The 143,629-nt window shown below is 42.9% G+C and overlaps 8 protein-coding genes across 19 annotated transcripts in view; 2 read left to right on the top strand and 6 right to left on the bottom strand.

Moving 5' to 3' along the window:
- LOC128461843 (electrogenic aspartate/glutamate antiporter SLC25A13, mitochondrial) overlaps positions 1-18,252 on the bottom strand; it is a 45,370-nt gene extending 27,118 nt beyond the window's left edge. Inside the window, exons 1-6 of the mRNA XM_053446979.1 lie at positions 18,146-18,252; positions 17,852-17,994; positions 11,774-11,889; positions 7,652-7,791; positions 2,259-2,405; positions 221-359 (exon numbers count right to left, since the gene is read on the bottom strand). Of these exons, the coding sequence (XP_053302954.1) occupies positions 221-359; positions 2,259-2,405; positions 7,652-7,791; positions 11,774-11,889; positions 17,852-17,994; positions 18,146-18,241 (781 nt within the window). The 5' untranslated portion in view covers positions 18,242-18,252. The remainder of the gene's footprint in view (positions 1-220; positions 360-2,258; positions 2,406-7,651; positions 7,792-11,773; positions 11,890-17,851; positions 17,995-18,145) is intronic.
- Positions 18,253-41,278: 23,026 nt separating this feature from the next.
- sem1 (SEM1 26S proteasome subunit) lies at positions 41,279-44,064 on the bottom strand. The gene is made up of 3 exons (XM_053446611.1): positions 43,903-44,064; positions 43,343-43,436; positions 41,279-41,484 (listed from the first exon to the last, which is right to left on the bottom strand). Exons 1-3 carry the CDS (start codon positions 43,976-43,978, stop codon positions 41,442-41,444), a joined length of 213 nt encoding a protein of 70 aa, XP_053302586.1. The 5' UTR covers positions 43,979-44,064; the 3' UTR covers positions 41,279-41,441.
- A 34,449-nt stretch (positions 44,065-78,513) lies between these two features.
- dlx6a (distal-less homeobox 6a) lies at positions 78,514-81,013 on the top strand. Its single transcript, XM_053447000.1, has 3 exons — positions 78,514-79,151; positions 79,844-80,037; positions 80,249-81,013. Exons 1-3 carry the CDS (start codon positions 78,845-78,847, stop codon positions 80,486-80,488), a joined length of 741 nt encoding a protein of 246 aa, XP_053302975.1. The 5' UTR covers positions 78,514-78,844; the 3' UTR covers positions 80,489-81,013.
- Positions 81,014-84,272: 3,259 nt separating this feature from the next.
- On the bottom strand, positions 84,273-86,642 carry dlx5a (distal-less homeobox 5a). The gene is made up of 3 exons (XM_053446909.1): positions 86,037-86,642; positions 85,458-85,642; positions 84,273-85,278 (listed from the first exon to the last, which is right to left on the bottom strand). Exons 1-3 carry the CDS (start codon positions 86,392-86,394, stop codon positions 84,964-84,966), a joined length of 858 nt encoding a protein of 285 aa, XP_053302884.1. The 5' UTR covers positions 86,395-86,642; the 3' UTR covers positions 84,273-84,963.
- Positions 86,643-89,466: 2,824 nt separating this feature from the next.
- Positions 89,467-111,441, top strand: ago2 (argonaute RISC catalytic component 2). Of its 7 annotated transcripts, none has more exons than XM_053447411.1 (20): positions 89,467-89,736; positions 90,956-91,003; positions 91,952-92,132; positions 92,226-92,346; positions 92,444-92,625; positions 92,822-92,958; positions 93,045-93,179; positions 93,903-93,990; positions 94,153-94,300; positions 94,391-94,510; positions 95,158-95,280; positions 95,419-95,552; positions 95,990-96,174; positions 96,912-97,071; positions 97,200-97,290; positions 101,242-101,436; positions 101,558-101,692; positions 101,834-101,935; positions 102,098-102,297; positions 102,396-111,441. In XM_053447411.1, the coding sequence occupies exons 1-20, from the start codon at positions 89,718-89,720 to the stop codon at positions 102,502-102,504; spliced, it is 2,613 nt and encodes an 870-aa protein (XP_053303386.1). In that variant the 5' UTR covers positions 89,467-89,717; the 3' UTR covers positions 102,505-111,441. The 7 variants fall into 7 exon arrangements, with proteins under 7 accessions (XP_053303386.1, XP_053303385.1, XP_053303384.1 ...); XM_053447410.1 differs by having other exon boundaries at positions 95,158-95,301; XM_053447409.1 differs by having other exon boundaries at positions 95,158-95,301; positions 101,242-101,448.
- LOC128462120 (zinc finger BED domain-containing protein 4) lies at positions 99,600-100,579 on the bottom strand. The gene is made up of 2 exons (XM_053447412.1): positions 100,269-100,579; positions 99,600-99,994 (listed from the first exon to the last, which is right to left on the bottom strand). Exons 1-2 carry the CDS (start codon positions 100,574-100,576, stop codon positions 99,847-99,849), a joined length of 456 nt encoding a protein of 151 aa, XP_053303387.1. The 5' UTR covers positions 100,577-100,579; the 3' UTR covers positions 99,600-99,846.
- Positions 111,442-111,681: 240 nt separating the features above from the next.
- On the bottom strand, positions 111,682-136,253 carry pals2b (protein associated with LIN7 2, MAGUK p55 family member b). 6 transcript variants are annotated; one of them, XM_053447173.1, is made up of 14 exons: positions 135,960-136,253; positions 128,494-128,556; positions 125,649-125,914; positions 121,221-121,321; positions 120,439-120,591; positions 118,546-118,698; positions 117,898-118,125; positions 115,690-115,821; positions 115,400-115,496; positions 115,000-115,068; positions 114,745-114,906; positions 114,449-114,651; positions 114,198-114,326; positions 111,682-113,256 (listed from the first exon to the last, which is right to left on the bottom strand). In XM_053447173.1, the coding sequence occupies exons 3-14, from the start codon at positions 125,785-125,787 to the stop codon at positions 113,080-113,082; spliced, it is 1,743 nt and encodes a 580-aa protein (XP_053303148.1). In that variant the 5' UTR covers positions 125,788-125,914; positions 128,494-128,556; positions 135,960-136,253; the 3' UTR covers positions 111,682-113,079. The 6 variants fall into 6 exon arrangements, with proteins under 6 accessions (XP_053303148.1, XP_053303146.1, XP_053303151.1 ...); XM_053447171.1 differs by lacking the exon at positions 135,960-136,253 and adding an exon at positions 134,866-135,002; XM_053447176.1 differs by lacking the exon at positions 125,649-125,914.
- Positions 136,254-136,536: 283 nt separating this feature from the next.
- On the bottom strand, positions 136,537-138,560 carry npy (neuropeptide Y). Its single transcript, XM_053447170.1, has 4 exons — positions 138,508-138,560; positions 138,061-138,248; positions 136,983-137,072; positions 136,537-136,884 (listed from the first exon to the last, which is right to left on the bottom strand). The coding sequence occupies exons 2-4, from the start codon at positions 138,246-138,248 to the stop codon at positions 136,863-136,865; spliced, it is 300 nt and encodes a 99-aa protein (XP_053303145.1). The 5' UTR covers positions 138,508-138,560; the 3' UTR covers positions 136,537-136,862.
- Positions 138,561-143,629: the final 5,069 nt, after the last annotated feature.

The raw sequence follows: 143,629 nt of genomic DNA, 5'->3' as shown, positions 1-143,629 counted from the left end.
CACACAAACACAAACACACATGTAAATACATTATCTGGAAAATACTTTCAGTATTGCCCGGAGTCCAACACGAGTGAACATGTATACATTGCATGCTCATATTTGTTTTATGAGAGCTTGTCCTGTATTCTGTCCATCCTCTTGCACTGCACACGTGTACAAAACATCACTGGATGTGTGTACTTTCTTAAAAACTCATACGTGAGTCTTCGAAATTTACCTTTGGTGACTTCAACATCTCTGCGGTGGCCAGCCAGGGAGCTGTAGATCTTCCTGACAAGCTCCATGTTGTTGAGCAGCGAGTTGAAGCCATTGAAGTAGGAGAAGCTGACGTGATGAGATGTGCTGCCTCCCGCAACCTGGACGAGGAAGAAGAGGAGCAGTTTAACAGGCAACTGGGTAGCATATATATATATATATATATATATATATATATATAAATATATATCCATAAACACAGTTGTAGTGCAAGTAGAATAAATGATTGAGGGTTGTACTGTATCTAGCTTGTAATGGAGGAAAAAATAAAAGATGTCAACATTGACACCACTGCTTTTTCCATCACTAGTTGCATCGTCTCAGGGAGTTTAATTAACTGTCTTTATGAGGTGAAGGAAGTGGTAAAAGAACAGAAAATAGACAAAAGGTAACAGATTAAAAATAGACGCTGGGCTCTCGAGGACATTCCGTGCTGCCCACAGACTCTTTTATGAGAACCAGGATCCCATCTTTATCAGGCCAGGTTCCTAAACTCTGAGCGAGGCAACTCTAACCACTACTTGTATAGTTATGTGTGTGTTCAAGTATGTTCCCTGAATGTTGGGAAGTTAAGGCCAGAGTATCAGATGAGCCTTGGGGGCTTTGCTGTTGACTTCAATTGGAAATGTTGAGCTTCCTTTCACTAGATGGCACTGTTTGCTTTACAGACACACGCAGGAGGGCTGCCTTCCTTTTTCTGTGATTGCAGCATGGGAGGGAAGCTCTGTCTTGGGTGATATTGCCCTAACGGAGAGATACTTCTGTATCTGTTCATATCTATGAGACTTTAGACATGGATCGTCCTACAAAATCCAACAAAATCTTTCAGACGGGGAGAGGTGAGGAATATTTTTGGGGGAAAGAGTGTGGCGCTGGTTATTTGGTTTGTTTGGTGAGTGAATTAAAGGTTAACATTTCACTGTTTGTGTTTCTGCCATGAAACTGCCTTTCATGTATCTGCAGTGATTTGATATGTGTGTGTATGCCCGTGTGTGTGTGAGAGAGTTTACTAACTGCACACCAAGATGTCTGGTCGGTGAGGTAAACACAGTGGAGAAAATGACAGAGTCTACAAGGTGTTTATGAAATGGGGCAAGACATGGACACAGAGACGCAATGCAAACACACACACACACACACAAACACACGTGCAGCGAAAAAACACTAACACACACAAAGGGAAGACACGACACAAAATAAGACAAACATCTCAGAGTTCAAAACAAATAGAGTACACATGCACAGCCGCTCACGCACAAACACACACACAGGCCAAGATGATGGACTGTAAAGCTCCAGTCTCCATCTATCTCTGTCTCTATCTCCCCATTCAGCCGGCCTGCTCGGCTTTGACAGTGCCAGAGAGGTTAGACTTAATGACATGTTGGGAGAGAGACAGAGACATGGGGGAGGGAGGGAGAGAGAGAAAAAAAAATGAAAGGAGGAGAGAAGAGAGAGAGAGAGGGCGGATGAGAGGCGACAGAAAAAAGGTAAAAGAGGCAGCGGACGACATGAGAGAAAGACAGCTGGAGGGAAAGCCACAGTGTTTGGCTGTGGGAGTGTGAAAGAAAGAAGCGAACGCAGGGAAGAGAAAAGAAAAGAAAAGAAAGGAGGGAGAAGGAGGAAAAAAGTCCAGCCTCTTCGCAGTCATGTCAGGCCTGATATCTGAATTTAACAATGAAATCGGTCGCAAATATAGATGCACCCAAAGGTGCTCTTTATGAAACATTGTTTAATTTGGGAATTATCTTCGATTTATTCGGTCACATATTTCTTAGATAATTCACTGTATCCCAATCCCGTCCAAAGAGTTAAGAATACATTCACCTGTATCATGGCCCAGAATATTTAGAACTAATATGTGCAATTAAATGATTAAAGTGTCCTAAATAAAGTGCAATTTGTGTGACCGTATAATTATAAGACACCAGTCTGACTTTTTGGCTAAAGTGAAACAAATAGATATGAGACACACCACGGAGCCGAGCAGAAAAACCCACCGCCACGAGGCATTCCTCCACGAAGGGCGTGAGCATGTGTGGCCGGATGGTGACCATGATGTCGCTGAAGTCGAGGGCTGAGATGGAGCCGCTGTGGGCTCGGTCCCGCTGGATAAAAGCCTGTCGCGCGTGCTCCAGCTGCATCTCCTGTGAGAAGGGAGAGGAGAGAAGAACGGAGGGCAAGTGGAGGTGTTAGATCATACAGTAAAATGAATATTATGTGGGTCATACACCTCTTTATGTTGCCTTCGTAAATTAAAATCCACATAAGCTCACACGTATAAACACATATGTATGAAAACACATGCATTTACTTTGATGGGCCCCCTGGTACCGTCCCCCCGACCCCCCCGCCCCCCTTTTCAGTTACGTGGAGCCAGAGTTTGGCTTCAGCCTCGTCTCCTCGCCCCTACAGTGGTTTGCCTACTGTGAGGCGTCACTTGGGCTTTTCACACCATTCCCCAAATCCCTATTAAGCCCATTTGAGGGAGAAACACACACATACACACAAACACAGACGTGCACACCCAGGAAGAAAAAAAAACGGCTAATCACCCAACTGCTCACTTTGTCGCTCTTCTTGCACACGCGAACACAAAAAGGTCCGCGGGGACAGCAGCAGGCTGTGGTGGGGACGGATCCCGCAAGGGCCTTTGAAATTAGCAGCCATTATCGGTACCTGCAACCACAAGTCTACAGAGAGAGGCGGTAAACAAGCCGCTGCCACCGACGCTCTCTCTGTCTTACAGAGAGACACTCTGTCACAGCAAAAGACAGGGTTATCAGAACAATAATAATCCACAAGGAGTCATTGAGAAACACGGCCGTGAGTATAAAGGACAGCGAGCGCTGACCGGTTGATTCGGCTGTTGACTCACCTGAAGTGAATTATGGCCTTTAGGTCAAGAAAGCAACACGGCAAAGAAAATCACCAGGGTATTGTGTTTCTGTGTGCAACGCTTGTGACGAAGGGCAACACAATACAAAGGCCTGGATGACTCACTCCTCGGAACATTTGAGTTGTATACATGTTAAATCAATGTAACCAGGGGGATTCCGTCGTTATCCTCTATTGTCATTTCCAACATACACAAAGAGCTGAAATGATTAGTTATTCGACAGGAAATTGATCTGCAAAAATGTTCATATTCAATTGATCTTTTTTATCATTTTTTCAGTTGAAAAAAAATCATTAAATTGGATTTGTAGGTTTTCTTTTATTCTCATATTTTTTCATTTTATTTCAATATACTTAACTGAATATCTTTGGGTTTCGCACCATTGATTGAAGTAAATCTGAATGTCAACTTGTCTGATGAGGAGTTTTTACAGACATTTTTCACAATTTCTCATTTTAAAGACTAAATGATTAATTGATTAATTGATAAATTATTAGTAGATTTATTATTAATGGTGTATATGCATTAATATAAAAATATTTCAGTAAAAAAAGCACCATCCTTCTAAATTAAGCCGATTTATTATACACAGCCCCATAAATATCCTAAATAAATCCAACAGGAACAAATTGAAAACTTAGAGTAAATGCTGAATCATGTCAGGGAAATTTTTTTAAATATCGTATGTATATGTATGTATATGTAAATATGTATGAGTATCGGCTGGTAAGGATTTGTACAATGACTTTTCAGTTCAAAATAAATGATCATCATTTTATGCAAAATGCTGGACATTATTTTACAAGACGCATGTGTGGGACCAAAACCACAGTTTAATCTTGAACATGCATGACATTATTCATATGATTGATTCAGATGTTATTGTCATAAATGCAACTCAAAGAAGGGGTATTACTACAACACAAAACCCTATGAGACTATGACTTATTGTTGTGCTGAATTCCACTGACAGCATAACTGATCGAACTCTAAATTCACGGCGCCCAGGAGAGACGACTGGGGAAGAGTGACATTTGCACAAAGCTGAATGGAGACCGGAGGGGAGTAAGAATAGACATTGCAACAAAAGAGCCAGATTTGCGAAAACAGCAAATGTAGCAGTCATGTGTCAGTATCACCTATGAGCACAGCGGGGGGGCTCCAGGGAGTGTATGAGCGAGTGGAAGGCAAAGAAACGAAAAGGGACTGACACACGTAAACACTTCCAAAGTAAATAAGGTGAGGTATATTTTGGTGTCAGCATCCTGAGTGTCGTGACTCAGTTCTCCGGTCGGTTGTGAGTAGGTCAGAGCACTTTGGCAAGAAGGAAAGTGGGAAGAGGGAAAAAGGAGGAGGAGGAGAGCTGAATATGTAAAGTCAAAACAAAAAGAAAAGCGAGGTGAAGATATTATTTGAGGTCGCCTGTGTGCAATGTGCAAAACAAAGGTAAACATTCATCCTTGTGTTTCGTCCACTGGTAAATGAACAAAAATAAAAAAATTAGATCCCATTTTTTGGGACAAGTCAAAAGTCTGAAAAGCCACTCGGCAACCACACAGATCAACAAAACAACTGTGGTCCGGGGGATGGAGCAGTTTATAGTCTCAGCCTCCTAAAACTTTAACTTGTTGCAACTGTATGAGTGTTTCAGGGGTATGGTTGTTATTTGGGAGGAGAGTGAGGCGGGAGACTTAAAGCTGGGGGCTTAAGACAGCCAACGAGAGACCGCCGAGGCATTTGCAGTCGCTTTAATTGTCCTCGGACGAGAATAAAAACGCAGGACAGGCCACCTCTGTTTATTTTCAATGGCTGCGATTCTCTTCCCCTCTCTTCCCCTTTCTCTTCAAGACTCAACCAACAAAATCGTCGCACTCTTTTCCAATCTCTGCTTCTCATCAGCACGGGGCTAAAGTTATTATAAGGGGAAGCTTAAGCACAACTTCCCATTTACATGTGTGCCACTGAGCCCTCGACACAGTGATGGTAAGGGCTGCCCACTGATTCTTGGGGGAGTCCAACATATAATTGGGACTTTTAAAATCACAGCAATGTCAACAATTTGTTTCTTTTTTCTTTTTTTTTAGTACTTAGGAAAGAAGTGGGACATGTGGTGTCCCCTCCATGTAATTCAGGCCCCTTACTCGCCAGCATTTATAATATTGGCTTAAGTGTGCCACTGTGTGCCACTTCTCTGGACATCGGTAAAACCACTGCCAGAGACAACACCAGGCTGACAATGCGGAGCCGAGCCTTGGCCGGCTTCCACGCACGAGACGAGAAAAATGCATGTAATTGGTGAGAATCTCTGGCTTCCATCAAGGCAGTAATTGGCCAGAGAGAGCCCTTGTGAGAAATATGCGGTGCAAACGTTTTCCCCGATAATCCCATCTTGTGAGCATCTGGCAGCGGCGTGGTTACAATGGTAGAAAAAAACACATAAAAACACATGCATGTACGGCAGGAAGAGGAGGATATGAAGGATGGGAACATTCCTGGAGGGGAAAGAAGTTGGAAGATTGGAAATTACAAAAATAAGTGAGAGATATTCAGAAATTTGATGTGCGGGTGGGTTTGAACCACTTTCTGAGAACTTCTATAGCTACACAGTGTAGTTTTCTTGAAGGCTGACATTTAGAAATGCTTAACAAGGGTATCATAACATCATTGTGTAGTAGTGCAGTCATAAGGTATGTGGTAATTGCACAGGTTTAAACTCTGCTTCAGGAAATGTTTCTGTGACTATCCTAATTGCCTTGTCATCAATCACTTTACTCACTGATAACACGCTGTAGGAGTGAACTGCCAATACCTGAATTTTACTTGAGCCTAAGTACTGTAATTGCAGCGAGTCATTAATGTGACTTAATTTATTAGAGCCCACAGCATCATTAAACCTATCAAGTTTAATATTTCACAGAGTTAAAGTAAAGATATAAAGGTAGTAAAAGATAGAGTGCAAAAACAAACTCTCTGTGGAGCATCGCCTACCTACAAAGTGAGGCGTCACGTCAAAAATGTATAATAACTTCTGCCATTTATAAGGCATGAATCGAAAAGCTATGAAAAATGATCAAATGCAGAGAGCGTCAGCAGGAAATGTGCATTTCATAGTTGAGCAATGAGAGCGGCTGGCTGCTGGCCTGCCGCTGTGAAGAGCTGGAAACCACGGAGTGACTGACTGAGAGAGAACTGGGCACGCTGTCAATGCAAAGTACAGCATCTACTGGCCACAACGCCACACAATTACACTCATGCAACACACACACACACACACACACACACACACAGGAGAAAAGAAGCACACATAAACACTGACACAAACACAGTTGCATAAGGCTTTTGTGCCACTGCTCACACATCCGGATGAGTAGATATGTAAGACACGGTCATATATAGATCCACACATATTTATAAGAACACACACACACAAGGACACATATACATATAAACAATATCCCAATATCCATGCGCCGCTGCCCACTGTGCTTAAGCCATCTGGTCTAAGTTAAATGTAATATAAAAAGCTCATTCAAATACATGGTGAGTGTGGATGCAAAGTTGGCACAGCTCTGGCTCTCTCACCCAGCCCCCCTCCACCACCTCTCCCTGGCTTGGGCATGATTTAAGTCTAGACATCATATTGGAAAATGGCTCACACGCCACAAACACACAAAGAATATTCCAGGGATACTATTTATGGCGGTAGGGACTTTTTGTCTCTGTACCTGCCCGAGAATAGGTGGAGCAGGGTTATGATTAGGTGTAGGTCAGCTAATGAAAGACAAATGCGGAACATTTCCAAAATATATATAACCTCAGTGTTTCATTAATGAGTAATGGGGACAATATGGAGGGCTGCGTTTGAGAGGGATAGAAAAGCGGTGTGTATGCACATTTGTCTGCCCAAGCTGAGATAAGTATCTAACAATACAGATGTGTGTAAGAGCAAGTTAAATATGTGAGGATAAAGCAATGTGTACTGGCACATGAACTGGTTGGTTCAGATTTATTGACTGTCACCGATCGTCAGTCGGACAGATTGAACAGAAAAAGGCCAAAGAAAGAAACGCAGAAGGTTAAAGAGGAAACACAAGAATGTGATTTCATGTCCGCAGAGTTGGAAAATAATAACACGAGAGAATCAGGTGGGCGGAATAGCCAGAAATGATATAAAAATGAAAATGTCAGTCGATATCGATAATCATCATGATAAATGTCACATTATTTATTTTCAGTTTAAAAGGACATTTTGATCCTCAGTGAAGGTTTTGGTTCTAAACTCTCCTTTATGAGCAGAGAATGACACACATTTGATAAACTGCAAAACATTTTACAAATCTCTAGTAGAACCTTCATGTGTAAACCTCCTCTATGTGCTTTCACAATACATTAGCAATACATTCATATAAACTGGACTTGATGAAAATCATACTGTGATAATTACTGATATTGTTTTATCGCCCCAGCTCTACAGGTAAACAGCGCAAAACCTACCAGGAGGAACTGGGTGAACTCTCCGTAGCCGAGCTGCTTGTCCCTCTGCGTTCCAAAGTGCAGCTCTATGAACTCACAGTCCCAGTTGAATGGGATGTGCTGGTGGATGCTGGTCTGGCTGAAGACTTGCTTCACATCCTCTGCAGGGGAGATTAAAAAAAAGAGACAAGCATCTGCTTTAATAAATGAAAACAGGAGCAACAGCTTTGAGGCAGCGTTTCAAAACAACTGCACTGCACAGGAAGAAGTTGGATCTTCTATACAGTTAAAGTAGCAACAAAACTGTTATATTACTGTTAAATCAACAGAAATATTATAGGTAAAATGTGCCTAAAAGCACATTTAAGTAATGTATAAACATGTGATTGTTATTTTGTTAAATTACATAATGGCTTTATTGCTTATACATTAATGCTGAAGTAGGGGCTACTGATTTAATTTGACTGGCTGGTGCTAATTTTAACATTTTATATTGTTTCTCATATTGTATCATCCTATAATTATGGTGGAAGGATGCGTCAGCGATGAACCCATTACATTTTAGTGTGGATCTGGAATTTTTTTTTTTTCTTTCACATTGCGAGCGACAGGGTGTTTTTCAACATTTTCATTGATTTCTCAGAGGATAATTTATGGCTCTTGATTGAAAAAAAGATGTATGAGTGTGTGAATTTGACATTTGGAATTTCTATAAGCTAAGTAACTGTTGTAGTAGTAACTGTGTCAAAATAAAATAGTGGCTTTAAAGTAGAATATTCCCCTCTGAAATAGAGTAGAGATATAAAGTATAACCGGAAGCACTGAGGTATAATCACATCATAAACAATACTGCAGTCAACGCACTTTCCACCAATGATTTCCTGTGTTAAAATACAGAAAATTCAACCAGTGACGCGATCATTTTGATTAAAAATAATTATGGTTATTGAATAGTTTTGTTTAGGGTTTACCCAATAAACCCCACTTTTAAAGCAATTAACTTTACATTGACTATGCATAAAGCTTTCACCGCAATTAAAAAACTTCTCAACCTCAAATCTTTTGGTACAAAGTCTTGTGAGTCAGGTCTTAACAAAATGTGTTTCCTATCTTGTGGTTAACATTAGCAATTATTTGATTTGGGTGTGTGTGTGTGGGGGGTGGGGGGGGGGGTGATTATTTCTGACAAATGTCAACATCAATCTCCAGAACACGATTCAACCCTGAGAGAAATTTGCTCGACTCTAAATCTTGAATGAAAGCGTCCTGAGTGAATCATGGCCGAACTGGTTTGAGCGCGGCTCTGCATTCAGGAGGAGAAGTCGTTCCTTCTCCCTCGTGTTCCTCTGCCCTGAACCCTCTAAGCCTCTGCAGCCAGTGGAGTGGAGAGACACTGAACATGAGTCCTAAATTACAGCCTTACTAAAGAAACAAAAACAAACCGATAGAGTGACCTGTTTCTTATTACCAAACAAGCCGCGCTGAATGAGTGCAGAAAGGGAAAGGAGGAAAGAAACAACTTTTTTATCAAGACAGACAGGGAGGGAAGGAGGGAGAGAGAGAAAGGTGATATTTACCTCAGCGCACAGTTACCTTCAGAAGAAAGACAGCTCGGCTATTGTTTTTTTTTTTACACTTTAATGAGGCAATAAATATACAGCCTTTAACTCTTTAAGGGAGAGGCCGGTCCACAGCCTGCCATTTATATCATCAGCTTTTATAGACCTGTCAACACTCAGTCCTCTTTCAATTTTTTCTTTCTCTTTTTTGTCTTTTCAGGCTGAGACACAACTGCATTTCATATGTCACGTTACGTTTTTATGAACTCAGCATTCCACCAAATTATGCATTTCGTTTTTTAAGTGCTAAAAACTCAGAGCGCTGAGCCGCCTGTGCTTAACTGAAATTACTCGGGTTATTATCAAATTAAAATGGCTTTACCGAAAAATTAAATAAAAAGAAATCAGAGCGCAGACATTTATTGCATGAGAGAACAAACTGGTCTTTTGACGCAACCTACGCTGCAGCGATGTTTTTAATAGGTCGTAAAGAGGCGAGTTCTTTATGTTCCGTAATCTAATGAACGGCAAATAGAAATAGAGAGAAAGGAGGACAAAAAAGGGCGAATTCTGTAATGTATCACAATAAAGCAACTCTGACAAGTCTATAATCTCAGTCACAAGTTATTTGCTTTTCGCGAAATGGTATCCCGATGTAAGTGGCAGACACTGCAGACAGTGTTTGTGCATGGCGTGATGTGTGTTATGTTTCTCATGCAATTTTCCACTTGTGTGTGAGTCTCATGGAGCTCAGGCATCGGGATATTCATTAACCTTTGGGAGACGCAGAAAAACAGCGGACCTTTTAATTGCCACCAAGACAACGTCACTCTAATTGATCCTTTTAAATATGAAAATTTACATATGTGCATATATAATCAGCAATGATCTTGCGCCCTGTCGACAGCAACAATTAAAATGAAATTCACTTACTCTTCCCTGTTTGCGAGCAGGACGTGTGCGCTGCATTTCAAATCAAGCCTAATGTGCTGACGCCTCGCACACCTACAGAAGGCTGGCATTTGACTTGTTTAAATCAATTAGGCAAATGTGAAATAAGCAACGAGTGCACATGTCTTTGCCTTTCACTTTAGAGCTTCCAGGCATCAGAGTAATGGTGTCAATCATATACAAACACACACACACACACACACACACACACACACACACACACACACACACACTTACACACACACTCACACAAACAAACAGGTAGAGCTATCCACCCACCTCCTCCACCTTCATCTCCACAAGCCCTTTCCAAATCCAAAACTTAACCTTACCTTCTTTACAGACAAGTTACAGTATTTTTGTTTGTGGATGCGACCATGACAGACACGACGAGCAGAGTTCAGACTCCCACGCAAATAAAAGAGGACGTTGCATGCAAAGTTCTTCCAGTGGCACTTTTAAGAGGAACACTCTGTGCTCTGTTTGGACTGGATAGGCTAAAAAAGACTCAGTTAAATGTCAAATACAAAGAAACGGATGCAGTGTTGAGACCGGAACTGTAATTTGATGTTTACATAATACCATTAGTCTCACTTTATCCTGATTTAAGTTCTCTAGTTGGTATCATCTCAAGTGACCGAGACACACATTAAAACCCTGAATATAATAACTGGCAGAGAAATTAGTTTTTTCTTAAATAATCAAAAAGAACACGGACATCACCCTAACATGGTTTCCATAATGATTTACAAGAGGAGATGGAGTAATCTAATTTCTGAAAATAAATGAAATAAAAAACGAACTCCCAGAAGAATAAGGACATAACTAGAATGTCACTCAGATCCATGAATTACTCCCTGCCGAAATGGCCCAAAGAATGTGTAAAAGGTGTATTCTCTGTGTGAATATGCAGAAGAAGTACGCAAGGAATGAAATTTTGGGGCTGGAATTCTTCTGGTTTCTGTTTCTAGTTTGACCAAGCACATTTGAGCAGGCTTAGGTTGCACGCAGGTAGAGAGTCTGTGTAGAGAGCAATAGCCCTCTCTAACTTCAACCCCAACCTCAACTTTTTTATTTATCTGCATTCGTATGCGGATTACTGTTGATAGAGAACAGACAAAATTTCGTCTGGCCTTCCAACACCTTAGTAGTATAAGTAAGTATCACTATTTGTGTGGAGAAATGTTCGATTAAGACTGTAAATAACGGAGAACGGAAGGGGGAGTCTTCGCCCAGATATCCTCTGTCTACACCGAAAGCCCCAAAATATTAGCAATTGCCCCCAGAGGCTAATTCATCATCACATGAACATTTCTGACCCTTTGTGTGGATCCAGCCCAAAAATGAATGGGTTCTTTCCTTCCCCAAATCCCATAAAGTTTTGCATAAATCAATTTTCTTAGTTCTTGCATAAACCCAAGAAAAGGAAATGCACAGAGGAGCAATATTTTAAAGGGAGGGGTAAAATTCTCAGATCCTTCGTTTCTGAGGTTTGTATTTCTCAAGGATGATATCTCTTGTAAGGTGCATCACAGCACCTGTAGTATGATACATGCTAACAGTTGAGTTGCACACAAGGAACATTGTTAATGGTATTCACTAATTCAGTAAATCAGAGGCAGGAGTTACTCACCAAAAGTGGTCGCTCCATTGCCCGCTTTATCAAACAGCAGGAAGGCGACCATGAAGAGGGAGTCCGGGGCACACAGCACCGACTCAAACGCTAAGAACTCCTGAAAGGAGATCAACCTGAAATAAGAGAGGAGGGCAGAGAGAAAGAGGATACGTAGGACCGTTAAAGACTCTAAAATACTGTCATTTAATTTATTACTGTGGTATTCTGTTTCACGTTTCCTGTATAAATACTTAATCAGTTACACATGTCAGGTGCAGAGTCACTGATCTTCATTTAACAGTACAGAGTAAAGCCTTAACCTAGATTCAAATGAAATATCAAATTTAAAAAACAAGTAGTTTTAACACTGCATTAAACTAAAACACTAGCACACTTAGACAACCGATCAATCTGCGCCACATGTAATTCAAGCTTCCTTTTAGTCGGTCGTCTGTTCTACCATATGTAATGTCATAAATTCATTGAGTGTGACAGCGAGAAAAGAAAACATTTTAAAGAGCTCAGTGTGTGTTCCCGGTTTGAGCTGGCAGCTGGTATAGAGAGGGCCAACTTTACAACAGCAAGGGGGGAAAAAAATGATTAAATATGAAGTTTCATATTTCAGTGTGCCGTATTAAACAAGTAGACGGGCAAGGAAGGAGTTGAGAGTTATGAATTACTGTATAATTCAATTCAGAATCAACAGGACACAATGTTAGGTTAATGTGGGAAAAGTCAACAGAAGGCAGGGTGGGAAAAAAAGTATGGTTTCCAGTTTAATGGTATACCGGGGTACAATTCCTCACTGTCCAGCATCTACCAAAGTTGATAAGTCTATAAGACACAGGTGCAGCAAGGACATGGCTGAAGATGCAGCAGGCGGTGTCTATTTCAGTTGTCTAGGTGGAGTAAGTTGGAGGTTTGCTTTAAAGGTGCAGGTGGACCAGGCAGGTGGGAGCCTGGAACAGCAGGAGAGATGGTAGCACTCTGGCCATAGCCAGCATCTGTCAGCATCCACTCTTGCCATATTTTGTCCTCACTCTCCAACATTTGGAGTGAATATCTGCATTTAACATAATGCGTTGTCAACCTTCTCTCCTCAAGTTCCACGGCATGTGTCTGTGCAGCGTGAGGCTTTTTCTTTGGATTCTTTCCAGACTATGCTAGAGACAAACTGTAGTTGGAACCAGATTATTTCTCTCTTCTGCTGAATTTTCCAGTGTGATACGGTGACATTGTTTGTGTTTATCTGAAATCTACTCTACATTAGCATCATCACAATATACCTGAGATGACTTCTTTAGCAAGCTAAAGCCTTCAATGTTAATATTGCACATTGGATATGGTGGTATATGGTACTATATTATTATTGTGTCTAACATTTTCCGCACATTGTTGCAAAACCATTACAATACTGAGGATTACTTTGGTCACTATAATCGTATTACAACACTTTCACACCGTTTTCATCTCCAAACACAATTTGTGAGTTTACAGATCAGTTTTCTCTTTGTTCCCATTAATCTTTTTGTGTTCTGTGTGGTGTTGTTGTGCCCTGTTTCTCTATAGTCACAAAAAAGAAAAATAACAACAATCATAAACATCACTATTGTGTGAACCCACTGCGCGCTCCCTCGGGAGAGTCCTGCTGTGGGGATCTGGACCACGCACTCTCGCCTTTATTTAGGTCCTGGATCGCAGTCGCAACAAGTCCATTATGAATCTCATAAATGGATCTGATAATTACAGGAGGGGGTCAGTTCTAATGAGTAGTCCCTGAGCATCCATTTATTAAACCTATTTCAATTTTCCAATGGGGGAGTGTGTAGAGGAAGGGGGTGGTTGCAATGATTACAGTTTCCTTGTTGCTTTAATTAATTATGCTACTGATGACATTTCGAGATGTTTGTTTGGACGAGGACCGTGTTGGGTTTGGACGTGGGTGCTTATGTGCATCTTTATACTTGCATGTAGAGAAAATACGGCACATATGAGAATGACAGAGCTGTGCCATGAAAAAAAGTATTGGTTATGAAATAATACCTAGAAACGGGTGGTAATTGCTGAGTACCAGAAAGGCTCCGTTAAAGAATGAAAAGCACTGTTCAGATTACTGGCTTTTCAATGTAGACTGCAAAGACGTTACTCCTCCCTTGAAACGTTAAAGAAAAAGAAACAAACACAAAAACAGGAATAGAAGTGAGCTTAAAGTTTGCTACCGTGGCGTCGTTGTTTTAAATAGAAGACTCATTGTTTTATTCACAATGCAGCTGGTTATTAGGAGCAGGCTCCTGCTAACAGCAGCGGAGGTGAAAGGGGGCAAAAAGACACACAGCTGTGACTTTGGATGAACTGTTATAAAAAAGGCCAATGCCATTGCTGCTAACACAGCGGGAGTATTCTCAACTCTCCAATAACGACCATTCCTTTGTGACACATGTACAGTTCACTCCGAGATTTTAGCCCAGATAGGCTGATGAAGGAGCTGAACCAGGCTCAAGCAGCAGAAGTCCCAGCAGCAGTTTCCAAGACAGAACCAAGCGGATTTCTCTCCTTCTTTTTTCCTTCTCCATTCGTCCATTGACATGCACGCTGGTCATCCCGTCTGTGTTTTCCCAGACATGGATAATCAGCATATTAGTGTAACTGAGCGGGCTGTTGATCATGGAAAGGGGGGGAATTGGACTACGGTTTGGAGCGGAGGACTCCAGACAAGATCCAGGGGGCATCTCTATAACAAACACACACACACACACACACACAAGAGAAACATTCCACATTACTCGCAAGCATTTACACACACAGCTCCGTAGCCGGGGATGAAGCTTATGATGGTTGATTAGCAGCGCCATGACGGCTGCGAAATGATTACCACGGGAGGGGAGAGGGGGAGAAGCCATCGTTTTTTTTGCTATGCGGGCCCTTCCCCGACGAGACGCTCAATAATCAAATCAAACCGACAGCATCTCCCAACCATCAACTGCCGTGGCATGTGTCCAGAGCTGCCCGATCCGTGTGCGCAGCCCGAGATGAACTTCCAGGAGACGAGGCTGATGTGATACTGTGGCGCGGCGTCTCCTCAGCATACTGTGCGCTTACGTAATTCCGCAGGACTTTGTTCAATCTTTAAACAGACACAGACATATCCCTGACATGCATCAAGACATAAACAAAGGCTTGATGCCAGCATGTGTTTCCTCAGCTGACAGCTGAATGATGCTTCTGTTACGATGCCAATACTACGCCATCTAAACTGCCTCCGAGACTCCTATCCCAACTCCATCCTCCATTCCTTCTGTTTTTTTGTTTTTTTTACTATCTCTGTCACCCGGCTTTTATCTCCCTCTCGCTCTCTTTCTTCCCAGCAGGCATCTAAATACGCTCCCCTGAATCAAAAGCCGGGCTCGGAAACATTGTTTACATGCAACATAAATGCATGTTCCTTTGGCTGATAGAAAAGACATGTCTCCGTTGTTGACGGTGAGAGAGAGTGGCATGCCTGGATGTGACTTCAATAATCCCCCTGTCGCTGGTGTCTTGGCATTGTCACAGACAGCCTTCCACCCGCCCAGAGCCTGCCTGTACATAGACACACGCACACACACACACACACACACACACACCCAGGTGAGTGCAAGATGCCAGGATCTGTTCGGTTTGTAAAAGTGGACACCCACCAGCCTGGAGTCCAGAATGCCCACAGCAGCTTGCAGACTGCTATTTTCCCAGCGTGCTCCCTTAACAAAGTTTTTTTTTTCTTCCAAGAGTCTATGGGTAAAAGTGTTTTCACACTTGAACAGGTGTTTCTATCAAAATATCACAGGGGAGAAGGAGTAGAGAAGCAGAAAGGTAGGCAGTGTGAAACAAGATGGAGGGAAAGCAGAGTGCATTAAGGTACGTGAGAGTGAAGACAAGAGACCAGGGGTGAGGGGAGAGCATGTAAAGGAAGTGAAAAGTGAACAAGAGAGGAAATAAATAAGTGGAGTGAAAGAGGAACATTTTAACACTGTGTTGTAATACACAAAATCTTTTATCCCTGAATAACTCTGCACCTTCCACAGCCCCAACTCTCTTTCTTTCTCTCTCTCTTTATGTATTTATCTATCTATCATGTCTGTTTCTCTGTCTCACTGGAGGCAGCGAGAATAAGACGCAGAAAAGTGATTTCCACATAACAGATTGTTACGCCTGTCACTATATCCCCCTGATTTACACAGTCGTGGGAGAGGGAGTCAGACAAATGCATTTTCACTGGCATCGAAGCAAATCTTCTATCACAGGGATTGCAGTCCAACAGAAAAAGAACCCCATGCGACCCTCTGTTATATCTATTACCCCGACTCATCTCGTTGAAATGGAGCCATACCTGGCCAAAAAAACAGCAGCAGGCGCACAAGCTTCAAATATATTACGCTCATATCGCAAAACAAACACTTATTGTTGACAAACATATTTGCATACGATCGAGTGAGGCGGATGGAAAATGCAACCATTTAAGTGGTTTGTTTTTTCCTTCTTTCCTTTTCTTTTCATGAGTTTCGCATTGGATCATCCCTTGAAAAACAATGCGTTTGTTTGTTTTATTTCTACAACTATTGGCTTTGTGTTCGCAGGTCCGCGGAATAATCACTCGTTTCCCTCGTCTTATCACTTACATTATCCATCAAAGTACAGGAAAAAATTACACATTAAAGTCTGGGTATTATAAGGCCTTTACAGCTTCAGCTGTGAAAAAACGAATCACATCTAAACAAAGGTCTAAACATTATTTGGGAGAACAGGGATAAAAAAAATCAAAAAAATATCCTGTTTTGCCCCCATATCATTTCTATTCCCCTCCACAAAACCAAAATGAGGTTTAGATACAAAGCCTGGGCCATGGGTTCCTAATAGATTTACCCTGATGCCACGGCCACCATTTATCCTGGTCCAGAGCAGCACAATGCAACGGAGTGCTCCTGAATAGCATGGGCAATTACAGTGCATGTGTGTGTGTTTTAATGTGTGTTTGTGTGTGTGTGTGTGCGTGCGCTTGCCTTGCTCTCTCTTTTTCCAATTCCAAAACCCCCGCTACTCCCTCTCGCTGTTCTCTGCACGCGCACACACGCGCGCACACACACACACACACACACACACACACACACACACACACACACACACACACACCTTAGACCAGATGTAATAACATGAAACTACGCAGCCTGTGCACTTTGCTCTTTGAAGAAGCCCAGGTGGTTACCATGGCAATGCATTATTTTTTTCCTTTTTGACTTACCCTCACATTTTATTACCCATCATTATGTATCATTAAATACATACATATTAATGTTTAAAAAAAAAACAGGGGTGATGGGGATGGGGGGAGGAGTAAGTGTGAAACTGGGGGTGTATCTACAAAGAAGGAAACACCTGAAAGGGGCCTTCAGTGGTTTGATGTCTCTGCTACATAATTCAGGTATGAACATCCCTCTGTGCATTTTTTACACCAAAGGATTAAATTGGAGGTTTGTTTGTAAAATGCTAAATAACACTAGAGAGGTATTCATGCGTGATCAAAGCGATACATAATGCAAAGCTTTGATAGGAGTCTGTCACGGGCTAACTTCATAGTTGGCTTCATATTAATGAGAGGGGAGAAATTTGTTGCATAAAGAGAGGATCGGCCGTGAGTCAGATCAACTTAGTCTGTCCAAAATATCTTCAAAACAGTGGTTATGTCAAACCTCACAAGACGTTCTTTGGTTCCTTCTCTAATTTTATCATTTTGTAAAAAATCTACAGCTATTTTTGTCTGATTTACTGAGAAATCAGTTATCGTCATCACTTGTGATGCCCTATTCAGACTAATAAAGATGTTTTTTTGCGCCTCTAGTCCACAAGCAAACAGTGATTAAAGTTACCAGAGCTTTTTACTTATCACCAGAGCTTTTAATTTTTTAACGGCGGAAAGATGGAAAGATGATAATAGCGCAGACGAGGAATTACAATAGCAGGGTTATGTGGACAAGGATTATGTGAAAATTCAAAGTGAACCAGTATCTGAATTTATATGAAGTATCACATCACTTTGCATTTAAAGTGAAATGTGTGACCAACCCGTCTTTCTTCTGGTCCACCACTCCTGCGAGCAGCTCTGTGGCCTCTTCCGACAGCCGGGTGTCTGTGTGGGCGTGGAGGAACCGGCCCACAAAGTCCTGCGGCGACATGAAGTCCTCATTGTTTTTCTTTACACTGGCGTACTATAAAGAGAAAAACAGACAAGAGGACAGACGCTGAGCTTTAGAATTGTATCCCCCCCCCCAAAAAAAAAAAACATAAATCTAACAATGACTGAAAAGCTTCTTTGGTAAGACAAACAAAAAAAAGAACAACATATAAGTGAAATCCAACCTTTTCAAAAATGGCTTTCAGCTCAGTGGGGTCGGCCCTCCTAGGCAGAGCTGCCTGCAAAACAGAAAGTGAATACTTTGTGAATACAATTTTCATCGACACAGAGTGAACACAATGCCTCACCGTGTATCAATACCACACTTGTCATACTGTTCTCTGGGACCCTCAAAAACAAAGACTGCCTGCATGTGACCCCCTGGTTACAGGTTAGAAGTGATGGCCAGTTAAAGCTACGGTTGGAAAAGCCGGCAAGAGCAGGCTTCACTTTGAAAACATACAGCTGATACATCCCACCCGCTCACAGAAGCCGTCTTGAGAATGCTACACCCCAAAAAACACATAATTGTGCACTGCCCGACAACTGCTAGAAGCCGACTTCTCCGTGACTCACTTCATAACTTCTTTTTTTTAACAATATATTTATTGAGTTTTACATATAAGAAACATACATTCAAACATTTATAAACATACAAACGTTTATGAACACCCCCAACCCACAATCAAACACTCAGGGTAAGGAAAAAAAGGCAGAAATTAAAAAAACTTAAATGAGATTAAATAAAATAATAATAAAAATATAATAATAAATGGAAGTAAATAAAGACAGAAATATACAAATACAAATAAATAAAATAAAATTCCAATCAATCAAATCAAAAGCCTAGATAAAATAACGTTCTCTTATTCATAATATTAGTTAGATACTATTAATATTCATCCCATTAGGTGCTGCTATTTTATTCTGTTTCACTCATTAATTTCCACTTTAGATAGCTAATATACCACTTCATAACTTCTGGCTAGCATCGCTGCTTCAGCATAAGACCCCCCCGGCTGAAGACGCCAGTCGTGTGCGGTGAGAGCACGGACAGGGTGAGTGCAGCCAGGCAGGTCGACCAATCATTACATTTGGTCAGAAAGTAATGATTGGTCGTGTGTGTGACACAGACACCAGCTTTATTTACTGATCATATCAGGGCGCAAAGAGGATTTCAACAAATATGATAAAGACATAAACAACAACTTAACAACCCTACCTGCAATAATATCAGGGAATAAAAAAACCATTCTGCAATTCAAAAGCAAAACGCTACACTATAACTGTGATTAAATATTATAACCTCAAACTAAACTTATAAAGCTTGCCACTGTTTCCCTCTGTGGTAAGTTCTAGTCACCGAAGGAGCCAGTGTATATCAAAACTTCTGGAAAAGTATAAGCTGTGGATGTGCTTCTTATGTTGTCTCTCAAACTTGATCTTGTGAGGCAGAAATCGGTTTGGCTGATCAGCTCGTGACCCCTCTGATTACCCTCGTGGCCCTGAGAGGGTCCTCCAACCTCTGATTGGGAACCAGTGCACAGAGGTGATGCTTTTGTGATATTATAAAAACTATCAAACAAAGCGGCTCCAAAGAAGGTGTTCAATCGTCCACAACAATAACAGCTGATGTGAGAGTGTAAATTAAAGCAGTTTCTGAACATACTGTAAACAAACCTCCCGGAACCTTCTGGCACCTACAGGTGATTTATGACAGGATGACTCAGACATGTAGCATGATGCTAACCAAGGTTACAGGTGGCTACAAACCGGTGAAGAGGAGGAGGAGGAGGAGGAGGAGAGGGGGCCTGGGAGGAGCAGGGTGGATGAAGAGCAGCAGAGGCATCACTGCTGCACCACACATCCTTATTCAAACAGCAGCTCGGGCACTTTGACTTTAACACCGTTGGAGAAAAGTAGGCGAGGGAGCTAACAGGCTACAGTCAAGCCTCAAAGTCACTGCTGGGAATGAGCAGTGACAACCTCGAGCACCTCCTCCTAACAAGCTAACCGGCAGACAGGGAGCAGGGCGGGCAGCTGCGGAGGAGACAGTCCCGGGACATGAGCTACACGTCCCCCGGGAGGAGGCAGCGCCCTCCCGGGAGAGGACAGAGGGATGTGTGTGTGTGTGTGTGTGTGTGTGTGTGTGTGTGTGTGTGTGTGTGTGTGTGTGTGTGTGTTTGTGTGTGTGTGAGGTAAAGTGCAAACTCCTCAGCTGCTTACCTGAGCTGCCATCGTTCCACAGAATCACTGTCAGACCGTCGCGTGCACTTCCTCCTGCGTGACAGCGTTACCATGGAGATCAAGCGCCGCTGCAGCGGGAGGAGCAGGAAAGAGGATCAGCTGTGCACGTGGTGCGGAGCGCGAGAGGTCATCTGGTCTGTGTGCGTGTGCGTGTGTGATCTATTTGCGTGACTTGTGTTAAACTTTGTGCCTAACCAACCATGTAATATAAAGTTTGCAAGAACAATCACTCATGTGATCATAATGGATGGATAGTTTTTTTTTTTTTTGGGGGGGGGGGGGCGTCCTGTTGTTCACATGCACACCTAAATTCTCAATCTGCATATGTTTAGGAGATGGGGGGTGGGGGGGGCTGAGGAGGATGGCAGATTAATTTTGGTTAAAAGAGGATGGTTTCCCCCCTCATCCCCCCAACACTGGCTACAGGTGGAGGTGGAGGCCCCTGACTAAGATGAATTGTTCTATAGCTAAAAGGTGAAAATGTAGAAAAATCTAAAAAAAAAATATGACACGGCCCATGAATTATTTCCTGTGAAAATTTCAAAAGTTTTGTCAAAATCTATTGTAGTTTTTATGTAATCTTGCTGAAAAAACTAACGGACACACCAACAAACAAATGGACATGGGCGACATCATATCCTCTTTGGTGGAGGCAGGGGCGTTTCTAGGGTTGAAAGAAAGGGGGGGCTTAGCCCCTAAGGATGCTGAATGTTTGCGCCCGCAAAAATTCAGCATCCTTAGGGGCTAAAAGAAGTAGGAGTTCAATCTTGCCTTCTATTTTTCTTCCACAGATGGCGACATAATTCTGAAGACCCAAGCCTCCCCTGTGTTTACGGATGACGATGTCACCTTGTGTTATCAGCATCAGAGCGGCAAACACAAACAAACCAGCTTCTTTAAAAACGGAGCATTGATTGACTCCAACAGTTCGTCCGGTTCAGACCGAGTCATAAAGATGACTCTTAAGAATGTGACACGGGAAGATGAAGGCTTCTACAGGTGTGCGTCCCACGACAGACAGCTGCAGAGTCCAGAGAGCTGGTTATCAGTGAGACCAGACAGAGGTCAGCTGAACATCATCACTCTGCTGTGTGTTCTATAGAAGTGGATCAGTGTCACATATCAACTGTTGTTTCTTTTAGGAAACTTCACATCAGAGGAGACTCCAGCCTCCACTGGTATTTTTTTTATTCATATACATCTACTTGTTTTGGAGGAAATACTCAATATTAATCAACACATTTTCCATTATTGAGTGAAGCCTTTTGGTTGTCTGGTTCTCCTCCTGCTCTGTCTTTTCATCAAGGTCTAATTTCATCAGGAAGATCCCTCAGGATCTAATGAGATGAAAGAAACTACAATGGGACTCAGTAGAGCGCATATTCAACAAGGCCCAGCAGTCCCCTTAAATACAATCAAGCTGCACCAAATTTCACACACTCATAGATATCAGTCCTCTACATACGGCAGATTTTTTTCATTAAGGTCCAAGAATTATTCCCTAGGAAAACGTTTTAAAAGCACAATGTTAAAGAAAGAGTTAAAAAATGACTGGATCAGCTTAATACCAAAATACAGTGGGCCCTTTCCTGACACTTACTACATCTGTCTGCCAAGTTGATTGGAAATCCAATTGTTGTTGTTATTATAACAGTTTTATTTATTTAAACAAGTATTATGTCGTCTTGATCAGGTTCCTGGAAATGGATCATTGCTTCATGTGGGGTTCTACTTCTGATCGTCATTCCTTTGACTGTTTGGCTCGTTTGTCACTACAGGTTAGTATTTATAAAATCTTCATCCGTCTTGACTTCCTACTTTCTACTGCATGAACGACAAGCCCAACAGGTGGTGAAGTAAATGATTCACTGCCTGTTGTATTTTCTTGAAGGTACCAGAAGTTCTGCACTTGGAGCTGCTGGCCTGTTTCCAAACAGGAAGTTCCAGCAGGGGTGCTTCCTGCCACCAAGTTGGATGTGACGGAGGTGCAGTGGGACCTGTCCTGGATGGAGATGTCCAACCTGTTGGAAAAGGATTCTTATTGTGGCACTTAAAGGGAAACTCTCTTCTGAAGCCCAGAGACTTAACTATTGGGTCAAACCTATGAGAAAGCTCAGTCAGTGCTGCAATTTGTAGTATTTCATGGTCACATGTCAAAATAGTGCTACCTGATATATTTTTGAAATGAATTAAATGAGATGTTTAGGATTTATAAGGATGACTACATTTGCTGATGGTGCAGATTTGATAGCTTCCAATACAAATGTTATTGTTTCAGTTGTCACATTTGTCAATGTCAATACTCTTGCACATTTAAACGTCTCTCCTTTGAGTACATATTGAAACTAAGAATCTCATTTGTTATATCTTATTATCTTATCATTAATATAATTGACTGCTCTAAATCATTTTACATGTATCATTTCTCCTGTGTTTGTTCGAGGTTCCATGTTGTTTGCTCCCTTAGAAGCGTTATTTGCTATTTCTTGTCGTCTGAAGTTATAAAAGTCATGGAAATCGTCGTGCTTGTTTTATATCTTTTAAGGCAGAACAAACAACTACCAAGAAACTAGAAATAACTATAAAGATTAACCAAACAAATACAATTTGACACAAATCCACTGCAAACAGACAAAAAAAAGACTAAGAGACACAACACAAGTCTGAAGTGGCACAAAATGGCTACAGAGAAACACACAAAAGTACTACAAACAGACAAGAAATGTAGAAAGTGAGAGAAAGAAAGAAATACTCTACATATATATTCTACATGCACCTGATAATATATTTCCATTCAGCTGATTGAGTCAAATAGATTTTTTAAATTTCAAAATTTACTTCGCTAATTTAGGCTCTGGATTTAAATGCTACATTTTTTTTAGAAAGGCCCGAAACCCTTATGTGTCTGTCAAGATAATTAAGATGCATGCCACACTGCATTATTCCTCATATACTACACTGCTTATCATTTAAAAGAAGCACATGACTGTAAAATAAATACATGTGCATGCCTTTAGAAGCCGGCATCTTTGGTAGTAATTTAATGCAGTCGATTTTATTTTCAGTTCTTCTCTTTATTGCATTAGAGGATGAAAAGGAACCTGAGAAGAATAGTTTTTTCCACTTTGTTTGATAAACAGGGGTTTAAACAAACGGAGCTATTTCTAATAATGTTGAAAATATTGACACTGTCAGGGATTACATCTCTTTGCGAGGACTTCACTCTTATAATGACTGATATAACTCACAGTGTGAGCAACAAAGTAAAGACTCAAGATCATCCAGTGCTGCTGTGTGCACACAGTTTGCCAAAATACAGTATAAATATGACATGGATTTTCAGGAAAGCATTTGGTCTGAGTTACCAGAGGAACAGAGAGGTGACGTGAGGTGCAGGACAGAGAGCAACATTAATATTACAGCCCTGCACTGTAAGACACGCTGAAGAAGAATCTGTCAAAACATCAGGTCAGAATCTGATCTCATAAAAAACTTCTCTTACATAATGAATGGTGTGTTATGTTGACAAAGAAATGAAGTACAAAAGGTTACTCCTACAGTTCTTGTTATCTTTGTACAATAATACAAATTTCTAAAGAACATCTGCAGCAGACATTGGTTCTTTATTGTCGTTGAAATCCCGTTCATATAAAGTTCATATATTCCAAAAGCCTCTATAGCGGTCAAACCAGTTAGGCCTCATTGATAGACCATGTTAGCTGCCAATTTGTTGCATTTTGCCTTAATAGATCACTACAAACAGTACACGTCATCTTAAATAGACCTAAAATCGACTTTAGACAGAAAGATGTTAAGGATCTCCAGTACTAAGAATCTAAAACAGTAAAAATGAACTCTGAGATGTTTTTGAAATCTGACCTATAAAATCATACTCTCATGCCATGTGTAAGGTAGGGCAGTCAGTGGATGAACAGAATGTGTGTCCATTCATCGTTGAGGAAGATATCAGGAAGTCCTACTGACAAACATTGCGCAAAATGATCAAAATGTCATATCCTCTTGTAGAAGTCATTTCATATCCAGTTATTCATATGTATTGTAATTGGTCATCCGTCTTCGTGATTCTTTAGGTTTTGTTTGAGCTCTGATCTGTATTACTCTCATCCACAGACACCTATGAATGTATTTTCTGCTGCAAAACACTTTGTGGTTGTAGAAAATCGTCTTTTCTTAAATATTCTCCAAACAGTGTGACATGAACCTCTTGGTAAAATAAATTTAAACTATTTAAGTCTGAATTTTGTTTGGAAATATCCTGGGTTGTATAATGTTCACATGTTCGTTTGTGATGAAATACTGCGGCTAAGAGTTAAACGACGAAATGAACAATAGAGAATGAAATGAAACAAAATCCATTTTCTACCATCACACAATGTATATGTGTATGTATGTATAGATGCATATGTATATGTATATAAACATATATGTAAGTATATATTGTATATATATATATTTAATATATATAATATATATATATATATATATATATATATATATATATATATATATATATAGTAATACTAAGACAAGAAGGTGATAAGACAGGAGCCATTAAAAAATTAAAGATCAGATGCTGCAAGAATGACGCAATTAAAAGTCCACCAAAATGAAACAAATTTATTTACAGAAATAAATGATCGCAAAACTTCATCATCAGTAGGTGATTCTATCACCATAGCAACCAGATGCTAAGATTTGAAATAGATTATTTTGATTGACAGGGACACTCTCTCAATACCTCCTTTGATGCTTTGATGAACAGCATCAAAGTTGGTATTTTGATAGGAGACCTCTGATTGGCTGTTGATTGCTTTAAATACTGTTAACGTTTAAGACAGTTGCTATTGCACTCTGACCTTGACTGAGGTAAGTCATGTCTCACCCTCTGTCTGTATTTACCCAGCATGCTAACCAATACAATTCAGGGTCATTATTCAAGTTTGAAATTAAACCACTGTATAATATGAAGCTTCTGCTGTTACATGTTGATTTTGTGCTGTTTTCTATTGCTTTTATGACAAATGTGAAATTATTGTTGCTGGCTTCTTTTGTGTTTTCTGCTGCTTATCTTAATGAGTGATATGTGTTAACGTAATGCTAAGTAGCGTTAGGTCGCCGAGGCCAGGCAGAGCGAGGCATTGTGGACAAAGCACCTGTAGCACCAGGAAATGTTCCCATTTCACATCTTATTCTACCAAACGATGTGTTTTGTAACATTGGGAAGATTAACCTTGGTGTTTAACATTAGTATTTAAGAACAGGTAAAAAAAAACAAACAGCTACCATTACTGCAAATCAAATTCAGATTCAAATTCAACTCAAAGGGGCTTGGTGCAATGGTGATTGATGAGGGAAGTTTTATTTAAAAAAACATTTACTGGTGATTTTTTGGTTAATGTGTAGTTTGAATGTGTTGAAGGACAAGTTGACGGAAGCTTAAGTTAATGCTAGGAGCACATTACATGAGGTGTGTAGCTCATTTAAGGAAAAAAACAATCCCTCTCCATTGGGTCTAATGTTATTTCAGAGAAAACTTTTCTGGAAGGAGCATCAACTTGCATAACTTGCTCACACGGTCCCATTTTTTTACTCTCACAAATTTCAAATATATCTGTGTGTCCGGCAAAGTCTTGGAATTCTCCCGATGTCTTTATTTCACAGATAGGACTTATAGTTTCTGAATTATAGTTGTTTGAGTGGTGCACTCAGAGTTTAGATTCCTCTCTTCCCAGTGAGGAGAGAACCGGTGCTTTCAGTTGAGTTTCCATGGCAACCAGATACACAAGTAGCAGGAGGGGAGTCTCTCTCTCTCTCTCTCTCTCTCTCTCTCTCTCTCTCTCTCTCTCTCTCTCTCTCATTCTCTCAATCTCTCGCTTAAACCAGCCAGTCTGTCTCTCTCTCTCTCTCTCTCATTCTCTCTGCGTGTGTCTCTCTATCTGTGTCAATTGTTTTATATTGAATGTTTGATTGATCAAATTCACCTAAATCTTACACACTATTTCATCCTGTCACCTGCAGACATAAAGCCTTTTGACTTCAAGTTCCAGACAAGAGCAGAAACTTCTTCGGAAAATAGTGCATCAACTCATCCAACAGCTTCTTCAAAAGATAGATCTACTCTCTGTGGTGAACCATGGAGAAACCAGATATTCTGAAGATCCTCAATGACGAACTCCTCACAGCCTACAGGAAGATCAATGCTCTTAAGGATGAGGTGTGGCAGCTGCAAGACCAGCTTCAAGACAGAGATGAGTTCATAAAGATGGCGGTGGAGAAGGAGAAGGAGAAGGAGAAGGAGAAGGAGAAAGAGAAGGAGAAGGAGAAGGAGAAGAGGAAGGAGATTGAGACCGAGACCGAGAAGGAGAATGAGATCCAGGCCCTGACGGAGAAGGTGGAGCAGCTGGAAAACCAGCTGAAAGAGAAAGATGTTGTCATAGCGAAGGAGGTGAAGAAACGGCGCGCTCGCCTCAGGGCCTATCTGGACTGCCTTGCTGAGCTAACTGACTGTCAGGCCAAGGTTAAGCTTATGGAAGAAAGGCTGCACCAGGAGCCCCCTCAGCCTGATACAGGATGTAGCAGTGAGGTGGAGGTGGAGAAGGAGAAGGAGAAGGAGAAGGAGAAGGAGAAAGAGAAGGAGAAGGAGAAAGAGAAGGAGAAAGAGAAGGAGAAAGAGAAGGAGAAGGAGAAAGAGAAGGAGATAGAGAAAGAGAAAGAGAAAGAGAAAGAGAAAGAGAAGGAGAAAGAGAAAGAGAAAGAGAAGGAGAAAGAGAAAGAGAAGGAGAAAGAGAAGGAGAAGGAGAAAGAGAAAGAGAAAGAGAAAGAGAAGGAGAAAGAGAAGGAGAAGTACAAGGACAGGGAGAAGGACAAGGAGAAGGAGAAACTTGTGACGATCTACAATGTCGAAATCCTCCGAGCCAACAGGAACATTTTGATTCTTAAGGAGGAGGTGTGGCGGCTGGAAAACCATCTTAAAGACAGAGATGATATCATAAAGATGGCGGTGGAGAAGGAGAAGGAGGAGGAGAAGGAGAAGGAGACGGAGACGGAGAAGGAGAAGGAGAAGGAGAAGGAGATTAAGATTAAGATTGAGACTGAGACCGAGAGGGAGATGGAGACGGAGACGGAGAAGGAGAAGGAGATCCAGGCCCTGACGGAGAAGGTGGAGCAGCTGGAAAACCAGCTGAAAGACAAAGATGTTGTCATAACGAAGGAGGTAGAGAAAGGGCATGCTCGCCTCAGGGCCTATGTTGACTGCTTGGCCGAGCTCACTGACTGTCAGGCCAAGGCTAAAATTCTGGAAGCAAGTCTGCACAAGTGAGCAGTGAGGTGGAGGTCAACATGGAGAAGGAGAACGAGAAGGTGCTTGCTTCAGGGCCGAAAGGAGACGAAACTGCAGCAGGAGAAAACTCCAACTATGGGACTGAGCTACAGAAAGGAGGAGGCCGAGATGAGCTGGAGGAGAGAGAAGAGGTGGAGAAGCCCCCGCCCTCACCCTTTTTCTACTCCTCAAAACAAACCCCTCCCCTGTCCCCCTTTGTACATATTTGAAATGATCTAATGATGTGTTGTAAATATGTTAAACTTTTTGAATAAAAATAACTAGTAGAGTAACATGTACCTCTGTCTTTCTGAATATAGATACAGGATTCATTGATCAATTAACACAGTGTTGGAGTGAAACAAATCAGTGTGATTCATTTAGTTTGCTACTATTCATATGAACACAGCAGAGCATAGACAAACAACGTTTCTTAACTTTTTTACATTTGGTCAAATCTATATATTAATTATGACAACAATACAATAATAATACTATCATCTCATCTGAGGGCGCACACACACTCACGCACACACACACATGCACACACACACACACACACACACACACACACACACACACACACACATACACGTACACACACACGCATACACACACACGCACGCACACACACACACACAAGTCATTATCATTTATATATTTACTGTATATATACACATTTATTTCAATTTATTCATGGTTGAGGTCAATATCAGATCAGAAGACATGTTCATGGCACTGAAGTCAATTTAAAATGACATGTAGCATGTTAGAGTTATAAATAACTTGTCCATGTGTAAAACAATAGTTTAATTAAAAAAAAAAAAAAATCACAATAATTATGTTGGGGGGCTGAAGCACATTTTAGGGGGGCTTCAGCCCCCCTAAAACAGGCCTAACAACGCCCCTGGGTGGAGGTATGCTATCATGGTCAACAGTGAAAGTGCTGACTTGATTATAGCTCCTTTGACATTACTGTGAAACGGTTTCCTTCCTCCATCATCATCAAAGTTCTTTTCAAAGTTTTTCTCCGTAATATTCATGCTGAGCCTGAGAATACGTATGGTTATATGTAATTTGTGTGGATTGATTCTTATGCACATCGAGTCTCTAATGTACTCAGGAACATAGGTCTGTAGACACGAGTATAAAAGCCTTAGTTCTTTTCCTCACTTTTCATTTTTCCAGCCAATCTGTGCTTTGTGCCAGGAGGGGGAAAAAGGTGCAGAGAGAATTTCATGACTACAAAAGCGAAGGTTAACATTACTCACAGCATAAAAACAATTTAAAAGGGAGCAAAAGGGCTCTAATGGCCCGACAGTCTTCAAAGAAAATGTATTTTGCACTCAGAATAATTCATGGCTTTTTGCTGGTGGCTTTTCAGCTTCCCGGAGACCCAGCATGAACCACTGTATTTTTCCCAGCAGGCTCTCTGCTCCTCACAAAATGGCCTTCGCCGGGGCATACCTTGCATCCCCTCCAAATATTGACAGCACCGAGTCCATCGCTTATTGGAAAAATGGCTGTAAGTAATGTTTTATCAGCAGATGCAATCTCCACACCTGTACTTTCTCCTGTCACATAACAATATTTGACGATATTAATGATTTGATCCCGTGACATTTTATTTCCCATCACTGTCAATCTGCCAGAAAACAACTCACTTACCTGTGGCATTTAGTGTGGGAGGCCTGCAGCAGCATTCGTTTGGCTCCTTTGAATTATTCATGAACGGCTAAATTTACTTGAGGCAGATAAACTACAGTGTGTTGCGACTTTGACATGAAACTCTTGACTGTTTACATGAAAAATCCTTCAAAATGTACACTGGGAGAGGCTCTTGCTCGTCACGCGCCTGGAGCGGCACTTAAGCCTCTATTTTTAGCAATCAAACTAGCAGTGATGCTGTCGGTCGCCACAATAAGCTGTCGGTATTACCCACAATAAGTGGGTAATAATGATAAACCTGCCGACCCTTGAACTTCCACGGCCTGAGGCGTCTCCTGCCGCGTCCCCAAGGGCCCACGCGTCCTGACAGTTTGAGCAACGAGTGGCGGGCGGCTGTCTCAGGCAGCCTCCTCCTATTTTTAAATGCAACGCTAAACACAGCGCTTCCAAAACGGGCCAGAGCTCTAAACAAATGATTAATAGGGCACTTAGGGTCGCCCCGCTGACCAGCATGTCCCTATTAACAGCCAATAATGGAGGCCCTCCGGGTCAAAGGTTTAAAGACTTTCTAATAAAAGTAACACAGACATGGGGATGTGTTTTGCAGGAGAAAAAGTTGTGTCTCAGTTTGAAATGCTGACAAGTTAATAATCCCTTCTCAAAGGGCCCTACCGCAGTAAAATGGCCAGTTTGTTCTTACTTTTATTGCTATCATCTGTCACTCACTCACATCTTTCTCTTTTTTTTTTTCTTGCCTCTTCTTAAGGGGACTCAAAGAGCTAAAGCAGCTTGTAATGTTCTCGTTTGGGCTTTGTTCTCTTTTCTTTTTTGGGTTGAATATGATTTCTTATTGTATTTTTTAGGAAGGAAAAGCTTAATGGATTCCAAAAAAGACGTATTCATGACATGGTAATGAGATTCAGATTTGAAAGACATTTTTGACCTGTAAAAAGGAGGAGGTCGCTTGTGGCAGTGGCTTTGTCCTGTTTCCCACTGCTCGGGAATACTTCCACTTTCACTGTCAACTGACGCAAAGCCAGAAAATATCTGAGAAATATATATATATATATATATATATATATATATATATATATCACTTTGTAATTAATGATAAAACTGATGATATGCTACTGTTGCTTTGGAGTCAATCCTGTGTACACCCTCCTGCTGCCATAAATACTGCTGTTGAAAATAATATGCTACAAATTGTCCTCTAACTCCTGTAAGAAAAGAAAAAAGAAAAAGTGGTTTTAGTGCTCTGAACTGTTTGGGGGGGGGGGAGTTTTTAATAAAATTTAGTTTTTGAACATTTTGAGTTTGTTGCTATGAGTGCCTCGGGTAAAGCAGGGATGTCAGGAAGTTCGGATATTGATTACCACTTTGCTACTGCTGAAACACCAACAAACAAGAAGGGGCAAAAACATAACTTCTTTGTTGTTTGTCAGCGCTCAGCCGGATTACGCAAAAACAAATGAATGGATTTCTATTCTACTTGGTGGATGGATGGGAAATGGACCAAAGGCCAGGGCACTGTCTTTTAAGAAATAGTTGACAATAATATGAAAAGCAAAGTCAAATACTACCAAACTAAAAAAATTCTCGAATCCTTAGACAAATAGTCAAAATTACTTTTATGACCCCATACTATTGACTTTGCTGTGTTTAACTCAGTGGGCACACATATTAGAGCTATTCTTTAAAAGTTAAAGTATCTAAAAGTGGAGATTAATGGTTATTTGCCTGTCAGATTAGCTTTATGTTCCCAGTTGGGAGACCCTTAATATTGATGCCGCTAAGCATCGTATTTAGATTTTCACAATTTCATCTGATTCAGACCCGTCATGTGTGAGAAGTTAGATACCTCGCTCATAGACACATGGCTGCTGACCAACACAGTGGCTTTGAACCTGCAGCCACTTAATTATAATCACTTTTCTTTCCCTTTAATCAGGGATTAAATCACCCATTGTGCCACGACAAAACCCTCACACTTGCCAAAAACGAAAATATTCAATAACGTAGGAGAGTCAGCAAAACCACACAGTAGGCAGACTGCCCGGACGGTGCGGGATGAATGAAGACAAATCTGTTTTACATAAAAGACAAATTCTTGAAATCAATACAAAGAAACGATGGTAGAAAGCAGAGAGGTGGAGCCGTTCTAATGAAGTCCTTCTTCTCTCGTCTGATATCCTGTCCTCAGGAGGCACACTTCGACATCTTGTTGTGCTAATACACAGAGGCTAATAAGTCCTCTCTCTATCGGGAAGCACATCTGCAAAACAGAGTTCTAGTCTCTTGTGCACAGACAAAACAATGCCTCTTATGGTCCACTTCCATTTCTCCAATCAGTCGGTTGTCAAACACTATCCTTGGTCATCATACATAATATGCACTGCGTTAAAGTGGCATTCTTGTAAACACCATATCTGTAATAGAGTGTGACAAGCCGCCTTTGTTTACACCATAATAACTGGGTGTTTGAATAACTTCTCAACGGCTTTAAGTAACCAGCCAGACTCACTCTGCTTCCATTCAGCCGTGCGCTCTGATAACCCGGGCTGACGTGTGGCACAGAGTGGACCGCGCGTTATACCAAGCAGTGTCGAGCTGGAGGGGGTGCGGGGGGGGGGGGGGGGGGGGGGGGGGGGGGGGGGGGGAGGGGGGGGGGGAGCCACTTCAGTCGCTTCACCTGCGGTCCCGGGACATGGGGAGGGCATTTCCTGTGGACACACATTTCGGATGCTGTGTATATCCGCTTGTCTCATTATGCAGATGTCGACGTGGGCATCCATAAACATGTGAGACAGTCACACACACACACACACACACACACTATTTGAAGCACCAACTTTGCTTCCTCTGCACACCCTCCCTCTTTTCCATTTGCCGTGAAACCCTCCTAAACCTCAAGGCGGCCTGTCTCCCCCGTAGCTTCTGGATGAATCTGTTTAGTATCTTTCAGTTCGGATGAAGCGCTACACTAACCATGCTTGAGGGCATCTGGATGGGCCGGCGGACCTGGCGGAGCATGGGGGTAGGGGGGGGGGGGCTTTTGAGATGGTCCAGACAGGCCAGCTCTTCTCTTTCACAACAACAAGGACCCACACTGAAGCATGCTCATACCCTGCAACCAGAGAGGGCACAGGGGTCCTCCAGCCTGCCTGGGTCGGGATAAATGAACCCAGATGCTCCCCCCCCCCCCCCCCCCCCCCCCCCGCGCGCTAACGCAGAGCAACCAGGCTGAGGAAATGAGGGCGGGGGAATAGGTGGCAGAAACAGAAAAAGAGGAGGCTTAACTCTTTTTATTCCCCTTCTTCTTCCCCTGGTTGAGGCAGTTGTCCGTCAGATTCCTGCGCTTTTCTCATAGCCACTGATCACAGAGGCCTCATGTCGACGGAGCATTGTGGGAAATGATCGGGGGGGGGGGGGGGGGGGGGGTGTTGTGTTTGAAGGAGAAGCTGAACAGCAGCAAATCTTTAAGTCCTTTCCTGTTCCTCTTCCTGTCAAGCTGCCACCTGGCCTGAGAGTGAAGGAGGGATCCAGAGGAAAGGATGGTTGTGTTTGTCTAAATGACTTAATTGAAGTTCAAGTTGGTGCAGGAAGTTTTAGACTGTAACACGGATTGTGTGATTAAATGGGTTTGAGTGACTTATTCTATAGATGTGGGTTTAGGTCTTTGATCCCTGCACTGCGCCTTATCTAATACAATCTAAGTCCCTCTAAAACCACAGTGTGGATTTCATACCTCGGTTTTGTACAGATCAACAAACACAAAAAAGGATCTGCCAAAATGTCAAACTATTAAGAAGACAAGACAATGTTTGTCTGTTGCCACTCACGTAACGTTTGAATTCTGCTGATGTTTAGTAAATTTTTTACAGCTCATCTACACTGGCGTCGACCATTTTCGCCAAAAGTTCTCGCACGTCGTTGTCTTTCCAAGTTGACATCTCCTTCTCTGTATTCTACTTTCCTGACAATCCTTTTTCATCCTGAGATATCTGTATTCCTCCAGTTTTGCATTATCAACAACGCCCTCTAGCAGGAATTTTTCCAGAAAATGTCCGGAGCAACTTACATTTTGTTTTCCACATATAGCCCTGCAAAGTTCACTCAGAAGTGGGTGAGGTAAAACTGAAAAAAAAAGAAAAAAAAATATCTGCACAAAAACACCAGAATGCAGATGCATTTATTTTCCTATTTACTCTCTTTTTTTTGCAGTGGCGCTTCAAAGCTTCTCCTCCACTACAGACTGTGGTACGTTCCTCACCAGGGACCTCAGGAGTAACCTGTGTCACTACCAATCTGCCAGGCTCCCCTGATGCCATCCAGATGCCCCATCCTGAAACACACACCGGCCTCTTTGTTTGCACCACTTGAGGTTTTCGGAGCCACACTGGACATGCACTAACACATATACAGATGCACACACAGTCGCATCGATTCACGGGTATACAGACACACACTTTCTAACCGACGCAGATGTTGGGATACTCCACAAGCTCACCCGCACGCCCACGCTCACAAACCACCCCCTGTCTGAGCTAAGATGCAGAACTGGGAAATCAACGACAAATTTCCCATTTCGTTTCGCTAAGTCTCGCCTGCTCTAGCTCACTCCTAACCTACCTTGCCACGTCGGAAGACCAGGAGTTAAATTAGAGAGGACTACATTTCCTGAAGTGAAATGACTGTCAACTCAGCTTTGCGCCCTCATCCCAGAAGAGTGCAAGAGGAACAACTCAGTCCTTCCATTCGGTTTTTTTCCAGCTGAACAGCAAACAGCCTTTGAACTATCAAAGGCGGCAGCAAAAAAGAGAAGGCATCACTCCAAAAATTAACTATGAAATAAAAGTTAAGTTAATTGAGTCTGTGTTTGATCTTACAAATGTTGTAGTGAGACAGCAGTGTGCAGCTCCTGTGTCTGTCAGCATGGCCATTAGGAAGTGCTGACATCTATCTGATTAGGATGACGAAACACCAAGCACCTGTGTGAGTGTGTGTCTGTCCCTGCTTTACCAAATGCCATTCACATCTCCTCTTCTGTGTAAGTGTAGTGTGTAAGTGCTTAGTATTAATGTGTTGTCTGTGCATGTGTAGTTACACTTTGCATGTGGGTGTTCTTTGTACATTTGAGTGAAAGTTAGTCTGTTGCATTTTTGTTCTCGCACAGCTGTGTGTGTGTGTGTGTCTGTGTGTGTGTGTGTGCGCGTGTGTGCGGATGACAGGGTGCATGCCTGCGTGGTGTGCTGGCCGGCTGTCCCGCCTTGAGGGGAGATAAATGGCTGAGTGTTGTTGTTGTCCAGAGAGCAGACACTCAGACAGCCGCTCACACATGATTAATTGTTTCCTTGTTGGGACTGGGACCAGTTGACTGTGTCTGGGCCAAGGCCTCCCACCCAGACGTGCGTGTGTGTGAGGGAGCGAGAAAAGAGAGTGACGAAAGGCAAGGACAGTAAAAGAGAGCGGGAGAACATATTGCGTCCTCTTTTATGAGTTTGTCTGTCATTGCGCTCTCTTTTCGAACATGTGCTTTTGTTTTGAACCCGGCCACACAGTGCAGTGGTGACGTTCTCGGCTGGATGCAGTGAAGATGATCGATGGGAATTAGGGGGCGGGAATTTGTCCTTGTGTTTTATGTCCACTTGAATTGAATTGTACGATGTTAAAGATCTTTAATGGCCTTTTTCCTGCAATTGTTTCCCTCCCTCGCGTGGTTATGATGCAGACACCAAAGTGTTTAATTAACCGAGTTCTAATTACTTGATCCAAGTGAAGGAAGCTCTAGCTATCGCCTTGAATCACGCAGGTTGCACATTGATTTCTCATAGGTCAATACGGCTCCGGTTGATCTACAGTGATGCTGGGTTTCCTGGAATCGCATGAGTGAGCCTGATGATTGATTAATTACAATTATCAGAGGCCTGATAATTCACCGGAGATGATAACACCATCAAGCATGCTTTACTGCTCGGACGGGAAAAAAAGCCCTCTCCGGTGTCTAAATTGTCCCCCCTGTTAATTTCTCTTCCTTCACTGTCCATTGCTTTTAAGTGCAGCGGGACAGACGGGTGGCTGATCCAGTGTGTTCAAATATCGGAGGCTGGGGGGGGTGGATGAGGGGGTAAAAAACCGGGAGTGAGAATAGACAACAAACTCCCTAATTGCCAGGTATCTCGGGCAAACGGGAAGGAAGCGCAGCGGGGGGTGTTGTTGCCACAGACGTCACGGTTAAAAACACGCTGCCATCCTCGCAGGGCCGTTCGGCTCGGTTGCACATTGCGGTTTAATGATAGCGTGGAGATGACTCACATGCAGCACTGATTCACTTTACATTAGACCCTTAATCACAGCAGCAATTCCCCCCCATTGTGTTGGTAAAAGTACTGGACTCCACCACGACTGCGTGTTAAATAGATGCAAAACATTTACTCAGTGAGAGTTCTACCTCAGACAGGTTTTATGGTTTAATTGGTGTGTTCATGGAAGAATAAAGCGCTACTTTACAGCATATGTTTTTTGTTTTTTTTCCCTCACGTTTCCATCGTGTCCATTTAAACAACGCTTTTTGCAGACAGAGTATACGCAGTAGCAATCAGGGATGGTGGCCGCAGTAGCGACGGGTCAATCAAGTAAATCTCAGCTGTCAATCATGAGGTTTCAACCGTTATCATAGGATCAAATAACTTTTTTAAACCAAAGCCATCAAACATGATCAGTGTTTGGTCCTTATCCCATCGGCTAAAATCGAGGAGGCGATGGAAACGCTTTGGCTTCACTTTTGAGGAGTAGACATATTGTCCATCATTATAAATGTGTAATCTAGCTAAAACTATAACGTTTAATGTTTTACTTCAGACATTTGAATATATATTTCAGTGTGACTTGATCATCTCAAATCATGGCTTGCGGTCTTGATTATTATTATTAGTAGGTTATTATAAACTAGCATGTACCGTATTTTTTTTTGTCGCTTTGGTGAAATTATACATTTATCTGTCGAAGACCTGCAGGACGGTTCGTGTCATGAACAGCCCGGCTGAAACAGGGCACTCGTAATCCGTCCTGACATCAAACCAGAATCGTGTTTTCATAGTGACTCAAGCACCGGGGATAGCGTTAAACTGAAACATACCCATCTGTTTCTTTCTGTGTGCCAACATGTCAGACCGGTTTAAATTTCCGGCAGGTTTAAGTGACAGTGAGGCCGCTGCGTGATCCCGTACCGTCTGAACTATCCAGTGTCATGTTCACATGCTCAAATGAGTTTATCCTCATTTTCAGCTGGGATTTGATGACGCCAGAAAAACACTGAAATTTCATTGAAAAGCATGAAATGTAATATGAATATTGTATCCGCTAGTTGTGTAGGTGGAGTAAAACCTTTTCCATTTTATGTCTTTATGGTACCCTTCAACCACAAGTATGACATTTTGGGTCAGAGTATGGAGCTTGGTGCTCAGGGTGGAGCCGTGTATAGGTTTCTACAGATTAAAGAGAATACTGTCAGTTTATGCTATTTTCTGGATTTTGGATATTGACATGATGTGTGTAGAATCTACGGTGACAAAGCAAACACACGGGGCAGCCTTCATCACACAAGTAAAGAAAGGTTCAGAAACAGCTTGACATCTTGGTTATCATGCTCTTTCCCCAACTGATGGAAAGATTGTAGAATGATACAACTCTCATATCTGTCCAGTAAAGATGAAGCTAAAGCTACTAACCAGCTAACTAGGGTAAGCATTGGAGCTGGGGGGAAGCAGCAAGCATGGCTCTGTCAAAATGACAGAGACAAAAAATTACTTGAAAAAATGACAATGGACAATGTCTCAGAAGGTCATGTGCCAAACTACTTTTTGGCAGCAACCACGTTATATAAAGATAGAGATGACCCCTCCCCAAATATGAAGCCAAAATGTCTCAATTGCCACGTGTATGTCATACATTTCTCCTCCATGTTAATTGATGGGACATGGAGGGAAAATGTAGCGACTTGCAATAACTGCATTCAATCCTGAGGATACAAACCTAGAACAGCAAGAATCAAGTAAGTCCAATTTGCTTCAAAAAAGCCAAACTACAAGTGCAAGTGCAAGTGCAACTGATCTCAAAACCGTTTTTTTTTTTTTTGCTTTCCTGATGTCAATGGGGAGCTCGTTCCACCAGTTCCGAGCCAGGACAGCAAACAGTCGTGTTTTGGGGGATTTTGTCTTTATACAGTCTCTGTCTGGACCGCAGAGTTTATGCTAAGCTAAATTCAGCAAACCGATAGCAGGCACTTTCCCAGAATGACCTGTTATCTTCTGACTCATTACAATTTTTTCATTTCAACTGTCCTGAGAGAATATCTACAATCAAGGAAACAAACTATTAAATTCATTATTCCTTACATTTATTTTGCATCAGCATATGTACATGTTATATTCCCATGCTCATTTTTATACAAATACTTTATATAAAAAGATTCAAATGTTATTTCTCTGTGCACATTACAGGATTTGTATAATTTTTCCATTGGTTTCTTCTGATCACAAAGAAAAGGGGGGGAACCCATCGAGGACAACACAGGATCAATTTGATGAGGATGAATGGGGTTGAAAAACTAGCCTGTGGTCAATCCACACTGGTTAATTGAGGCAGTTAGGGGAGAACAGACTTAAAAGCCCCAGTCCTCCTTGACACTGATGGCTGTCCTATAAGGGGACCTCGGGTCTTTTGATAGGGCACTCGACAGCGTCCTTTGGGGCTGTTTCACCTACCACAATAAACAGGCAGCCCTTTGTCACCGGGAGCAGGGGGGTCTGGAGGGGTGCTCCTCGTTATTATTTTCTAAAGTAATTATACCTTATTATCTGTGTTTACTTTAGCGGGGGTGCTAGTGTGCAGGTGTGGGCCATTCGGCGGTGGGGTTGGCAGTCTCTCTGGTGAACGCACCCCTGAGTGTCTTTTTTTTTTTTTTTTAACTCTCTCCCCTCCATCTTTACTTGGAGGTTTTGGGGGGGGGTTTTGGTAGTAGTATTGAAGCCCCTCTGCTAATTTCAGCCCAACAAAAGAAACGTGCAATTAGGGCTATTATAGTAGCAGCTGCATGCTTCCTAGCTGTGCAGTGACAGCTTCATCTTCACCCCGGCTCAGCGGCGGAGGGAATGGAGAGGGGAGACGCAGAGAGAGCAGGGCCTGCAGCGGCGGGGAGAGAGCTGGAACGGTCACAGTAAACTCCAGTGTGTGCAGAATAGAGCGGAATATGCTGCCTGGGAGGCTGGTGTGTTTCTTCAGTGGAGACACAGCAGGGCCTCTCGCCCACAGGCTCGTGGGGCTCGAGAACAATGGATCTGCCATCTCCCAACATGAAGTATTATGAAATGGTGCTCACCGCAGTTCCATTGACTGCGTTGCCGCACCGACTCATGTGGTCTTCGAGCTGCGTGGGTATAAAGGAAAATGATTTGCAATTAAGAATATGCTTTTCAAGGAATCCGGACTTTCAGAAAAGAGTCAGTTTACAGAATTTGCTGCATTCTGTTGTTGCCATGAGTGACACAGAAAAGGATCTGGGGAAAGTGGGACGCGTGTCTTTGATTTCTGTCGGAAGACCAAACTTCCTATTGCTAACAAAAGGACACGGAACTGCCATTTAATAAAAGAATAATCCACTGTTAATGGTTTCGTAAGATTTAAAAAATATACACAATTTGTTATCGCTCTCCCTCAATTGAGGGGGTCGATACATGTCGAGCTGAATCATGTGGGTCACAAAAGAAGGACAAAAATGCTTGGCCAAATTGAAGTCATCACTAGATGGGTTCAAAGAACGAGTGGAGACACTGAAAAGGCTGGCGATCGTGGGGGCTGAATACTGAGGGCCCATCGAGGCCCTCGCGGCGTCAAACACAAGGGACCAATCTTATGCTTTCAGCACAAACAAAATGGTCACAGGTCCTCCTCTGTTGCTCTCACTTACCGATTCTCTCACTCCACTGACTCCGCAACCCTTAGAATAATCATCTGGCGCAGGGCCCCTTGGTTCCAGGGACATAAATAGGCCTTAGTGTCCCATATGGATGAGTCAGATCAGATCACTTATTTCCTGCAGAGCTGGCGAAATGTTTATTTTCTTTATTGACACATATATCAGTGGGAGCCGGAGCATCGTCTCTCAAACGCAATCTAGGCCGTGCACTCAGGAGAGCTGTCGGGTTGTAATATGCAGTTGATTGGGATAATAACCAGTAGTAAACAGGGATTCTGTGTTTTCCCAGAAGAGATCGAGAGACTGTCAGATGCTTGTCAGCGTGCTTGCAGTTGCCAACAGTTAAACGCAAAGGCTTGGGCAAACAGATTTCCACTTCTTACTTTTCCAGCCTTTAATGCCAAAATCTGAGCACAACACTTTGAAGTGCAGAAGAACTCTTTCCAAGTACTAACACGTGCAAAGCAGCAAACAGTGAACAAGCACCACAAGGGGAGAGCACAGGAACCTGGAATGAAAGGCCACACACAGGCACAAGGCAGCGATGGAAACATATCCTCACATAAAAGACCAGCCTCATAAGATGCAATACTTACATAAAAAAACGTATTGTATTCAAATTCTACTGTTTAATTGTTAGAAACTGCCGTGATTCATACGACCCTTTCTTTTTTTGTGTTAAGGATTATTTTTTTTTTGTCAACTTGGGGTTTTCCACTCTTTACAAGCAGGAAGAGTGAAGGGAAGCACAGCCAGTTCTTAGCTAAATTTGTAGAATTGTTATATTAAGTAAACTAGTAAATAGATGGGAAAAGTATTTTTTATGTCATAATTTTAAGGATTTGTGTTAAATGATAAAGTAAACCAGTTTAATTTGAATAATCGTGCTTGTTTCTCATGCAGATCCTCTCGTTTCTGGTATTTTGATGAGTTAAGTTGAAATTTCTGTGAAGGCAGTCTTTTTTTTATGAATTCATACTTTTATATACAAACACTATACAGAAAACCCGTATTGCCATTTGAATAACAGCTTAAATGTCTCCTTCTCTTGCTTCTTCATGAGATGCATTGCATTACAGTGTATGAACACTTATGTGAAGCGAACAACTCATGACATTTAGGCTTTAATGTATTTTACATATAAAACTTGACAAATTTGATAAATTTAACAAATATATAAATGTATTGATTTGATGAAAGTTTCACAAAAGGGAAATAATTATTGTGCTTGATTATTGTAGTTAAGTTGCCGTATTTAAGTTACTTTCCTCTTCTATGGGATGAAGTTATATATTGTTTTCACGCTGGAAACTGCTTTCATAGCATTGGTCTTACTGGCATCCATTTCACCTCATTAGGACCCTGGGACTGAGAGTCGACAAAACACTGAGAGAAATCATTTTGCCGGGGGAGTGTGGAGGGGATAAATTGGCCTCTGGTTCAGTACGAGAGTCCCCGCTGTGCCAAGCGGAAGAGAAGGGCCTGGCTGGCAGTAGGGGCAGGCCCAGGCAAGGCAGGCTGGGAGACCGCATGCTGAGACCCCCTCCCTGCCTCTGACAAACACGGCAGTGGATAATCTCTCCTTCAGGGACTCGGCCCAGCACTGTGGGGCTGAGAGGAAAGGGGGATGTCATACAGCACAGGGCAAAGGAGCTGCCTTGTGTGTAGAATGCATCACAAGTACTCAGACACACTTGTTTGCATTGTGCACACTTCCACTGCGCACGTCTAACATACATCTTCTTTACGGCTTGTGTATACTTTCTGTCTTCCTCTCACGTGGAGACATCGCATTGACACTCAATAAAAGGAAGCATAAGTAAATACAGGGTTGCTTCAAAATATTAGCTCTTGAACTTGAGCAATATCGTCCAAAATAAAAGCTCCACGTGACCCAGGTTCATAAGACGTCCATTTGCAGGAAGGCTGTTGACTCAGCAGCTCCTTACAAAGACAGTAAATTACAGATATCAAACCCTGAGGAGTCTTCCATACAGATATAGTAAATGCAAAGTTTTAGATTTAGAAAAATCTGCTTCAATCCTAGGCTAAACATCTGCAGTATTGTTGGTCAGTAAAACAATTGAATGAACTTTAATCTCCAAACTGTTTAATTTTTTCCATATTTCTTACAAAAAAGAAACAAATTCACGTCGTCAAATATCTTCCGGTGATGTGTGGTCTACCGGTTCTATTCAAACAGAAATGTCCATATCCACTGTCATCGTATACATAGAGGCCACGCCAGTCGCTATGATGTCTCCATTTTGTAACCATGTTTTTCCAGCTCGGCTCTGCGGGGGGGAAAAAGAAAAATAGAAAAATCAAGTCAGAGATGATTACAGGTGGGTGGCTGAAGCATAAGTACCCTCTATTGATTGTGAGAACCATTAAGAGATGGGAGTGAAAAAATGCATATAAATATTGCATAATGTGTGCAGCTATGGATTTGATGATTACATATATATGGGAGCTGTGTGCCCTTTAACAATAATGATATCTTTAAGAAATAGCTTAATAGCATATCTGTCATAATTGGCCTAAATAAAACAATAGCATATTACTGTCTGGAGTGTACTCCAATAAAAACAGACCAGCCACTTTTCTATCAAGTTATTGATTATTCAATAAGAGCGAGAGTTAAACCGTTGAAGCAGAACAGATCCTATCATGAAACTTTGATTATATAAAAGGCAAGTAAAGGGGGACATGTGTGATTTCTTCTGTATTTGTCTTAAAATCTGGATCTCGTCTTCATCTAAGACAAAAACAACTAATTAAATTGAACTGTTTGTGATCGTTGAATTGTCCTTGTCCGTAATGAATATATTATTCAAACATTAACAGTGCAGGTTGAAAAATGTATTCAAACCACTTGATTTATGATATACAAAAGCTAATCAATGTCTTAATATTAATATTAATATTAAGTTAATATTATTAATATTAAGTTCAGCCAATGCTCAGTAAGGAAAAAACAACCTAAAAGCTTAAATAATCCAGAGCAGGTTAACATCAACCTCCTTGAGTCGACCATTTGTAAATCCTGCTGCATGATCGCATGATGAAGGCTGCTGCTCTCCTTAACTCACTGTAGTGAGGCCTGACATTTGCTGGAGAAACCTCAACACTCCACAACACTTCAGGAGCATTATTTTCTTACTGATGAAACAAAGGCTGAATTGTCTGTGAAAAACAGAAGCTCTACCTGTGGAGTAAAAGGGGCACTTTATACCAACATGAAAACAGCATCATGACAGTGAAGTAGACCGGAATAGCTCAACACCATGAAGAGGAAAACTTATTCTAAAGTTTATAATGGAATGATACAGAAAGTCAGTCGATATTCGAAATGTTGTTGGCTCTTTCTGTCATTTTGTGATTCTAAATACTAATATATATTGAATAAGTAGTAACAATTCTTACATTCTAGTGTGCACTACAAGCTGACTAGATCATCAACTTTAATAAATTTAAATCAAGTTTACTTGTATTGGCCCAGTCAGAGAACAGAACTTCACCCAGTAGAGATGCTGTGGAATGTTCACATCAGACAACCTAAAAATATTTGAACTGTTCTGAAGGAAGAACTGTTCTCCTGTGCATTTCTGATCCACAAGGACAGAAAGTATTTGTTTGAGGTTAAAGCTGATAAATTAGGTTCTGGTCAGATACTTACTCCAGGGGTTCACCTATTTGTTTCTATTAAATAAGTAAGCATTTTTGCAGAGTTTTATATGCGATTTGTTATATACATTTTCCAATTTGAAGAGTGTTATTTTGTTGCCTCTGACTGCTGCTGAAAACATTAATACAAAAATGAAATCTCACAATAAAGATGATTAAAAAGTATAAACTTAAGTGAATATTCCTTCAACTGCAAAAACAAAAAAAAAAACTATAATACTCAAGCTGTGTCCAAGTGTTTTGTTTGTCAAAGGAAAAAAGTTGTGGATTGGAGGCCTGAGCAAAACAGCTCATGATCAGTGAGTAATTTGACCTGAGCACATCTATATATAAACACAATCTCTTGTTTGTTATTCCTCACTCACACATTCTTATTAACGCTCATTTAAAAACTAAAGCTTGACGAAACAACTATGATTGAGACCGTGAACGTGGTTGATCGATCTGTAGTTGTTCTCCGTTTACCTCAGCTGATTTGAGAAATCATCTTCTACGTTGTCATCGTCCCAGTTGTCTTCCCAAACATGAGCATCCTCATCTTCATCCAGCCCCGTCCAATCTGTGGAGAGCAGGCGGGGGAAACAACGTCATCAAACTACACAAATAAATACTCTATAAACATTAGTATGAAATTCTCAAACACGGGACATGAATGTCAAACAACACAAATCAGGCGTTTACCTGAGTGGATAACACTTCAGACTGTTAGCTATGCTACCACCATGCTAGGTAGCTAGCAGTCGTTAGCAAGAGAAACAAACGAACATATGCAGGTCGAAATGGGGAGGACGAACTAAAGACAATTTAAATAAAGTACAGACACCTTAAATCAGTGGAGACTCGTACTATCAATACATTCAGATGGTTAAAGCGGCAGACTATGGCTACCGATAAGTTTGCTAGCTAATGCTAATGCTAGCTCGGCCCTGGCTAGCTGAGTCACTGCTGCGGGGCCCAGCTCTGAAAACAACGTCAGTTCGCTCATAGCACGTAAAACAAGACACGGTGACATGTGTGATATTTACCCTCCGCTGGGAACTCTTCAAACTCATCGTCCTCCTCCAGTAAACCCAGGTCCACGGTCTGCTTCTTCTCCGACATGTTAGCGCTGCTGTCTCTCTGTGCGTGTGTTGCTGTTGTGAATGAATGGCTCCCTCCTAGCTTACGCCTGCTACGTCAGAGATGTTCGAGAATGTGGAAGTTGCGTAAACTGCGCAAAAACAGGAGCAGGAGCCAACGCTCTGTCCGAGGCACGATGAGGCTAGTGTCTACGGTGGCCGAGAGAGAACAACACATGCAAATATATGGAAAACAAATGAATAAATCATCTTCATCAAAGTAACAACACGATGCAAAAAGTCTCAACAACAGCAAATTTAGAAACTAGCTACATATATTTTTTTTTTACCGGTGTCTGAACAATTATCCAACCACTTTGAAATAACCTACAATTAAATGTCTTAATATGTACATTTTGTCTCAACCGCATATCATTTTGTGTACATATATTTAGTTTTGTCTGTCTATTTCTGTTGTGTTTAGTGTACTTGCCTTTTTGTATTTGCACATGGAGTTGGGAGAAGCACAATTTCGGTCTGCTTTGAACTTCTTGTTGTGTGGTCTGAGTGACAATAAATAGCTTTGACTTTAACTGTTTTAAAAACGCATACAGACATTACTTCCCTACTTCCAAAAACCACATTGGTAATTTAGTGTCGTCTCAGTTACGGCCCTTATGATGAAATTATTTTGTGTCAGTTCATTGAAGCTGAAGACCTCCACCAGCACATCCCCTTCAACTGGGACTGTGTGTTCGAGAGTTCCCCTAGTTCCTCCTGGTAGGTTTTGTGTTGTTTACCTGTAGAGCAGGGGCGATATAAATAGCTATATAACAAAAGTCCAACATAAATATCAATGTATTTATTATTCATTGTACAGCACAGTGAGGTAAATACCACAACCTTCATTATGGAGAAAAAATAATGATGGGAAGTTGGATTTCCCACATAAATTTGGTTGTAACTTTAAGATAAGTCATAAAAAAGGACTTTATAAGTCTATCACCTGGGCTTTTTGTTTGACATGAAAGCCTTTTCAAAAAACTATGCAGACCAGACCCTGATCAGTGCAGAGCTTTACAGATAAAACCAGAACTGCTTGTTTCCCAGTTTTCAGCACGGTTGGTTTTCGATAACAGTGGTTTTACATTGGAAGCGTGGAGCAATAACAGAGAACTGTTTCTCTCTGCCTCTCCGAATTTCTCTCCTGTTTGTTTCGCCCTTTCCCAGACACACACACTCTCTCTCTCTCTCCCTCTCTCTCTCTCTCTCTCTCTCTCTCTCTCTCGCTCCCTCCCTCTGTGACACTACCACAAAAGCCCCATCGCTTTCCTCAAAACATATGCACTCAAGTCAGGCAAATTTTGCCAAAGATTTTTCATTTAGGAGCAAATGCGCAATGCAACCCATGTGGCCTGCTCGAATAATGAAGCGTTAGCCACAGCTTAGGATGTATTTTAGATAAATGAGAGTGCACTTCTACCACAAAACCACTCGCACCACAACGAAAATTGCTCTGCAGCTGTCATAGATTGACAGACGGAGCAAACCTCAACTTAGGCCCTGCATACTTATTCTATTTTCAAATTATTTTGTAATCGCCCTAAGCCTCTACACATGACAATGCCACAACATTCGCAGGAAAGAGGAACAAGACTCGGAGGGAGAGAGAGGGCAGGAAGTAAATACCACTGTGTTTAAATGGCCTGATTCCATTTGGATGTAGAAACATGCAAAACTATTGGTTTTAATCAAAAGAGGATCCTTCACCCTTCACCCAAATTAGAATCAAATTTACCAATCCAAAAAAAGGAAGAGGTGACATGCGCATTTCCTCACATTTTACATCAGCGAAGGAAATACTCAAACATTTTACTTAAGTACGAGTAAATACACTAAAATGTTATTAAGTAAAAGTACCACATGAATTTTTATACATGTTTTATCGAAGCACTTGCTTTTAAATGTACTGTTAATATTATTATTATAAGTAAAAGAATACTTAATGAGTGTGGCCTATGCTACATTGTTAACTTCAAGAATTTCAATAATATTACAACATCACAATGAAGAATGCTGCAGATAATGCTACTGAAAACACTTCATTAAGTTATATGTAGTGGAGTAAAAGTGAAAAGTACCTGGAAATAAATCTAAAGTACATGAAAAATATACTCAAGTATAGAGTAAATGTGCTGTTCTAAAAACTGAGTTTTTTGAGTCCAAATGCTATTTCTAAAAAGTTTTTCATGTGGTCAAAAAAGTTTATAATATAAAAGATTCGGCTGTTGATAGCATGAGAATATGGAATCTCTGCTTAACAACCAGAGACAATCAGTCAGTTTAAATAATGTGATATATTACAACTTAAAATAGAAGAGAGACCTTTATAGGAGACTAAAGTTGAAGTGTCGAGCGTGATCAAAGTTAATGAGACTACAAGCTATAATGGCAGGAGGAGAGGCTATTTCACTCACTCATGTCCTGTTATGGAGGGACTTTATGAATGATGGATTGTCTTGCTTTGAGCTGCCCCCCCGCCGCCCCCGCCTGAGGTATAGCTGCTCTTGGTGCCCGCATCACTCAGTGTCAGGTGCAGGTGAAGCCCTGGGAAGCCGCTGCACTGTCCACCCAGCATACCTGAGACTGCAGTTACATTGAGCCTGGCGCCTGGAGTCTCCCTGCTCAGGGAAAAATAGGAGGCGGCGGGAGGGTGGGGTTTGGGGAGATACGACATGGCCGACGCAGACAGACTCCACCGCAGCTTGTGTCTAAGTAGCAGCATCACATTTCTGTCCTTTCACAAAGCCCTCTGGGAAAAGGACGGGTTGGCAGCCGCTGTAAGTGCAGTGAAAGAGACAGACAGGGGACGCAGTGGACGACTCCAGCAGAAGCCTGCCTGGCCAGTCTGACAGTGCAACACACACACACGCATCCATCCTGCCTCTCTCTGTGCACTGCCTGAGGGCCATATCATGAGCCATGTGGTTGTAGCATGTGTGTGTGTGTGTGTTTGTGTTTGTGTGTGTGTGTGTGTGTGTGTGTGTGTGTGTGTGTGTGTGTGTGTGTGTGTGTGTGTGTGTGCGCGTGTGTGTTTGGTGTGTGTGTGTGTGTGTTTGTGTGTCACACCAAATAATCCAGATCACCTCCCAAAGATAACAGACTAGACCTCTCCTTCCACATGTCAGAGAAAGTGACAGTGAAAGACAGCTGTCTCTGCTTTGTCGTCTAGCCGTATGTACTCGTTATACCTGTGGTCACTGGTCACTTTGTCTAAACAACTACCCCCCCCCCCCCCCTTCCTTTGCTGCCATTACACTTTGCATTGTAATGTTCCCCTGCCCTAAAACGGAGCCTTCCATTCAAACCCGAGCGTGTGCTTTCAGTTTGCGTTTAATTTCGTCCTCCGAGCTGTGAAGTTCCACGACAAGAGGGCATCAACATATCTGAGCTCAAAGAAAATGCCCTCAGACGTAAAAAGAAAGTGATCATCGTGGATTAAAGGAGCTTAACTGGACAATTAATGAGGCAAATCCAAGAAAAAACATGTAAGCTTTGCTCCTAGGGAATCTGCAGAGAGAGTGATATGCTTCCAGGATATGTCTGTCAAGATCCTGTATTAAATTTAATCCCAGCCAGTCAGTAAGTCTACTCCATTGTGTGTTGTGTGGAAACCTGGCCTCTCTTTTCATACAAATCCTTACATCCAGAAGAGAACAGTGGATATTGATTATTCCATGAAGACATTTTAAATCCTTTAAGTATGAGACGAATAAAAAAGTTGCTGGTGTTTGTTTAGCTTTACAAATCCAGGGGCTCTCACTCATTGAGACGTCTGTCAGGACGAATTTAAGTTTCATATTTTCCTCCCTGTCCGTCTTGAAAAGCTCTGTCATCTTGGGCTTGAGGTACAGTTTGCCAAGAGGCTAATGGCCCTTTATGACAGTACAATCTGATGCCTGTCCCCGCTAGCCCCCAGGTAATCCTGTCCACCTCGGCGGCTTAGCCCTGCTCGGGCTTAAGTTGCATATTTTGTTTTTATCAGGACACTGCTGATAAATGCTATCAGCGAGGGAGAAATGAAATATGGGGGGTCCAGCTCCGTTTTGCCTGAGCCCCTACTTGAAATCTAGAGTTTGGGGAACAATGGCACCTCTATTGGTGAATCCAGACTGCTCAAAAGCAAAGAACCAGTAGCATATATTTCTCAACGTCCGTAACATTTCTTCGCCGACACAGTTGAGTTGTGACAGTGATGTGGTGCATTTGCCACACAAACTACTTTAGATTTGTCATTTCTTTGCATAAATTCAGGATAATCCCGGCGCTCAAAACACTTTAAATGACAATTACAGCCGCTGTACTTTTAGACCCCCAAAATATCATTTAATAAAATCATAAAATTACATGCTAATTTATTTCCAGTAATGTGTGCTAATAGTGCACTACCTCTGTGTCCATGGTCCAATGCCATGGACCTATACTGTACGTGAAAAGCACTCACACACTCTTACCATAGGTGATAACCCCCTTTGTGAAAAGCACTCTTATTGGAAGTACCCATTATCTGCAAAGAGTATCCTCATGCGTTCACTAAGTCATTAGCTTAAGCTGTCCTCGGTGTAAAATCATAGTTAATTTCTTTGGCAGTGGTGCACGGTGAATTGAAACATATTTCCATTGACTGCTGCAAATAAAATACAGACGAGTCGAGTAAGGAAAACCCAAAGAAACCCATTCATATGTTGTGTATATGTTCAATTTATTCACCTGCATTTGGGATGTTTTTATAATACCTCCATCAAATGAGTTCACATCTAATCTGCAAATGAAAGTAAAACGATGCACGTCCTCTCTCTGTCGTGCTCATTGAGCCTCTGCTGATTTAGACCTAAAGTGCATCTATTGTGCTGTGACATGTCCCAAGATCGGCGCCACAAAAGGGCTTTGTGAGGGATGACACGTGTCACCCGTCCACTGAGAAAAGATGGATACCTGGATTTCTAACTTTGGAAAGTGTTTTGTTCTTTGCAAAACAAATACATCTTCACCCACCGTCTAGATTTGAATAATTTTAAGGATCATTATTTGTATCTTTTGTTGCATCCATATCCATCTCATCAAACACGTCTCTCTTTTCTCCCATTTTCTCTCTTTCCCTCTCCCCAGTCATTTTCTACTTTTCCATCTATCACACAGAGGAACAGACATACCCCCCCCCCCCCCCCCACACACACACCAGCCGCCTCTCTCTAGTTATGGTATGTCAAAGTGTGCGTGTCCCACACAGTGGGGGGGGGGGGGTTCAGTCGCGTTCACTAAATGAGTGACAAGACCTGCCCTGCTCTCCGCTGACACCTGTCAGAGCGTCATCTGTCATCCGTGTGTAGAGATGGAAATGAGCGGGAGAGACACAACATGCCAAAGGTGACGCTGATGGCTCACCTCTCTCGCTGCCGGTTTCTAAATCAATCGCGCGGCTCGTGTGCTGGACGGCTCGCAACAATTATCTCCTCTGAGCTTTTGCAGATGAACCTCATTTCTAATGCGGTGATGTCACACTGCTCAAACAGTGGAGCTCTGTGAGGCTGTGGACGTGGCGTGTAGGAAGCGTGTTGTGTGTCTCTGTCCCCACGTTCGAACATGTTAAACAGCGCAGGAGTTTGGGATTAATGCCGCCACACATTCTACATATATAAATCTCATTTTTGTTTTTGCTATGTATCTTAGACTAGCTTCATAAGTAATAAATGGCATTAAATTATTATTGTAAAAAATGTATTTGACATTTACTTTTTAGTTTGGGCTTTGTCCCATCCTCTAACACGGATCAGGTGGGATTTTTTACCTTTACAGCAGCCAGCCACCAAATGGTTATCAAGAAACTTTGGCTTCACTTTTGCAGATCAGTCATATCGTCCATTTTTAATTCCAGTCTATGGTGTGAACATTAGCTCACCGTGGCTAATATTGATCTATATACCAATATTTAGCATTTTGCCGTAAGAATCGGTTTGCTGATTTAAAGTTTAGCAAAATGCTAAATAGTAGTATAAATGTTATCCTTCATAGGTTTTGCGAAATGCGAAGCGTCATAGCTTTCACTTTGCTCTGAGATCTACAGATCTACTGTCATCTGTCGCCAATATTTAGTGAAAGTTTTACTTTGGACTGTCTTGAATTTACTCTGACAGGTGATACCCACCCCACATTGATTTCGCTGCAACTGTAACACAATCCAACTCTTTTCATTGTTGATTTGCTATAATCTCCAACTGACTAGCTCCGCACAATTTGGTTGTACTGAATTCCATGCACCTAATCCCCAACATGTGGCCGTCCCTAGCCCCGGAAAAGTCTGTGATTGGTCTGATTGATAAATGAAGCTCTCCTTATGCTTTTGGGCGTCCGTTGGAAGGGGGCCTCCGTGGGTCTGGACTATGTCCAGGAAACCTGGGACAGGCACTTATTAAGTAGTTAGACCCTCAAGACAAGGCTGCAGACAGGGACTGCTGGTGGTCACCTGGACTTGGATTTAGCTTTGGCATCCCTCAGCCATCAGTCGGGTCTGGGGGCTCTGACTTTGGTTTCATGTTGTGAAAGGGACACAATTTTCTCTTCTGCGCCGAAGTCAGGGGTCATGTGTTTGTTCAGCCTGGTCAACTAAAGGGATGTAATTATTAGCACTTTATCAAAACAACCAGGCAAACGTCAACAACCCTAACCCCCCCCCCCCCTCCAGATTTGTGTGTTAACAATTCAGCTTTGTCCACAAGATAAGGAGATACATTTTTAATCAAGCTTTGTCAGTCCTTGCTAACTTCAGCCCCATGGTATCAATTTAGATTCACTTCATAGGTTTTGTTGTTGTATTAATAAAGTTAATCATTGAACAGAGAGGAAGACATGCAAGACTAGGCATTGATCTTCCCCCTGTTTTGATAGTCATTAATGTTTCTTAATTGTTTCTTCTCCTTCAATAAATGTTTTCCCCACGGTCCACAGTATGTCTGTTCATCATCAATTTCACAAGTTTGATTACAATTATTGGATTCTGAGTCACATACACTTAAGCTATATAAGGGAGAAACTGCTAAAGACGTGTATGATTTATCAATTAATCCAGATTGAGTCGTCCCACCACAACAGAACACCACAGTTCCCACAAACTTTGCCAGTCTGCGTTTTCAAATTGCTCTAGCAGCCAGCAAGGAACAATGAAAAAAAAAAAGTCTGTAAAGCACTGACGCTCCAGCAGGCATTAAACCAAAAAATGCTTTCTGGAAAGTATGGCCGTGGGCGAGGCTTAAGCAGCTCAACCAATGATGTCGGCGCTGGAGCCTCGGAGCAGAGCCCGATTGAAACACTAGGAGGTGAAAGTGAAAGTGGTGATTTGTCATTAAGGCTTTTCAAAGAAAGTCCAAAGCCAAGGGTCCAATTTATGCTTGTTATAATTTCACCCCAATCGCTCCCCCATGCCCCTAAACGCATTCTTCTTCTAGGTATGAGAAGAACGCCACACAAGCTGCGACTGGAAATCCATGATTAAATGCAGGAATATCACATAGCGCACAATGCCAGAAATCGTTTTGTAACAATGCCGAAAATGTTCTACTTGAATTTCCAATTCATCGTATTGACAGAGATATTTTTAAACATTAATTGTTATTACCCGTCTCTGCTAAATGGGTTGTAATTTACTCCAGTATAGTTTCAGCAGCATTTGCATTAATGTTGGTCATGCAATATGTCTGGCAGTGGCCTCACCCTGTATGTGATCTAGATTGGATTTGGATGTGAGCACTTTCTGGCCTCATTAATACCGAGAAAAAGGTGAGGAAAGCCGTTTTCAGCGGGACTGCCAGGTACAGTTTCTCTTGGCCCGCTCGGCATTTGTAAAACATGCTCTCATAAACCCAAAATCAAACGCTGCAATTCTTGAATGGGATGTTGGAAAATTATTTACAGGCAAATAAAAGTTGCGTGCGACCATGTTAAAAAGCCGTCCAGTTTTTTTTTTGGGGTATGGTTCTGTTTAGCTGAAATCATTTTCACTCCGAAAAAGTTGGAAGCGTCAACGGTGATTTGCTGCAGACTCTTGTTAATCCCCTGCACACACTTGAAAGTTGATCAGCTTAAGTGAACACAGCTCTCGTCTTCTGCGGACGGCTACAAATGTTTTTTTTCTGTGTGTTTGTGCGTATACAGCTGCTGGTATGTTTTAAGTGTGTGTGTAATGACAGACATCACTGTTTTAGTGAAAGAATTTAGAGAAATACCTTCTGGTCTGCCCACACAGACACACAGATGTGCATCATCACTGGTTGATTGTCGGTGACCCTGGCTGATTGAACTGGTAAAAGGGCAGCCAGTTGTGCAGCTGGGGCTGCCCGTCTGGCCGTCCAGGGCACTGGGGCACTAAGAGAAGAAATGGTATAGCGTGACTGTGAGGGACCGCCGAGCAGCCATACCATGACCCCAGCAGACGTGCTCCCAAGTCTGCGCACTGAGCTGCACTTGTTCCAACCGGGCGGAGACGACAGAGACAAAAGAGCAAGGAACTTCCCCAGACCTTCATTTGTGGGTGTTTGGACAACTCTAAGGCCCCCGCCGTGCCCCCAGGGGCCTCTCAGCTGGCCCGGAGAGAGAGAGAGCGATGGAGAAAGAAGGCAAAGCAGTGAACACTGGGCAATTAAGACGGGAAGTGTGCGTGTCTGCAAGTGTGTGTGTGTGCGTGTTGTGAGCTAAGGAGTGATGAGGAATCCATGACATCATTGTGACAGGGATTTCATGAAAGCCATTTGTCATATCTGTAGTTGCAGTGATCCAGATTCCAGGTCACGATTTGTGAAATAATCAACAGTAATTCAATGTGGAAAAGCAGCAATGCAAATAAATTGATGACAATGAATGACAACACATTTTTCATTTAATAACTTTGACTTTAATGGACAGATGATGCTCTACCATGTTGTTATTATTGCTGAGGTGTACAGGACATGCATAAAATCAAATAATTGCATAATCTATGTAAACAGGATATGCAATGTTTTCTCATTGCATGTGTATTTTTTTGTTGCTCATATATTTTGTCAGATAATGACCCACCACAGCAAACCACATAAAGCAAACAGGGAAACATTTGTCACGGCCAATGCACAGATTATTCGTACAGCAAAGTTAGCGGCCAAAACAGTGACTAAAACAAGCTGCTACTCCTGCAAACAAAAACCAAAGCGTCATTCCATAGAAACTAAAGTGAGCCATGTCCCAGGGCCTGTCTCTAAGTGTTCAATTATCCTCATATGGAGGGACAGAAGGAAAAACAATTGTAAGGCTTTCGGTTAAGAGCCTGTTGTGAGCGGAGACGTCAACGCTTTAGGGAAGTAGCTTAAAGGGCGAGTCCAAAAAGTCATCACAAGAGTTTTTTTGGCCAGGGGTGAAACAAAGAGTAGAAAGGTTCGGGTGTAGTTACATGAACGCAACTTGGCCTCGTCGGATGATGACAAATTGTCCAGCGGCGGGACAGGACGGTTCAGCCAGCTGGTTGGCCCCATCGGCGGGTTGATTGATGGTGTTGATGTTCTAAATCGGCCGCCAACACACTGAGTACAGGACTCGTAATAGTGCAGCTTTAGATTGGCCCTGGAGATAGCAGGAAGTGGATGGGAGGGGGCTGAGAGGAGGGGGAGGTTGGGGCGGGGGGGGGGGGGGCACTGCAGGGGGAAAAAAGGACCCGTTCCCATGCATGTACGCGGGATGTGAGGTTCTGAAAGCGCAGCTGCAGACTCAAAGAGTCCTGCAGGTCTGCCGAAGTAAAGTTTAGACAGGAGAGTGCGTGTGATTAACTCGGGTCACAGTCGGTGAAACACACGTGTGAAAGCTATGGCGGAGTTTTGTGTGGTCACTGTATCAGGGGGGCTCCAGTGTCCACAATCTGCAGACCACCCCATCTAGAACGAGGGGTCAGCGGTCCAGCTTCATGTAATCCCTCTATCGTAGATTCAAGCTCACCGAATAACACACTGTACTTCTGATTAAGAGCTAGGCTGTCTCGGATTTTGCGAGAGGCTCTCAGATCTTGACACGTGCAAAGGGGAAACAGAGGGCAGCGCGTGGTTGTACTGGACCATTTCCGACATAATTGCAAAGCTAAATGAGATTTCTTTCTAAAAGGTTGAAATTGTACTTATTAAATTGTGAGATTATAGCAAGTAATCAGTCAAATTTAAAGGATCCAGCCTAAAACTATGATGGAAAACCTTCTCTTTTGATCTGAAATGAGTCAATGAATCAACCTGCTTGTCTGGAGCTGTCAACATCAGTGTACAACAGTATTTGTAGCCACTAATTGAGAGAGAGAGAGTTGCTATTACTAACATTTTTTAATTCTGTTTCATTTTATTGTAGTATCAATTTTCCCTTGTCCACGCAGATGTTTTGTAGTAGTTTGCCAAAAATCCTCTCTTGTAGTCAAAGTGGACACTGTTTAAACGCTTTCAACTCTGTGAAGAGACGATAAATAGTTTGGAATGATGTAACTTTGAGTTGACCCCGTCGAGTGAAACACCTCTTCTCCTCCATTATGTGAACATCCACGGCTCGGAATAATTAAAAAAACATAACCCAGTAATGTCACCAGTAGAACTGGAGCGGTGTGAAGAGGTTAGCCCTCAGCTCTAATGAAATAAAATCCAGTTGAGTCCGGGGCTGTGACAAAAATCCATTTTCAGATTGTCTGCCATTAAAGAGGAAGGAGGCTTGTTCGACTGTCAAATATCGATCATCTGTCAGAAGCGAGAGTTGCACCACAATGTAAAAGAGAGACATCGTCTGCAAAGAAATGTTTAACACCTCTGCGAGCAAATGACGCGAGTGTTTTGGCTTGATTGGTCTTAAAGTGTGAGCATGAGGATATCTTTGTGGTTCTAATATAACAGCGTCTAAAAGGTGTGAGAACATTTCTAGTTCTTGTTCTTTTCAGACTTGGGCTAGTCCCTGAGTGTTTTGTGTAAAAGGCCAGAGAACACAGAATAGTTCAGGCTGACTGGTTGGAGGAGGATAATGGGCGTGGGGCCAGGGAGTCGTCTGTGTGAGCTGTTGTTGGGCCGACGTCTTTTTGGCCTTGGGCCGCTTGGAGTGGTTTGTATGAACCAGTCCTATTGTTCCCACACTTACATGCGCAGACGTAGGCCTACACACACACACACACACACACACACACATACACACACACACACACACACACACACACACACACACACACACACACACAGACACACATACTGAAACTTAACGGCCTGTCACGTGTGCATGCACATACAGCAAATGTATGCCATGGAACCAAGTCCACACACCAATTCAATGAACTACAACTCTTAAACGCATGTGAATACTGTTAGCCCGAAAATGGCGTCACTTATTTATCACTTATTTTTTGCCATTAAAATGTGACTGCATTATTACCCGCCAGCAAAAGTAACGACTTACGACGTAATAATTACTTGTGACGTTACCTGCGATGACTCTGTCCACCAGCGGCGCCGTTAAATAACTCCAAAGCCTCCACACGCAGACATCATACTTTCTGTCGTTAACACATGTAGAAATGTATTTACTATGAGCCGAGCCCATTATATTGTGGGGTCATATTAGAGAACGGGGGCCCAGCCCGTGCCTGACGGGTCCAGTTGGGTTCAAAGGTTTTGAATTGATTCTGGTTTGGGTCTGATCAAGGGTTCAGACCCCAAAAAAAAGAATGTCTGTTGGATTCAGTCTGAAAGATTTCTCGGTGGCTCGGAGGGAGGCTCATGACTTTTGTTGTAGCAGTGGCTAACTAGCCGGTCAACAGGACATCACACATAAATACCACATTCTTAAATAACTGCGAGACATTTCTCCTAATGTGGTGGAGGCTAACCACCTCCACACACCTCCAGCTCCTCTACCAAGATAACTTGTACCCGACCACATTCTCCACTGAACACACGGAGATGAAATTCACAGCAGTCTCATCTAGGCCTCGATGATGCAGCAAATAAACCCACCTCCATTAATTTTGAATACTGAATAGTTACAATTCATTTTATCTGTGAGTTTCAAATCAATTTTAATCATCCGTGGCAGATAGACCAGTATACACGGCATTTTAGGAATCAGTAAAATGAATACCTTGACACTGTCCAATCCATCAGACAGACATACACACACACACACACACACACATGCACACACAAATACAGTTTTGCAACCACCCAGTGTGTGATCCACTCTCCTCTCTGGACTTGTGTGCAGAGGTGTAATTTTCACCCTTACTCCCTGAATTTAAGACACACACACACACACACACGCACACACACACAGCATTCACCCTGGTTTCTTGGATAATTTAGGACACTTTTCACCCTTGGCAGACTAGTGGTGTACAAATGACAGGGGCAGGCCTTGCAGCTGTGTTTCTGAGACCTCACCAACCCCCTAAAAGGTACACGCACACACACACACACACACACACACACACACACACACACACACACACACAGACTCACAGACTCACAGACTCACACACTCACACAAAGTAGTCACAAAACATAATAGTGAGGTCTTCTTTTTTCCACTGCTATGCCAGTAGGTGGTACGTACGAAGTGTGTGTGTGTGTGTGTGTGTGTGTGTGTGTGTGTGTGTGTGTGTGTGTGTGTGTGTGTGTGTGTGTGTGTGTGTGTGTGTGTGTGTGTGTGTGTGTGTGTGTGCGTGTGTTTGTGTGTGTGTTCGTGTGTGTGTGTGTGTGCGTGTGTGTGTGTGGACACATGCGAGCATGTATGTGTGTGTTTGATTGTCTTGTTCTCCTTTATCTCATTCTCCCCATGTCACTCGCTCTCTCTGCATCCTCCCTCTCCCTTTCTTGTCCTCCTCCTCTCAGATCCTTCTTCCTCGCAACGCTTTCACAGACCTCCACTTACTCCATTGTGTTGAGAAACCAAAAAAATAAAAGAAACACAATCGCCTTGTCCTCTTTCTCATCTTAATAAGCAGCTCCAAGTTTGATAATTACACGTTCAGCCTGCCGCATGAGTTTCTATGCAGTGTTCACATCAGGGAGAAAGCCATTGACTCCGCTGTTGAGGGGAGCAACTATTGGGGATGACTGACAACTGTCCTCCTCCCCCTTTGGGGAGGGGAGGCTGCAAGAGTGAGAACAGCACCGATCAATTCTGCCTCCTCGTGAGGGAGTGTGTCCCCGAACACCATCATGTAACCATCCGAGCAGCCGGCGGACCACATACGTTGCGAGGCCCATAATCCATTCCATAGCCCATCACCATGTGCTGCCGATTAATGGGGGTTTCTGCGGAGCAAGCGCCGAGGAGACGGCCAGACTGAGGGTTTTCTTCTGCGGCGGAAGCCAATCTGTTTAGGATTAAGGGAATAACTGGTGAGGCTGACACCGAGGCATCCAACATGCAGGGCTAAGGAGAAGAGGAGGGAGGAGGAGAGACAGAGAGAGAAAGAGAGCGAGAGAGGAGGAAGGAGTGTCGTGAATGTGTTGACAGGGAGTTGATTGTGTTTTGGCCCGAGCCTGGTTATTGGCGATGGTTTGAATCCGTAACTGTGGATTGTCTTGGGAGTCCAAAACTCTGAGAGCCATCTGCGGTTGTTTAGTCCAATGCACCATGTTTAGAACAGGTCTTCGTTCTCATATGGAATTCTGCTGTGGTATGATTTCCATTTTTGTTAACTATTGCAACTGTCAGATATTTATGAATTAAACAGCACCATGTTATCCAAGATCATCAATATAAAGGAAACACTGTTCTCCTGTCGTCTGTTTGCAGAGTCAGTTTGAAGTGGAGACATACCTTATCTGACTCCTCCACACACACAGAGGCCTTCTTTTGTGAACCAGTGGCCCACTCAGCCATTATGATGGCAATCTTGATGATTAAAGAGCCGTGGAACAAACTGGGCTACCTGCTGCCATGATGTCACGTCTAGTCCTGAACTGCAATGATTAAGATTTAGGGCCATTAAGCAAACTTTACTGGATGCTGTTTGTGGAAAAAAATCAATTAGGTCTTGGCGGCGGAGAAGCGGTTTATGTTTTGGATCTCAGGCTTTGGCTCGTAGTCAGCACTAAGCAGCACATATACAGAAGGTGCAAATGCCTTTTTTGGGGTTGGAAATGTATAAGAAACAGCTGTTTCTTGAAACCACAGTTTTGTATTGAGGCTTGAACCAACCAATTATCACTCTTGGATTAAAAGGATCAGCTCCTCGGCTCTTGGGTTCATGGGTTTGGATTAGTACTGTTAATGTAACAGAGCTACAAGAAGTATTGGGCATCGGGTAAACCTGAATTTATGTAGTCTATATTTTAACCATTTTCTAATTGTTGTGTAAATGTCGTTACATAACAGCCAAATAGATTTGTTAAACAGTTAGCAGGGCTAACAAAGATACTGTTAAGTAGCACTATTCAATATTATAGTTTTGGGGCTTAGTGACCTGTGACTTTTCTGTTTTTCCTAAGTCCTTTTCAGTGAAAATGCTCTGAGGAAACTAACAGCAGGCCAAATAAATGGGCTCGACATATCAAAGGAACCAGCTGGTGAACATAACGGCACATTTAGCCACTAAAGAGCCTGACATTTATTTTAGATGGAGGCTGAAAACAGAACTGAGAGGAGAATAAATATTAGAAATAAATCTGTCCTGTCCAGAAACTCCGCGAATAAATGGTAAGATTGCTTCCTGTGTAAACAGGTAAATAGGTGTAAATAGGTAAGTGCTTGGCAACACATTTGCCACATAAATTTCACAAAATGTCGTACGTCAGTGTTGTATTTAGAGCTTGTTACCCACAAACCTCACAAATCGTTTCATGCAGTTTTAGCGTCAAATTATTTTATTAATGGATTATTTAGTAACAAGATCTTCTAAATAAAATCTAAAGTAAGTGTAATTGATATAATATTAATTCCACTTGATATTTTCTTGAAAAAAAAATCCTATTTAGGAAACTTATGTACATATCCAGTGAGGTGGAGCTGGCCCAGAAATAGTTGACCTGCATCATATTAATATCTATTTTGAACAGAACACATAAAACACCACAAAGGTTTACTATTGTAATTCTCGGGCACAGAAATGCTATTTTCATATGCACTGTTGATTCGGTATACAGTACGTTCACTTCTCCTTCTTTCACCGTACTAAAAGTACCTATTACATTTGCCTTGTCGCCAATTGAGTACATCGTTAATGTTCACAACACATCTGTGTTTTACGTTTTTTGGGGGAAACATACATAAATAGAAAACTAGGGTAACAGATGGCTGAAGCCTGAAACAACTCATGTTTGTAGAGAAGACACAGAGCACACAACCTTTAAGCAGAAATGTGTGTAGCAGGTGTGTAGATAAACACATACTGATCTTTGTGTGCACAGCAGAAGCTCCTGTGACGTCTCTTTGTCCGTTCCTCACCTTTCTGCACCATCCTTTGAGTTCACAGGACCTGCCCTCCTCTGCCCTCGATGACCAGGCCTCCGTGTGGCTGATTGATGGATATGAATGGAAAGATAATGTGTATACTCAGTTGTTTTTATTTTTATTTATTTATCACCTTTTACTGTCTCTCTTTTCCCTTCTTCATTACTCTGATAACTCAAGGGTAGCCGTGCACCACCCGCACATGGAAGTAGGCTCCTCTCATTGCCTTGGGGCCTCGGCCTCTGAAGCGCTCCTCTGGGAGCTCCCACTGGAGACCCCAGGCCTGTACTCTTAATGCAAATGTGCAGCCACACTTGAATTGAAAATTGGACCCTTGGAACACTTTTTTCCCCACAGACACATGCAGCGTGTAACACAGATACCCACACATGCAACTTAGACACACAACAAAGAAGTCACCTTCTCCTCCTGCGTACCGCGTCCTCCCTCGGGGCGGTGTTATTTTTGGCTTGGCCTGGGACATATGTCACTGGGGAGTGCGTGTAGCGCCTGGTTAATTAGCACTACCTCAAAGAAGGCATAAAAACGAAGGCGATATTTATTAGGCAGCAGTTTAGCTGCTTGTCATGAGAGCGTGTCAGCGCTGTAAAACAAAATTTGAATGAGTGAGTCACAAAGTGTTTTGTAACTAAGCATTTCAGCCCAGCTGCTCATGGAGAGATTGACATTTCAAGTTTCGTTGCACCAATTAAAAAGAAATACATCCTAGTTCTATGCCCCATATACACTCTCATGAAAGATGTATCCCTCTCCCTGTCGTATTTATTTGTTGTAATCAAGTGAACAGAGCGTGGTTTGTCCTCCGGTGCTTGCTGTTCATGATTCCTCTTACTGCAGCAGAGGTACAACACTGTTACACACCAGAAGTGTCTGCTAATGTGTGATCATTTACGATGGCCAATTTGAGGTGGTGTATGTAAAAGCCGACTTGTCTAATTTTGCAGTGAAAGCTAATAAATCCCTGAGGTGGCACGAGTACGTGTAACGGTTGGCAGCTGTGGTTGTGATCAAAATTAGTTACACCCAGTGGTGATGCACTTTACAAGGAAAATAACTTTGGTATCGGTGCTCACTGAAATTACATTCTCCTGTGCGGATTTATTTTTTCATAGGGGTTTGAGCATGTGCTAGTTGGGCCACAGTTTTCAGTCTGGGGCCTTACAATCTTTTGCATGTCAATAGATATCTGAATTTCAACCGGGTCTTAAATCCCTCACATTTTACTATATAATACAATTTATTGGCAGAGTGTCCAAATTCTGAGATTGTACATCAATCTGCCGTATAGTGACCTCAAAACTTCAACAACAGAGCGAAAAGTAGTGACGGTGGAATTTACACCAACACTAAACACATATATAGTTGTTGATTCTGGTTTGTCAACACAGGTTTGTTGTTTGTTTGGATTTTTACAAGCTCATATATTCAGAAAACACATCCCTTTCCTATCGGTCCATTGCTGCAGCTCCTCTTTTCAGCCTCTGTCTGAAAGACTTGATTGAGCTCCTGTCTCTTTAAGACACCCCCCCTTCTGATAAAGCCCACTGCTAATCAGGCTTTGTGTGGGGCGTGCCAGACTATAGGCATGCGCTATACACATGTTATGCATGGTGATATTGTTACATGTTATGTAACCCTAACCCTAAACCTAACCCATCTTTATGCCTCTGAAGTATCAGCCGGACTACTCACGAGGTTTTTCAGTGTTTTCTGTGAATGACTTTCAAATTAAACATACTCGAGGAATAGCTCCTCATTTAGATGTTCCATAGACACTTCATTGACCCTGGAAGTCATTCCAGTTTACTCTCTGCCCGACCCGAGCACGTTCAGAGAATTCGCAGTAACCACTAATCTATAGAGTAATAATCTATAGAGGATTAAATAAGTAATTGCTCATTCATCTATTGACTAACTCTTCTTTCACACAGATGATTGGAAAAAGCTTGGTGCCTCTGCCACATATGAAACTGTTGAACAGCACACTTAAAAAACAGAACCTCATCTGTTTTGATGGAAGTTCAACTCTCTTCAGATGGCTGTTAGGACTGATGTAAAACACAAGAGTATCCACTTCTCACTTCGTCCATCTAAATCAGAGAAAGAAGTCGTCCAGACGAGGAAAAACAAACGCCTCTTTATTTCAGATCCTTCAATGTGACATTGATGTAGCACGTCACGCACAAGATCTTTTCACACCTGTTTATCTTCCTCTGACACAAAGACTGTTGTTTTTGGTTGTGTGTGGAGTATTTGGGCCACTTCACACCTGTCGTTCACATCCCTCCCAGCCTGTTCTTTTCTGTGAACTCGACTAAGTTTCCCAGCCGAAGGGACAAACACATCCAATTTACACAAACAGCCACTTGTTCTGCCAATGAATGACTCGGATGATAAACTGGATTCTCACAACCTTCTCCTACATTGAAGTACTCGACTAAATACAATCATTGGACACGTCCACAGCCCCTGTTCCTCTGGTCAAGACATAGTTAACTGGTCAACATCTGGCTTCTGTCAATGGGAATGGATGCAATTAACATTCACACCCGTGTCAAATTACTCTGCAGTAGACACAGGTTTTTAACAGCAGTGATGGCAACTTAACACCGCGGTGAACGTGGTAATTTCTTCTTTTTTATTATATCTAGATGTGATTATCTATGACACGCATTGCCCTCCCAAACAAAAAGATTTTACATCTTGAGAACAACGTGCAACTGCGATTTTTTTCTTCGTATTGTGCAAGATGCAGCACTAGCAAGACAGCGAGGTTAAGGAGAGCTTCAATAATAATTTCAACGCATTGATGACGTCAAACATAATGAAACAGTGTAAATAAGGTGTATGAGAGGTATTACAACATTATACTGTGACCTGGATGATTTAAGGATATATCATCCTTAAATCCTGGTTGAGTTGACAGGTTGTGGGCGAGTTTACGAGTTGTGGGCGCCAACAGAGACAATGAGAATGGACATTACCTCAGAGTGAGGGTCCATGGAGAGCTTTGACTCCTCTCAGGCCTGAGTTTAAATCCAAAAAATTCATCCCTCTAGTTGATATGAAGGTGTTTAAAAGACAAATTGCGCCACAATATTGAGAAATTATCCAGACTCTCTTAAATCTCTAAAAAACATGGAATTAGTACGTCGCTGCTTGTGTTTACACAAAACCACTTAAGTTATCAGCACACATCACTCGTATATGAAGCTCAATTTGTCAGAGACAGATAGAAAGCAGAGCACACTTCACTACAGTGCTGGAAATGTGTTTTTGATTTAACATAACATTAAAGTTTGTCATAGCTTTAGCAAATGCACCTTTTTTACAAATTATAAAAGTGTGCAGCTGTTGGGATTTCTTGCTGAGTGTTGTTGGGCTCAAGCCGTGATTGTTAGTACAGTAGTGTTATAATAGACAAATTGGTATTTTCCACCTCGTGTGCATGCATAAATGTGATTGCGGAGAGAGCAGCGTGATCACCTATTAGAATAAAACTAGCTCCATTACACTATTTAAAATTATTACTCTGTCTCTCCATTTTATGAGCAGCCATTCAATGGTTCTGACAGTTTTCTCTGTTCCCCTTTAACTCCTTACCTCCTATAGCTCTGGCAATTTGGCGTAAATAAATTGGTGGCCACATGCTTCACTGCAGAAACATTAGGAAGATGAAAAGACGGCTCTGTATTCCGGTTCTCTTACTCTGAGAGGGAGCTGTTGATATTGAAGACATCATTTCTGCTAGACGTGTTACATTTTAAAAATATAATCCATGTTGCCAAGTCTCCTTTGCGAAAAGACCGCAACGCTTTTTCCGAGATCTTTTACTGCGGCCGCCATCTTGATTTCCCTCCTGCGCGGGTTGGTTTCGGGGGGACAAAATGAGGCATGTAAACGCTGCCAGACCCGAAGAAACTGAGACTAAGGGTTTCACCAAACTATTGCACTGACCCAGCCACTAATCACAGGTTGCCAAACCAGGTCTTGATAGCTCGTGTATTGACAAATGCAGAATCACCGGGGGACCAATTGGAAACAGTCAGTTACCGTCTACTTCCTCTGCGTCTCTTTTTGTCATATCTGACGCAGGAAGCCATCTTGTCAGTTTTCAGTGAAGCACTATGGCAACACCCATGTCACTCACTAAAACAGAGGTTAAGTATTCTCAGGGAATGATAGCACAGCATTCTTCTTAACCTTTTCCATGTTAAAGGGATGGTTTCAAAGTTTGGAAAAATACATATACACTTAATTCCTTTCTTTCTGAGTGTGAGCCGACATCTGTCTAGACTGGAAGCCGGGGAAACAGTTAGCCTGGCTCCGTTTAAACTGGGGAAATGAGCCTATTGAGAACTCTAGTGTCATATTTACACAATGTAGGCCTACTAAATCTGAATTTGTTTTAACCCAGGCATTAATTTGACCCATGTTTGAACTAATTCTCGCCAAAATTGTTTATCTGCCTGCAAAGTATAACATTTAGTGAAGCATTTCGGGCTGTAGTGCACGGAGTCAGATTCTCTCGGTGAGCACAGGTCTGGCTGATGTGGTTTTCTATTTAGGACCGATTACTTGTTCCCTCCATTTTTATTGTTGGCAATAATGTAGTGCACAACCACAAATGGTCAATTTGAAATAATTTATTTAAAGGTTGAATGTACAAAGATATATATATTTATAAGTCAGCTTTAATTTCCCGGTGTGCTTATTTTCTCTCTTTGGACAGAGATGCTCTATAGTTGCTCACTTGGCTTGGCTTTTTGTGAAGATTTTTTTGGGGCATTTTGCTTTTATTGATAGGATAGTAAGACACAAAGCAACTGGGTGGGTCGGAACCCACGCTAGGCTGAGCAGGTTTAAACCGTCTTCAGAGGTCACTCTTGGAAAAATTGGCCGGATTCCTGAAATGTTGAAGTACCCATTTGATAGGTCTGCTTTAATTAACTACAAAGACTTGGTGACTGGGTCTTAATATTTTCTATCAAAAAGTTTTATAGTCAAGCATTTATTCAACCTCTCCATCAGTGGCTAGGACTTTGAAAAACTCCCTCCAGTCTTTTGTAATTTGATTAATTGATAACACAGCCGCCCTGAGGCTTGCTGTGTTGGATTTATTCAACACCGAGGTTTTACATATTATTGAAAAGTTGACGCTGAAAATGGCAAAGGGACCCGTCGGTTAGTTTTGGCTCGGGAGCCTCGTTCCATTCGAAGAAATGTGTTTGCAGACTACTGGTGCGTAGCCGTTCTCCTTTATTTGACTCTGTGCCTCACTGCGAGAAAGGAAAAAATGGCTTTGTGTAATCACCAAGCAGCCACATGGCCTAAAAAAATGTTGGCAACTGTTTTTCTGTGCAGAACATTAAAGAGAGCAAGTGAGAGAGCAAGTGAGAGAGAGAGAGAGAGAGAGAGAGAAAGAGAGAGAGAGAGAGAGAGAGAGAGAGAGAGAGAGAGAGAGAGAGAGAGAGAGAGGAAGAGGGAGAGAGAGAATGGGTTGGGGGGGGGGGGCAGAGGGAGACATTTCTGACCGCAACTCATAAACCGCACTTTATTTAGACTGGCGTGCACCCATTATTTGTTCACAGGGGCTTTCAGTCAGTCTGAGGGAAATATGTTCCAGCGTGCAGGGGGAGGAGAGGAAAAGGGGGATGATGGAGGAGAGAGCGAGAGAGGAGGTGGGATGAACTCTTGCCAGGTGTCGGCCGTTGCCATGGCGTTCCATCAGGCGACTCCATTGCGGCTCGGCGGGCTCATCAGTGACTGAATGCCAATGGGAGGGTGTTCATGCCGTGGAGAAACCGAAAGTGGCTCTAAAGCACTGGGCTCAACCCCCCCCCCCCCCCCCCCCCCCCTCCTTCTTTCTCCTCGCTGCCACCCACCCCACGTACGGGAATGCACAGAATATGACCTGTTAGTGTGATGCGTGATTGACAGGGAGAGTCTATATAATGCACTCAAGGGCGGACGTTCTCGGTTAAGTGCGTTACCGCGGATTCGTTTTCCGTGACACATGGAAGAGAATTCAAAGTAGGGCCGTATAATTCCCGTTCGGTGGATTGTTCGCCGGCGAGCGGAGTGATGTGCAGGATTTTTGCTGTCCAACCCCCCGGCCTTTCCACGCACACCCGCCTGTATGGGTTGGGTTGGGGGGGATTCGTCTCAACGGTGCGGAAGAGGGATGTCATTTTTTTTTTTTGCCATCGCCAATTTGCTTCCAATTCCAAATATCAGTGACATTTTGTCTTAACCACCCTCAAGCTGCTATGCTGTGAATGGTTCATATCATTATCCTCTCCACTACCCATGGTTCCGAGCAGTGTTTACCAATGTTCATGAATATTTTGCGGGGCATCGTTAAGAAACGTCTCCATCATCATCGCTAATACGCAAAACAGCTCCGTCTCCATTCACCTGTATTCCTGCTCGGGCGGCAGAACCGTGCACATCGCTGCAACTCTTAGCAACTGTTGCTATGTGTAACACTGTTGAACTCCACCTCTCGCTCGCTCTTCAAACGCGAATGACTAATCCATCACGGAGCAACACTGAAAGCTCTCGGCGAGGCCTCTGGAGCCGCTTGACGCCCCCCGTGACCCTCTCCTGGATGTTTCCTCATTACTTTATAATGTATTCACGCTTATGCTTCCATGGCGCTCGCCCTGGCCTCGTAATGGGAGGAAGCACTGAGCTGTTCCAATGCTTACGAGCCCGGGCACAATTTGCACTTCATTTTTTATTAACAAAAAAACAGCCAGCCCGGCTTCTGGCTGTGCCTTGCCAAAGCTCACCAGGCGCCGACGTGCACCGCTGACAAATTTCCCCTGCAATGTGACGACAGGATAGAGTCTCTCAGCATCAGTGGGGTACCTCCGCTGGCCCCCGGGAGATGCTGTCATTATGCGTGTTTGCAATCATGGGAGCTGAATACCTTGGCTGGAAGTTAGGGGGGGGGGGGGGGGGGGGGACTGACAGAGGCAGAGGGGGAAGAAATTGAGAGAGAGGGAGAGAGCGAGAGAGCGAGGGAAAATGAATGTTTCGACTTGGCGGTGTTTTGAGCTTTTCTGAAATGCATGCGCTATCATAGCAGTGTTGTGTTTACCACAGCGGGAGGCAAACAGAGTCACGGAGAAGAGGCGCGGAAACGCCAGACACAGTAAAATGAGCAAAATACATACATTAGGACTCTCTGTATTCACTACACGCAAGCCGAGCCGAGTCGGAAAAAAACTCATTTCAATATAAATGGAAGACAAGCGGGGAGTGTGTGTCTTTATATCAGCTTTTGAACATCTTCTTCTTTTTTTTTTGCTCACCCCTGGAAACATCCAGCAGAAGCCCCGAGACGAGTTTTGCCGGGAAGTCAGGATGTCAATGTTAATTTTCTTCCCGTTGCTAAGGAGACTCTCTCTCTCTCTCTCTCTCACAGAGGCCCTGGTTCCCTCCCCCATGGTCACTGCGCTTTTCAGTCAAAGGAGCCTTTCTGTTTCCCAGTCTTCTTCTTCGCTGCGCAATCAGACACCGAGGAACATCTCCACATCAGGCTGCTCCGTGGACCGGGGAGAGCCCAGCATCTGGGGGCTTTATTGATTTCCAGTGGAGGGAAATGTCTCCCCAGTGAGCCATCCAGAGCAGCTACTTTAGCACACGGCCAATCTTCTGCTGTGATTGTCATGCCAGTGTTTTGATGGCAGGGTCTGGTAACCGCTTGTCTTACACGGGAGTAACACCACCAAGCACTTTAATATATCAATACCATACCCCCCTTTGGGCCAGCGACTTAGCCGGTAGCCATATCAAAGGGAAATTGCTAATGCGGGGACAAGGCACAAGGAAAGCATTGTAAACACTTAACATTTTAGTCTGTCAACGCCGAGTCAGGAGTGGTAATCACTGACACAAATAGCTGTTGTGTGGCTGTCTCCAAACGAACCCTCTCAGCCTCCATAGTCACCTTTCTGACTGACACGCGGCGCTAGTTATCATGTAACACATCAGGAGCTTAAGGGGGTTTAGATGATATGCTGCATGGCTTGCATGCACTGCCAGGCATAAACCCCCCCGTTCACTTAACCGAGCTCGTCGCCTCCCTGCAATTGGACGGAAACGCCACGGCTCAGGTCATTCAATTACCATATCCCCGGCTCCGCAATCATATTCTCACTTGTCTTGTTGGTAAAACTCACTTTTTTTGAGTCAAAATCAATCAGTCAGAAGCGGGGTTTATGCTCACATCCTTGTTTTATATCTGTATATCTTGTTTTATTCCTTAAAAGAAATGTGCACCAGGTTCAAATACAAACTTTCCTTAAAAAAAAAGACAAAAAAGTATTTAAAATAAGCAGATAGGACACAGTGATTTCCGGTGGTGTGGTTTTTATTCCCATTTGAAACAGCAAGATACAACCTGAAGGTTTCATTTCCACCTGGCAGATTTAATTACATTACAATTACACAAGAGCTCCCTGCACTTACAACATAATTATTGCACTTTTCTCATTTATAAGTTTGGTTACAGTACAGAATTATGTTAATAAGCTTAGCCTTAGCCAAAACATTATAATTCTGAGCCTTTATTTCACACTCTTTCCCACATTGACTTCTTCTTCTTTCCCTCTATTCTGACCAGTTTCCCTGTACCTGCTGAAGAGAAGCATCCCCACAGCATGACGCTACCATCACCATGTTTCACTGTTGGGATGGTGTGCTCAGGGTGATGGGCAGTGTTGGGTTTTCGTCACACATAGCGTTTTGCATTGAGGCCAAAAAGTTCAATTTTGGTCTCATCTGACCAGAGCACCTTCTTCCACATGTTTGCTGTGTCTCCCACATGGCTTCTGGCAAACTATTATGGATCCCTTTCAACAATGGCTTTCTTCTTGCCACTCTTCCATAAAGGCCAGATTTGTGGAGTAGACGACTAATAGTTGTCCTGTGGACAGATTCTCCCACCTCAGCTGTGGATCTCTGCAACTCCTCCAGAGTGACCATGGGCCTCCTGGTTGCTTCTCTGATTAATTTTCTCCTTGTCCGACTCTTCAGTTTGGGTGGACGGCCTCCTCTTGGTAGGTTTGCGGTTGTGCCATATTCTTTCCATTTTCTTATGATGGATTTTATGGTGCTCAGAGAGATGTTCAAAGCTCTGGATATTTTTTTATAACCTAACCCTGCTTCATATTTCTCCACAACTTTATCCCTGACCTGTTTGGTGAGCTCCTTGGTCTTCATGATGCTGTTTGTTCAGTAATGATCTCCAACAAACTCTGAGTCCGTCACAGAACAGGTGTATTTATACTGAGATTAAATTGCAGACAGGTGGACCCTATTTACTAATTATGTGACTTGCAAATGTGACTTGTCAATGCAATTGGTCGCACCAGATCTTTGTTAGGGGTTTCACAGTAAAGGGGGTGAATACATATGCACTCAACACTTTTCAGATTTTTTTTTGTAAATAATTGTGAAATCCATGTAATATTTCCCCCCACTTCCAAATGATGCACTATTTTGTGTTGGTCCATTACATAAACTCACGATGAAATAAATTTTAATCTGTGGTTATACCATGACAAAATGTAGAAAAGTCCAAAGGGGGTGAATACTTATGCAAGGCACTGTATGTTCATCTGTTTGACAAACACTTTACAATCTCAAAGATTTTCAATTTACAAAGATATAAAAAGAAAATCTTCACACCAGCTAATCAAAAAGGTCTGGAATGTAGCCGCGAAAAAAAAATTGAAATAAAAAACGAATTTTCTTTAGATCGGCTAATGATTTAGACTCTATTCTGAATGGTTTTTCACATAGTTTTGTTACGCACCCAGACCACAGACAAAATGTCAGTTACAGTTACCCATAACATGTAAATTGTCTGAGGCGTATAAGACAAGATCCTCCGCTGATTTCCTCTAAGTGCATATATGCAGGCAGCAGAGTTGCTGGGCTGTGGGCTAAACAAGGAAAAAAGACAAAAAATGACAGGGATTTCACCAACGAATCCTTTTAGCAGGCCACTGACACATGAATGAGGGGAAAGAGAGAGAAAGGGGAGAAGAGAGGGAGAGAGAGAGAGAGAGGAAGGGAGGGAGAGAGAAAAAAAAAAGAGTAGACAACCAATTTGGGAGTAATGCAACTAAAAACTGACAAGTGTAATTTCATCCATCTGGGCCGATGTGTAAAAAGCGCTGCTCCGAACATTCCCCATGATTCCCCCTGATTGATCTTCCCCCGGTCTGAAACACCTATTATTAGCCACGAGCCTAATAGCACCAGGATGGCTCAGCGCTCTCCCAGGGGCCAATTCTCCGGTCATCTGCCCCTCACTCACCACAGCTGTGGAAACCAACCCAGGAGAGGGAGGAGAGACGAGGGCTGGGGAGGGGGAGGCGAGGAGGAGATGGAGCTGCCAAGAGTGGGTGGAGGAGTGTACCTATTTTGGGGGGTGGGGGGGGGGGGGTGAAGGAAAAACAGGGGAGGGCGTAGGTATGGGGTTAGGGAGAGGGGAGCCGGGATGAGGGGAATGGGAGAGAAGGAGTAGAGTGGAGATGGAGATGGAGAGAAGGGGGACGGGATGGAGGAGAGCTGGAGACCATGCAGCGGCTGGACATGATGCACAGTGGGGGGAAGAACATGAGAGGAAGGTGGGCGTGATGGAAAAGCCAGAGGGGGAGAAATAGGAGCGAGGGGGCGAAACAGAGAGACAAAGAGAGCAGAAGTTAGTCTGAGGCATTTATATTCTCAGAATAGATAAGTAATCAAAATAAAAATGGCCCCTTTTGCAGGATGTGATGATTAAAAAGCATGTGCATATCTACTCGTAGTGGGGATTCTAATAAAAAACAAATCAATAAAAGCCTATCACCGGGACATTTATCACCCAGGTGAGGAAGCTGCACTCACATGCTAATGCTCGCCATGAAGCAGCTCGTCAAAAGACACAACGGCTGCATCTCCATTAAAACTGCTACTTTGGGTTAATGCAGTTTTAATGGAATAATTGCAATGGTCATTTAAAAACATCTGAAATCTCCCAAAACAGCAAAAATTTACTTCAGCATATTTAACAAGCAACAACAGTCAGTATTAGATAACACAATATAATGTTGTTATAAGCAGACATAAGCGTTTGTCAATAAACAACCAGCTCCTCCTGTGGATGTTGCAGTACAGCCACATAATAAAGGACAATATATACAGGGAAATACAGTTGCTATAACATAAAATATGCTCTCATGGGAGGAGAATTTCTGGGTAATAGGGCACATAAATGTCCTATAATCTGTTTATAGCTACATTGTTTTTATAAAAATGTGAAATGTTAATATTCTGCTGGCAAATGCTAAACAGTGGTATTTTAAGTAAAGTGTCACCAATTAAATCATGAAAATTTGCACATTTTGTAGTGATTCCTAAATTGAAATTGCTCAGTTTGATTCACAGTGGAAAATATTCAAATTCAAACAAACTCTGAATGAATGACAAAAAAAAAAAAAAATGCTCTGGGTCCTACACCTATATATCGCCATTCTGAGTATTGGCAAGGTCAGATGTCAGCGATATGAAAGTTTGCAGCATGAGGCTGGGATGGTGATTGCCGCCTGGCCCCTCTTTTGGGTGACTTTGTGCTGGATTAAGGTCAGAAGTCGTCTGTTAATCGGCCCTTCAGTCTCTTTGATTGAGTGAGCCCTCAGGTGAGGCGTAATGCATTTTCAAGGGCAACGATGGCAATAATTGGCTTCCTTCACTTCACCAAAATGGACAAAGTCCTAAAAAGATCTCTCCACTTGAATCTGACAGTTCAGCTGAAAATGAAATTAAAGCATCTGAGGGCTTTTCCATCCAACAAATTAATAACTAGGATATTACCAGGTCCAGCTTCATTCATGATCTCCTTTGTCAAATCACGAAGCTGATCTGTGGGTTTTTAAAAGTCAGAGCACCGTGGTCCGTTTCACAGCAGCTGATATACACTCACTGCTGAGGCCCAGGAAGTGATGTTAGGTGTAAATGCAGCAGTTTTAATTTGATTTATAAAACATTTGTCACAAAATCAATTTAATTCTTCTGTGGTGTTTTTTATTAATTAAATTAGTTGCTGTTTTTACCAGATTATTTCATTATAATAAGCTCCAGTAGATGACAGAATATCAAATACAGGATTTAAATTATAAATGACTCAATTGTGCATAATAATAATCATGAAAATAATTAGTGATATTAATATAATCAGTTATTTGAAAATGTGTACTGTGTAACATAGAAACCCTTTCAACTATCCGTCGTGTCCATTTATTGAAACATTTAAACATTCTAACATTTGTTAGATCTTTACACTAATCAGAGATTCATCAGATGTGAACTTTTTCTTAATTTTCTCATCTTTCACAGCAAAATAAGCAGGAAAATGGCGAAATCCTAAGTTTGACCATTTGACATCTGTCCAAATGGAAACTTCAGGCCTTCCACATCATTTACTCCCTCTCCACTCCCTCCCATGAGAGTCAGAGAACGAGGACTTAACGGCACAAGGGTCAAAATGAAACCTTCTCATGCAGCCTGTCTGAAGTTTCAGGTAGGAGTGTCTTAAGGTGCGGCAGACAAAGGTCCACAGCTCTCACCTGACAACCTCCTGCAAAACCCACAGCTCGTGAGAACCCGAGCTGCGTCTGAGAATAAGACGTGCCCGTCCACCACCTCCCTTTAGCCCATTCCACAGGTGTGACTCTCTCTCTCTCTCTCTCTCTCTCTCTCTCTCTCTCTCTCTCTCTCTTTACTTCTCTCTTTCTTTCCACTTCAGCTCACACAGTGCTCTTAAATTTCATGCTCTTTATTTTGCAGCCAGTGTTAGCCATTGTGTGCGGCATTCATTCCTACGTGAGAGCCGGGCCTTTCCTGTTGGAGCCCACACCATTTTGTCAATGCTGTTGTTTGTGCTGGTCATGCATTCAAGATTCATGTTTTGATGTTTTCCCCTGAGAAATGAACCAACAAGAGATTCCCAACAAAACCCTTGTTAAAAGTAATTTTTCACAGATTTTCACAAGGACTACAAATTTCAATTCATGCTGTAAAGAAGTAGTTAAATTTTGTCTTTCTCCATTTTGAAACCCTTCCTGCAACACTCTGTCCTGTGTTTATCGGGTTGTATGAGCGGATGGAACTCAGTCTCAGGCCTAAGATACATTTCAATGGCTCAGCTGTGACTTTAATTACTGTGCATATGCTCCCAATTGTATGTGTCATATATTATCTTTACTCTTTTAGGCATAAGATAGAAAAAACTAATTCTGTATATGCCCCAAGTGTTATAAGAATGAATAACACTTAGGCCTTCTTCTTATGTCTGTGTCCACATCTTTTTATATATCAAAATGACAAGATATTTGTGTCTAACCATACAGGATATTTATGAAAGACAGTATTTTCTTTCATTTTCAATAACTATTGTGGAAATCATCTGAATCTGCAATCCAGATTAATATTAGGTCAATTGGACGGATAACACACCTCACTGAGAAGCCACTTTTAATTAATTTTCCAACCAAAAACGTAATTGTTTCTAATAAAGTCAATCCAACAACCTATTATGGTCCTACAGGGGAAAGACAGTTGTGGTGGCACGTTTAAATCCCGCCACTATTTATTATATATTTCCTTGAGCGTTGCCATGATCCAGTGTTCCGGGTGTCACTGGCGCGCAGCGGAGGCGCGCTCAGAGCACCTGCCTGCTCGGACACAGACAGTGGACTCCCCCCCCCCCAACACACACACACACACACACACCAGTACCTCACCACAGGGTCTGTCTGTATCCATAAAAATAATCCTTAAATCACATGTTCATTATCGAAAAAAAACACAAGGGGTGGACCAAAAAGTGTCCTCCATCCTAACATTAGACAGAGTTAAAACATTATTATGTTATAACAACAACAACAACAACAACAACAACAACAATAGCAATAGTAATAATTCATATAATAACAATATGGTGTTTTTACATGACTTTTAATATGGTAAGTAGACCTATCTTTCAATCAGTTTACTGGAGATGCAATTAATGTGATTCTTACCATGATGATGATGATGATGATGAGGAGGAGGAGGATATTAACAACACAAACACAAACATGAATAATATTATTATTATAATGATTATTATTGTTATTTCTAAATTCTAATAAAGGCATGTTTTGGTTAATAGTCGTTCGTCGCTGCGACACGTTACTTCTCCGGTGTACCTGATGCTTTTCAGTGTTTCAGGAGTTAATTCCTCTCTCTGTCTCTCGCTCTGTGTGTATGAGCAGCACAGATGAAAAGGCGCAGTAATTATTCCAGGAGGTTGGGAACTAAATGATTGTCTTTGAAGTAGGCCCGGGCCTTGGACTACATTAGAAGCCAAGCATGTGATTTGCAACTGTTGAAGTAAAAAAAAAAAAAAAAAATTCACTCTGCTGCTGCAGAAAAAAACATGGAAAAATGAGGAGGGTGGATTCTCGGCAAAAGGAAAATGGTATCTTTGTTTGCTTCCCTTTGTTTACCGGGGGATTCTTTCTCATTTCTCTCCCCCTTTTTTCATTTTTTACTAATTCATTTCAATGGCTTTCAAACTGGAAAATGGAAATGTTGCTCCTGCCCTCTATTTCGGAGGCAGCGTCCTGGCAACAGAGCAATTTTCTATCATCAGGGATAAACGGCATCGAACAGTACATTCTGATAAAAAAAGAGAGCCCATGATTGCTGGCCTTCCTGTCTGTCATCTACCGACCAAATCCTCTCCTTCAAGACAGACCACTGTGCTGTCAGACCTAATAATGTCGCGTATTAAGTCGAGAGGGGGAAAGGGGGGGGGGGGGGGGCGATGCGCGCCTCGGGACTCTCTCTTTTCACCCACATAAAATCCAAATCAACTTTTCTGGGGGATGCGCAGCTCCTTTTGCTACCGATCTCCTGCAGGATCATAAAGGCGACATGTCCGGATCATAACCAATTAAAAAAAGAATAATAATGTGGCTAAAATAAAGCACAGATGACGTTTTTTCATGCATATTCGAATACCAAATTTCTGAATTTTACGTTTCTCAGCTGTCCTCTCAAAGACAAATGACAGCATGTAAAATAACCACATGGCTCGGTGCAGGAAACGGAGCCATGCAATCACTCAGGTGGGCCTAAACATGCAGAGAGAGAGGGCGACAAGAGAAACAAGCAGTCTTAATTAGGACACAGGCCCTGAGAGGGACCAGTGCGGCTTCAGTCGTGCCAAATTAAATCCATTAGGCGATGAGAGGGGCTGTGAAGACTCGGTGGTGCAGCCCCTTCTTTGCTTATTTGTGGTCATTTAGCCGCAATACTACCAAGCTTCGCCGGGTCCATCTGAAGGCCCCTGCACCTGGGGCCATACATATGCCAATTCGGCTCTTTACTGCATGGAGAGATAATGCAATCCTAATTTATGATGCTAAACTTGTTGTAAACAGTCACGCGCCTGGGGGTGCGTGGTTTTCTTTATGACAAAACCACACTAATTTTTCCTGGTGTAGTTTTACGCTCTTCCAAAAACACAACAAAGCTCAGCCGTAAGTGGGTTTGCGTTCGAAACGCTATGCGCAATTTACGTGCTTGTAAGCAGCCATTTGGACACGGGTCGTTTCTGCAGGAGCGTTACAGAGGCGGATATGCTGTTTGTACGTGAGGGGAGGCTGCTCCCACTGACTGTAGTTACAACGACCCGTGTTCAACTGACAGCTGTGTGGTATGCATCTGCTCTTCCCTGCGCCACTTCCCGCCCTTCACGCGGCGGAGATGGAGAGCCGTTGACGCCTGGCTGTCTGTGACGCGCCAGTGGCTTTGCGCTGTGGAGAAGGGAGACATGTTGTTTAAGTGGCTCCCGGTCCCCGTCTGCAGTGACAAGCCTCCGAGTCCCGGCAGCTTTTCCTCCTTTTGCAGCGACCGACCGCAAAACGCCAGGCCTCAAGCGACTATTATGATCTGCCTCTCGCATGATCTGTGCGTTAACGTTCAGAGATGATTCACACATGTGGCCGGAAAGACGAGACAAAAACCTCACACTGCTAAAATAACCAGTGACACACATTCAGGGAGAGGAGGAGAGAGGGAACTAGTTTTACTTTTGAATCTGGCTTCCTGAGAATGTGTGCCTAGATCCGCAGTGTGTTACGCATGGCCCTATATGTGTGTAGTGATAATCCCAATTTCGTTTGAGGATTTATAAATGGACACACACTATACCTATAAAAAAATTACTTCCGGTTACACCAGCAGCCGTATAGTTTAAAAATATACTCCGTTTTCAAGCACATCAGACAATGTCAGGGAAATCCCAGGCCTGTGCCATCCTTCCACAGCAGTTGGATGTTGGAGTGATTTTAGAGAGTCATTCATCAGCGTTTATAAGACAGCTGGAAATAAAGACCACTTCTGTTAAACCACCACTGTCATGGATTGTACTGAAGGTCAATCATCTACTTAGGGACCGAGTGATTTCTAGATTTGCAGCTTGAACGCTGTTCATTTTGACATTTCGACGAATTGAAATATAAAATAATTTCTCTCCAGAATGAGGGTATGAACTCCTGTAATCCAAGATTATACTGCATGCTGGGGGAGGGTCCTGCAAAAGCCACGGTGCAGCAGGTGAAATATAAAAAGCGTAATGCCTCATCTTTATTATAAAACATTTACACAAACCCAAATTGGGTTTCCCCTTAAAAAACGATGAAAAAAGCATGGGTTATACATTATGTCCATCGATAACATCCTGTTGCAAGGCCACGGTTGCTTCATGGGCCTTGCAATTAGACACGGTTGTCAACATGCATGCAATGGGCTTCATCTTAAACTTTTCAAAAGCACCGAGGTCGAGTATATGTCATGTTCTCTCTGTTCGAGCAAATCCGTCCTTTCACCACATCACTTAATATCACTGGGCCCAAAAAGCCTCACAACAACCCTGCGGGACACCAAGACATTATACCGCACTGCTGTCCCGCAATTTAATAATCCTGCGGTGGCGCACGCGCGCGCACACACACACTCACACACACACAGACCCACAAGATGCTGCAAATAGTCTGCAAGAATGGAGATGGGTCATTTAATCGAGCCCAGAGGGTTTTTAGCCCGCAGGTATATACAACCTGCACCAACGCAAAGCATGCCTGTCTTTGTAGTGAGCACTCACAGGCGATTAGAAAAGGTGCAGGATCTGGTTTCTCCTCTGCGTGTCCAAGTGGAACACGGACAGGGGAATTGGCCACTATGTAAAATCACTGAGGGGTGACCGAGGTGCGCGGCGCGAGAGCTGCAAGGCAGACAGTGCGTCTGCAATACCGGATTATCAGAGGCAAAAAAAAACATTTAACCAATGTCAGGCAACGCAACACAAAAGTGGCTCTTACCTGCAGCATGCACCTGGAGATTCAGAAGTAGGCTATACTCTGATTTTAAACAAAAATATTCTGAGTAAGAGAGTCTGGAGGAATAAAACAGATCCGTATGCATGTGCTGCGGCTCACGTCCCAGCCGGCATGTGCTCCTCTCTTGCTCCGCTGTTGTAAAATGATTATCCGGCTGGGTTGTGCACTTTTTAAATCCCACAAAGTAAATAACCACCGTAGCTGCACGGCGATAATAGCAAGGTACCAAGTTCTTGCTCCAGAAAAGGAGAAAATTGAAACTAAACGCCGCATTTAGACAACCATTTTTGATAAGAGGATAATTGAGGCGACACTGGCGTGTAATTAGGGGGATAATTTATGCTATATCCACTTTTATTTCCACCCTCCCAAAATAAATCCTGTCCACAATCATTACACGCGAATTGTTCTTCATTTTACAGCTGCAATTTGAGCAAAGTGTGGCCGCTAATCAAATAGGTTTTCCTGGTTACTTGATTGCAACCATAATTATTTTCCATCGTCCGTATTATTGGTGGAATCGCTGAATGCAACATTGTGGCAAAAACAAAAAAAAAATGCATGCAGCTAAAACACGATCTGAATTTTATTCGTATTTACCAATCGAACATTTCAGCCCTCAGAGGGAAACTGTATAATTTACATATATTGAGGACCCTACCAGGTCTCGGATAAAAGACACTGTCAGTTTATCTCGGTATCCACCCTTCTCTGGGCAAAATAACCTATTGTACCTCAGGCATATTGTTATTTGATGTGTCACATGCACTGTATTTTGAATTGTCTGAGGATCCTTAATCATATGGTCAGTAGCCCCAGAAGAACAAACCCGAGCAGTTATTATATAGAGCAGAGGGGGGAGGGGGCTTAAAGATGGGCTGCTCATTAGGCGACAACATAAATACCACACTGCAAAAAATATTTTTAAATTATATGAAAAATAAAAATAATTTGTGCATAAAAATCCGCAGGGCTGTGGATCTATTTCCTCTCGTTCTTCCAAAGCCATTCCACCTGTTTCAGAAGATCCCTTGATACAAAACAGATCCCTCCACCAGTGTAAAAGTGGCTCACATGCAGAAAGAAATATATTTTAATGTGCATTTAATACGATTCGGATTATTCCACATTTGTAAACATGAAGGAATACAAATGGAACCCTTCCATCACTTGTGAAGATGCTTTTTTTTATTTGTGGTTAAAGAATCCCTTGTAAATGATTTATTAGCCTTTTTGGTTTGAAATGTGTTTGATATTAAATCGGATATTAACATTCCTATAAACAGGATGTTTGTGTGATGCTTCCCTATATGTAATTAATTCCAGAGGAAAGGAGGAGTTACAAGCTGAAGAGGAAAAGAGGCGCATATAGAGACATGCTGGCTCATCAGGCTAAATCAATGTGCGCACTATATGTTGCGCGTCGTGCGTAATTTATGGGTTTGGGTAAAAGAAAAAAAAATCGAATAGGCAATTCCAAAAGACTCGCTTTTACGCGAGGAGCTTGTCTGTGGGATTTAGACGTCTTTCCAACCATATATTATTTCCCCCCATAGTTGTGGTGGGAGCTGGTAAGGTGGGTTAACTCCAGCTCAAGTCTCCGTGAGGCGCAGAGCACTGATGACGTTGGGTTGGATGACCAATCGGAAGGCGCTGCCCTTTCGAGACTAACCATTTTACTTGTAGTGTCTGCATCAAGTCTGGAAGCAAGGGCTCAATTTTAACAGAATCCACCTTAAAATCTCTCCCTTAACTTATGCCTACCTTCCGCCACTTTGAGTGAGAATATCACGGGACGAGGGGGAAATAAAGGCGCCGGTGGAAAACCCCGGTGTTAATAGGACAATATCTGTTTCGTGGCGGAGAGGGGAGAGAGACAACAACACAGCGAGGGAGAGAAAACCGATTTGGTCTTGAGAGAGAGGGGGGTGAGTGCTCTCAAGGCAGAAAATTCGATGATGACCATGACTACGATGGCTGACGGTCTGGACGCTCAGGACTCGTCCAAGTCTGCTTTCATGGAGTTTGGGCAGCAGTCGCAGTCGCAGCAGAGCTCCCCGTCGATGGCCGGCGGCCACTACCCGCTGCACTGTCTCCACTCCGGCTCTCACGCTCACCACCAGCACGACAACACCCCGTACCCTGGGACCAACACCTACAACAGGTCTTTACCGTACCCGTACGTGAGCCACCCGCACCACAGCCCTTACCTGCCATCGTATCCGAACAACACGGGAGGACAGTCAAGGTTAGACGGCACAGGTAAGAGACCCCCTTTACACCAGCCAGATGGAAAGCGCACCGCGTCCGGTACATCCTCGGCGCACATCAGTGCCATTAGCGCGTATACCGTCTTGGCCCAGATTTGGGATCGAACCGTTCTCCGTGCCAGTGTTGGTGCCATGCCCAGCTCACTGCACGGCCGCTCAAGATTGGGACGCAAGATCTTTCAGCCTCAGATACGCCGAAGACAATCGTGCGTAAATGGCACCGGATAATTCGACATCCAGCCTATTACCTCCAGCCTCGTGTTGCCGTTCCGTTTAACACACCCCACAGATCCCACAAAACCTGTTTTAATGCCCGGGGTGTGATCATCACGACCGTGCAATCCTCACCAACTACTCGTAGAAAATTAGGCAGCCCGCACGCCCTGGATGTTGTAATTAGCATTTAATTGACATGTCATTACCAGCAATATCCTAAATATGACAGCGTATGAGGATTGTGGCTGCCACGGCGCGTAAAGCCAATGTGAGATGTCAACGTTTATCAGCCTTGTTTTTTTAATTCTTTTTACGCACTTTTATTCGTTGCCTCTAAATGTATCTACCCATCCATCCTACACATATTTAAGTTGATTTGACGCGGTGGTGTCTCCCGGCACGAATAAATAAGTAGTATGTGCACAACCTGCCTGTGAATAATAATAACTTTGCTTGTTTTTGTTGCAGAGCAGCAGAAAACGACGGTGATAGAAAATGGGGAAATTCGTTTTAATGGGAAAGGCAAGAAGATCCGCAAACCTCGGACAATTTATTCCAGTTTGCAGCTTCAAGCGCTGAACCACCGTTTCCAGCAAACACAGTACCTCGCTTTACCGGAGCGCGCCGAGCTGGCTGCCTCTCTGGGACTCACACAAACCCAGGTATGGGAGGGACACACTCCGCTGTGGCTTTTTACATTATTCCACCAATTGTAACACATTTTAGATTGAAATATTTGTATAAATACTTAGTTGTATCTGACATTAAATAATTCATTTGATTGTTTTGCAGATATAATAATCCTCCATGCAGACTATTTACCCATGCGTCATTTTCTAAGTGTATGCTCCCCTCTCGTCCTTTCCCCCACAGGTAAAGATCTGGTTCCAGAATAAGAGGTCAAAGTTCAAGAAGCTGCTCAAGCAAGGCGGCAACCCGCACGAGAACGACCCCATCCCGGGCTCCATGTCCCTCTCCCCGCGCTCCCCGACCATCCCTCCGATCTGGGACGTCTCGGCCTCATCCAAAGGTGTAAACATGCCGGCCAACAGCTACATGCCCGGCTACTCTCACTGGTATTCCTCCCCACATCAAGATTCAATGCAGAGATAGGCTGAGGACGGACGACGAGGCATGCAGGAGGGTCGGCGAGCCGTGCGGAGGCCTGGGTATCTCCGCCATGCAGTTTCCAACGTAGCCTACAATTTGTGTCAGCGCAGAGAATTGGGTGCTGGAGAGGAGACAGAAAATAAAAAAAAACCTCCGCTGCGTCTCGGCTTCAGGATCAACCGCAGCCAAGCCTCGGTGCGGCGACACAACCAGGGGGAACTAACAGTTTTTTTCTTTCCCCCAGCGTAACATGGCTGCTCAGTGGACTCGCATATTTGTTATGCTATCATTCATGTCAACATCTGAACGTCAATATACCAAATATTACCAGTGACATTTTTAGCCACTTTTGGGCAAGGACTGCTGACCCTCTCCGTGCGCTGTGACGCACAGAGCCTCTCGCCATGGTGGACTCCTGACTGCTTTTCCCTTTTTGTTTTTGGTTGTTTCTCCAACATGCAAAACCAAGCAAATTGTCTGTCTGTAAATATAATCTGCCAATTCAGTTGTACATACACTTTTTATGTTTTGTCAGATCGAGTAAACCGTGACTCAAAAAAAAAACCACAGACGCCTGCTGTTTGCATGATTTCCACACATTTTAAAACGAGGCCTCTTTATGCTCCATATTGGCCCAACATCACATTAGAACAGGCCCATTTCCTGTCCCCCTGATGTGTACAGGCTGACACGAGACAATGCGAACACAAGGTAATGACAGGGGAAAGCTCATTTCACCGAAGTAAACATCTTAAATAAACCAAAGCGCTCGGTGGCTGATGAAGTATATAGATTTATCAAATGCGCTCAACACCAGAGGAAATTAACTTACCCTGCACCGCTGCTGCCTACATTCACCTCGAAAGGCATTTGCTCCAGGTCCAGCTTATCTCGTCATTTCACCCTCAATTATTAGACGTATTGACAAAATGTTTTCTCCCTTCTCTCCGTCCTAATGCGGGGCGTTAAATGCCAAGCTCCGCGGGATCGATGTGGAACAAAGCAGCCAGCTGCAGTGGTGTTCAATATGAAGGAGATATTTGGGACAATTTGTGGGTTTTTATCCAAGTGAGGCTTTTTTCCCCCTCCATTCTCATAAATGCAGGCATAATTAGGGTAATTTTTGATGTAGCCCGCTGATTACAGCGTTTTTACCGTCAAAGATAATTACCTGTAATTTTCAACCACTTTTAATACTAAAAGGCATCTTTATTTGGATTTGAGGTAGCACAGATGGAACAAAAGAGAAAATTATTCGGTTATTCATATACAAATTGCCGAGACGAGTGAGCGCTCGGGATATTATCTGAAATTACGACGATGAAAAGCTCCATGCAGCTGTCAAATCGCGGATGTCCCACTGGTGCACATTGAGCCTACCTGGGCCCCCCACCCATATCAAGCTCATCCCCACCCCTCCGCAGGGCTGGGGCTCATCTGCTCCTGGGGCCCATGTGCACCCGGATCCTGCAGCCAGGCTGCAGGGGGCCCGGCACTGCACGTCGAGCAAACAAGCTACATGAGCTCATGATGGAAAGGAGGAAGCTCCGAGAAGTGACAGGTTTCATCATGGTTACACAAAATGGGAATAAAAGTTCGATAAGTTAAATCAAATAAGTTTGAGATGGATGGATGTGGTGGTGGTGGTGGTGGTACGGTGCAGCAGAGTGACAGAAGACAGATATGGGGGGTGGGGTTGTGAGCGACAGACAGACACACAGACAGAGAGACAGACAGGCAAGCAGGCAGACCTTAAAGCACAATACGAGATTTTACACATGCAGCATCCACCATATTATCTGTTACACCTAAGAAAATCTCAAAAAAGACCCAATGAAAGGTTTTCGCCAACAAATATAAAAAAAAGAATCAGACATTAAGACGATGCTGATTTGTTCCACTCCTCTGTTGACAGCCCTGACTAATCCTATAAGAACCTAATGAATTTTCAGTCCTGTCCTCCTCCATGATGCAGGCATATAATAACCACGGGACAGAGAGATATGAGACTCTGGGCTTACCTTGCCTCCGCTCCCCCTATAACACAGACTAACCAAAAAGCGCTGCACGGTTTTACTGCTGCTGGTTGAATAAGCAAATCCAGGTGGGGAAGTGTTTGCACACCCCGGTAAGCTCTTATATATTGCCTGCAAAATTAGCTGTTATTACTGTCACTGTTTAGTGATGGCGAGCTTGGGGGAAAAAAAGAGCCCTCTGCAATCAAGAACCAAGCGCATCTTTGCAAATTATAGGTAATTGTCAATGTCCAGATTATGATAATGGAGGCCCTAATCCTGAAGAATAATTATTGTGGAGTGTTACAGTTGAAGCTGTCCAGTAAAGCTAACTGTCATTATTTAGACTCGATTTGCAAAACGGGGGGAAAACTAGCTGAGTGGAAAATGTTCGGTTGGAAATAAACGGGGGCTCTCGATATAATGGCACCACTAGTGTGCGTGCGTGCGTGCGTGTGTGAGAGAGAGAGAGGGAGAGATGGATGGATAGAGACGTACAGTAGTGTGTTTGTGTGTGTGGGTGTGTGTGTGTGTCTGTGTGTGTTTATCAGAGGGATTTTGAGGTGTGTGTGTGCAACTGTGCACGTGATTGTGCACGCACTGTGAAAAATCTAAATGTCTCAAGTGACCTGGTCTCATTACATTAATGATTATACTGAATATGATTTGGTCTACAACAGAAATTAGGCTGAAAACTACAACAAGCCGTTTGGAGGTTTAGCTCGAGAAAAGCACGTACATAGCCTGCCGTGTTATTGCTGGAAGGTGCGTGCATGTGCGCGTGTGAGAGAGTATATATAAAGTGTATTCTTGAGGCTGCAATAGGGAGAAGGAAGGGGATTCATGTGTTAGGTGTAAATGGTAACGGTGTGTTGGTCAGATGCACGTATTGTTTTGTTATTGTGTGTGTGTGTGTGTGTGTGTGTGTGTGTGTGTGTGTGTGTGTGTGTGTGTGTGTGTGTGTGTGTGTGTGTAATATCTCCCGTTGCAACAGAAAAAAATCACTTATATGAATTTTGCGGACATGGCTGCGCAAATTCAATTAGGTCTCTCTCCAAACGCGTCCGTTTTCACACAGTGCCACGGTTTGTTTAGCGGTTGTTCAGCGGTGGACGCTGGTAACGCAGTCTGCTAATAACATGGTGAGGTTGCGGAGGATCTCTCTCTCTCTCTCTCTCTCTCTCTTTTCTTTTCTTTTTAACTTCACCCGGAAGGTGGGCTGCGTGCGGCCGGCACTGGCAGAGCTCTGGAGCCGGTCTACCCCCACAGGAATGCGGATTGTCTCAGATCTCCGTGCCGCCCCCCTCGCCTCCTCTCTGCCATTCAAAGCGGCTAATTGCAGGGGAAACAAAGCGAGGAGCGACTGCAGACTGTCTGCTGCAGGAGGAACACATGTTCTGCACAGACCTGCACGTGAAGCTGCGAGCAACGCACAGCATCATGCAGGGTCTCCACTCAAAGAACGATCAAACAAAACAAAAATTATGATTTAAAAATGAAATGATAATACTACTAATAAATAATTTAGGAGGGGGAGGGTGAAGATAGATGGGTGGCAAAATATTAGAAGAATTTTTTTATTATTTGGGGTTCAATTATAAATATCAATTATTACATTAATGTCCTGATAAAACGCTTCAGATATCACAATAAATCTGATTGCATTAAAATACGTTTGAGAGCTCCTTCTACACTGACTTCCACAAACTCCACGAGTCTCAATATTACACTATATAATTATGTCCTGCAAAAATCACAAAAGGAATCCAAACCAGTTAGAGAAGCACCAGAATTATATTTAAGTGATTAATATGATGGATTTACAAACTGTGTCACATATCAAATTCATTTTATTTATAAAAAAAAATGTAAAACTTACTGGATGCTAAATTATTTTCTTCCATTTTAAAATGAAACCTCTACATAAAGACATATGTCATTCCCCTTCCAATTGAAACAATTATTAATTTGGTCCACGCGACAGTTTCAGAATTAAAGGGCACAGTTTTAATTAAAAAAATAACAAAACAAAACAAAACAAATCACAGAATAAATATAGATGATGACGATTTAACTGCATGAATTGGATTTACATTTGTTTGCCATAGATAATCCGTCTCAATACTGAGCAGCTGTGATGGGAAAACGTCACCCGAGGCTCACAAGCACTGTTTATGTCTGCGGGTCCGTGTCGTGATTTTCGGGTGTAAATAAAACTGAGGGTTAGAATAACGAGAGACTGCAGGAGGCCGGAGGTTTCAAAGATGCATTGTCCATTTAAACGTTTAATAGTCTTCCAAAAAATGCAATAAATTACATGCACACATTTACACATTTTACACGTTTCTTCTATGACTGTCATCAAATACATTGCATATCCCTCTGAAATCTGAACACGAGTCCCATAGAAGGAGGAGGAGAAAAAAAAGGAGGTTTGAAATGAACAACAGGGTTTTCTTCCCCTCAATATAACGTCCCCGCTCCAAGAGCAAGTGAGTGCTGTATCGAGTTAGGGGTCTGCAGGTGGGCGGCCATGGCGCCAGCGGCCGAGGTGTACCACGACCCCGAGTTTTCCAAAAAGTTAGAGGCCGTCGTGTTGATGCTCTGTGGCTGTAGGCTGTGCGGCCTGGAGGGGCCCTGTGTGTCCCAGACGGCCGGGGACTGTGGTGAGTTGCACGCCAGTGGATCGCTGGAGCTGGGGCTGTGGTCGGGTGGAAGCTCCCCGTTTTTCATGATCTTTTTCATTTTTGATCTCCTGTTCTGGAACCAGATCTTCACCTGGAAAGGCAGGGAGAAAAAAAACGCACAACCATTAATGTCTCAAATAGCCAGGAGCAGAAACAACCGATCCAAACGAGGCACGGTGCGTAAAGACGCACGGAAAACTGGATAATTTGATACCATTTAATAAAATAGCATTAAAAATACCTGATTTCATGTTTAGTTTTTTATCTCACCTGTGTTTGCGTGAGTCCCATCGAGGCAGCCAGCTCGGCTCTCTCCGGCAGCGCCAGGTACTGTGTGTTCTGAAACCGCCTCTGCAGGGCGGCCAGCTGGAAGCTCGAGTAAATAGTCCGGGGCTTCCTCACTTTCTTCGGCTTGCCGTTCACCATCCGCACCTCGGGCTCGCTTATCTCTTTTTCTGTCAAAGGGAGCAAAACATGAATAAGCATGTGCTATACAAGCTCTGTAAATCAAAAGAATGTTTCAGGTTTAAATATCTTGTTTGGAGGGGGGGAGGGTTCACTTGTATGCCTTAAAAATAAATCTAAATGTCTAAACCAAATGGATTGCGGTAATAAAAAAGGGGGAGCTCCTATTTTCTAATGCTCAATAATTGAGTCCTCTTTATATTCACTTTGCATATTTTTTGTTGCAGGGAAAAACAAACAATCGGAAATTAAATAGGTAAATAAAAAATGCATGACAATTATTTTATACCGATTTAAAACAATGCAACACGATGACCAAATAATACAATAATAATATATCTTGATCGTAATGATAATAGTAATAAAAGGTCTGCAGGCTCTTACCTTGTGGACTCGGCTGGGCTTGGACTCGGCTGTAAGTCCCTGCATACTGGTGGTAGGCGGGTGTCGTGTACGAGCTGTAGTCGGTGTAGGATTTTGTGGAGTAATTTCCAGCGGACGCGTTCACCCCCGGGTACTGGTACTGGTAGGCATTGAGCGGCTTCCCGTACGAGGTGGTGCCCGGCGAGCAGTAGCCGTGCGGGACTCCGCCCGCGGGACTGTAGTAGCCGGAATCCGTGGCGCTGGACTCGGGTAAAGTGGGAGATTCCTGAGACGGGTGGTGCATGGCGGAGAGTTGGAAGGAGCTCTGGAAATCTGCAGGCTTCACACTCGGGATCCTCCGGTCGAATACTCCAGTCATCCTTCGTGGGCGAAGGCGTGGGTTTGTTTTGATTTCGTATTTAATTCGCAACGAAAAGGAGGCAGTTGGATCCAAAAAGCGCAGAGCATAAAGACTAGTGCGCGGGCATCGTCGGAAGGCTCATAGGCCGTCGGGCTCTGGTGAAGACTGCAGCCAGCCCCGCAGCAAAGACTTGGTTAAATCCTAAATCGCGCTCTTACGCACTGCAGGGAGGATCTGGTTCCATTGGCCAAGGCGCACGCACACACAGACACAGCTACACCCAGTTCACTCAGCCAGCTTTCTTATAAGGGGGGGGGAACCACCCGGGCTATGAGGTTGCATTGTTGTGTTTTTATTCTATCTATCAATGGCAGCAATTAAAGTGTTGGCCGTGTAGCCGCTCCACGTTTTTCAGGGGGATGATTTTTAAGGACAAAACCTCATTACTAAAATTGCCTCCTGCTGGAAGACTGACCAATTATTAAGATTGTCTGCATTATTTGTGCATCGTATTAAAAGGAGACTCCACGTTCTTTGGAAATAACCTCAACATAAAAGTATAAAATCCAATGTTACAACCATCTCACTCTGAAGAGAACCAAAGCATAAAACCATGTTAAATTGTGCATTGAGATCATTGATGGCTGTTAAGTATATTTTAAAAGGGACTTAGATTTAAGATGATGGAATATCCGATACAGTCCATTCCTTTAATTATCATTTTGCATTTAACATTGTTGAATATCCTGTATATGTTTAGTATAATTTGCATATTCAATATTATTGAATGTGCTTTGTGCCATATATTCTAATACGAATGAAAATGATACACATCCGTCTTTTCCATTTAAATTCAAACCCCTCTTGATCTTTGATTATTGGTGTATAACAGTGTCAATATTGACCTGACTCTGCCGATGGGATCATTAAATATGAATCTTCTCATCTTTAAAACCCTGCATGAAAGATCAACGCTCGGCCGGAGTCAGACACATTCAGTGGTGAACAGAGCCGACCAGTGGACAGAGTGAGGAGCTGCAGCTCCAGCTCACTCCAGGAACAAACCCACAAAGACACATGGTGACAAAAGAAAATAAATGGATGGTGAATCAGAGCTCAGTGTTGAAATATAAGAGCTGAAGGCAAAAGCAAAAACAAAATCTAGAATGACACACAGTGGGTGCACATACCTCCGCCAACAGTCTTATGAAACCAAATCTAAATTCACTTTAGCTTTGGATATTTATGTTTCATCAAGAACTATGAATTATTCAGTGTAAAATCAAGAAAAAAAACAACTATTTCACAATGTTAAAGAAGTTGAAAAAAAAAAAAAACAGGGTCCGCATTGAAACTCAAGGGGTTCTTCCTGTGTTCATGTCCCACCACTTCCTAGAATTTCACAAAAAGTATTTTTTGTGCAGTCCTGCTAACTAACAGATAAATAAACGTAGAGGAAAACCTAATAAGCTGGAGGTGACACAACCACAAAAAATCTCTCAACCAACACTGGATACATTTTATTTTGTTTTACCTCATGTATTAAAGCATATATTGCCTTTATTATTATTATTATTATTAGTAGTAGTAGTAGTATTATCATACACTATATTCCTTACCCAGTGACATAGTAAACAGGAAAAAAGAAGCAACACTCCAAACAAGCTTTTTGAGTGTTATTTAGTTACATTTAGAATGTGTCACAACCATTCCCTGATCGTTCTGTACAGACCGACAGATAGAGAAACAAAGGTGTTGCAGGAAGGTTATAAGACACAGGAGTGGTGCTGCACATTTCATCTGTACAGAATGGTGCTAAAAGAAAGTCTACATGGACGAGTCATCACAGGGACACCATACAGCATTTTCTCAACAGTCGACGTCTGAAAGCAGCACCTGGATAGTCAGAGCCATTTTCGAAACAGGTGCCATATAATACATAATATTATAATAATATATAGGGTATAAACTGAGCTACTTGAATGCAAATGCCAGAGTTTTGAGGGGGAAAATGAGAAGAAATTCATGTAAATAATGATTTACTGTTTGTTGGAAATTACTGTTTGCAGCTGCGTGGCAGAGGCCAGCCAGAGGAGCAAGGTAGCACAGCCCAGATAGATGGAGTGATCAGTAAACATCAGGAAATTCTGGATTCACAAGTCAAAAAATCAAGTGAAGGTGAAAAGAGACAGACGTCTGCAACAGGACAACAAACCAAGGCCGACTCCCAACTCCAACATGAACCACCTCATTCTTCTGGTAGTAGAAGGAATAATAAAATATATCTGGGGATGTGGATGAAATTTCATAAGTAAAGGTTAGAAAATGGCTTAGCATCTAGATTAAGTGTTTGGAAACTTTAATGTCTTTGGTTACAAACCCCTGCCAAAATCTATGTTATTAGTCCTAATACTATAATAATAATAATGTACTGGTTCTAATTTCAGTTTTACTACTTGAACCAACAGTGAATCTAACCAAACTGCTTGTTGAACCTTCAGGAAATATTACATTTGTTTCACATATAAAGTGTGTATATAAATTACCACTAGTAAATAAACTCAGGTGTTAGCAGTTAGCTTACCTTCTCTGTCACCCCGGAAGTACTTCCCCTGAAAGAGATCAGACGAATTCCTTCCTGCGCTGTCCGCTTGTTGACATTTGTTTACCAACTCTGTTAGTCTCATAATACTTTATTAAATTGGAACATTCATGTTCATCACGCGATAAAGCGCCAAACAAGTTTTTTCAAGAAGTTTACTGAATCAAGAAAATCGCGCTTTCTGCGGTTTTTCCATTTGAATCGGGGTCGAGGCTGAGGAGCGCGCGTCCCGCGTCTGACGTCACGGAGAAGGTCATCCAGCAAGATAGTTCCCCTCCTGTTCACATCTATAGACACACAAACCGAGCGGTGTAATACTGTCCAAAACGACTGCACACATTACAAAAATGGGACTTTCATCTAAAGTTTTTGTGTCTCAACATTTCTAGATTGAAAAAGTGGCGTTAACGCAAAGTTTCCCCTCGAAAAAGACCCGTCTGGGCTCGCTTGTCTAACCGGAAGTGACCAAAGGCGGAAGTAGGCGGTAGTGAAGCCTCTTGTCGTGCATGGCCCTCACTGCTGTTTTGTGTGTTGGGGGGATGGGGCCGAGCAGAGGATGAGAGTCTCCACACATTTACCACTTCGCTAACTAAATATCTTTCTTTCCGAGCCGGCTTTCCTCCATCCGCTCCGTGTACATCAACACCCCTTCGACCACGCATGAGTTTCGGTGGGATTCGGCCAAAATAAAGTGGAGTATCCGCACGTCCACGACTCACGCTCGGAAAAAGTCGACAAAATGTATTCCTCTCCCGGAGGTAAGTGCTGCGGCTAACGTTAGCATCGGCTAATTGATGCGGCTAGCTAAAGAAAAAAAAGAGCCGACTCGCTAGTTGTAGCGCCTTTGCTGCCACATAGCAGCGACCCGTCGCGGAAAGACAGACCCCCGGTCCCATCTCACTGCCGTTTATCACCAGAGTCGAGCGATCCCCGTGATTAAGAACATCTCGTTCCCAGCCTCTAAGTGGAGGCATTAGGAGGAGAGGTAATCTTAGCTAGCGTGCAGCCACAACGAGCCGCTGTTAGCCGAGCTAGCTTCAGCGGCGCCTCGTTTCGGCAACTTGCTGTTAGCTTTCAGATGTTGTCTCGGGAGGTGCGATCGACTGGTTTATATCGTCTGGGTAAATCGCCCGATTACAAACAGATCGCGGCGACATCATCTCAACGCTAAGCACAGAGTTGAAGCAGAAAGGGTAGCCTGTGATAATGCTATCTAATCTTAGCAATGGTTGGCTAGCACTATCCTCTTAAGGGAGGCAGATGTAGCTGTGTTGACATTGTTTTTGCCCACGGGATAAACACATAAACAAATGTCCCTGTTAATGTATCACAGACGGTCTGACATTAACATATGAAGGACATCGGCGCGGGTTAGATACAGTTATAGTTCAACACCTGACAAGCAGACGAAGATAGATGTTTGCAACATTCCTTGATCAAAGAGGGTTTTCTCTAAATCATTCCATTATTATTCTACAGCTCAAAGAACACACTGTATTTGTGTTACATTTAGTTACATAGTGTTTGATTGCTATGTCACAGGAGGCGTCTTTCTTGTTTCGTTGCTGAGCTGAAGTACGAACTCACATCCAGCATTAGTCTCTTCCCAGGAGAACGGGTGGTTTCAGGCAGATTGGCAGCTTGCACCATCCCTCCTGTCTGTATATTGATAAGAGTGTCTGTAAAAGTCGCCCCTGATTGTGGATGGAGGCGTTCTGGAAGCGATAAGAGAGCTAGACATATACTGAGACGAAGCAAGTGTTTGCCTTGGAGACATACAAGTAAAGATGAGTGGCAATCTCCACTTATGGCCACTAGCTACACTAGGAAATTACCAACGATTTCTACATGTCTGCCCTTTTGATAAGTGACTCAAATGTTAATGTTTCCTCCCCTGTATGTGTCACGACAGTGTGTATTAGACCAAATGGACTTTTTGTGTGTGCAATCATAACATGTAATTTTTGTCCCCTGTAGCTACCGAGATGACCGAGGCCCCCCGTTCCTCCGGGTCATTGAGCTCCGGTAAGCGCTCCCCATATTTGGGCTCTGGTCTCTTCTGTCGGCCAGTTTAAGTGGCCAACTGTATTACCCTTTTTTTCTAATCTTTCTATTGTCACAATCATTCTCATTCAATGTACATTTTAACTGTCTTGCCGAGTATTGAAATTGACCAGGAAATAGTACACAGGTAATGTGGTGCCACAGATGAGATTCTAAGGGCGACGGTGTGGTTTGAGATTGACAATTTCCTTTTAAACGCACCCCATTTTGTGCACTGAATAGCAGTTCGCTTTTACACACTAAAGGCCATTCAATAATGGCTACCATATATTATTAGGTTTTATGGGTGTTATTGTGTGTGAATGAACAGAGCTGGAGCACAAAGATAAGGCACTGAGAGGGAATGGATAGAGCGCTCTCCCTCTGTCTGACCGTAACATCTGAAGTTGCAGTTATGGAGCTTCTTGGTTCAGCATGTTGACCAATGATGAACGCTTATAACATCTTGTGCAGGTTGCCATCTCAAAATTTATGAAATTGCGTCAAAAACGGTTTATAAAGCCTTTAAATTGGCTGATGGGAAAGTTCACAAACTCACATATCTTATCAATAGCTAAGATTTTTTCCAGCCCCATCAAAAGCTTAATACTCTAGGATACAGTTTCTACAAAACCGCAAATTACATCCCACAAAATGAACACATAGTTGCAAAGATACATATTTTGCCTATATCTTGGATCATTTCATCACGGTAGCCAATAAAAAGAAGAATAGACATTTATTACATGTCTCTACATGTCTCCTATACGCCTTTTTCTGTTAAGATCGGTTGAAAAACACACATCTGTTTGTGAACCATTTCAGTTACATTTGTGAGCATAGATGTTATTAATGAGATCAATAAATATTGCACACTGGTTTAAATATTGTGGTAAATTTCTAATCCGTCAATTGATCTCAACCTTCTAGATCCCCCATCTTCACCGGTGCCAGAATATGTGTTCAAGCCACCATCACGGCCAGACTTTGGCACCATGGGCAGGACAATCAAGCTCCAGGCCAACTTCTTTGAGATGGAAATCCCCAAACTGGAGGTCTACCATTATGACATCGACATCAAGCCCGAGAAATGCCCCAGGAGGGTCAATCGGTATATACACATACGAGTAGTTCATTAGCACCTCCATCCATGTTGGAATGTTTTCGGCACTGTGGTAATTTATTTGTTCCATTTTGTTCCCAGTGAAATTGTGGAGCACATGGTCCAGCACTTTAAAACACAGATCTTTGGTGATCGAAAGCCAGTGTATGATGGGAGGAAGAATCTCTACACCGCCATGCCCTTACCCATAGGCAGAGACAAAGTATGTAATGCAATACAATCTCCACCTTTTTGAGGAACTTCGTGAAAATCAGTGAAAAAATTCTGTCTAATTATTTTCTTTCCCTTCTAACACACAGGTAGAGCTCGAAGTGACCATTCCTGGTGAGGGCAAGGACCGCAGCTTCAAAGTATCCATCAAGTGGATGTCCTGCGTTAGTCTGCAAGCTCTGCACGAGGCACTGGCAGGGCGGCTTCCCAGCGTCCCTTTTGAGACCATTCAAGCCTTGGATGTGGTCATGAGGCATTTGCCCTCAATGAGGTGGGTCTTAGACTATTGTATCTTGTTTCATATATGAGTGATGTGTTGTCGTTATAGGTTAATAGCACAATTATCTTACTACAGGCTTAGATAGTTAGCATGACATTTTTTTTCGGTGTCTTTAGTAGGTGTCATTCTTTCAACCTGTTCATCGAATAGCTTCTGTTGCTCTTAACGTTTCATTTATCTGTTAAAGGTATACCCCAGTGGGCCGTTCTTTCTTCACCCCATCAGAGGGATGTTCGAACCCCCTCGGTGGTGGCCGAGAGGTGTGGTTTGGCTTCCATCAGTCTGTCAGGCCTTCCCTCTGGAAAATGATGCTCAACATTGATGGTAATTTTCACGTCGCTCCCGCAGTGCTTGTGTGAAGTAATGGCTTTTCTGTGAATCTCACCTCTGTGTCCTTATTTTGCTTCCAGTTTCGGCCACTGCATTCTACAAAGCCCAGCCAGTAATTGAGTTCATGTGTGAGGTCTTGGATTTCAAAAGCATTGAAGAACAACAGAAGCCCTTAACGGACTCTCAACGAGTCAAATTTACAAAGGAAATCAAAGGTAAGTAACGTTGTGTTCACTGAGCAATGACTCTGTTTGACAGTCTTTATTTTGTAGGGTTTTCTAAGTGAAATGTCTTTAAAATCAAGAGTAGGATAGTCAGAAGTAGTAGTCAAAACCAAGTAAATGGCTGAAACAAGTATGGTCATAATTTTGTCATTTACATGTTTTTCTGTTTCTGTTGTCACAAAGTGGCACAAGAGGGAAATAGTGACGTAAATGAGACAATGAAGATGACATGTTCACCAGCTTTTTCAAAGATTCCGGTCTTGTCTTCTAAAATCCTGATTATATAACTGCAACATCTTCTGACAAAATCCCCATAGACATATATTAGACAAAGACAGGGGCTGTACTGTCATTTCAGTCTCATTTACATACAAAATGATGAGTCATAGAAACAAAGTTAAAATCTCATGCAGGTCTTTGTCAACAGCTATGAGGTCAATTAAATCAGATGCCTAGGGAGGTGTACCTTTTGTAGGGAACCTTGCATTTGTGGGGCAATACTGAAGACTTGCTCTGGAATGTAGCTATGGTCTTTCCAAGAAGTCTCTAGATTTACCTCTGAAAAGTTGGCAATGTTGCGGCACAGGTGCTAAACTGGCCGCCTTGCCGATGAACGTCCCCCCCGGTCAACGAAATATAAACTGTGTCCACCAATTAATTTTGAAGGATCAACGGACAGTGGGGGAATTTCCAACTCTCGTCTCCTCTGTCCAGGTCTGAAGGTGGAGATCACTCACTGTGGGCAGATGAAGAGGAAGTACAGAGTGTGCAACGTGACCAGAAGACCTGCCAGCCACCAAACGTAAGAATGAAGTGTTGCTACACAAAATGTAAAATGCACATTGATGAAGGAATGTGTCATACCACATTGATTACCGGTGATAGAATTCTCGCACTATGAAAAGTCTGCTAAGTGAAAATGACCATCAGGCATATTGAGTGTTTCATTTATTTATTCCCATAGGTTCCCTCTGCAGCAGGAGAACGGCCAAACTATTGAATGCACAGTAGCACAGTACTTCAAAGATAAGTACAAGCTCATCTTGCGATACCCCCACCTCCCATGTCTACAGGTGGGACAGGAGCAGAAGCACACCTACCTACCTCTAGAGGTAAATATCAACGTCTTGTGCTCACAATATTTGCTTTTACAAGAGTGCCCTGATTCACATGTTGTGTTTTACTTTGTGCGTCCACTCCAGGTGTGTAACATAGTGGCAGGACAGCGCTGCATAAAAAAACTGACAGACAATCAAACATCCACTATGATCCGCGCCACAGCCCGATCTGCACCAGACCGTCAGGACGAGATTAGTAAACTGGTGAGTCATTGGGAGATAAATGTTTACTAAATGCAAAACAAAATTGTTTTCCCCAGGGTTGACACTGTTTCTGTATCAGTTTGACACAGTAAACAGTAGACATGTTGACCCTGTGCTGTTGGATGCCAGGATTCATCGATAGTGGTTACCTGGTGATTTGGGGCCTGTAGCAAAAAAACAGTCAAGGAGATAAAATAACAAACTTTATGAAAACATGACCCAAATAACCCCAAACAACAAAGGCTTGTAAAATCAATGGTTGTAGCCGGTCCACTGACACATGACTCCCCAAACCAGAGAACCTTGAAACATGCACACGTGACAGCTGCTGCTCAACAAATAGTCCTAGCAACCAGCTGTCGGTATTCCTGACTGTCAGGACCAGGGCTCCAGACTAACTTTTTACATTGGTCGCACCCGTGTGCCTAACCTTTTCAGTTAGGGGCACCAGCAACATTCTTAGTTCAACCAATATCTCTAGTAGCACAGATAAGGCATAAATGTGAACAGTTTTTTACCATTGCCAGATATCAGGGAAAACTTTTGAAGAAAAGAAGAAAAAATCTTGAACTGAAATGTTCATTTAGTTTGCAGTCTTTCTGATTAAGCGTAAGGTAATAAAAAGCCATGTGTCATTTTTCTTTTAGATGAGAAGTGCCAATTTCAACACTGACCCTTACGTCCGCGAGTTCGGAGTGATGGTGAGAGACGAGATGACCGAAGTGAACGGCCGCGTCCTGCAGGCCCCCTCTATTCTGTATGGAGGCAGGGTACGTGGAGCAACCGCTGATGTACTATTCAAGCATTTAATTTCACACCACTCATTCATTGATATTAAGTTACATTTCTAACCTCGTCTGCCGGACAGTGATTGGCTCTAATGCAGCTTCTGCTCTTACTATTTGCAGAACAAAGCAATAGCCACACCTATCCAGGGAGTATGGGACATGAGGAACAAGCAGTTCCACACTGGCATCGAGATCAAAGTATGGGCCATCGCCTGCTTCGCACCACAGAGACAGTGTACTGAACTCCTGCTCAAGTAAGTGACGTGCATAGAGTGCATCTTCCCCAGCATACAGCGGCTCTTTGTTTGCTATTTAACAGGTGTGAGCATAGCTTGATTTTCAAACGTTGCAGCGCAGCAAGGGCAATGAGGTTGTCTGACTTGATTTGTGCTTCTGTTTTAAGAGCACACGTTAAGTATGTACAGCTGTGCCATGCGTAAGCCCGGCTTTATCCTTTGCTTTTATGTACGTAAGTGTATGGTAGAGTATGTTACAAGCTTCATCATGTTCGATGCCAAATATAGTGCAAAGAAAGACTGGTAGTTTTATCTAGGTTTCAGATTTTCGTCTCGGGTTTACAGCCGTGCAGGCTCCACATTGTGCTCTGGAGTCCTCGACCTGCTCTTGATTTGGCTGTGATGTGGCTCCGTCTTTTGACTGAAAGAATAAACAAGTTTGTCATCTGTCTCAGAGCCTTCACAGATCAGCTGAGGAAGATCTCCAGGGACGCAGGGATGCCCATCCAGGGTCAGCCTTGCTTCTGTAAGTACGCCCAGGGAGCGGACAGCGTGGAGCCCATGTTCAGGCACCTCAAGTACACCTACCAGGGCCTCCAGCTGGTCGTGGTTATCCTGCCAGGGAAGACGCCTGTCTACGGTGAGGGGTCCACTACCACTACTACTGTTTGTCGTTATAAGAAAAATACGTTTTTTCTCCCAAAAATAAGAGGCATCCGGAGATTCCTAATCTTAATTTTAAGACTAAGATATTAATTATTGTGACGTTAAGTCAACTCTTTCTCATCTTGTATCAAAATTCTTTTAAGTTGTTAACAATCTGCTTATTCTACAAATGATCATTTCCAACAGTTAGAGCTGATAACAGTAAGATAACTGTATATATTGAATATAAACAGTATTGTCTGAATAATGAGTCAAAGGTGGCATGCAAATTAGGTAGTTATAAAAGTCTTTGTGGTATCAGTGTTATGCTGATAAAAATCACAAACTCTAATACATTTTATGGCAAGGCAAAACTTGCACAAACTAAATCAGTGAGTTATATTTGAAGCTTTGACAGTTGCTCTGGTGAATCCGAAACTGGCTTCTGCATCAGAGCCTGCTGAGTAGATTTAACTGCTTCTATTTTTGCTTTAGAAGATAACCACAAGGAAAAAAGGGTTCAATCAACCACATTCTCTCTGTGGTTCTCCCCATCTGCTCTCCTGTTCCCTTCCCAGTCATTAAAACATCAGTAAACCTGTTTCTTACGTGCACAACAGCCTAATTAAACCACTCATGTCGCCTGAAAGTACTCAACGGCTGTGCTTGGTCAGTGTAGCTGTGTGCACTTGATCAAGTTGGTTTATTGACATCTTTTATGTGCTTTTGTAGCTGAAGTGAAACGTGTCGGGGACACGGTACTCGGCATGGCCACGCAGTGTGTGCAGGTGAAGAATGTTCAGAAGACAACACCTCAGACTCTCTCCAACCTCTGTCTGAAGATCAATGTGAAGCTGGGGGGTGTCAATAACATCCTGCTCCCACAGGGCAGGTTAGTGGACATACTACTACACTCTAATTGAAATCCTGACAGTAAAACGATGAAGCCAACATGAGTCTCACAACCAAAATGTTTGTTTTTTCCGTTGCCCCTGTGTCTGCACTGTGTATCTGCTCCAGGCCGTTGGTGTTCCAGCAGCCAGTAATCTTCCTCGGTGCAGATGTGACTCATCCGCCTGCGGGAGATGGAAAAAAGCCTTCAATCGCTGCCGTGAGTAACATTACAACACAACCGGAACAGAGTAGCTTCAACAAAAGTGAGGTGTAATATCATTGTAGCTGAAATTACAGAGAATCACCAACCATCCCTGCAGCTATGGAGCTTCTTTCAGCTCATTCAGGGTTCCCACGGTACCTGGAAACCATGGAAAACATGGAATTTATTTTATCATTTTCCAGGTTTGGAAAAGTCATGGAAACTGAGCAAAAGTGAACACTTACATGGAAATTGAAACAGTTATCCTGGAAAATTGTATTGGATGATGTGTAAAATAGTAATAAAATGAAACTATTGAGCACAGAATTAAGATAGGTTTATAAAAACCCTTTACATGTGAACAGCTCTTACTGTAGATAGAAATGGATGATCCCATGTTGTAGAACATGCTCTTGGCATCCTATCTGGTGTATTGGATGTTGGAATTTGATGAGGCAACCTGGTGATATGGACTTTAAAAGTATGGTTTCGGATTGGTGGACTTCGGGAATAATAACCGAGAAACATAACTCGCAATCTCAATAGAAGGGTCAAATACATGCATTTCCCAGCCAACACGGGAGCCTTGACATCTACAGTGAAACTTCTTATGCAAGTTTATCCTCAAATGTAAGAAGCTGTGTTTCAACTGTGTGATAAATCTGGGTTTATCAACGTTAGTTAGTAACCTGTGCAATCTTGCTAGCTAGCAAGCTGCAACTTGCTAGCTTCAGCTTACACTAAAATTGTTGACGTAATTTTTACCTTGCTTTTAAAATACTAGAACTATGTTCGATCCCCATATGTATTTCACTCACTGACTTTTCCTAAAACCGTGTTATTCTCCACATTTAGGGGAGTTTGTTTTGAATTTGGATTCATTAATGATGGTTAGCAAGCACATGCAGTGCAATCTTGCTAGCCAACATTCAGCTTGCTAACTAACTAGCTAGTGTTGGCTAGCTTGCGTTGCTAGCTAACTACCAATACATTTTCACATTAGGCTGTGACATTACTTCTATACTAGTTGACATGACCAGTCTAGTTTTGATCAATTTTGTAACATTCATTCTTATATCTACTTTTAGCTATTTTGTGATTTTTCGTTTTTTCTTTAAAAAAAATGATACTACTAAATAGGAACATTTGGGGTGAGACATTTTTGAGGTTGCTGTACTGAGGAACCACAGGGGAACCAGCCTTATGTTTTTCCTTTTAGGTTCATTAGTTTGATTTACAAAAGCTTTTACAGAGTAAGGGTAGGCATATTACCTCTTCTACGTAAGACTCATAATCTCAAATGTGTGATGCATTACAGGAGTGAGTGACAATGACACGCTGTAGATTCAGGATGAGGAAGAGAAGAGGGGAGAAGATGAAAGAGGAGGATACAAGAGTAGAGGATGACAGAGGAAAAGGGAGAAGAGTGGAGAGGAGTTGAGAAGAGTAGGAAGAGAAGACAGGAGCGGATACGAGAGGGGAGGTGTGGAGAGAAGAGGACAGGATAAGATATGAGAGGAGTGGAAGAGAGAACAAATATCAATCCCAGTGCTCATGTGTCTCAAAGTTCCCGATCAAAAAATTGTTGGTCATCTACAGATTGTTGCATTATTTCATGCATTGATATATCAATAAGACATAATCTCTATGTATTTACAATGTAGACTTGACTGGCACATCTTTTAAATCAAGTTAGTAGTCAGGTGTCCTAGGGGGTTGCGTTTGTGAGGGGAGGGGGGCGCGGAAAGCTTCAGGGGCCTATAGATCATTACTTAATATGGTACCTGGAAAATCAGGAATTTTTTTTCAAGGCAAGCGTGGGAACCCTGTCATTGCATTAGTTTAATGGTCTCCACATTTACTTAAAGGTTAAGTTTCAGCTGCTCCCATCAGTCTCTGTATGTTTCAAGCAAGAATCCACTGCCGAGCTCAGAGATTCACACAAGTTCCTGAAAGTTGAAGCACATCCCTGCACAGTGACTCGAAATTAAGCTTCTGAATATTTGACTAGTTGCCAGAAACAATGTTGTAATATCAAAGTTGGATTTGAAAGTAGGCAACTTCTCACTTAAACTTCAGCCATCACAACTACATAAGCACAGGACCCGAGACCTAAGAAATCATCATCCAACCGTATTATTTAGGGATGCACCGAATAGAGAATTTGTAGCCGAAGCCGAATAATAATCAAACGCTTGGCCGAATACCGAATGTGGTTAAGTTTTTCATTATTTATTTTTTTTAATTTGCAAAAATAAAATACATAGACATGATTTTCAAAGAAAGTAAATGTTTATTTAACATTTCTGACATGTTGTGCAAAAGTTGGCACAAGTCTACTAAGTAACAGTAGGCTATAATGTAAACAATAATGTAAAGGCTGAGGTAAATAGCAAGTGTGCTTGTAACATCAAACACTTACAGGTACATAACATATCCCTGACCAGAACAGATTTGTCATCAGAAAGAAACTGACATCTGAGACAAGACAACCCAAATTGCTTTACAGACAAAAACATTAAAACAAAACAACTGTGCCTGTATCAAGCCATAGGTCTACTTAGCCTACTCCTACAGGAACAGTGGCAGGTTCTTCTTTATGAAGAGAAGCTTCTCTGCTTTATCACATGTCAGTCTGTTCCTCTTCTCATCAAGGACATGTGATGCAGCACTAAACAGCCTCTCACTATCAGTGCTTGTGCATGGAGCAGCCAGGTACCTTGGAATGGAAACAACATTGTAGGTTCAGTTCATTGTTATCAAGCAATAAAAAAATAGTAATAAAGAGAAAAAGAAAACCAATCCTTTCCCATACTTTTAGCTTATTGTTTTAAATGTTACTGTACATCACCATTACTCTTGTGCACTTGCATTGTAGTATTCCTATATTGTTTTATGTTGCATTAATTACATTATACATTTTGTTTTACCACTGTAAACCACTTTGTAAGTATGTTTTGAAAGGTGCTGTAAAAATTATTGACTGTTATTACCTGCGTGCCATCTGTGCTAAGTCAGGAAAGCGTCCTTGATTGGTCCTCCAATATGTTAGAGGATTGTCACTCCTGGGGATGGGGACTTCTGACAAGTAAGAGTCCAGCTGTTGAGCAGTGGCACTCGTTGTCTGCCTGACATCTGGGTTGTTTTCCTGGAGGATCTCTTCAAACATGTCAGAGAGTGAGGGCACACGTACTGCCTCCGTGGTGCGGATTCTTTTTGTCTCTGCACCCTCTCCCCCCTCTCTGTGCGTCACTTCACTGTCTCCAAGTGGCTTTAATAAGTCCAATTCAGCCTGGACCATTTCCCTAACCCTCTGTTATCATCCAAAGCAATAAACTCCATTACCTTCTTCGTGATTGTGTTAGCTTTGGCATTGTCCTTTGCAAACTTTTTTGTCTTTTCAAAGACCGCGGCCACGGACGGAGTGTGGGTGCTGCTCGGAGCTTTCCTCTTTGATGCTACTGCAGCCGTCGCTCGCTCAAACTGAGCATGCTGCTCGGGGTGTTTGGCTTTAAGGTGGTTAATTAAGGCAGTAGTGCCAAAGGTCTTTGCGGACGACCCCCTCTAGATATTTCGGCTAAACACTGCTTGCAAACTGCAATTCTTGTGTCGCTCTCCGACACTTTAAAACATGACCACACCGCGGACATCTTTGTTTACGTTTATCGCGTCACTAGACGCTGTTTGCTTGCGTCATTAAAACGCGCCGCTAATATTCGGCCTTGTTTTTCACTCATTTTACCGGATACCGAATGTGGCCGAATGTGGCCTTTTTTGCAATATTCGGCCGAATATATTCGGTGGCCGAATATTCGGTGCATCCCTAGTATTATTGTCTGCACATAAATTCCTCAGCCAACGAGAGATGTTAAAGTAATGAAAACGTCACCCTTTAATTTCTGACATCGTATTTTTATTCTGGATAACTTTGATGTTTATCTAAGGATATCTGCTCTTCCTCTTCAGGTTGTTGGTAGTATGGATGCTCACCCGAGCAGATACTGTGCCACAGTCCGGGTGCAGCAGCACCGTCAGGACATCATCCAGGACTTGGCCACCATGGTGAGGGAGCTGCTCATTCAGTTCTACAAGTCCACCCGCTTCAAGCCCACCAGGATCATCTACTACCGCGATGGCATTTCTGAGGGCCAATTTAACCAGGTGGCGTGCACAGTGAGGATGTTCTTAAAATTATAAGCAAATTTCTGTTACTCATTTCTTCCAAATCCACATCATTTCAACTTCTTAATCTTCAATATGTTCTTGAATTGCACTTCTGCAGGTTCTTCAGCATGAACTGCTGGCAATCCGTGAGGCCTGCATCAAACTAGAGAAGGACTACCAGCCCGGTATCACCTTTGTTGTTGTGCAAAAGAGACACCACACAAGACTGTTCTGTATGGACAGAAATGAGAGGGTCAGTATTGCATCATTGAAATTAAAATGAATATCAATTGTTTCATTGCCCAGCTCTGAAATGAGAGAGAGGCCATTGCCACTGTGTTGTTATTTGTCTTGGTACTGAGGCACTAAAACATTTTTTGGTGTATCTCTGCAGGTTGGGAAGAGTGGCAACATCCCTGCAGGCACCACTGTGGATACGAAAATTACTCACCCATCCGAGTTTGACTTCTACCTTTGCAGTCACGCTGGAATTCAGGTACAAATAGTATTTGGATCACGTGGAACTGAATCGCCAAGTGAAGCCTGGCATGTTTCCCAGAGTTACTTCAGAAAAAGGGACAACAAATTTAGGTTAACAATTATTCACGGCTCAATGGGTTTTGGCTCAACACCTGTCATTCATTGTGTCTCCCTGCAGGGCACCAGCCGGCCGTCTCACTACCACGTGCTCTGGGACGACAACCACTTCACTGCAGATGAGCTGCAGGTTCTCACCTACCAGCTTTGCCACACTTACGTGCGCTGCACCCGGTCAGTTTCCATCCCAGCACCAGCCTACTACGCCCATTTGGTGGCTTTCAGGGCTCGCTATCACCTGGTGGACAAAGAGCACGACAGGTAAGAATTCAATGGGATTCGCTGTGTTGTAAACCTTTTCTGTAAATCTCACACAATGGACTTGGAGGACTCTAATTTTCCAATTTTCACAATTTCAGTGCTGAAGGAAGTCATACCTCAGGCCAGAGCAATGGGCGCGACCAGCAAGCCTTGGCTAAGGCCGTTCAGATCCACCAGGACACGCTGCGCACCATGTACTTTGCCTGAGAGCACACAACCCCAGGGTGGCGTGGGTGAGACTGATGGAACACACTACCATAATCCCCCTGCTGTCTCGCCGTCGGCTCTAGAAAACATCACAGTGGTTTTACATCGTGATCTTCCTACTTAACGAACCTGTCAGCTGCCCATACACATCTACAATTGTACTTGAGCCCCTAGCCCATCCAAACCAAGCCAGCTATTAGATTACGAGGCAAAAGAATCCCTCTTCCACGGGGGTTGAGTCAGAGGAGGTTCATGTTACATGTCGTGACATGTTGTGCATTCGTCTGTTTGTACTTGTTGTAGGGGAATATGTTGCAAAGTCTGAGAGGAAGAGGAAAAGTTTTTACACTGATTGGTGGAATCTACCATTTCTAAACAAGTGGGAACTAACATTTTACATTGGGGAGGTTTCTAATTAAGCTGTTCACCCTCCTCCTGTCTTTTATTGTTTGTCATGGTCTTGGTGCTCGAAGGGCGAAGGAGGCGTCAAAAAGACGAGGGGTCCCGTTCACTGTTTATATGCCTGATGTTTCGCTCCTCTGACAAACATTATTTATCAGCCAATCAAAGCAAAGTGCACTGACCAGAGTGGGTACTTAACCTGGACAAAAGTACTTAATATATTGAGGATGTGTGTGATTTTTCACATAAGGCACTATGTGATGAAAAGTGCCATTTAAGACCACCTTTCTATCGTCATTTCTATGTAAACCACCATGATATATTTGTCCCACATCTGCTGGGTTTTCAGTATTTGTCCTTGATTGACCTTGATGACCATTTAACGCCAAATCTGGTGACAACTCACAAAAGGATTCCTTGAGTCAGATTTGTTTTCAAACCTCGTACCAACCGTTCATTCTAGATGGGGTGGCTTTTAGTGTCCAGATTTAAAGTGCAGCAATTTTATCCTCCGGAACTGACAGAGTTGCACCAGTAATTCCCATAGGAGAACTAGTGTATTGGGACTGGATCCCAACAAGGACTCCTTTCTAATGTACTCTGAGCCATGTTGATAAAACCACACACACACACACACACACACACGATGTAGAAATCAACATAGAAGGGATCTTGATGAAATCAGTTTTCCTTCCTTCCGTTTTTATAGTCTATTTTAATTTCAATCATTTTATTTTGTAATGATGTAATATGCATGTAGCTGACTCATCTTTTTAGACATCTAGGCATTCGTGACAATTGTTCCTTTCTCCCACTTGTACACATTAACCCTTCTTCGGCAGAACAAGCGTTTTCTGCGGTGTCTTTGTCAGAGCAACGTTTGCGTGGCGTATCGATACCCGGGCGTACGGTACAGTGGAGTGAAAGCCGAGTTTAACCGATTGAAATTTCCTTTAAAAAAAACCTCTTGAATTATAGTGTTTGCTCCAGGAGACGGGAGCAGTCGTCGCACAAAAGCTTGGGTTTTATGCAAATGACTTTTTGTGAGTCTTTATACTATATATAGTAATGTTGGTAATAAGGTATATTTTGAATAAGCTTTCAGTGAAGGCTGCTGAAAATACTATAAAGATTTTTGTTAAGGTGACTGGCCCACATGTAGTCTAAATTAACACTGTCTATTTGTATACAGATTTTAAATGCAAATATCCTCTTGCCTTTTGGAGACTGTTACAGTCTTGCTAATAATTCTAGACATTTCCTAAAACCCCACCTAAGTTTTACTACTAAGTTAAGCTGGCGAATGTTCACAAAGCCCTGATCAGAGGCAAGTAGTCTATTTTCTAACTATGCATCATTTTTAACCAAGACATTTAACAGTGGGTTATCTCACTGGAGTTTAGGTCATTTATAGAGGTAGATAATCAGGGCCTTTCTTTTGTTATCGTAGTTTTTTTAGCATGTCGCATTTAGTAGCGTTTCTTAGTGCTTATCAGCATCTTCATGCCTTTCTAACGGGATGAAGTATTTATGTGGTTGTTTGTAACATTGTAGATTTTATAACCTTTAAAAAGAAAAAAAATGTGGGTGTATCCTTTGTAACACGCGATCTTTCTTAGCCAAACAAGATTACAAACTTTTACATGATTTAATAATCAAAAAAAAAAGACATGGAAGCACAACAAGACATGTTGACCTCTGGGTGCTAGAAGTTTTCACTGTAAACCACCTTTAAAATCCTCACTGGATTTGGTCCACAGAGCTTTTTTCTTCGTACGCTAAAGGAAGCTTCATCATTTCGAGGGTATTCTCTTCTCTCTCAAATTGACGACCTCTCCGTGTCACCCTCTGAACTCAATACCCGCGAAAGCAACTAGAGAAGCCGACTGACTGTGTTTGTGGGGCATTCTGAAAAAGAAAAGAAGAAATCACCTACTTGATATTTACTGTTATGATGTCAATATTGTTCTTATGGGTGCTGGTCTCACAACATGTAGATTCGGATGCACTTTTGATAGCAGAACGTTGGTATGGCTTCTATAGATGTGGGTCCTCGATCCAAGCAGGAGACTCGGCCATACTGTGTGACACTGGCGTAATTGTATGGAAATGGCCGTGTGTTCTACCTCTTGTTACCTGTTTTAAGTGTTATGGTAACATCACAACACTGGCCATTTCTGTATAATTACCCCTGCTATCTCTCTACTTGGCATTGTTTGAGTCTTGCATTTACAGTAGAGGTTTAAAAGGCTTGGCGTGCATGATGTCCAACGTGCTTTTCTTAGTTTGTTCTTGTGATTTTTAGTAGTTTTACTCAAACTGATAAGAGAGAATGTCTTTTTTTCTTTCCTTTCCAGTGGTTTTGAGCGTCTAGCTGCACGACCAAATCCTTGAAGTGTGTTTTGTATTCACACACAGCTTTTCCCTGCATTTGTTCCTTTAATTCTATGCACCAATGAAAAGACAGACATTTGACTGACGCATGTGTTTTTTTCCCACTAGAGAAGTGTGACAGCGAGTCCAGAGCTCCCACCGGGTGTGGTCACTGTGCTCATAGACAAATTGACAAACGGCACCACTCGCGTTCATTTACAGACAGTTAACTAAAGTTGCTCGAGAGCGCAAAAGAAACGAGAAAACAGCTGAGAAATTCCCATTAATAGATGTTTGTAGTGCAGTGAGGTCAATCTGATCGGGTCAAATTCCCCACAGAACATTTACTAATTTGCACATTAACCTAATTAAAGTACAGTTAAGTACAAAGCTCTGCATTCTGTAACGTGAATGTCCTCTTCTCTGTGTGAATGCCGGCCTTTACGATGCTGCCCCGAGCATCCACGTGAGTTAATGTTCTTGAAGGTTCAGTCTCTCTAAGTGATGCCTGGGTGTTAGAGTTCTAGTCGGCGTTGGTCGTTCTCAAGAGGATGCCTGAATGACATGTTGACCACAATAATAACGGGTGTCCCCCCAAATTTTTTTCCGCTAATTCCAAACATCAAGATGTCATTTAGGAGACGTGTTTACTTGTCATTGCTTCTTTTGTTTGTTTGTTGTTTTTGTGGGTTTTTCTAGTTACAGATACCAGCACCTTAAAATACCAGATGACAATGGCATTGCTTTTTTTTTTCCTGGAGATAAAACGCAAAACATTTGACAAATGTTGTTTTTGCACTAAACAAGAATGGACTTTGTACCTGTCGCAGCATTATGACTATTATCAGGTGGCAGAATGGCAGACATTATTTCCCCCTCCTTTTTCTTTTGTTGGTCAGAAAGCAGCAGTTGGCGTTGGTGGCTTTTCAAAATGGAAGATGCACAGAGCCTCAAATATGTGGGCTCGTCTAGCCGACCAGCATTTAGCATGTAATCTTAAAACAAACACAAAATCCTGATGCCTTTTAAATGTTAACGAGAGAGTGAAACTTTGTAGTCGCGTGGGGGGGATCCCTTTGCATACTGATGTGGGTGAAAGGTGCTTCACGCAAAAAACAATCGTGACAGGATGAGTTGAAAATCACCAGTTGTGGATGATGCCGTTTGTCGGAGACGCGATACCAAAGTGCTGTGCGATGAGTGAAGTGCAGGAAGACGGCAGTGTGCATAGGAAATCATACTGAAAGCAGCCATGTCGGACATATCGATATTCAGAAGAGGCTTTATACCTTTTTCATCAATTTGCCTGATCATGAGCCCAATGGAGAATGTGTTTGAAGTAGGGATGTCAAGATACCTAACATTGTAGCTGTCGATTAGCGATGCCATGACTTTTCCACGATTTCTAGATGGCCAATTCGATACCACTGTAACAGAAAAATAAAAAACATTGACCTCATTAAACGCTACTTTTATTTAATAAATTTGAACAAGCAATGTAGCCTTCAAGTTATAAATAAAAAGAAAAGACTTGTAACATTATAAAGCAGAACACTGGCATATAGGATAATAACACGCTTATATACTCGAGTGTGCCTTCCCCGATCACAAAGCAGCAGCGGCAACATCCGGTTCTGTCAAATAAAATAGTACCGTGACACTTTTGGCGTCGACTTGGTACCGAAGCATCAGTTCTCTTGACATCCCTACTTCGAAGAAACAAATGCACCAGCCTGGATGAATGTGGCACTGCTCCCTCAGTAAAACAGTGCCCACGGTGCTTAGGTGTCCATATTACCTGCAATGGGATCCATCATTATTAGACAACACTTTTTCTTTATCAGGCACGTTCATTGAATGCACACCTCGACCTCAGTTCAGCTGTTTTTCCGTTATCTGGAGGGGACAGAACCATTACAAAGCAGGTTCTACAAATGTCTGATTTGTAAATAACACACTATATCGTAAGATCATTTCACAGATGTTTGAACTGTAGGGTTGAAACAGTGATCAGCCTGTTTACTGACCGGCTTTTGAATAGTTTTGGAATTTAAAAATAGCTTGATTTCAAGTGATGCGACGACTGATACACAAGTTTGTTCCGAACCCTTTCCCCTCGGTGTACTAACGTCTTTCCTCCAAACCCGTTTCCTGTGGAGAAACTATCGCTGACATAAAGAAACCTCTTGTAGAGTCAGACCTATTTTCCTAGCTCCAAATAATAACTATGAATGTACTTAGAGCCCTGCGTGGTTTGTAATATTGTATAGGCAATCCATCCAGTCAATTTATAGTCATGATTGCTTCTCGTGTACAACCTTTTCTTTTTTCTCGCTTTGTTTTAATTTATAGGCTTTAACAGTTGCAGAAAGTATTATGTTTTCTTTAATATTTCATTAATTCGCAGCTCATATAATATATCTTCTCTCTGTGAGACCTAGAAGTCTGCAGTTGTCTTTGTCTGGGTGTCGGCTGCTGTAGCTTTTAGGAGGCGGACGGGGGGGGCATCTTTCCCGTGCTTGAGTGGTGCTGTAACATACAAGCCGTGTGCGTATATATGATTGTTGCTTTTGTGTGGGATCTTGTTTGCCGTTGAATTTTCTTTGTCTTCTACTTCTTTCTGTCTGAGCGGAGCTATCACGTACAAATCGTGTAAAATCCTCCCCCCGGAGTTTGATTCACTAACTAATTAGCGCAGTGCCACCTTGTTTATTCTGTTCCGTACTTTAGTTGATTATAATTCCCAGTTTTTTTAAATCCAACATTTACGACAGCTTTACGTGGCGCTCTGTTGGTTTCATCCGAGCTTCTTCTCCCGTTCCTTTGCCTAGATTAATCTTTCAAAGCATCACCTTGTCCATGAGTGTTTATCATGCCAATGTCCATCCAGTTAGCCGCAGCCGTGTGACGCCAGTGTGGTATCGAGGTTTGTCCGATACTCTGTTGTTGTTGTGTTTTTTTTTTTAGCTACAAGTCCGAATTATTAAGTATAAATTCAAATGGGTTTCTAGCAGTCCTGAAGAAACGACCTCTCACGTCCACCACATGCAGCTCCGTGAGCACACAGAGCTGGAGCCTCTTTGTCTTTTATTCTACAAGCACCTTGAAACTCGTATGCAGCTCCTTCTACTCAGTGTGATGACAAATATACGCTGAAGCTTTATTTTAAATCACATTTTAACAAGTTAATACACAATTACATCCTTCAGACCCCTTCGACCTTTCGGCCCCTGACAAAGACGGTGGACGCTCTCGAGTCAACTTGTGACCAAGCTGCACGTGGTGGACATCAGGGGTCTCGCTCGGGGCTGCAGTGAATCTGACCTCGACCTTGAGAACTGCTACCAGGCTTCACCAAACCAAACCAATGCCATCCAGTTGATTTACACGCAGCCAATCATGCAAGACTTACGGCAACGCATTTTTGTTTTGTTCCTTTCAAAGCATTTCTTGTCCTCAGAATGGCTTGGCTTTATATTTACCAACTTGGAAAGAAAAAAAACTACCTCAGAGCAGTGTCAGGTGCTAGCTGAATATCCCCAATTTTTAAGCGCGGCAACGAAATCCAAAATTGTAGTGACCAAACCAATACAAGCCAATATCTGGTGAGAGCACTGTTCTTCTCTTGACCCTCGACTGGTCGGTTGCTTCAGAGACACGTTAGGGGACCAAATCTTTGCAATCGGGAGTCTCGTCATTTCAGTTTAGTCCTTTTGTTTTTCAACTGGCAGCCACAAGAAATATACAAGCACAAATGAGGATTCATACATGTTGTGAAACAAACTATAGGCTCGACTGCATCATATGTTAGATAATTACTTTAAACCATGAGAGTGTGTTCATATTCCAGATACATTTTGGTGATGTAGAGGAATGTTTGGTTGTGGCGATGAGGGTTTTCTCGGGAAGACGTATGTTCAGCAATAATGTCAGAGTGAGAGCTAGAAGTTGTTGGTTATTGTTTGTTGGTCTTTACACCGGTCAGTCATCTTAACGCAGCTCAAGGCAACGCATGAGAAACATATGAGACTCTTAGTCAGCAGAACACTTATCAAATGGAGAGTTATGTGGAAGCCAGCTTCTCTGTGGTTGCTTTAACAAGATTGTTGAGATATTCAGATAGTCGCTCCGTGTGATCAAATGCCTCCATGTCTCTGCCGTGTTGAACCCAGGACTGCAATAAAATCAGGGCTGAGGGTCCCTCGCTCTTATTCAGTTGATTCCCCCCCTTTCTTTCCTTTGATTACCCGAACTCGACGCCATTTTTGTTTAGGGTTTGACGTGTAGTTTTTGCATGCAACAATTTTCAAAGGGAATATACACATTTTACCGGACTTTACAGTGAATCGACATCATTGTAAACATCAGCGAAAGGTACATATGAGGTCGTGCGGCGTGTCAACGTCAGGTTGTTGTCATTTTAGCGTGAACGGAGGTCATCCAGTGTGGTAGTCGATTTGAATGTGTGCCTTTTTGTGGGTTTCTCTGAGTCCTCTCTACATTCAAACATACAAGAATCTGCTGCGCCGCATGAAAACAAGAATCGATTCCCAATTCGAATTATCATGCAACCTTTCGTGTAGACGCTGCATAGAACGATCAGTATTTGTGTTTTGCACTTTCAAAGCAGTCTCAAAAAAAGTGTCCATGTGAGGATGGGCAGAAAGTGAAAAGAAAAAAAAAAACAGACGAGGTATTTTATGCTATCAATAGGAAATATAAGGAATAATATGACTTTGAAGAGCTTTTTCTAAAAAGGTTGATATATCTATATATATTCATGAAGTACCTCATAAGCCTGATATATGCTGCATTGACTTTTTTTCTTTAGTGTACTTCATATTTTTCAAATAAAAATTTCATTTTCCCCCTTCTGGGAGGGTTGAATGTCACTACAGGCTGTGCAAATGCCACAACCAGTTCGTCTCACTAGTCTGTCCTAACAGAGGAGTGTGTTATTCCCTGTGGCCAAATGATAATTAGTCATTTATGCAATTTATACTCTATGATCTCATCAGAATATTTCTCAGCTGTAGCCAGGTCTTCTTTTGCTGTCTTTTATCTTTTATTATTTTGACATCTTCCCTGTGTCTGTGTAGCCAAAAAACATTGGGTTTATTTGATGAAGAGTTGACGTGCTGCGAGCGTCCAGCGGGGCCCCGTGGTTTAAAACAACTGTTGACTCGGGTATCACCGTGAAAGGGCTGTATCTGTTTACTGTGTCCCCCGTCCCACACCCCCCCTCTGCACCTTTGTCTTAAAATAGCCTTAGATCGTTAGTGAGGTTCCTATTTGGCCTTAAAAGTTGAACAAATTCCAGCATGCACTACAATTCCACAGACTTGACATCGAGCTCGACTCCTGTTCAGACACATTTCTGAATGTGTGTATTCTTTGTTTTGTTTTTCTTCTGCCCTGTTATCTACCTCCTCTGAATGTAGGGGCTGTCCTGGAGTTGGAGTCGACTGCAAAACTTTTTTGATTTTCTCGTTCACTCAAAGAAAAACAAGACAATCATCTGTAGATCCTTGAAAAGTATAAAATCCCCCCCGCGTTCATTCTGTCTTAGAACTTATTCCAGGACACTCCATTTCTCCTGATGCTTCCCCCCCCGCCCCGCTTTCATTGGCCATTGCCATTTTTACATTGTGCGATCTTTTATTTTTTTGCTCTTTTTGTTATTGTAAGCCATGATGGAGAAGCAAAGTGACCAAAGTCTCTTGGCAAAGGCAGCCCTGCACAGCCGTGTGAATTCAAACCTCCCTTCATTTGTGTCATTTTGAGCTCAACCTCTTGAGTTGTTGTTTTATTTCCTCTCTTCTCTCTCTTCCTCTTTCCTCCATTATTTAAACCACGACATGCCAAAACTGAATTTGCTGTCATTCCTGTTCTGGTGAGGGTCTTTTTTGCTGATTTTCAATTTGTTCACATCCACTGCTAAGCTCCTTGTTCCTGTTGTTGTAAAGTTGTAAGCTTTTTGATTTCTATTTTACATTTCCTTGTTTTGTTTTTATTTTTGTTAACAATTATGCTTACAGAACACAAGATATGCTGTAAAACCCTGTTAGAGGACATAATGTGAATACGTATCACTTAATGTAGTTCACTCTTTGGCTTGACTGTAAGTTGCTATTAATTAATAAATTGTTTTAAAAAAAAGAATCTTGCTCTCACAACTTTTATAATATTTGTTGTTAAATCGATTTTTTTAAAAAACTTTTTCGAAGGATCTCTTTTCGCCAGACTACTTTTTCATAATGAAAAGAAAAGCCCCATCTTGCCATGTAATGGTTTCTTCCTTGGGTCCTCTCACAACCGCACAGAGTTGGTTATAGAGTCAATCTGCTGATACACAAACAAAAAAGAATATAGCTAAAACATCGATGAAGAAATAACCGCATGTGAGGTTTAATAAACTTTATTCATCATAAACTTGCTGATAAAAATGTAAAATCAAATCTGTGGACATGAGGTTGATGCGAACACTTCAACAGGCAGTTGGACTGTTTTTCTGAAACGTGGCACAAATTGATCTCAGGATGTTAAAATGTTACATAAATCACAAAGAATATTCATCAAAAGCTCATTTCCTTTAGTGAGATGGTAAATTTCTTTAATTCTCTCTGGTTTTGACTAAGATTTACAAAGCATTATGAGACATACAGTAAGTAGTACTAGAAATTTACCCTTTGGCCTTGCAAGCTGCACTCACCATCCAGCGTCACATTATTTCATATTACAGCCCGTAGTTAAACTACCAATCCGATAGACACCACAGGCAGGAAGAGGATTTCAGCCACATATATAAAACATGAACAAAGTGGTTAACGCAGTCAGTAACAGTGGTGATCACACTCCAGACACACACACTGAAGACAGGATCATTTCAAATCAAAGCAAATGATCGTGTGCGAAGAAAACACTAAACTATAAAAATCACCTCACAAAAACTACAAGAAAAACAAAACTACACAGAATTACAGACAATTCTTCATTTTATAAAGTCGTTTTTTCTTGAACTTCACAGAGTTGTGCTCTTATTTCCCTCCGCCCAGTTTCTCCTGTGGACAAAACCATGAGACGACTTTAGGACACGCTAGGTTAACACCAAAGGATTCAGTTGTAGGGAGGTGAAATAATACAAATAAAAAAAAAAACACAAAGCCACACGTCGCTCAAACATGGCGACGGCGTTTGACACCGAACGGTTTCTTGGACGACGACTGCTCATACTCTTCTAACTCGTCTCTCCTCATCTTCATCGGTGAGCGTGGGTGGTTATTGTAAATCCTGGGGGTCCGTGAGGGAAGACGACAAAAAAACAAACTAAAAACACGTTGAAACCAATAAGACTACAAAATAAGACGTGTCACTACCACATCAATAAATTAATGCAAAAATATGGCCCAGATTACGAGACCAGATTTTCTTTTGTTTTATTCTCACTGGAATTCCACATTGAATAGAAAGATCTTTCATAAAAAGTTATAAAATAAATAAGCACTCTTTCCCTTTGAGTTTGGAGTAGAAAAAAAGTTGCGAGCCGTGCAGGCCTAAGAGGAGAAAGAGCAGTAGGAGGTTTTTTTCTTCTTTTTTTAATAATTATTCATGTTATTTTGCAGAAGTATCTCTGCACTCGTCTCCTCGTCTTTGGCCTTTGTGGTCATAAACACTAACATACGCATACGCACACTCACACACACACACACACACACACACACACACTCTCTCTCTCTCTCACTCACACTCTCACACGCGTGCTGATGGGTCAGTGGGACCCGCTCAGGCTGCGGCTGGTCATCAGTACACCCAGTTCACGGGCACCCACTGGGGTTCACTGCACAGTTTGTCCACCGCGGCCTGTAACGTCTCAAAGGCCTTGTCCAGGTTGTCGTTCACGATGGTCAGGTCGAAGTAGTGGCTGTACGCCCTCTGGATGCGGGCGCTCTCGTCCACCGTCTTCCTCAGGTCCACATCCTGTTAGCAGACACGTTGACAGGTGAGGTGTGGAAAGGTAAAGGAAATGAAGAGCGACCCGATGAAGGAGTGGAAGTGTGTGAATAAAGGATGTATAAACTTGATGTGATGTAATACATGTGTATCATGGTTTCTGCAGGTTTAAACAAGTAACAGGTTTTTAAGACCTTCTTCAAGTTTGACGGATATGAAGGAATATCACAGTCCCATAGTTACTTAGTAGAGATTAACCATATAGTGAAGCAGACTACAGGCAGAGACAGTGGGTATCCCTATTCTTTCAAAGAGCCAAGCAGATCGATTCTGAGTGTTTGTCGTCTCAGTTCCACGTTGCTCTTGTTTCCAGTTTTATTATATTATATATTTACCATTATTATAATTCGGTAAAGGGTCTGTGTTTACAGTATATAGTGCTTTCCTAGACTTGATGGCCACTCAAAGCGCTTTAGCACTTTTGCCATTCACACACACATTCATACCGTGCATCTATGTGCTTACATAGTGTGCCAATATCTAATGTTTACAAAGAATTACAATACTCAAAGACATCACAAATACATTTTTAAGTGCCAGGAGGAGCATTTAATATTGATATAATTAAGACCTAGCTAAATATATCTATTTATTACATAGTACATCAAGACTTTTCCAGGTCTAAAATTCTAATTATTTAAGTTTATTAAACTTTATTAAACTTTTTTTTAACTCAGAAACCCTATAGACAGTTGTAGTCACTCGACAATTGACACAAAATTATGATATACATGATTTAATGTACAATAAATAATCAATCGGTATATATGGTAATACTTCAAAGTTGACAAAAAGGCTAACTTCGGTTTTTGATAGTGAAGTAAATTTTATTTAGAAAATTTAAATAAAACTTTCAACTTGTGTCTTTGTGTCTTATTGTGTGCGCGTGTGCGTGCGCGTCAACCTACCGTGAGCTGCTTGGTTGTGATGCCTGCGTCCACCACAGCTTTGTGCATGCCCTTGAGTGTATCGAAATCTGGCGCCGCAATGAAAACCACGTAGGGCATGAACTCCGCAGTTTTGAGAACCTTCAGAGCCTGGACGGAGACACGAGGGAGACATTACAGCCAAAACAAAAGAGTTCCCCCTGAATCAACCTGTGCTGTCCCACTGCTCTGAAGACACCTGACGACCTTCGGTGTCTCAAACCGTCTGGTACCTGTGGGTTGACGTCCAGGATGCAGGTGCGTCCCGTGTCCACCACCTCGAGGATGGAATCGATCTTGGTGCCGTACAGGTTGCCATCGTACTCGCCGTGCTCCAGGAAGCGGCCGCCCTTCACGTCCACCTCCATCTCCGTCCTGCTGGTGTAGTGGTACGAGTTGCCGTTCAGCTCGTCGTCACGGGGTCGCCGCGAGGTGTCTGACGGAGGAACATCACGTTGGATTGGACTTTTCATGACGGGGGTGTGACAGAGATTTAAAATACAGTGAAGTGCGAGCAGGAGGAACGTACATGGTATGGTTGTGCCGAAGCAGGTCGGCTGGAGCACCATCAGCCGGTTTTTGAGGCTGCGTCGACCCACGCCCTGCGCACCAATCAGAACCAGCGTCTTCCTCTGGAACGCCGGCACTTTGGCCACTTCCTCATAGATCTGCAGCTCGTGTCTGTCAAACTCTGTGAAATCACAATCACACTGTGAGCCAATCAGAGAAAAGGGAAACAACGCTGTGAGCTGAGGGTCAGCAGCGTGGGGGGGGGGGTCCTGACCTGCGTTCTTGGCCGTCAGGTACATCATCTTCTTCTTCTTCTTTCCAGCTATAGTGCCACAGAGGATGCCTAGAAAAAAAAACAAGACTCAACATTATATGTGCTGCTTCACTCTGCAGTTATGGTGTTTGGCCAGAAGGGGGCAGGTGTGGACCATTTTCAAGTAAAAAAAAAAGAAGAAAAAAGAGAAACATCCTCTACCCAGGCGCATTCACCATGAATCAGTTTAAAGTGGTGAAAGCAATTGAGAAATCTGGCAGCGGAACAGCTGACAGACCTTTAGGGGGGCTACTCCATCTTTTCCACATCAGCACTGCTCAAGAGAAAAACTGTCTCGAACCAATCGCAATTCACAGCGTCTGTACAAAAACACCACCAAGAAACATAGGCAGGGACCCACCTGATCCTTCATAGTCTCGAGGGACAAAAGCTTTCCTCTTCTCCTCCAGGAACTGACTGGGAATCAGTCCTGTAGCTCCAGCCACCACATGACACGCCTGGAACAAGATTTTTAAATAAGTTCATGTCTTAATCTTCAGTGACAGACATCCATCCATCCATCCATTATCTACACCACTTATCCTTAGAGGGTTTGCAGGGGGGGGGGGGGGGGGGGGCTGGAGCCAATCCCAGCCGACATTGGGCGAGAGGCAGTGACACATAAAGGAGAATCGACGAATGAAGGCCCACCTGCCACCAGTTGGGATCCTCCCTGTTGACGATCTGAAGGATGTCGCCCCTCTCGAAGGTCATCCCCGCCTCCCGACATGGGATGAGGTTGTCGCTGGCCGGGTTGTAGTCAAAGTACGGCCTCACGTACACCTGTCGTGAACACACACACAGTTTAGCTTGAAGGGTGTGTGGTCATCGGGACGTCAGGCGCATGTCGTACAAAAGGACAAACACCGTCTCACACTGACGCCCTGTTCAGACCCGGAGCTAACATCCGTCCTGAGATATCTGATCCCTCTGATCCCAAGTGGTCAATGTTAGATCTGTGTGTTCCCACCAGGCATTAGAATGAGTCCTGACTGCGTCTCCTGTGATTGGACCTCACTTCCCTGCACTGTAGGTAAATAAACACGACCATCTTTTGGGTTTGTGGTCGTTTTTACACAGTCTGCGTTGACAGATGTGTTTATAGTGACTTCGTTTGTGTGTGAATGAATGAATGAATGAATCGCATGAAGTTGTGCGGTGATGACCAATTTAAGAAAAGTATCAGTCGTTAGTGTGGAGGTCAGGGTTGATGTTGTGTTAGTAGGGTTGCAAAGGGGCGGACAATTTCAGGTAAATTTCTGGAAACTTTCCGGAAACTTTCCAGGGGAATATTAAGCTCGGGAATTTGGAAAAAAAATACACAAATTAAACACTGAGCAATAAAAACATCATTCAAAACTCTATTTTAAAGATGCACGCTTCACATTGAATTTCAACCCTCTTCTGTGCATTTCTCCATCACATGCACAGATAATTCCCAGCATCCTGCACACTACAGCAAGTGTGCAGGACTAGTCAGGTAAGTTTCGATGATTACTGTGGAAAATATATTAGCATGCTGATTGAGGATTGTTCATCTGTTCATCTAGCCTATTTCTATCTATTTATCCATCAATTGTAAAATATTCCTAAATACGATTCCAATTGTTTGGCTAACTATTTATATCTCTGGCATTGCATTAGTGTTTTTTTACAAGATTTTTTCTCATCTTATTCTACAGAACAATGCCACGTGCACTATCTCATGTGTGGAGACATTTCACCCCAGCCAATTCAGAAGGAAAGGCTGTGTGGATTTGTAAAAAAAGAATGTGCAAAGACGTATGTTAAGAATGACACAAAGATACAGAAGCATATAGTCAAGTGCCCAAAGTTTCCTCAGGGCTCAAATCAGCCTATGACAAAACAAAATGTTTATATTTATGCCTGTATATGACAAGGTAAATACAGTTAGTATATATTACCCACAAAATGTTCAGTTTATTACCGTTAATTCCCGTATATTCCCATATAATCCCTTTAATTCCCATGGAAAGTTTCCAACTTTGAATATTCCCGGAAGTTTGCAACCCTATGAATTATAAACAAAAGTATTGACACTGATGTAAAAACTTTGGAGTTATTGTGAAACCGCAGCGAGTAGACGGACCTTCATATGTGGCCGAGGACACGTTTGAGTTCACACAGCGAAGAGAATGTCTCAACATGTCCGATTGTGGTTTGTTGTTTATCGGACAAACGTGGGAGCGCTCAGACCTGAACGTTAATATCAGGTCTGAACCGGGTCACACTGACACGATAGAATCGAATTCCACCCATTCTGTCCCACGATGCACTTGACACAGCTGCTCAGGCTGCAGAGACTTCTTTTTGCCAGGAAGTTAAGTGCTCTGGCTGACGTATTCGATTAAACAAGCAACCGGAGGAAGCATTAAAAGAAGCCAGTGGAGTATTCTGTGCAGTGCGCCCTGAGCCACAGAGCAGGAAGTGATTTGGCCTTCTGTATCATTCCCTCTAACTGCTGTTCATTCAGTTTGGTGAGGATTTTTACTCGAGAACTACAACTGGTGAGAAGGAGGAAAATGACTGTAAATATCATAAATCACTGTCCACTTTCCATGAGCGGGAGATTACAAGAAGCCCGTGTGTGTGTGGAAGAGACAGAAATGGCTAGTGTTGACCTAGATAGCATGTGGAGTGTTATTAATAGGGCTGCAAGGGTTCACATTCCTGCACAGGGGATTGTAGGAGGGCTGTAGGACACATCACCAACCCTGTACCACTGCCCAACATCTGGCACCTTATTACATCAGTGCGCATGCTTGTGTTGACGTTATCATCTCATTTGTCGTGTGAGCCTGTGTGTGTGTGTCTGTGTGTGTGTGTGTGTGTGTATACCTGCGGAGGAGCGGGAGCGTCCCGGTAGCTCGGGAGGATTTTCAGCGTGATGCCCCCGCTGCAGTCTTTGAGCATCTCCTGCAGCTCGGTGGGGTTGTTGCCCACGTCCTTCCCGTTCACCTCCTTGATGATGTCGCCCACGTGGAGCAGGCCCTGCCGGTCGATCATGCCACCGTGCAGGATCCTGGCAATGACCAGGTCCTCCTTCTCCACTCGAAACGTCACACCCTGAGAGGAAGAGGAGGCGAGGAGAGGTTGATGTTTCGCCCCGGAGAAATGGACACCTGCGTTTTACTTAGCTTTTCATGTACTCATCCAATGTCTTAAGTTGGCACAGCTATCCTCAATAGGACTTTAAATTGACTTCCAATTTATTTTGGACAGCCTAACCAAAACTTTATCCCTTACCTTAACCAGGGTCAGTTCTTACCTAGCCTTAACCTTTACACACCCACCATTTACATGCCGCCACTAACCTTTACCAGGAGCTCAGAAATGAACTGTTGCCTTATTAGGACCAGGCTTTGATTTCCATGAGGTTTACTGGTTACAAAAATGTATACACACACACACACACACACACACAAACACACACACACACACACAAACACACAAACAGATCATTTCAGTTAGCCTGTCTCCGCTCACCAGTGGCTCTCCGGCCTTCTTTCGGATGCCAATCATGCGCACAGCGTCGGCCTGCATCAGAGCGCTGTTCACCGCTGCGTCATTGGTTATCTCCGCCGGGGGCAGGACTTCAAAGCACTTTGTGGCCACCATGTCATGGGCCTCCAAAAGAGACTGAGAGAGGGGGATGATGCATATATAAGTTTTGGAGGAGATAAAACACACACACTCGTCTTCTTGCTAATGAAAATGTGAATCCTAAAGCTATAACACACAGTTGAATACACTGAGCTGTAGCTTAAGGTTGTTGATGTTTTTAAATCTGTAAATGTTCTGATAATTTCTGTTAACTGCCTCTTCTCAAAGTGAGCTACTGATACTCTACATTTCACTTTTCACTATTATCCTGTATCTGTCTCATTTTAAATAACAAAATATATATAAATATATTTATATGGTAGAATGGTGAAGTTGCACAGTTACAGTTGCATTCGAGCTAAGAGCAGACAGCTGAGCTGAAGCTTTTGTATTATTGTCTATTAGAAGACGAAATGAATAAGAATGTGAGCACAAAGCTGTTTAAACAATCATGCGCCTTCTCAACAGCAAATTAATAGTTCGAATCATCTCAAGACTCAAATCCCAAACATTGATTTACACTAAAATACACAAAATTATTTCTCAGTTCGCTGAGTCGCCCAGTAACGGCTTAAATCCAAAATCATTTCTTGATATAGTTTCAGAAATATTTTTTAAAACATCTTCCTGCAATCAGAGAAGTGAGTCTGTAAAGTCACACATACACTATGTGATGTAATTTCTGCTTCCCTCGTTCCCTCCCTCTTTTCTCCCCAAGCCTGCCTTTCCCTCCCTCCCTCCCTCCCTCTCTCGCTCTCAGTAGGTCAACCGGGTCTTATCCTCCAGCTTACAGCACAAAGGGCTCTGATTGGTGCACAGGCCTCATCGGGCTCAGACGTGTAACTCCTATTGGTGGAGCCTGTTAAAAGCCCCTGGCAGCTCTGGGGATAGAGGCTGTAGAGTCCCGACTGATGCACGAGATCGGGATCCAAAATATCATCTCTGTGCTACTGTATCTACAGTCAAAACATTACACAACTGCAGAGTGTAACATTTACTACGACACGAACAAGTGACAGAAAAACATCTCAACCAGTTGCTAGTTCAAACAAATAAAATGTGGTTTAATACAGAAACTCACTTTACTCAGAAAAAGGTGATTTAAACTGGCAACAGGTTGAGTTACTGACACAGAGAGCTGCAATATGAACTTTTATTTATAATGTTGATCATTATTTTATTGATGGAAATATTTTTGCAATAATATGTGATAGAAATCTACTATTATGGTGTCACCGATCACCAGAGGTGGAAGGAAACAAACAACACTTTGTAACTGTAATTAAGTCGATATTTTAGGTAACTCTACTTGAGTACTTGTTTTCTGATTACTTTTTACTTTTACTCCTTACATTCTAACACAAATATTTGAATCTATACTTTCATTTAAATCCAAAAACATATTAACAGATTTCAGCCTAAACCCTTGATGTAAGTATATTCTGAAGTAAAACTAAACAAGGCTCAGTTTGCTTTGCTCAGATACAGACGACAGAAATGGCCTTTAAATGGATACTTTTTACTTTTATACTCCGAGTACATATCAAATCCTGTACTTCTACTTGAGTCAAGTGTCTATTAAGTATAAATGTGTGTATTTTCGCCACCTCTGTCAATCCCCTGTATTTTACTTTCCCAGCTATAAATGCACTAGCAGCACAATTATGTCCAGAATGATCCTATAACCTGCTCATTAGTTATTCATCTTATCACCAGCATAAAGATCTGACATGCATCACATGCACTTAGTGTGTGGATGTGTGTTTACCACCTCACCTGGAAGTGTGGCTCCTTCAGGATCTTGGACAGCTCGGCCGCGCTGTCATCTTTAACCTTGAGGTTGTTGATGTCTCCGATGATATCGGTCACCAGCTCCATATTGTTGTCCTGCACCGCCTCCAGCTTCACCTCCTCCAGCTGCTCGTGGGCCTAAGGAGGGGGGGGGAGTGAGAAGCTCAGGGTGAGTAGGTTTCTTACCGATGAGATGAACAGAGCTTTTAGTTTTGAGTAGTTAGAATAAATAGATTTCCACCATGACATTGGATTCTTCCTGTACAGACTGCTTGGACCTGGTTTACCATGGAATATATATTTTGCTGACTCATAGAACCAGCCATCGCCTGCAGTATTTCTCACTGCTGCAGGTCAAAAGGAGTATTTGTTTTAGTTTAGTCATCTGTCCTCCCTACCAGATCCATCCCCGTGGGGAGCAGCTGAATGTGGGAAATGACAACAGCGCGTCGAGCAGGAACTACGACTGTCCCCTGACTGACCTCAGAGCTCAGCAGACTTTAAACAGCACTGGAGATGTGTGCACAGGCAACATGCACTGCCATTTAAAAAAAACTGAGATAACGGAGTAGCGCTACGTCACTTTGTTACTGACAGAATGTATGCACTGTGTTGGTCCAGGCCCGATCGTACATCAACACCTCAGTCACAGCCAGCAAATCACTGCTGGGTGCAGGTGTGAGTCGGGGGGCTTGGACCCGGGCAGCATGTTAGCCCGCCTCACCCTGGTCTATATGCGTGTGTGCTACCTTGGCGAGGGAACGTACATTGGGACTTTCCATGATGCCGCGCAGGAAGAGCAGGTCGATGTCCTTGGCCCCCGCGGAGGTGGGCAGCTCCCCCACGTTATCCAACACCTGCTGCATGGCTGGAGTGACGGGCCCGGGAGATACGGACACAGACGGAAAAAGAGGGGGAGAGAGATAAGGAGGCGTTAGCTCAGGCGTGAAAGTCATACAAAAAATAAACACACACGCAACAGTTTGTAAGACACTGCAGCAGCTAGAGAGAGAGAGAGAGAGAATAAGTCACTGACTCAGCAACAAAATGAAAGTCTGGCCACTTTCCCACAGTTTTGCAGGGAAGATACAGATCAAAGAGATACCCTGAAACTCATGACAATGGTAAAAACACTACTTCAAATACAAAACTTTACAATTTACAGAGGAGTCTAGTGGCAGGGGCCTACACTGCAAGAGGAATGAGACTGAGAGTGAAATGACAGGAAGGCAGAAGATACTTATTTACAAAATAAGATGCTAATCCTTGGAATACTGTGTAACTGAAAACCTGGCAGGACAATGTTAAATGTGTGGAAGAGGTGATTCATTCATAGGAATCTTTTCCAAATAGACCGAAAGATTATTTTTATATTTTAACCAGAACTTGGGTTTAGCTTGAGAACAAAGGGCGATCGAAGTAATGAAAATATTATCATCATCAACCAAATCCATACATGTAACAGTGTTAACCTACAGAATGCTAAATGATATTCTCCAAGCCAAGTCTGAAAATACATTGTGTACAAAAGACAAGAGTGAGAAGGAGGGTAATTTTAATATTTCAGAGGAGGGCTGCTGATGAATATGTAAAGCACAACTAAATTCAACTAGCTTAACTACAGGATGAGGATGAACTATTGTAATTGTGGGGAATATCAATAATCCAAATATCATATAATCACCATTAAAAAATGAATACAAATAGTGTATTAAATACTGTGTACAATATGAAAAGGTTGAAAGTTTCCCCAAAATTCGAAAAAGACCAAGTGGACTGAGAACATTAAACCTATAAGGTCAGACTCCAGCTGACTCGATAGGGTAAAACAAGAGTCAATATATTTATGGGTCTAACAGCTCTCTGGGTCAGAACCAGCCTTTAACTTTCAGGTTACTGCAAAAACTAATCGTCCAAAAGGCTGCAAATCAAACGACAATTTCATAATGTGACCTTGATCACGACTGCAGCCCATTCAATCTATTTATGCACGGCTGCGAACACAAGTCGCACAGGAGATCAAACTAAAGCTCCCTCTGGAGGTGCAGCAACTCTGGTCTGTTTAGACACAGCTTGTGAATCATTCGGGGGAAAGTGCAGAACGGTAGAATAAGCACTACGTTCAAGCTCAATGACATCCTGTCTATCTAACTATCTATCTACACCATAAAATGCATGTTCAATCACAGCAAATCTCCAGGTTTTCAAGAGTGAAATTGTGAGAGTGATTCCTGACAAACAAGCTGTGATAGAGTCCAGTTCAAAGAAACAGAGAGAGAGAGAGAGAGAGAGAGAGAGACAGACAGAGACAGGGAGAGGGAGAGGGAGGGAGAGAGGGAGAGGTGAGAACTGCAGGTATGAGCCAGTTAACGCCTTAATGCCAGGGTCTCAAATGTAATGCCCATGTAAGCTCATCTAAGACACTTAAAGCCCTGGGAATGTGTGTTTGTGTGTGTGTGTGTGTGTGTCATTATACACTTATGTGGGTAGTAAATGTATGTCCAGTCAGCTCTTGTATGCAGTTGCTTCACTCTCATGTACGTACTGTATTTTGTTCCCCTATCCCATTATTACTGTGTAACCCTGACTCATGTTCAATGTCATTAGGTCAAGTCACACTTCAGTCTCCCATTTAGAAGAAGTGGCACTTGATAAAATCACAGCTTTGGAAATACAAGTGCTTGATTTCTGGTGAAATCTCAATCAACGGGCCGTCACAAAAGAAAAGCACATCATCAGTTCATAAATGATAAATGCAGTCTCAGCTATTTTACACGAGACAGAGTTTCACATGTCGCATTCCACATATCAGTACGCATGTTTCTACTACTTCTGTTCTCACGTGTAAAAATCTGAATTTCACTTTTGTGAGTGCTCAGCAGGCCCTTTTATCCCAAATTAATCTTTTAATGTATCTCAGATATAATCTCTTTGATAATGGCACTTTTTTTCTGGTCGGCAGCACAAAAACTGCCACATCAGTAAGTCATTGTTTTCAATCACTTATCATTCATCCGTCGTTCATGCAGGGACCATGGGGGTGTATGATTAAAGAGGAAGAGATTGTAAAAATACAATTGATCTCACAGTGGGCCGAGGACCTCGCTGCGGGTTTGACCACCGCAGGGCACAGACAGACTCCATAAACAGCCGGCTCCATCTTAAAACAAACCTTAAATATTTATGATCCTCTTAAAGAAGAACAGATAGGGGGGGGGGGTTAAAAAGCAGCACTGCAGATGATCGGACCTTATAACCACGCAGCTACATTCATCTCTTGATAGATATATGAACCTCCTACTACTAATTAACAGAAAATGCAGGGTATTCAGTTTCGGTATCGGGACCACAATCTTTCAGAGCTGTAATTGTAAAGGCCTCCACACAACCATAAACAAGCATTAAAACACCAGCCTGGCTGCAGGGCACTCACTCACTGACTCCCTTTCTCATCGCTTACACTTGTGTTTTCGCTATTCTTCAAATTCCTGCATCAAACAACAGAATAACTTGAAGGAGTCTGACTGAATTTTAGAATGTGCTAAGCGGAGAGAAAGAAATCCAAACTGACCTCACTAACATACTTGTACACGATCCCGAAATCACGCCGACGTATCCGAGCTAACATCCAACTTTTTGTGCTCTCCCCCTCTCTCTCGCGGACAAACATTGGTCAGCCCGTTGTGTCATCGCGTTCTCGACCACAGGAATGTTTGCTCATCCCGGCCAGTCCGCCCCCCCCCCCCGCGCCACGTGTACTAGTGTGTACATTACTCATTCCAACAAGCCTCCTACCAAAAGTCTCCGTAATCCTACAAAATATGGCACGGTGATAAATCCACCTACCGTCTCCTGCTCAGCCTGCCCATGAGGAAGTTGGAAACGCTCAGAGAGCAGAGTACAGTGCGGCAGAGTGTTTTCATTTCAGCTGGTTGGTTCATCTACATAATGAATCATCCTGCATACCTGCTCTTTCATTTCTCTCTGCAGCTCTCTGGCGTGCCTCCAGTCTCCCTCACCATCGAACCACCGCCCGTGTGCACAGCTACCAGCACTGCAGTGGTTTGAATGCCAATGCAGAGAGTCCTTACTTAAGAATTCCTACCTCTTGTTTTTCAAGGAACTCCAGGCAAATCCCTCAGGAAAAGACCCAGCAACCTGTATTATTATTATTTTTTCAGCTCGCAAGATTGAAATCACAGGCGCACCTTGACTGGAACGAAAGTAACATCACTCATAACAAATACACTATATATATTTTAGTTTTTTTCTTTTCAGTAGTGCAGGTTGACGACCAAACCTCCTTCTGGGAAAATAGGCAACACAAAGCAAAAGCTTCTCTAAAGTCTCAGATTCCTTCTGCAGCTGCCTGGTGGTCAAATACTGCAGAGAAGCTGAATTCTTGAATTAACACTTAAAATAGTTAGTTTAACGTATCGATATATAGGTAAGCTAAAAGTAATTACTAAATAGTTCAAATACTAAGCAGGAATGAATAAATAGTCCAAACAGTTAGCTAAGTAGCCTAATAGCCAATAACTTTCGAAATAGCAAAGACTTTTAACTTTATTTGTAAACAACAGGACTAGTTAGCTGATTACAATTAGCTTTAAGTAGTAACACTTAGCTACAAGTTAATAATACAAAATTCAAATAACTAAAGATAATGAATAAACAACTTAATTGATATAAGTCAAATTAAAATAGTTAGCTAAAAGTAATACATTTATATGTAAATGTTTAAAGTTGATATTATAATCAACAGATATATTAGTTAAAATAGTTATCAATATTGCTAAATAGTTGAAATAATGATAAATAATGTAATAAATGTAAACAAAAACCAAATCAGTCAAAATATTGATAGTTCAAAGAGCCTTTACAATAATAATATTGAATTCGGTTGAACACGTTTGGAGCATGACAGGCGGTGACATGTTCCTCTGACGTAGGTGCAGGGACACGTCAGACAACGTGGGTGTAGAACCACTCAGTAGAGGATTGTTGGATCATCTATTTATATGTAATGATAAATGAAAAGTCTGGCAGTTGAATCTCTCCACCTGCCTTCCGCTTATGAATATTTTATTAAAAACACATTCATCAATCCCTACCTCTCGAATTTCAGAACAAAAAAGACCACAGTATGGCTTCAGGTCTGAATGAGTGACCCAGCGCCTCCTCCTTTTTCTCACCTCCAGAAGTTTCTGCTCCCTGGGTGGACTGCTCGGCCGGGGGCCCCTCCACGCCTGGATGTCTCAGGGCCGTCACCTCCTCCTCCTCCTTCTCCTCCCGCACCCCATTGGGACAGGCGTCCTCCATAGCCGTGACCATCGCCAAGCCCTCCTTCTCGCTGCTTACTGCCAAAAGTACGCTAAGGCTATAACCACTAGTCAACCGCCAGCAGTTCTGCAACTATGTCGTCTGTCCTCCAATCCTCTTGTCTGGCACTGCTGTCTCTCTAAACTCCCAAACAAAATAAAACAGAGCGGAGAAGGTGCAGAGGAGAAAGAGAGAGAGAGAGAGAAGGAGGGTTTGAGGTTAGAGAACGCCAGAGAAACAACGACAACGACACAAAAGAGTGGGATTAAGATCAGGGGATATTCAGAGACGAGGAGGGGAAAGAGGAGCTCAGAGGAGGTGGAGAGATGATGGGGGGAAATCGGTGAAGAAGGTCTGACGTGAAGATGATTTCAGAGAGAGAGAGAGACAGAGAGACAGAGAGAGAGAGAGCGGTAGAGAGCTGGATCGCACACACAGATGTGGACATGTGTTCAATGCTCGACAGTCCCCACCCTCCACTCGGCCTTTAATACCTTCCCTTCCCTTCCCTTCCCGGCCCGGCCCTGCCCCCCCCTCCCCCATTGATAACACACAAACACATACACATAATCCCACAATCCTCTCCTGCTGTTGCTCCAATACTTCTCCTTGTGCCCCCCCCCCAAAGTTGAGTTGCCCCCCTCTTGCATGTCAAGTCACTGACACGCGTACATACACACCAGTTGAATGTGCCATTATGTAAGCAATCTTATGTAAGTATTGCTGAAGCAGCGTGTGTCGGTCTAATTGAAGCATTTTTTTTTCTCTTCTCTCTTTCGCTCGTTTTTTCCCTTCATCTCATGTCCCCACTGAAATGAATGTGCCCTGATCACCTTACTTCATGCTAAGTCACTGTAATTAAGGTGCTGACGGGATTACGAAAGTTTTTTTGGGCCTCACTCCTGAGCCAAATACATTTGGGAAATATACTGGGTGCAGTGCTGACTTTTTTTAAATATTTTTTTACAATGCGATAGACTCGAAAAGAAAAAAAGCACGCAACATTTTACATGAGGGCTGTCTAATATCTCTTTGCATTAGCACAGAGTTGCCGGGGATGTCCTTAGCTTTTGGATCACACACAGAAAGGTAAATTCCTCTACCGGCAATGGAGTCACTTGCTATTTTTAGCAAATTTCTGTGTAAAAGAGTTATAAAACTGCGATCGCATTGATGGTACTCTTAAGTAGTCGAGAGGATCAATTGGGATGTTTCACTTGATAAATGCAAAATTTTGAGCCGCTTGTAAAAGTAGATGAGTCTTTACGATTCATCCTCTGGGGGAAATGAATGGCCGTAAAATGGTAGTCCCATCTGTTTAGATTTTTCAGTCTCAACTTTCAGGCTAAAAGTGATGAGCAAACTCACTGAGGTAAAATAATTACCGTCCTTAAAAAACCAAGCAGCCGGTGAACCCCTTGAGCAACTGCATAAGAGTCCTGCGTGTAAATGACATAAACACAACAACCCATTTGAAAAGCTCAGCAGAAATGTTTCTGGTTGTCCTTGTAATATCAGAAACGTCACGAGCCGAGGAAGAGCAAAAGAGACGTCCAGTTGTTGACGTGAATAAGGGCAGGCTCCTCCCCTCCACCATCCATCCAGCCCCTCCTACAACGCCACAGCTGTGCACGGAGCAGATCTGTAGGTTTTAATCCACACTGCACGCCAACCCCCCGCCGCCGCCGCCGCCCCCCCCGCGCGCGTTCCATCCCAGGCACTGCCCTGCATGCAGCCCCTCCCCCAATTTGGAACGTGGGATTTTAATCTGACCACGAAAGCATGGGATTATAGAATCTCTGTCCCTCGCTCGTCATATCTGGCTCTCAAACATCTCAGAAACAGCGAACAGAGTCGGTGTGGCGATGGTTGAAATGGCCTTTAGCCTACGCTGCCTCTGACCTAAGTGTGATAAGATATTTTCCCTTCTTGGTGTCAATGCAATATTACAGTACTTTGCCCTCACAGAACTAAAGGTAGTTCACAGTTTGTCACACACACACACACACACACACACACACACACACACACACAATCACAACTTAACTCCAAAATGTCAGACTAATTATTCCTCTTCAGAAAGTAAAAAGACGCAGTTTGACTGTGGAGGAGCGAAGGTGTGAAGAGGGAAAGAAAAGCACTTAGGCCATTACAAAGCATCGTGGGATGTCAACACGGATTTCAGGAAAAACACAGAGCTCCAGGTCTATAATGAGTTAATCTAAATCGTGGTTCAATTAGAATAATTGGTTTATTATTCAGCAACAAGCTCATTTCAGTATGTAAATCGCACTGAGTCAAAGACAAGAGAAAGCAGTGTGTGTAAGAGATCTGTATACGGGGATCAGACTGAAAAGGTTTTGACAGAATCATACTGGTCAAGCAAGGATAGGTAGGATTTACAGGCATATATATATGCAGATTTGTCTCATTTAAACTTCGATTGCAATGGTTAAGTTTAATACGAGCATGGCCCTACGAGTACATAAAACGTTTTAATAACCTTGTAATTTACACGAACAGTTTGAAAACCAGCTGCTTCCGTTTGCGCTCTTAAAAAAGAAAGCCGGGGTCTTTTAAAAGCAGCGAACAGCACATCCTTTGCTTCAGAACCTGGCCATGCCCCCCCCCCCCCCCCCCCCCCGAGCTGTAACGATTATTTCAGCATGCAGAAGACATGATCCCTACAGTAGAGAGGAAGAGGACATTTGTGTTTACCTGTGCAAGTCGGTTTAGCCCAGACCAAGTCCTACTTGCTACTCATCAGTCAACTGTGAAGACCTGCAGAGAGGAGAAGAAAGGGGGAGAGAGAGAGAGATGTGTGAATGATTTCATCATTCCTCACACACTTGTTTTTTCCCCCAATGTTGATTATCTGTTTCATCCATCTCTGCCATCTCTACGTCTTTGTGAGGCAGCAGCCCTGTTCGAGGACGGAGGCCGCTTTTCTTTTCGCAGTGATGAACAGAGTCATCCAGGGTCGTTCTTGTACTCGGCTCATTCAAGGATGCATCATCGGCTGGCACGGCGCCATCCACGTAGTAAATGTCCAAGTGATGACAAAGCACATTCATTCCCAGAGAGATCTCTCACTTACACTCAAGCATTTACGCCATCGCTGTGTTTATCGTGGACGGATATTGGTTAATATTTGTCAAATTAAGGATTTACTTGTGCAGTTATCGATGGCGGATCATATGCCAGTACGGATGCAGCAGATATTAGAGAAATCAGAGATGAGGCCAATTGAGAAACTGTAATTTCTGTGTTGTTTGTATAGAATTTTTATTTTTTATTTTGTATAATACCCGAGTTGGAAAAAGCATCGGTCCTACAATAGTGAAAAATGATGCGTCCTTGCAATTAAAGGTTCAGTGTGTAGGATGTAGTGACATCTAATGGTGAAGTTCCATGTGCAGCTCTACTAGTAGTCCCTTTCACCTAGATCTTAAACACTGGACCTTTAAACGGTTTAAGAGTCCCTTTCCTTAACTGACTCCCAATCTGAGTACTGCAAACTGCAAAGTCTGGGAGCGATAAATCCCATTTGTGCTGCTGTGAATAGCCATTGTGAAATGGACCAATAGAAAATGCAAGCCAGCAAAAAAATTAAATAATGAAATGGTGTGATTACAAATAACGGATGCCTGCCCTCGCCCACAGGACAACACATTCTCACTCTTACACCCCTCATTAAGTTCAGCCTCTTTCACTTTCCTTTTATTTCTCTATTCTCCCCAAGCTAGGTAAGGAAAGTGAAACAAGAGTTTGGAAAAGATTATCCAATAAAAGCCAAAAGTTGGACATGCTCACTCAGGTGTGTGTAAAATAACCTGAAGCTGCTTTCAGACATGCACTGAACTCCGGATACTCCCCTGACATTATCCGGAGGCGCTGTATGTGAGATCGCAATTGTCTGATGGAGAGGCTCTGGACTTTCTCTGGACTTTCTCCAACCAGACCCCCCAGGTAAAACTCTGGATAATATCCCAAAGAACTCTTGTGAGTAGACTGCAGGAGATTCTCCGGAGGATTCACCACAAGCAGGTGGGCCCATCGATGGCGTTTCTAACACGAGACGGACGCAAACGTGTGTTGATTTGCTGTAAATACACGTGATCTCCACGACGGAATTCATATGTTACATCCGGCCTGCTGCGCCATCTGTCGTGTTTGAGAGAAGAATCTCCTGCTGCGTTCTTTATATGTGGAAGGCAACCTCCAGAGAAGGTCCGGACCCAATGGTTCAGACTTTCTCTGAAGTAAGTGTCTGAGAAAAGGTGAGAGAAAGAGTGTTTGTCTATGTGACGATGCTCTCTCGGTCACATTCAAGAGGACGTCACACTGTCCACATAACCTTTGACCTTAAGCATTTCTCTGTCTAGGTCGTACCAACATGTTCAGTTGGACAGTTTCCATGGTGATCATATCACACAATAGGACATCTACTCGTCACCGGTTTGCCATTATCCCTTGTGCTCCCCGGAGGACTTTTCACCCATCATGTCAGAGCTAATTGGTCCTTTCGTTGTTAGAGACGAAGAGAGCGAGAGAAAGAGAAGTGAGGAGTCAATTCATTACGCAACGCAGATTACAATCAGGCTCGGCACACTCATTGGAAGTGAAGGATATCCCTTGGAAGAATGTTAATGGAGGCAAAGCCACCAGGGCAATTCCTCACCAAGTCATCCGCACCACAGAGCAGAGCAGGAGCCAAAAGAGGGAGGGAGGAGCGTGCAGTGATCAGACATAGATGGGAATGGTTTTAGAGGAATGTATGAAATGGACAGAGCAGAATGAGAGGAAGAATTTCAGGGGAAGAGATCCACAGCAAGAAGATAGGGAATAGATTAGCGGTCATGAAGAAGAAGAGGAAGAGATTAGACTGTGGGAGCTGAGGGAAACGAATCCCAAGCCTTGGGATGAAAGAAGGAGAGGGAAAAGACAAGAAAGTCTTGAACAGGAGCTCCTCTGGTGATAGTTGCATGAAATCTGAATGTGTATGATTGCTTCCTGAGAATTTGCTTTACTTTGAATAGAGGAGCTTGTACATGCATTTTACTTGGATGCAAAAGCCAGGTCATGTCAAGGACTAGAACCTAGGTTGCATCATAACATTACAAAGTTTCATCAGCATGCACTGAACTCAGGATCACCACTGAAGGCCTGTTACATCCAATATGGTCCGCTGCCGTTTCCTCCTGCGACAGAGAGAAAAATCACAGGAAGTGGTCATACTCGATCCTTGCTCCCATTGGCCGATCTGAAAGCACGAACGAGCCAACAAAAAGTGCCCCCTGGTTGCCAAGTACACAGATGATGGACAGCTCATGGAAGGGAGGATTACAGGGGGAATCAGAGGTTTTGTTTTTGTACAAAACATCACTGCCGTCTCACTCGCACATAAACACACTAGTGTGCGTGTGTGTGTGTGTGTGTGTGTATATGCACGCAATTCCATGCACAGACAAACACCAGCAGGCCGTGTGGTTTTAATTCCTCCAGTTCTTGTCCGGCTACAGCAGGAAATCTCTCTCTTCCTCTGATGCGGCGCCTCATTGAGCACATTTTGTGAGTTCATAGTCTCAGATGGAGTAGAATACGTCTCTCAGGGTCATGGAACACACACACACACACACACACACACACACACACACACACACACACACACACACACACACACACACACACACACACACACACACACACACACACACACACACACACACACACACACACACACACACACACACACACACACACACACACACACACACACACACACACACACACACACACAGGCTAGCCACTAAGGCACTCATCTTTGAGGAGCCATTCAAATCACGTCTATAGGTCCTCTACTCCTCTGTGAAAACACACGTACTCTCTCTGCCCTTTGAGAGCAGCCGTCACTCTCAGTTCCTCTCACTGACTTGAGAACAACAAAGCAGGCTGGCGAGCCTTCTGTCCCGCCGGCAGGTCCACATGTCACGTCATTGGCCGACTCCAAGGGTACAAGGAGCCATTAGTAAACTTTCCTGAGCTCGGAGGCTGCGGCGTCCCCTCTGCATGACACACCAGTGTGGTTAGTTATTCACAGAAGCAGAGTGTAGCCTACATACATGTGGACGTGCATGTATGTGTAATGACAGCCTAGTCATACATCCCCCCCCCCATACCGACTCCATCCTGTTCTGCCTCGCAGCCATCGCCCTCTGCCTCCAGACAAGCCTTATGTAGGTCAGTCCATGTGTTACAGCACTCAATAAGAGGATTACACTGCGACCCCCCGAGATGGCCACGTTAGCAGATCAATACATGTTTGATAGTCATCATAAGTGGATTCTGTAAGCAGAATTTCATCTCCCATTATTCCGGATTCTATAGCAAGTTGATGAAATCAGCTCGGTTTCTACAAAGTGAGGATGAAGCTTTTTTCAGGCCTTCTGCTGATTCATGCCTATACCTCTACTCATCACCTGCAATCTAGATCACCATTTACAACAGACACCATTATTTGCATCAGTGCACTTTCCCCACATCGCCCAAAAATGACCACTACGCCCTCCTCTGTGAGGTTTTCCCTCACAGTTTGGGATGATACAATAACGGAGCCGCCCGCGTGCAGCTCGTCAGAACCCCCTCGGCACTGCACATGCAGCGAACTTAATAACGAGCACCTTTTGACATAATCTAACCCGCCACATGGCTGCGCCTGCTCCTTCTCAGTCTCTCGCTCTTCCCAATAGTGCAGCCTCCTGCTCCTGATCATTAGTATCAAGGAAAAGAGGATGAGGGAGGATGGAGTAGGTGATGCAACAGCACTTAACAAGACTGCAAAGTTAGAGAAATGATGTAAAAGAAATTCAATGGACGTGGGAAAGATAAGAGGAAAAAGTCGCATTTTGGAATATTGGAGGAGAATTACAAACGTATGTATCTCCTTTGATAGAAGCACGGGCTGGAGCAGCACCTATAAGAAATGAATGGGACTTTGATCTGGTTACATCACAACCTAATATGATCTTAATGCCAATGCGTTCTTAGCATTAAATATGCTGTTTATCTCGCGTATTTATGATTATCATCACTTGGATATTGCGTGGAGTTGAATTATAATCGAGCAACACAGTTTTTTTTTACGTGATAGAGACAACAACAGGAGGACACGTCCACACAAAATCCAACCGTCTTATGCCATCTAGATGATTTTATTGTTTATCTGCAGTGGCGTGTCCCTTTAAGGCTTTTGTGATGGGTGAAATCTGGTGAATCAGCACTATAGGCTGCAGCAAAAAAAAAATCATCAAAGAAGTTTTTTCTTTGGATGGTAGCAATTCTGACACACAAACACACATAATAAAGTAATGCCCCTCTCCGTAATTTAGTTGTGTATTGTCTTGGCAGGGATGTAATTAGCTTATGATCACTGTTATGGGGCCAGTTAGTCTGTGTGTTACCAGTAGGGAGGTGCAGTCTGCTGTCGGGGCAGGGAGGGTTTGATTGTAGGTATGTAGATGATGTGTGGTTCTTATGGAAGGTTTGAGTCATTGTGCGTGTGCGAGTGTGTGTGCGAGTGTGTGCGTGTGTGTGTATGTGTGAGTGTCTATCTTTTCTCTCTTTCTCCAGTCCTTGCTCCTCTCCTCTCTGAACCGTCTTTCCCATAGCTGTGTATCAATAATGAAAAAGTCCAGGCTTCTAAGTGTTGGATCTGGTCTCTGAGTGACTCACAGACATCTCTCATGTGCCGCAACATCGAGAGCGTGTGTTTTGAAAGTCCTGTTTTCCTCCGCCCCGCCGACAGGAAGGGATGTGCATGCGTACGAGGGGCTGAAAAGTCTCAAACTTAAAGCAGAACAATAAAGGTCACCCTGGATCTCTGACTCTGACATCTGTGGCTGTGTATCCCTGCCCTGGATGTGCACTAAACTGTCTCCGTCTCCTTCCCTTCCTCCTTTTGTTGCTCTCATTCGATTTTTTAAATCAGATTATGGCTTGTAATAGAGGAAGAGTGGAAGACCCATAAACTCTACATGCAACAAGAACCCCTCTTAGTAGACTGGTGGCCACTCCCAGGAAGGATCCCCAAGGATGTCGTGTAGGGCTTCCCCCAGCACGTGCAGGACGCCTGATCAGCTTCTAACCCTGTGCCAAGTGAACTGACCCTGATGTGCTCTCCTCGGAGTCTGAATCTTTGTTATGACAGGCTGTGTAGGTGGTTTTGAGTTTCCACTAAGTGCTCTACATAAAGTGGGGCTGACATCTTGTGAGTGCATTATTATTATTAAATGGTGCAGGCAGGGATCACAGTGGAGGACAGAAACATGTAAATCAATAGGATAGTCTGGCTGCGCCTCCGGTCTGTGCCAAGCCACCGCTCTGCATCCAGACAATGCTCTGTGGATATTTGCCTGAAAGTTGTCCCATATAACGGAATAAGAGAAATTGTTCTATACATGTTGCAGATATTAGAGTAAGGGACTTTTTTCTGTATATTTTAAACGCTCTCCCTGCGTCTTATCTGGAGCCCACAGGCTGGTGGATGTTGCAGTCCATCATTCCGGAGCGCTGGCTCCCTCCTGCCTCCAACAACCCGCAGCCCGTTCCACTCGTCCCCTCTCCCAGTCAGGGATCCACACCCGCGCGCTCGAACCGTGCGCCAAATCCGTGCCATAACGCCGGCACCGCCACACGACCGCTGGCTATATTCACACCGATTTCGCAACACGTGCGGCCATTTTTTTTGTTACCCATCCTATCCATTGTGGCGTGCGTACACTTCTAACCACTACGACCCACCCGCAGGATCCTTCCCCCCGTGTGTAGCAAGACAGACAGGGGGGGATACAGGGAGCGAGACCGGATCCACAACGGACCAGAGTGATCAGAGCCCGGATAAAGCTTCGGCTCTCGGAGGGGAGCGGGCTCCAGGGGGGGGGGGGGCAAACCTCCCCCTGCCACCGCCACCTTCTGTCAAACTCCGCTGCACCTCCAACACGACCAAGTGTCTTTGTCTCTGTTCCATACCAGCGAGTGGATGAGTCTAAAGAAGCCGCCGCAGGACGCGTCGGACCACGAGCCGCCACTTACCTGTGTATCGTGCCGGTCCGCGCCAGTCCACACGCACGCACACCGTCCCGGTTGGACATTCAGACCCCCCTCAGCTGTCTGTCCTGGTCCCGCAGCAGACTACCAGAGAACATGGTGCCAATCAAACCCACACGCCCCGCCTCCTCCCCCCTGACGTCAAGGAGCTCAGACCAATGGCAGCCGAGGTCCCACCCTCCCCTAGTGAGTATAGGCTGCGTGATGTATTGTGAATATAGTATTTTCTATCACACACTCGACCATTCACAGAAAGAGGAAACACTTAAACAAACATTTACACGCCCCCTGTGTAGACAGGGCGTAAAAGCGAAGTATCATGAATATAATCTTAACCTTTATTTACCCAACATATCATAAAACTATAGACCTGGACTTCCGTTTACTAATTTACTAACTAATGCTCATTTTACATTTGACTCATTTACCGAGCGAGAACTTTAGGATTAAGATGTAATATTTTGCTAATTTGTCTCCATAAATCCGAGAGTCAAGGTTTTCTGCTGAGAGAAGGAACACAAGTCTTTATCCCAAAGCTCAGTCCTAAGCCTCTGAGTCTTAACCATGACTTAACCATCATATCATGAAACCATATAGGCCTATTAGTGTAAAGTGTTTTTACTAATTGGACAACAAGGTCACATTATGACTAAAGGATTTGGATTTAATTGAGTACATTCAACAAAAATAACTAAATACCTAAATACATTAAATCAACCTCATTTAAATGAGTAAATTCAGTAAATTCAATTAAATACAATCAAATGAATCAAACAGGTTACATTTTATGAGTAAAGTCATCTAAATTAATACAAATTCAATAAAGAAACACATTTGCATTAACTTAATCACCAAGTGAGAGCTTAAAGATAAAGATCTTGAAGCCGCCCCACCCCATGCCTATACAGACCTACTTTTATTTTACATTTTTAGCCTTTCATCTAAATCTGAGCATCATTTTTTAAAGCTGAGAGAGAGAACGAACAAAAATCCAGGTGTTGACAGTGAATGAATAAAGAACCCGTCCTCTCCTTCTGTCTCATTTCCAGCTCAGCCTGTGAGTCTGCAGCATCTCTCACCTGCTTGATTTTTGCTGTGCGTGTGCTGGTTCCATCATGTTGACCTGGACTGACCACCCATGTAATTGCAATGATGCTCCTGAAAAATAGCCACTTCTCCCAGTCATTTAGTGCCAGAGTCCGTGTGGCCACAAGAGAGCGCCATAAGCCTCCCAGTTGGCCCCTTCAATCTGATTTATCCCTTCTTGGTCATGGGGGACCATTCATGCTTGTCAGACCCAGTTAAAATGTTCTATAAACCAAAAACAATACTTTCCGAGATATGTGGCCTAACGGAGCCTCATGAGCTGGTGTTAAAAGTGAGTTTCCTTTGAAATGCCGGGCGTGGCACAGCAAGCCCAAACTCGATCTCATGCAGCGGGGAGCACACAGTGTTTGAGTCGTGTGTCGTGTGGCATTCAGGACCAGTGATCTCATCCTGACTCACCCTGATTAATATCTAATTCTGCTGAGTGCAATTGGGCTCTGACATTTTGAAAACTTAATTTATGTAACTTTGCAAGCTTTACCATCGAAATTGCACAAACAGATTGAACTGTGCTACATTCAGCCCGTCACACAGACGCCAGGGAAAACATTCCTTTAAACAACGATTCTTTAATAGCACATTTATACAACACAAAACCACATGGCCCTCTCCCCTTCACCTTTATGTGTCAGAGATGATGACTGAGTGAACAATTTACAATTTTATGGCACATACTACAAGCAGTTTTGACCGTGTGTGATGGTTAAGGAGGAGAGGTTGATCACGCGTAGCGGCTCACAGAGGTAAGAGGGGCACGGAGGCAGGGCAGGTCTCTTGGAGTATAGGAGGAAAATGACGTGACAGAGGTTCAGAGGTCAGAATGTCGGCAGCGGCGGGGCGGTGGCAGTGATGTGGATTCAACGTTGATGGCAGCATCACCACAATGATGGGTCATATCTGGTGAGACAGGGGCAAAGGTCAAGGGATCAGCTTCCTGTGAGGGTTACAACGAGGTTGTGCTCATTCAACACACACAAACACAAACACACACATACCTTGACTGTGGAAGCGTGTCTGTGCTTTCCTTCAGCAGCAGCTCCGAGACCAGCGTGTCCAGAATCTCAGGACTGGACCTCTTCCCATACCTTAGACACAAAGAGAGACACATGGACAGATGCACGCACATGCAGAGACACATATTAATATAAGACTTTTCTATTTATTGCAATATAAAGCTCAACCTTTTGGCTGGAGCATAAGAACAGATGAAAGAAAAAGAAGAAGAACTTGGCTTAAAAGCAGACGCAGGGTAACAGATAACTGAGCCTACAACTCGGCCTTTGGTCCAATCAAAAGCTCAGTGAAAAGTGAACACAGTCAGACCGAGACCCAGCAGGCACAGACAGGAGTTGCCTCGCGGGTGGTCGTATTTTATTTTCTCTGTCCCTCAGATGATAAGCTGTGCCAGTGCGCTCATCCTGCTGGGTGGCTAAATGCCTGCAGCAGCATCCAAGCGCCTGACATTCAGAGGAAACCTGGAAACGGTGGGGTCACATGCTGAGGCAGTCAGTTCTCCTCGGATTTTAACTTTTATTTATTTTTTATTTACAGGAAGTAACTGGGCAGCAGGTGTTCCCTGCTGAAACAAGTGAGAGGGAATAAGTTGGGGCCAGCCGACCTGCCAGAGTCAGTCTGATTTACAGATGAGCTCTGTATTGTCATCTTACATAAACAATACTGTCACCTGTTGATGGAGTATCCCTTTAAAACAATGATACAAATATAAATAAATAACCTATATCATTTTTAACCGGACAAAAACACTGAATTCCTACTTATCTTGGATAAGGCAAACTGTTAAGGGATTTAGGAGAAAATGCCTTCAAGTAGAAAAACATAACAGTACATTTTAGCTGATAGAGACAATCTCATTATCTGCAGAAGATTTAAATAATCCGAAATTGATAGAATAGAATGAAGCAAACTGAAATACATGATAGAGGTCTTTATCAATTCAGTCATTTTAAGAGGAAATCAATTTAAAACTGACCTCTAACTTCCTCATTCTGAAATTTTCCACTGTGCCATTTGCTGTGCTGATCTCCTATATGAAGATGTGATTAGTCCGCCTACCTCTGTCTCGTGATGAGGTTGATGTAGTGTCTCAGGGCTGAGTAGTATTTCGCCAGATCCTCCGCCGGGGCGTCCTCCCCGGGGTTCTCCGGTTTCATCGGGTATCCCTCGGTCAGGGCGCTCAGGCAGAGCAGCGCCCACAGAAGGAGCCCCAGAGTCCCCAGCCAGCTCACCAAGTTAGGATTCATCTGCAGAGCAGGAGGGAAACTGATCAATATACTAATAACTATACATTATGCTTAAATTATTACAATCTATTAAGCTGATATTGATATTTTTAAGCTTCAAATAATCGCTTAAGGAATACATCTCGAGTTGGTCCGAATGATAAACAGCATTATTATTATTAACGATGGAGCTCCCAGCAAAAGTCCAGTGGAGATACTTTCAACAAGTTTGTAAATGAATGTAAAGTATTTTCTGAGAATCAAATGTCCAGATACTCACAATTCCCAGTAGGTCAGGAGGAGGTTTGATCAATGTCCTGGTGCGTCTCTTCAGCTCTTCTGGGAGCCTGGTGCGCGCTGCGTGCTTTTATATCCGTGTGCGGCAGACGCGCTGCAGACAAACGCGTCAGAGCTGCGCCCGCACATAGCACAAGTCTCAAGTGCCCTTTCCTCATGTGAACGTCACAGCTGATGCTGTTGTGTGTGTGTTTTTTTTTATTCTTTTATTCTGAACCCTTTTTTTTATTTATTTGGAATAGGTAAAATAATAAAATAAAAAAAGATTGAGCAAACATCGTTTCCGAGACCAATTAGGGATTTAGTCCTCTTAAAAACATTGAAGGATGCTGCACAAAGTCCCTCGAGAACATTACATGGATAGTTGAGTCATTACATGGATTATTCACTATAAAACGTTCACTCACTCACTGTTGCACATCTGACATGTATTATTACCCTTGGAAATAGGACTGCATTACCTGACAGCATTGAAAATGTAATGACGTGTCTCAAATGAAGGTGAGTACACACACACACACACGCACACACACACACACATACCCTCACTTTAACTATTACAACTAAATGCCTGACACTAAAATTAACCCTAACCCTAACCTAAAACTAATTCTAACCCTTAAATCTTATCTTAAAACCAAATTTTAAACCCTCAAACAAGCCCTTGAAAATTTGAGGAACGGCCAAAATCACTTTCCAAAAATGTCCTCACTGCATAAGGTCTTTTGCTAAATATGGTCCTCACAAATATACGAGTACAAGTACACACACAAACACAGCACATTGCATTCAGAGATACAGTCGGAAACAAACAGCGATGTTTTGCTGTTTACGAGTCTCTCTCTCTCTAAGAGAATGAAAGATGATGAATGATTTCACTATCAACTGTTGATTCTTCTGCATAATTTGTTCAATAATCCTTTCTGACGTCACTAGAAGAAAGGCAGTAATGTGACACGTGGGCAAACTTTAGATGAATCTGCCACAGGCGGCCTTCCAACCGAACGAAGCCCCTCAGTGGGTACCTCAGCTGATGTGGAATACAAAGATCTCAGACGGAGTCATGTTCACTGCGGCTTTTTCACACACCGTTTGAATCGGTTCACTGATTTCATTTGGCAGTTCAATCCATCTGATGGAACGAGAGAGTGCAACACTTAACCTGAACAAAAGGCCTAAATGTGAATATTGAGACACGTCAGCCAAAGAAGAGCCCAATCTGAAAGATACCCACTTAATAAGAAAACCCAAATAGCACTTCAACTGAATCTGTATCATCAAGTGCTTCATTTACCTCCCATTCATAATCCTTTTGTACCGCGGCTGGCAGCCGTATAATCTATTAAAACCGTGAGTCTGCAGCAGAGCTGCTATTTAACTTGAGCAGAGGATGTTTTAAGGGCTTTTTGTGTGGCACAGGATGCCAAGAGGGAGACGAGCAATGAGACACAAGTGAAAGAATGTGGAGCGCAAAGTCCGGATCCAATCATGAGGATCGCAAGCAGGAATTTATCCCACTTCTCATTCTCTTCAGGGGATACGTGCGCACTCAGTGACTCACTTCAATAGATCTAGCAATTTCTTAAGCAACAGCTTGCACCTATACGTAAGCCTGTGACCTGTAAATAACATAGATGCATAAAGCCTGCGTAAAAAGCTGAGAGGTCAGTTTGTGTTTGCATCCTCACTAGGGTCGTAGCCACAGGTGTCGTCTGAACTAACAGCCCATCGGTCATAGAGCCACAAGAATCATCAGCAGGAGTCGAGGTCGAGAACCATCAAACACATAATTTGTTCAGTTAAAGTAACATTTCGGGAACTAGTAGATTAAATCAAATTGTGTATAAAGCTCATAAGAAAACTTTGCTCAAATAGTTAAAATATTTGAGCCTGGAGCAAACTGGTGAACTTTCTGATAAACCCCCAATGCCATCCCATTAGCTTCGCTGCTAGCATTGCCTTAGGCTAAAAACATGAGAGTGAAAAGATCCAACATGATGAATCCATAAATCCACCATGGTTGCTACCCACAGCACACTGTTGTTGGAGTGATAGTTGGAGAAGGTTTTTATTGGCTTCCTCATTTGCAGTGGATTGTCACCTAAAGAGTTGAAGGTTGGTAAGTTGTTTCTGGGACACTTCTTTTTTTCTTATTCGTTGAATCCGTCCCCTTCCTGAATCTTCAAGGCAGTGCCTCACAGGACTGTAATGCAAATGGCAGAACAGAGAAAGACGCACACCGCTGAAGCAGAGACGTCAGAAGTTAGCGAGGGAGTCTGGTAAAGTTGTCTTCCAGCGGTTGTCAAGCAGTGAACGTTCATGTGTTCATGTGATGGCTGATGGGAGTTGTTGGGAGGTGGCCCGCTCTTGCTACCTTTTTCCAGGATCACCAACACTTCATGATCACCGTCTACCAAATACCACGAGCTAAATAATGCCCCATTGACTCAAAAGTTTTCATCAAAGTGACGTTAATTTCATTTTTTACTTATGTAACCCTTTCAGGTTCTTCGGTCTAAACGTGATGTGTCACAGATTGTGGTGAAAATCTGCTGGATTTCTGTGAAGCTCCAAATAGGAAGGGGGCGCTGTTTCAGCTTTAGGGGAAGACAAGTGAAAATAGAGCATCTCAATTGGGATTCAGGGGAAGTATGGTCCTTAATTTTGATCAACAGCAGCACTTTATGATATCAATGCTATTAAAAAGATAGCTACCAATCTTCTTCAATACGCTCCCGGTTGTTTACGCTAATTAAACCAATCAATATAGCCACAATTAATGCAATAATAACACATTGCTGCTGTATATGTAGCTCTTTAGGCAAACGGAAGAATCTCCCGGAGCTCGGTTTGTCGTCATCAGAAATCATTTCTGTGGCGAACGCGTCCTTTTGGAGAGCAAGCTGTTTAAATGCAAATTAGTTGTCTCCTCCCCTCATCAGCCTCCTGGTTGGGACAATAAGTGATTTCCCAGGATTTGTCAAGACGAGAAAAGGCCTGTAATTTTCCGCGGCTGTGAATCACACTTTTTCGATTTACAGTGTGCACGACTGCAGAAGGAAATACTGACAAGCCGACTGCCTGTAGCGTCTCGCGTGCGGGCGCACCGGGAAGGCAGATTATAAAAAGGCTCGATCTCGTTCAGCGTCGGTCCTTTCTCGGCTGTTACCTCGTTTTTACATCCAACTCTGACATGTAAATTGCCGCCTCTGACTTCACTATTGTCCTATGGTGACAATCTGTTACAGCTGGTAAGCAAGCACTACCATTACTTAGATAGAGCAACAACAGCCCCTTGTTTTACCGTCGTGGGCTGCAGCTTCCAACTAAAGGTGATTTGAGTCAAGAGGGTTTGATGCTTATAGGTTTATGGGATATAGCCCATTGATTTTTCTGAGTAAAGTATAGCTTTGGTAAATGATGTATGATTGCACAGTAATATTGCTTCAGTGTAATTTCAAGTGATGCCTCAACAATAACTGGGTTGTTTTTACAGAACTGGTCTACCGAAGATGTATAATTCCTCCTGTCCACTGTCGGTGATCAAAAGCATGTCCACAATTGACAGTCGTTTTTCAAACATAAAATCATAGAGCACAGACATTTTTCTCCATTTTTGCCTCAGAGTAAGTACAGAGGTGACATCCGCTCCATGAGGAAATAACAAGAAAATAATTCCCTTTCTCGCTTGTTTCTCGATTGCACTGACTGTTCTGTCGGCTCGTCTACCCTCAGTGTTTTAATTTACCCGTCTCTATCCTCTCCTCCCTATGTTCCTTGCTGTCTTCTGTGATCTCTTTACAGAGCGTCTGTCTGTGTGACACATAAACGTGTCCCTGCCACATCTGCTCCTGAGGTGGAGAGCAGCACAAACATCACGTCAAGAGAAGCTTCATATGCGGTCTGTTGATTGACAGACAGACAGAGGATGGTGGCAGGTCGGTCGGCTCAGCTGTGCAGGTCAGAGTCCTGAGCCTGAACGTGAGGAAACCTGAGGAAAGTTGTAAGTACGTCAATGGGCACGAAACTTTGGTTTAATCCCTGTTGCGACCACAGGTGTTTGGACGTGTCACTGCTATGTCAGTTCGTCTGTGTATTGGAAATCATTACATGCACTGATTTGATTTGAACCTGTATAATTATATATTTTAATTTAGTGACATGTCTTATCTTAGTGTACCATCATTTTTCTACCTTTTACAAGACTATAATGATTTAAAAACATCTTTAACATGGCATCCTCTTTCAGTAAACAATCATTCACCTTGTATCAATTATTAACACGATTACAAACTGTAAAGAATTATGATAAATTGCTGAGAATCCATGTGGGTTATGGCAGATGTAGTGCCTCCTTTAATGCCACCCATTAAAGGAGGCACAGGGGCTACCAGGTGAGTTAGCAGGTCATTAGGAGTGAATGGTGTTTCTTGATACCACCTCCACCATAACCTGCAGCGGCCGCAGGTTCAATTCCAACCCGGCCCATTTGGTTTCCCTCTGTTCTCTTTCACCATTCCACACATGTACTTTCCTCTCAAAAAAGCCAAAAAGGCCCGAAAAAAAACTCCCATTAAAAATCCTAATCCTTTAACAGGCTTTCATGTTTATGGTGGATATTAATGTAATCAAACAGAGGACAAGCAGCACAAATGCAGAAGAACGTCATGATGCATGAACCTCGTCAGAGTCGTGGTTCAGATTGGAATACATCTGCCGCCTACTAGGTCTGAAGAGTTAATACGATGAAGCACGGCTGGGTTAATACACTACCAATCTATTGGAAACCATGTAATGTACAAGCTTCACGGGTGAGGAAGCTGATAATGGGAAGTATGATTTGAGCGGTCAACCTACTGCATTAGTAAGCAGTTAAACACATCAATTCTCAAGAGTGTGCTCTGTTCAATTCAACACATTTTCCCCACATGGCTGTCAGTCAGCCACCGAGTGTGACCAAACGCTTTCTTCAGCAAATGAAAGTCATTTGCAGGTTAAGGGTTATTATTCAGGCCGCTATTGGAGGTGTGCATTATGGGTGAATTTCTCAGGAGGGTTACACACAAGGACATCCTCATCAGGAGCGGACTCACACACTCACACTG

The sequence above is a fragment of the Pleuronectes platessa genome, chromosome 18 (assembly GCF_947347685.1).
Source record: "Pleuronectes platessa chromosome 18, fPlePla1.1, whole genome shotgun sequence".
Taxonomy (NCBI): Eukaryota; Metazoa; Chordata; class Actinopteri; order Pleuronectiformes; family Pleuronectidae; genus Pleuronectes; species Pleuronectes platessa.
The sequence above is the reverse complement of the archived record's forward strand: the minus strand, read 5'-3'. Positions and strand labels throughout refer to the sequence as shown.

Coding starts and splice junctions, on each gene's coding strand:
- sem1 (XM_053446611.1), bottom strand. CDS start 43,978: ATGTCGGAGAAGAAGCAGACCGTGGACCTGGGTTTACTGGAGGAGGAC. Junction 43,437..43,902: donor TGAAGAGTTCCCAGCGGAGG/GTAAATATCACA, acceptor TGCTCTCCACAG/ATTGGACGGGGCTGGATGAA. Junction 41,485..43,342: donor GATTTCTCAAATCAGCTGAG/GTAAACGGAGAA, acceptor TCCCCCCCGCAG/AGCCGAGCTGGAAAAACATG.
- dlx6a (XM_053447000.1), top strand. CDS start 78,845: ATGATGACCATGACTACGATGGCTGACGGTCTGGACGCTCAGGACTCG. Junction 79,152..79,843: donor GTCAAGGTTAGACGGCACAG/GTAAGAGACCCC, acceptor TTTTTGTTGCAG/AGCAGCAGAAAACGACGGTG. Junction 80,038..80,248: donor TGGGACTCACACAAACCCAG/GTATGGGAGGGA, acceptor TTTCCCCCACAG/GTAAAGATCTGGTTCCAGAA.
- dlx5a (XM_053446909.1), bottom strand. CDS start 86,394: ATGACTGGAGTATTCGACCGGAGGATCCCGAGTGTGAAGCCTGCAGAT. Junction 85,643..86,036: donor AGCCCAGCCGAGTCCACAAG/GTAAGAGCCTGC, acceptor TCCCTTTGACAG/AAAAAGAGATAAGCGAGCCC. Junction 85,279..85,457: donor TGGGACTCACGCAAACACAG/GTGAGATAAAAA, acceptor CTGCCTTTCCAG/GTGAAGATCTGGTTCCAGAA.
- ago2 (XM_053447404.1), top strand. Junction 95,302..95,418: donor TACGTGGAGCAACCGCTGAT/GTACTATTCAAG, acceptor TACTATTTGCAG/AACAAAGCAATAGCCACACC. Junction 97,072..97,199: donor ATCCTGCTCCCACAGGGCAG/GTTAGTGGACAT, acceptor TATCTGCTCCAG/GCCGTTGGTGTTCCAGCAGC.
- LOC128462120 (XM_053447412.1), bottom strand. CDS start 100,576: ATGGTCCAGGCTGAATTGGACTTATTAAAGCCACTTGGAGACAGTGAA. Junction 99,995..100,268: donor TTAGCACAGATGGCACGCAG/GTAATAACAGTC, acceptor TTCCATTCCAAG/GTACCTGGCTGCTCCATGCA.
- pals2b (XM_053447173.1), bottom strand. CDS start 125,787: ATGGTCACGGCTATGGAGGACGCCTGTCCCAATGGGGTGCGGGAGGAG. Junction 115,069..115,399: donor TCGAGACTATGAAGGATCAG/GTGGGTCCCTGC, acceptor TTTTTTTTCTAG/GCATCCTCTGTGGCACTATA. Junction 114,652..114,744: donor CTTCGGCACAACCATACCAT/GTACGTTCCTCC, acceptor TTCCTCCGTCAG/ACACCTCGCGGCGACCCCGT.
- npy (XM_053447170.1), bottom strand. CDS start 138,248: ATGAATCCTAACTTGGTGAGCTGGCTGGGGACTCTGGGGCTCCTTCTG. Junction 137,073..138,060: donor AACCTCATCACGAGACAGAG/GTAGGCGGACTA, acceptor TTTGTGTCTAAG/GTATGGGAAGAGGTCCAGTC. Junction 136,885..136,982: donor GACACGCTTCCACAGTCAAG/GTATGTGTGTGT, acceptor CTGTCTCACCAG/ATATGACCCATCATTGTGGT.